This window comes from Mus musculus, chromosome 7 (assembly GCF_000001635.26).
Source record: "Mus musculus strain C57BL/6J chromosome 7, GRCm38.p6 C57BL/6J".
NCBI lineage: Eukaryota > Metazoa > Chordata > Mammalia > Rodentia > Muridae > Mus > Mus musculus.
Genome location: NC_000073.6, coordinates 110,007,173 through 110,121,158, shown reverse-complemented (window position 1 = coordinate 110,121,158; position 113,986 = coordinate 110,007,173). Strand labels below are relative to the sequence as shown.

Below are 113,986 nucleotides of genomic sequence, written 5' to 3'. Positions count from 1 at the left end.
CTATTTTGTATGCTATGATCAATCATTTCTCCTTGTTACGGTTTTGTTTTTTTTTTTTTTAGCATTCTCTGCTGGAGTGGGAATTACTGAGGCCAGACTGTCATACAGAAAAGTAGGTTTCTTTTTCACTAGGAAATTAGAACCCACTTTTGGGGAACTGAGGCCATCAGTAGAAAGCTTGATGTTTTTTAATGTAGATTCACATTATCTGGATAATAGCCTATTATACTCTTCTGTTGTCATTTACTGTAGTTAGGAGTACTAATGTGTGTGTGAGCTTTTTTTAACACTTCAAAGGCTGAAAAGTCAAACTGATTTTTGTTTTTGAGACCTGCCTTTGCCGTGTAGCCCGATTATTTGAACCACCTCCAGAGTGCTGGGATTATAGACCTGTGCACCTGCCAGGCCAGGCTGATGGACTGATCTTTGGTTTGGTTTGGTTTGGTTTTGTCTTGTTTTGTTTTCAAGATAAGAAAACTGTGTAGCCCTAGCTGACCACTAACTCACAGGGATCCATTTGACTTGGGAGTTCTGACATTGCTGTTAGATGGGTTGATCAGGGTGACCTGAAAGTAAGATTGAGCTCAACAGAAGCAAATTGCCCTTTACTTAGAACAACGCAGGCCAGTGAGTTTGGCAGTTTCAAAGAGAACTTCTAGAGTGGAAGTTTCCATATGCAGATCTGTTCCACTTAATAGTATCTCAAAAGCATAAATACAAAGGAGGTTGTTATAGTGATCTTCTTGTGGGCAACTTTTATCAGCTTGTCAATGTCAACTCTTCTGAGATTCTCAGTTCATCTGAGGTTTTGGTTTTTTTTTTTTTTTTAAGCCCTCCAATTACAAGTATGAGTCACAGGTCCAGCTTCCAAGCTAAAATTTAAAATTATTATTATTGCCAGGCTGGGCGGCACTTAATCCCAGCACTCAGGAGTAGAGGCAAGCAGAAACTACCATCCAGCTGAAACTACCAAGTAAGACCCTATTTCAAGAATAAATGATGATTATTAGTGTTTGTGTACATGCTACTATGTAAGTGTGCTGTAGTATGTCTGTGAAGGACATTAACCTTTACTTGAATTGTAGTAGTCAAACTCAGGCTTGCAAAGGCCTTCACTCTGAGCCATCTGTCAGCTCTGCCAAGCTGAATTTTTAATAAAAGCCCATTTTAGTACCTAAGAACATGGCATGAAGGATCCTGAGATCCTACTTGGTGCTTCGAAGTAACCACAGCTGTCTAAATGTGTCTTTTCGTACGCTAACCCAAACTGTAATTATGTTGAGCTGGTTGTTCTCGCTGTGATTGTAGGTCTCTATCAGTGGAGATTCAGGATTCCAAGGTGCATCACACCTGGCTCACACACTTACTTGCCTTTAATTCTGTGTAGGATAAGAACTTTACACCTGATGGCGGTGAGAGCCCTGGAGGGGATATCTGTCACCTCCTCTTCACACCTCCCCTTCTCCACACTTTTTTATGGACAGTTGACATTTTCTTAATTTTACAGGACATATAAATAAAAGTAAGTTTAGAAAACTGCCTTTAATTTATCTGTAATATGATCTATATCTTAAATTGTGCTTTTTAGGTGAAGGGGAACATTAAAACCCCTTACATACCTGTCCCAAATTCAATAGATGTTTCTGAGCCTCTCCTATGTAAGAATTCTGTTTACAGCCAGCAAGATGGCTCAGTTGGTAAAAAGCACAAAAGCACCTGCCACCAAGCCTGATAACCCGAGTTTAATCCCCAGGACCCACATGCTGAGAGGAGAGAACCAACTCCTACAAGTTGTCCTTTGACTTCCACACATGCACACAGTGTAATATTCTCTCTCTCTCTCTCTCTCTCTCTCTCTCTCTCTCTCTCTTTCATACACACACACACACACACACACACACCGGTAATAACCAGCTTTGAATACATGTAATAATCAAAGCTCTGCGGCTGTGCAAGCTCACACCCAGGCCCAAGGCTCTGCTTTAGTGCCTTCTCCAGCTTGCATCCATCTGCAAGGCATTTGCTCCCATCCCTGCCACCCTCAGGGACTAAACAGTCTCCTTTATTGTTGCACTGTTCTCTTGTGGCTTTGGTGCTCATTATCTTTTAACTGATAAAGAGCCCTTAATTATGATATTTGATGGTTTGTTTTCTTGTTCCAAGTCAATTTGCCTATTTAAGATTTTAAACAAGGTTACTACTGTGTTCAATGAAAGCTTATAAACAGATAGAGTTTTTTCCTCCATGGTCTTTTCCCCTTTCTCTAAAATAATAAAGTTTTCAATGATTCAGAAGTCTCCCAGGTCTCCCTTTCATTCCCAACCCAATTTCCTGGAGCTAAACACTGTTAATAAGTGTTTGTTTTGATTTTATCTCATACTTTGCCACCTGCCTACCTCCCTAGACTGGGAGCTCCTCCAAGTAAGGCTGGGTGGCCCAAAGGACATTGGTTCCAGATAGGAAGAACTCTTAATCTGTAGACCTAGGATTTGGACTCTTGCCACGCAAGTAGTCAGGAAGAATGGGAGAGGTCAGTTCCCAAACCTTGTATGGTATGGTAGTATGAAAGTTAAAAATACCTGCTGGCCTGGCAGTAGATAGCTCCACAAGAAAAGGTGCTTGCAGCCAGGCCTGGTGGTCTGAATTCCCTCCCCAGAGCCCACATGATGGAAGGAAAGAACCAACTCCCAAAACATGTCCTCTGACCGCCACATTTGCTCACACACAAAGGTAGAGAAGAAAAAAGTAAAAGCAAGACTCAAGATGGGCTGTGGTGGCACACGCCTTTAGCCCCAGCACAATGGAGGCAGAGGCAGGAGACTCTGAATTGCACAGAGAAATCCTATCACCAAAATACAAAACAAAGCAAAAAAACAAAACAAAACAAAACAAACCTCAGTGGCTCATACCTATTCGTAATTCTAGCACCTTGGAAACTGAGGTGGAAGGAGAAGATCCGTGAAAATGCAATGGCATCCTGGGCCAAAAGAGAGACCCTGTGCAAAAAAGCCAAATAGACTAGGGATGTGGCTCAGTTGGTAGAGTTCTTGCTTAACATGTGTGAAGCTTTGGGTTCAATCCCTGATAGCCTGAGCTGAGTGTGGCAGCACATACCTGCATTCCTGGGAAGTATGTGCCTGGGAAGTAGTGGCCGGAGAATGGGAGGCTAGCTTGGGTTATGTGAGTCTGTCTTTAGAAATAAATGTTTAAACAGGGCTCAGAGTCGGGTGGTGGTGGAGCACACTTTTAATCCCAGCACTTGGGAGGCAGAGGCAGGTGGATTTCTGAGTTCGAGGCCAGCCTGGTCTACCAAGTGAGTTCCAGGACAGCCAGAGCTACACAGAGAAACCCTGTCTCGATAAACCAAAAACCAAAAAAAGAAAAACAACAACAACAGGGCTCAGTAGGGCTGGTGAGATGGCTCAGTGAGTAAGAGCACCCACCAACTGCTCTTCCGAAGGTCTGGAGTTCACGTGGTGGCTCACAACCATCCGTAAGGAGATCTGACTCCCTCTTCTCGAGTGTCTGAAGACAGCTACAATGTACTTACATATAATAAATAAACAAATCTTAAAAAAAAAAAGCACAGGACTCAGTAATGTTAAAGTGTAATGTTAAATTGATGTACAATGTGCTCTTATATAGATTATGAAATGTTATCAGAGATACTGCTCAATGGTAGAGCACTCACCTAGCACTTGTGAGGTGACCTCCAGTACACACACACACACACACACACACGCGCGCGCGCGCCAGTCTGTTAAAACCAGTGTGTGACTTTCTTTTGCCTGATGTTCATTTGTCTGTTCTCTTCCACCCTGGCCTGGAACCAAGTTTTGTTTCTACAACTCCATTGACTTTAATCCCAGGAACTTTTTAAAGGAAAATCTAGTGATGATCTTTGTGACAGAAGTCCCCAAATGACTAAGCTACCCAGGCCCCACTCCCTCCAGCTAAGCACAGGGCATGATGTTATGGTTTAATTTCAGCAACATCTAACTGAAACAATTCTGATTTTTAAAATTGCATGCTCCTCCAAGTACAGTACAAAATGTACTAGACGGGAGGGTTCCACCCACTTGCCCCAGGCTAGAGAAGTCAAATCTCCAGTTCTCTCCCCACCCAGTTGTTCCTAACAGTAATGTTGCTTGGCAACTGCTGCAGACTCACACTCTGGGTACAGTTAGCTGAGGGACAAAACAAAACAAAACAAAACAAAAAAACAGTAGGGAAGAATTTAGCAGGAGGGAGAACAATTTGTTTATCCTCCTTAGACCAATGACTTAGCAGATAAAAGCCTTGAATGCCCCTACTGGCTCATTCACTTTCCTTGTCCCATTTTAGTTGAGACAAGAGACACCCTCTCCAGTACTTTAAATGCAGGACAGCACATGAGTCCAGGCCTGTTCTCATTAACATAAGCTCTGCCCTCCAGACTAAGTTCTTCAGAACTAAGAACTATCTTTTTTTCTCAGTGATGTAATCAGAGGAATATTTCATGAGACTAGAGGGGCTTTCCAAAAAGCAGTCTTTTCTAGTTTGTGTTTAAGCCCTGGAGAAATAGTTCACCTCTGATAGATTTCTAGAGTTTTTGTTCTGTTGTGTTTTCCTCTTTTAAAGCTTCCTTGGGGGCTGGTGAGATGGCTTAGTGGGTAAGAGCACCTGACTGCTCTTCCGAAGGTCGGAAGTTCAAATCCCAGCAACCACATGGTGGCTCACAACCATCCGTAATGAGATCTGATGCCCTCTTCTGGTATGTCTGAAGCTACAGTGTACTTACAAGTAATAAATAAATAAATAAATAAATAAATAAATAAATAAATAAATAAATCTTTAAAAAAAAAAAGGCTTCCTTGGGGCCTGAGTTCAAGCCCTGGGACTCACCTATGAAAGGAAAGAACCAAAGTTATCCTGAACTCCCAACTGGTAAGGGTGCTTACTACCAAACCTGATGACTGAGTTCAATCACTAGTACCTCCTGGAGTGAAGGAGAAAACAAATTCCAAGTTGTCCTCTGACCTCTACACATGCACCTTGGCTTGTGCACTCCCCCCCCCACACATACAATAAATCATAATAATAAAAAACTTAATGTAATTTGTTTAAAGCTTCGTTAGTCAAAATTCAGAATTGCAGAAACAGTTCTGTGTTAGAGCTAAAGAGACTGGCTCAGTAGTCAAGAACAATGGCTGCTTTTCCAAAAGGAAAAAGCATTTTTCCTAGCATCCACATGGAAGCTCACAACTGTGACTCCAGTTCCTGAAGATATGACACCCTTTCTGGCCTGCAGAGACACCAGGCATGCATGTAGTTTACAGACATACATGCAGGGAAAACAAAACAAAAACCCTGCTTATATACATAAAGTAAAATAATAATTAAAAAAAATAAAGTTGGGGCTGAAGACATGGTTCATTAGCTGCTCTTCCAGAGGTCCTGAGTTCAATTCCTGGCACCCACAAAGTGGCTCACAACTATCTGTAATGGGAACTGATTCCCTCTTCTGTCATGCAGACACACATGCAAAACAGAACACTCATATGCATAAATAAATACATATTTTAAAAAATGGGGGGCTGGTGAGATGGTTCAGTGGGTAAGAGTACCCGACTGCTCTTCCAAAGGTCCGGAGTTCAAATCCCAGCAACCACACGGTGGCTCACAACCATCTGTAATGAGATCTGACGCCCTCTTCTGGTGTGTCTGAAGACAGCTACAGTGTACTTACATATAATAAATAAATAAATAAATCTTTAAAAAAAAAATGGGCTAAATAGCCGGGCAGTGGTAGCACACACCTTTAATCCTAGCACTTGGGAGACAGAGGCAGGCGGGTTTCTGAGTTTGAGGCCAGCTTGGTCTACAGAGTGAGTTCCAGAACAGCCAGGGCTACACAGAGAAACCCTGTCTCAAAAAAAAAAAAAAAACCAACAAAAAAAAAGTGCTAAATAGCTCAGCTCTTGCTGTCCTCTTTCTTATCATCGGTACCTTTTGTCTTTAGCCATTGCTCCTTCTACCCCTCATCAAAACTTTCATCACCCTAGCTCTAACTGTTACCAACTGCCACAGGACCAAGAATCCAGACCTCAGGCTAGAATGACGCCAACCCTAGAGCTCCTGGTTGATTTTTCAGATAACAATTTCCTCACTCGTCACTGCCCTCCACACTCTGAGTGTGGTCAGTGCAATGAAATCAAATCGTCTGAGGCTGTTCAACAGATGAAATGTGACACTAGCAATTATCCCTCGCAAGAGACATTCCATAAGTGCTTTGACTAGAGCAATGTTTCTTGAGACCAATGACTCAAAGTCACTCAAATATAGCATGTGACTCCTGATGTCCTCCCACCAAGAGTTGCTTAGTATTCACAGGCAGTTGAGTTGTGCGAAACCAGCTGAGAGCAGAAGTAGCATGCATAGGATTTGAATGGGAAAAGTCTAAGGAGAAAGGGGGAAGCTTGAAGTTTAATATGAATTAGTATTTCTTGTCTAGGTAGTTAGTAGGGACTATTAATCTATCTAATGTTTGAATAAGGTAGGTCAGAGGCAGATATCAGTACATGCTTTAGATATAAACATATCACTTATATGATTCTATATAAAAGATTTCAATATCTAAGATTCTCCTTCAGTAATTGCTTAGAATCTGAAAGCAGGAGAGAGACTGACTAAGAGTAGTACAAGGGGTGTTTGTGCATTCACAAAACTTTGTGCAAAAGTACAGGCCAGTGAGATGACTCAATGGATAACAGTGCTTACTTGTCCCACAACCCTATGGACTGTGTCTGAGACCAAGAACCCAGATAAAAGTGGAAAAAGGACTACAGAATTATTGGGTTTTTTTGTTGTTGTTTCGTTTTGGTTTTGGTTTTTCGAGACAGGGTTTCTCTGTGCAGTCCTGGCTGTCCTGGAACTCACTCTATAGACCAGGCTGGCCTCAAACTCAGAAATTCACCTGCCTCTGCCTCCCAGGTGCTGGGATTAAAGGCCACCACCGCCCGGCTCAGAATTATTGTTTGATCTATACACACCCACACATGCGCACAAACACACACACAGTCTTAGGGTTTCCACCATGGGGAACCATGAAGAAGGCCTTCACCTACAGACCTGCAGCCTAATCTCCCATAGAAGGCCTCTCTGCACTCCCAGCCACAACTGCCATCATTAAGCCTACACACATGGGACAAGCCAGATCTCCCCACTCACCTCCTCTCCTAGTCCTCTACCCCAGCCCCAGCCCAGCCTTCCGTCCCTGATTCTGTCCTCTACTATTTTGTGACTCCCAGCAGAGCCTGGATGTCCAAGAGTCAGAGAAGTCCACACCCTGGCCTTGTTGCCCCTTGGACCCCTGAACCAGCTCCAGCTTTCCCACACCTAAGACTGTGCTCTTGGAGCTTCCTGACAGCTCAGCACCCTCCCTGGCATAAGCATAAGCAGCTGTGCCCTGTGGCTGGGGTGGACAGGGACCTACATTTTCTCTGGCCTTTTTATAGACAAAAGTTCTTAGAAAACTACCTCATATATAAAATGTTACACAAAGGGGGAATTTCAGAAAGGTATTATTAACAAATTCAAAGCAATGTTTCATATTGTAAGCTCATTATAAGTTCAAAGCAACAGTTTTTTCATGGCCTTGACTTATGACACCTGTAACTTCATCCTTGGTCCTGAATGTTTTTCCTTGAACACAAATTTGTCCCAAGCCTCTATTCCTATTTTTTTTAAGATTTATTTATTTATTATATGTAAGTACACTGTAGCTGTCCCCAGATATTCCAGAAGAGGGCATCAGATTTTGTTATAGATGTTTGTGAGCCACCATATGGTTGCTGGGATCCGAACTTGGGACCTTCAGGAGAGCAGTCAGCACTCTTAACCAATGAGACATCTCGCCAGCCCACCTCTATCCCTTTTTAGTGCAATTCAAAAAGCTCATAGTAAGAGAGATGGCTCAGCAGTTAAGAGCACTGACTGCTCTTCCGGAGTCCTGAGTTCAAATCCCAGCAACCACATGGTGGCTCACAACCATCCGTGATGAGAAACAAACAAACAAACAAAGAAAAAAACCCACACACACAACTTTGGGCCAGAGCAAGCAGAGCCTCGGAGTGAGTGGAAGAAGGGAGGATGAAAAAACAAAATCCTTTCTAACTAAGTTATGACACAGGGCAAAAGAATTAATATATCCTGCCGGACATGGTGGCGCACGCCTTTAATCCCAGCACTTGGGAGGCAGAGGCAGGCAGATTTCTGAGTTCGAGGCCAGCCTGGTCTACAAGTGAGTTCCAGAACAGCCAGAGCTATAGAGCAGAGAAACCCTGTCTCGAAAAGCCAAAAGAAAAAAAAAAAAAAAAAAAAAAAAAAAGAATTAATATATCCTGAGGCAAAACTGTAAGAGTATACTGCTGGCCTTGCCAACAAAGCAAATTGTTTCTGGTGGTCCTTAGGGACAGGTACTGAGAAAAAGGCATTTGCTAGATCAAAAGCTGTATACCATGTGCCAGGAGATGTGTTAATTTGCTCAAGTAAGAAAAAAAAAACAAGGGTTGGAGAGATGGCTCAGCGAGTAAGAGCACTGACTGCTCTTCTGAAGGTCTGGAGTTCAATTCCCAGCAACCACATGGTGGCTCACAACCATCTGTAAGGAGATCTGACGCCCTCTTCTGGTGTATTTAAAGGTAGCTACAGTGTACTTATGTATAATAATAAATAAATCTTTAAAAAAAGAAAAGAAAAGAAAAGAAAACTACATGGTACAGCAGATGCAATCAGAGTTACTACTTGATTTAGTTTTCAATAGTCAACTGTTATTCTCCATGATCCATCTGTCTTCTGCACTCACTGGCCAGATAGGAGAGTTAACAGGAGATGTGGTGTGACCCACCACCCCTGCATCTTTTAAGTCCTTGATGGTGGCACTAATTCCTGCATTTCCTCCAGGAATATGACACTGGTTTTGGCTTGGTTTGGTTTGGTTTTTTGGTTTTTTGAGACAAGGTTTCTCTGTGTAGCCTTGGTGGTCCTGGAACTCATTCTGTAGACCAAGCTGGCCTCGAACTCAGAAATCCGCCTGCCTCTGCCTCCAAGTGCTGGGATTAAAGGTGTGTGCCACCACTGCCGGGCTATGACACTGGTTTTGATTCACTATTTTCTTTGGCAGAGACAACTCTAAAGGTTTCCATTTAGCCTTGCCAACCTTAATAGCCAAAGGTAAGGGAACCAATGTGAGAATTTTGCCAGTTTCTAAGTATATCTATCCTAATTATACATCCTGAAACAGGGGAAAGGACCACAGAATGAATTTGGGGATCTACTGTACCTACTGAGTCAGACATCAGCCAAATTGCCATTAGTTGACTGGCCTCCATAAGTCCCTACTTTAACTGGAGGGTCACCATGTTTCTTGGGATCTCCTGGGATCATTGTCAATTGAGAGCCAGGATCTAATAGACCTCTGGTAATTCTGATTATTACTTTTCTCCAAGTGTACAGTTACCCTTGTAAAAGGAAGTAGATCCCTCTGAGGAAGAACTGGAGAAAGGCTAACAGCAAAACTTTTAGGTGTCTCATCAACAAGGTCCTTCCTCAGGGAAACCTGGCTACCCCTTCCTTCAAGGGCTTCTGGGTCTGCAAACTGGCTCAAGTCTGGAAATTGATTCACTGGCCAAGATTACTTTTTACAATGACCCAAAGTAGCCTTTCTTTCATTTGAGAATTCTCCTTATACAGAGCAATCAGAAATGCAGTAGGCTTCTTATCTATTTCTTACCTGGAAACACCAAAAGTTGACTTCTCAGTCCCATGAGGCCGGGTGTTGCAGCCAGTACTCAGTATAAGCTGGAATCCTGAAGAAGAGTGAGTCTTCCTTCTTCCTCCAATGTCTTTGTATGAGCCTCCAGGAGAAGGCATGGCTCAGTCTAAAGGTGTGTACCACCACACCTGGGCCTAAACTGTTCTTTACTTGAAACTTACCCTCCCAGGATGACCTTGAACTCAGAGAGCTGCTTTGCCTCTGTCTCCTGGGATTAAATTCGTGTTCTCCCTCACCTGGGCCTAAATTTTCCATGACCACTGTGCCTCAAGATCTGGATAAAAAGTCTGTGTCTTCCAGCCTCAAGATCTGGATCAGGGGGCTGGCAAGATGGCTTAGTGGGTAAGAGCACTGACTGCTCTTCTGAAGGTCCTGAGTTCAAAACCCAGCACCCACATGGTGGCTCACCACCACCCATAATGAGATCTGACATCCTCTTCTGGTACTTCTGACGTCAGCTACAGTGTACTTATGTATAATAATAAATAAATCTTAAAAAAAAGATCTGGATCACAGGTGAGCCCTCCATTTCTCATTCATTTCATGTATAGTCAAGTTTACAACTGGGAAGAGCCTTCACACATACCAACATGGTGTATACAACCTCCAAACTATCTAACTTTTGAAATTATTATACAGCAAGAGTCTAATTTTTTGTCTCCTTTATCTCTCTCACACATACCATGCATATACCCAACAGTAAGCAATTAAAAACAAAGTATCAGAATGGTATCCAACAAAGAGTGATACATTTTAGGATCTTGGGGAAAAAATGCATAATTGTGTCAGCAATTAAGAGCACTGTCTGCTCTTCCAGAGGACTTGGTCCAGTTCCAAGGACCCACATGGCAACTCACAACGTTCCAGGGGATCTGATGCCCTCTTCTATCTTCCACTAACACAAGGCACACATGGTGCACAGTCGTACTTGCAGGCAAAACACTGGTAAAATTAAAATGAAGCCAAAATAGGGTGTGGGGAGGGGTAGGTGGGAGGCCAGGGTGGCTGCAAGCAGCATGGATTTTGACGGTAACCTAGCATATTAGTGGGAGGAGGCTAACTCCAGTTATCTCTGCAGCTCTCGGCCATCAGACAGGAAGTCCTTTCTCAAGAGAAAATGCAGACTGCCCCCACCCCCAATCCCAGTCACATCACTGCAACATAAGAGTTCACAAGCAGCATATTTCAGACTTGCAGCTCTATGGAGCACCAAACCAAACTAACTCTTGTATTTCCTATTTGCTTTCTGTGGTCATTTCAGGGTTCCTCTGTATAATCCCCACTGTCCTAGAACTCAATGTAGGCCAGGCTGGCCTCGAATTTACAGGCATCCAACTGCCTCTGCCTCTGGAGTCCTAGAATTAAAGGCATGCACTAACACCACCCAAATTAATTTTTATTTTTATTGCAATACTGGGGATGAAACCCAGAGCCCTGTACATGCTAGGCAAGTGTTCTACACTTCTAGTCTCACAGTAGCAATTTTGTAATCCATCACAACCCCACCCCCCACCGCCTCATCCCGCTTCTTGAGCTGGGGGTGTATAGTGCAGGGGAGAGTGTGTGGCTGGCATGTACAAAACTCAGGGTTCAATCCTCGTTACCTTGCTCTTAACAAAGACATAAAGGGATGCTTTTTTTTAATTTTATTTTTAAGTAAAAAGATCACAGAAATGTCCTAAATAAAAATCCCGAGTCCCAAACAGATCAGCCACTAGAAAAGCAGATAATCGAGTAATTGCCCGTCCCTGGGATTTGTGACATGTACAGGAAATGATCTGGGTGACCACACCAGGAGCAACAAGGACAGCTCCTGTTGGCTGGTCACACTGTAATGAATTAAGCAGGCTTTGCTGAAGTTGGAGCAGTACATAAGACGTGGTGACTTCTTCAGTGAGTCAGAAACCTTGTCGGGGAGGGGGAGGGGCGCGACGGCTGCCTCCCGGCCTCCCGTTCCTCCCTTGCTGGTTTCTAGCAGCAACTAAACAGTGTTTGGCTTTTGTTGTCGGGGCCTGATGACTCACTGGTAAGTTTTAAAGTTCTGTAAAGGACCCTGCTTCACCGCAGATAGGATCAAGATGAGCTCACCCAGCAGCTGGGTAGGTAAAGAGAACCCAGCTCTGTGACTTGGTCAGGCAGTTGGAAGCCCAGATGCATACACAGAGGAAAACAAACACCACTTCCTAAGTGCAACAACCAAGTCCCCATATGACTGTGTCTCATGTTTAAACATCATGCTTAGCCTACCACCTCCAGGCTGCCTTCACACAGGTCAGAACAGGAGACAAATCACACATGCTACAGGAAGTGTTGCTTTGGAAGAGCTGAGAGGGCAGAGAACATTCCAGGGGCAGCTACAGGAGAGGCTGTCCTCGGACCACCCTCCATATGTGTTCTATGGCATGATGTTCCCACACGTACAGAAAAATAAATAGTACTAAAATGTTTTACTGAAAAAATTTTTTTTCCAAGACAGGGTTTCTCTGTATAGTCCTGGCTGTCCTGAAACTCATTTTGTAGAGCAGGCTGGCCTCGAACTCAGAAATCCACCTGCCTCTGCCTCCCAAGTGCTGGGATCAAAGGCATGCCCCACCACTGCCACCACCACCTGGTATTTTTTTTTTTTTTTTAATTATATGTAAGTACACTGTAGCTGTCTTCAGACACACCAGAAGAGGGAGTCAGATCTCATTACTAGATCAGTCAGATCTAATTTGTTTTTAAAAATGTTTTTAAAGACTGTTTTAGGGGCTGGAGTGATGGCTCAGTGGCTAAGAGCACCCGACTGCTCTTCCGAAGGTCCAGAGTTCAAATCCCAGCAACCACATGGTGGCTCACAACCATCCGTACGTAACAAGATCTGACGCCCTCTTCTGGTGTGTCTGAAGACAGCTACAGTGTACTTACATACAATAATAAATAAATCTTTAAAAAAAAGGGGGGGGGGGCTGGAGAGATGGCTCAGAGGTTAAGAGCACCGACTGCTCTTCCAAAGGTCCTGAGTTCAAATCCCAGCAACCACATGGTGGCTCGCATGTCTGAAAACAGCTACAGTGTGCTTACATATAATAAATAAATATTTTTTAAAAAAAAGACTGTTTTAGTGATTTCTGAGATAATGTATTATTTGACCCAGAGCCCTTATAGAAACATTTCTGCAGATTGCAAAATACGAACAGTACATACAAAAGTATGTCTATTGCTGCCTTGTTAGTTCCTTTAGTGAATCCATACTAAGATTTATCTACAGGCCAGATATTGGGAACTGAGAACAACTGGGAATATTGGATATTGGGAACAATACAGTGATACACTACAAAGTCCTTTTGAGACTTTTTTTTGAGAGAGAGAGAGATAAAGGTTTGTGACAGGGTCTGCCTATTTAGCCCAGGCTGGCCTCTTGCCTCAGCCTTCTGAGTACTAGGATTACAAGTGTATAGCTCAAGGCATCCAAGTCCAGCTTCTGCCTCTGCTAGTTGAGCATTTCTTGCTGTCTCTTTTAAGGACTGTGAGAGCATGCGCCCACCCAGGAAGCCCAGCACTGCCCCTCTGTCTCCCAGTTACATCTTCAAAGGCTCTTTTGCCATATAAAAGAAGAGTAAGACCTGTGTGAGTTATGATCTCACTGCATTGAGAGCTAGTCAGCTATCGATATAGGAAGCACTTCCTGGCTTTCCGGAGCCACCAGTCCAGGACCATCCCACACAGTCCTGCAGGAGCACCAGGCAGCTGGGCTCACAGTTTATGTGCACAGTTCTCTCCTAGGCCGTTTCCAAACTCTATCCACCATCCTTCACATGATGAGTTTTTCCATTCCTGAGCGTATAGACATAGGACATATAAGTAGGAACACAGTTCGGTCAAAGGCTCGTGTATGCAAAATCCATTTCCATTTATTTGTGTGTGTGTGTGTGTGTGTTATGTGTGCAGTGTGTGAGTGTGTGTGTGTGTGTGTGTGTGTGTGTGTATGTGTGGTATGTGTGCAGTGTGTGTGTGTGTGTGTGTGTGTGTGTGTGTGTGTGTGGTATGTGTGCAGTGTGTGTGTGTGTGTGTGTGGTATGTGTGCAGTGTGTGTGTGTGTGTATTTCAAGACAGGGTTTCTCTGTATAGCCTTGGCTGTCCTGGAACAACTCTCTCTTTAGACCAGGCTAGCTTTGAACTTACAGAGATCCATCTGTCTCTGCCTCTCAAGAGATGGGATTAAAGTCTTGCACCGCCACTGGCCAGCCTTATATTTTTGATAATGGGAGTGTTTAACGTTTTGGTGCAGGAAATTGAACCCTGGCTACTGTGCATGCCAAACCAAGAGCTCTGCCACCATACTATATCCCTAGCCCCACCAAATTTTAGTTGTTGCACTTTGAGACAGGTCTCACTTATATAGGTCAGGTCGACCTCCAACTCGATCTGTAGCTGAGGGCTACTCTTTGAACTTGGTTTTCCTGCCTTCCATATCTGGCTTATGTTAGTCAGAGAATCAACCCCAGGGCTTCCTGCAAGACAGGCCTGCACTCTGCCACTCAACCACACCCCACCACTGCCGAGTGCTCTCATTCAACTGGGTTAAATCTTATTTATTTTTGTATGTTTATGCATGTGTGTGTGTGTGTGAGCATGTGGGGGTCAGAGGAGGTGGGTACCTTTACCCCATAAGCCATCTCACTGGCCTTCATCTTTCATTGCTGAAACACTCATTGTGACATCACTCAGTGTGACAGGCCACACCTGTAACCCTAGCACTCAGAAGCTGAGCCTCAGGACTGCTGCGAGTTCAACTCTAGCTTGGCCTGGTAACCCCAGCCCAGCCCAAGTTACAGTTGTAAGAGCCTGTCTCAAGAAAATAAAGCAAACAAGCAAAACCAAACAAAACTCCATAAGGGCTGGAGATGGCTTAGCAGATCGGCCAACTGACTGGTCCTCCAGAAGATGTTAGTTTGGTTCTCAGCACATGGCAGCTGACAAGAGTCTGTAACCACTTCCAGGGATCTGATAACCTCTTCTGGCTGCTAAAGGTCTAAGACTCGTATAGGGTGCACAGAGATATGTGAGACAAAACACTGAGACACATAAGAGAATGTTAAATAAACCCCAAGACAAAAACGCCAAAACACAAACAAAAATGGAGCATTTTATTCATTTTCTATTATTTATTGGCCTCTCATGCAAAAGACTTTTTAAAAAAGATGTATTTGTTTGTTTTATTTATCAAGTACATTGTAGCTGTCTTCAGACACACCAGAAGTTATCAGATCCCATTACAGTTGGTTGTGAGCCACCATGTGGTTGCTGGGAATTGAATTCAGGACCTCTAGAAGAGCAGTCAGTGCTCTTACCCACTGAGCCATCTCTCCAGTCCCGCAAAAAGCTCCTAATTGATAACCTAGTTAATGGGGGCAATGTATAAGGCTGAAGAGAAGGCTCAACTGTTAAAGACTGTGTATTCCTTCTACTGGGGACCTGGCTCACAGGCATCTACAGAGCCAGGTCTAAGGCATCTAACACCCTCTTCTGGCCTCCAGGAGCACCCATACACCCAGGATGTTTAGTTCCCCGGACAAACACGCACGTACATGGTGTTAAAAATAAATCTGTAAAGAGAATAATATAAAAAAGTGGTAATGAGTTTCATAGTATTAAAACCTTCTGAAGGTACCCAGGCTTGGTACCAGTGCTTGAGAGTCAGAAGCAGACAAACCTGTTTCCTTGAGGCCAGCAGAGAGAGACAGTGAGACCCTGTTTCAAAAACAAAACAAAAATTCTTAAAAGTTGTGAGCTGGGCGTGGTGGCGCACGCCTTTAATCCCAGCACTTGGGAGGCAGAGGCAGGCGGATTTCTGAGTTCGAGGCCAGCCTGGTCTACAAAGTGAGTTCCAGGATAGCTAGGGCTATACAGAGAAACCCTGTCTCGAAAAAACAACAACAAAAAAAGTTGTGATAGGGGTGGAGAATTCCGGGATTCAAAAAAGAAAGATGAATCTGTAGGTCTGAGATGCCAGCTACCAGGCTGGGCTTCAATAATAGCAGGAAGAATTAATTCTTTTGGAGGATAACCTTAGCCACACTTTAGCAAACTGGAGTCCAGGAGAGGTGATCAAGGCAAAGTCCATCCTGAGGAACTAGGCCAAAGGGCAAAACAGCAAAGGAGACATTTATTCTAGATTCCTGTCCGAGAATGGAATAGAGAAGGATGAAGAGGCACTCATCTGTGATCTCCGAACTCAAGAAGCTGAGGCAGGAGGATTGAGAGTTGGAGGCAGCTGGGGGATATCTAGCAAGACCGTGTCTTGTCAGCTCTTGACATGACCTAGTGGGTAATGCGTCTGCTACTAAGCCTGATGACTGAATCCGATCCCCAGGAGACACAGGGCCAATGGATGCAAGGTGGATGAAGTGCACCATGGAGCTTGTGCCTCACATATGCACACAACTTAATGAAGATTAAAATGCACTGGGGCTGGAGAGGTGACTCAGCAGCTAAGAGCTGCTCCCAATCCCATCACTTGCGAGGCAGAGACAGGTGGATCTCTGTAAGTTCAAAGCTAGCCTGGTCTACAGAGAGAGTTGTTCCAGAACAGCCAAGGCTACACATAGAAACTCTGTCATGAAACACACACACACACACACACACACACACACACACACACACACACGTGTGTGTATATATATAGAAATGGGTTTTGAGTATACAAGCCTTTGATCAAACTGTGTTCCTACTTATATGTCCTATGGATATACCCTCAGGAATGGAAAACCCAAAAAAACATCATGTGAAGGATAGTGGATACAGTTTGGAAAAAGCCAGGTTAGATTCCTAACATTCACATGGTGGTTCACAACCATTCAGAACTCTAGACCTCCGTAGGCACCAGGTTCATACTTGGTGCACAAACGTATGTAAGCAAATGTATATGTCGGGCAGTGGTGGCGCACACCTTTAATCCCAGCACTTGGGAGGCAGAGGCAGGCGGATTTCTGAGTTTGAGGCCAGCCTGGTCTACAGAGTGAGTTCCAGGACAGCCAGGGCTATACAGAGAAATCCTGTCTCGAAAAACCAAAAAAGAAAAAAATGTATATAAGCAAAACACTCATATACCTAAAAATAAAATGAATCTAAAAAATATTTGGAGCAAATGAAAATTTGAGAATATAAATAAGAGAATTATAAATGAAAAACAAGAGAATTACAGCTTACCAAAAAACCATCCAGCCAACCAGGGCTGTGGCAATGGTCTGGTAAGGAGGACCTCTGCACACAGCATTAGGACTCGAGTTTACATAATAATGTATAAAAGGGAAAGACAGCTGGGTGGGTGTAGCCGTAATTCCAGCATGGAAGGAATATGTAGGGGGTGATTGAAGAGACAGAGGGGCTTGCTGGCCTGGTGACCTGAGTTTGATTCCCCAGGAAGTCCTATAAAGATAGAATGAGAAAAGTAACTTTTTTCTTCTTTTCTTTTCTTTCCTTTCCTTTCCCTCTTTTTCTTTTCCTTTCCTTTCCCTCTTTTTCTTATCATCTTTCTCTTTCTTTTTCTCTTTCTCTTTCTCTTTCTCTTTCTCTTTCTCTTTCTCTTTCTCTTTCTCTTTCTTTTTCTTTTTCTTTTTTTGAGACAGGGTTTCTCTGTGTTGCCCTGGCTGTCCTGCTCACGCTGTAGACCAGGGTGGCCTCCAACCCAAAGAGATCTGTCTGCCTCTGCCTCCTGAGTGCCCGAATCAAAGGTGTGTGCCATCACTGTTAGTTTTTGTTTTGTTCTTTCTTTTTTTTAAATAAAAGTAAAAACCCAACAGACCCTTCCTGGAGGGTGGTTTTGTGCTCTGTGTCTTCTGATGCTGATTACTGTGTTCAGAGATCTGATTGCAGTTAGGAAGTTGACACTGTCAAACTTCTGTCTCAAAGTTGTATAAAAATTGTTTTCCATCACCTCTGAATTTTTAATAAAGAGCTGATCAGCCAATAGTTATGCAGAAGGTGAGGAGGCGGGACTTCTAATCTCAAAAAGAGAGTCTCTGGTAGATATGAGGAGGGGGAGGGGGAGGGAGGGACAGAGGGAGAGGGAGGGACAGAGGGAGAGGGAGGGAGAGAGGGCTGACAGAGGCCCAAGTGGAGGCTCCTGTAAGGTCCCCGGGAGAGGGAGAGACGTTGTGAGAAGACGGCTAGAGCAAGAGCTGTGAGAAGACGGATAGAGCAAGAGCGAGCCAGAGCGAGACGAAGATGGCAGGTAATGGGGCTCTCTTGGAGGGGTTGTAGCGGCTTAGTCGGATTCGAAGAGATGAGAACTTTGCCCAGCTACAGTGCAAGAAGCTTTTTAATAAATATACCAGGTCTTCATGTCATTATTTCAGAGCAAGGACAGGCGTAGAAAAGGCCTATACTTTCCAGACACTCATATTCCTGGCTTATCTGAGCACATTCATGGATGAGGTACAGGCATACACGTATATCACACACACACATAAAGAAATATTTTAGAAGCACATGCAGACCGTGCAGGGCATGTCTATTCCCCCCCCCCCTTCCCACTCCCTCTTCTTCCCACAAGCCCCTGACTCACAGGGCATGTCTTCAATCCCAGCTCTCAGGAGGCAGAAGCAGGCAGATTTCTGTGAGTTCAAGGCCAGCCTGGTCTACATAGCCAGCATAGACATATCCATGTCTTACATACAGAGACATCGTCTAAAAAGGCAATAAAAACCATTGACTCCTGTTGCTGCAACAGAATAATACAGAGTAGACCATTTATAGAGCAGACCTTTAGCAAACACTTGTAACCTTAGTGCTTGAAGGCAAGCAGGAGAATTGATGCCAGCCTTAGCGACAGAAGGCTATTTTAAAAAATTATTCCAGCACTCGGGAGGTAGAGGCGGGCGGATTTCTGAGTTCGAGGCCAGCCTGGTCTACAGAGTGAGTTCCAGGACAGCCAGGGTTATACAGAGAAACCCTGACTCGAAAAAAAAAAAAAATAGATAGATAGATAGATAGATAGATAGATAGATAGATAGATAGATAGATAGATGGGGGGTGGGGGGAGGGTATAGGGGACTTTCGGGATAGCATTTGAAATGTAAATGAGGGCTGGTGAGATGGCTCAGTGGGTAAGAGCACCAGACTGCTCTTCTGAAGGTCTGGAGTTCAAATCCCAGCAACCACATGGTGGCTCACAACCATCCGTAACGAGATCTGACTCCCTCTTCTGGAGTGTCTGAGGACAGCTTCAGTGTACATATAATTTATTACATATAATAAACAAACAAACAAACAAGCAAACAAATCTTTAAAAAAAAAGAAATGTAAATGAAGAAAATAACTAATAAAAAAATGGAAAAAAAAAAGAAACCTAATTAAAGTAGGTTTAGAAAATCTAAAAAAAAAATTATGGGATCTGATAACTTCTTCTGGTATGTCTGAAGACAGCTACAGTGAACTCATATACATAAAATAAATAATTCTAAAAAAAAAAATCATTGAGCACAGCCTGGTTTATAATGAATTTCAGGCCAGCAAGGGCTATATAGTGAGACTCTGTTTTTTTAAAAAAAGGATCAGTTTTAAGACTAAGATGCCAAATTACCTCCGAAAATTCTCACCGCTTTTACTTTAAAACAAACAAAACCAGAAAAGAAAATCAAAACATGGCCCTCTTACTCTGTAGACCAGGCTCCCCTCAAAGTCATTAGCTGTCTTCCTGCCTCGGCTTCCCGAGTGCTGGGATGACACAGTGAGTTGTCATTGCCCGTGTATCCCTATGTTTTACCAGACTACAGTTTTCAAAAAAAAAAAAAAAAAAAGATTTTTTTTGTTGTTATTTTTAGTTGTGTATATGTGCCTGGAGTGAGGGGAGTAGGCGTGTCTTGGGAGCCCTGGAGCTGGAGTCTGTGAGCCACCTCAGGTAAGTGGTAGGAACCCAGATCCTGTGAAAGAGCAGGCAGTGTTCTTAACCGCAGAACAGTATCTCCAGCCCCCAGACTCAGTGCTTGAACCTTCAGAGGGCAGAAGGGAAGTTTCTTTGAGTCTTACAAAGGTTAGACAGACTCTGTCCCTGCCAAGGCTAAGCCAGAAAATGCAGTGCCCTGCAGAGGTGGGGCTGTAGAGAGCTGTCTGCTTTACTGCTGTGATGCTGCCTCCTGCATCACAACAGCAAAGCCCACCTATACAGGGGGGAAGAGCCCCCCTACACCCCCCCCCCCAGTTGCTGCTGATACTTTGTGATTAAAGAACACTTCACAGAAGCCATTTCAGGATGTTAGGAAAGGCTCGAGGAAGAAGGAAACCTGTCTGAGCAGTTTTACCGGGTGAGCCGTTAACTCTGTCCTCCAAGGGCCCTAAGGGCACAAAAGCTCTTTTCGTGGGGCAAAAGTTTCCTATTTTAAAAGACAGGCAACCCCCACCCCCCAGGGTATCAAGATTATTAACTCGTTCTTTTTCCCTTAGAAACTGTAGGGTTTCTGTGGCAAGTGGGGGACTGAGGCTGCAACCCAGCATAGAGCAGTTTCCGGAGTCTTTCTTTAGTGCCTTGGGGCTCGGGGTACAGAGTTTTGTTGTGTTTGGAAGTTCTGGGCTTCTGAAGGAATCCTATGAGGTGAGACCAGTCAGGGACAAATGTGGGAATTGAATCTAGGGCAGTTGCTCTCAAGTTTTGCCTGCTGAGGTCCTTTAATACGGTTCCTCATATTGTTGTGACCTCCCCCAACCACAAAATGATTTTTATCGCAATTCCATAGCTGTGATTTTGCCACGGTTATGAATGGAAATGTACGTACTTTTGGAGATAAGAGGTTAATGGGTTCGAGACCCATAGGTTGAGAACTACCAATCAGGGTCTGCGTTCCTGGTAGGCAAGTACCTCCATTGTGCCACTGAATTCCATCGCCAGCTCTGAGATGACTTTCAAGACAGATCTTATGTTGGTTTTTGTTTTCTTTTCTTTTCTTTTCTTCACTTGCAAGCAGAAAATAATTTAATGACGCTTCTGTTTTCATTATGAGCATAGAGTAGAGGTGACCAAGTAAAGGCCACCTGTACAATCTCTAAGGAAGTTCATTGAGATGGCTCAGTGTGCAAAGGCATTTGAAGGGAATCAACACCTGCAGATTATCTTCTGACTCCCACATAAATGCACACACACACACACACACACACACCATGACCCCCACCCAAAAAAAAAAGATTTTAAAAAACAAATACCCCCACAGCCCCCTCACAGCTCATTTGTGACCAGTTTTGGTTTGACCAATTGGGTTTGGCCCCAGAGCAAACTGGGCTTCATGTCCATGGGTTGGGATGGCCTCACGTCTCAGGAGTTACTCCAGGTTAGAACATACCACCATCAAAGTCAGTGTGGTAAAACTGGGTCTCACCCCAGCAACAGGAGAGTTCCGTTGCTCTGGAGGGGAGCCTCAGTGGGTGGCGGATGCTGCACCTTCACTGGGGCCTGGTTCTTCTGAGTTACTCCTGGGGTATAGTCTGAAACAGTGGTCACAGTTTGATTCTCAAAAAGAAATTTATTTCCCTTTTGAAATTTGTTTCCTTGCCTTCGACCAGACCAGGAAAACCAGGTACTGAATGACACACTAGGTTATACTTGGCTTTCTGTTCCTGTAATCCAGAAAAGAATACCAAGATTTCTTTCCTTAAACAAAATTACTTATTTTTATGTGTATGAATGATTCTCCATGTGTACCTAGTGCCAGAGGAGGCCAGAAGAGGGCATCATACCCAGTAGAACTGGAGTTTGAGATGGTTAACAGCCACTATGTGGGTGCTGGGAATTGAACCCTGGTCCTCTGGAAGAGCAGTGTTCTTAGCCACTGAACCACCTCTAGCACCCAGATTCCTTATAGTCAGACTTCACAGCCTTGTCACAGCCTTGTCACAGCCTTGTCACAGGACCCTCAACTGCGAGCGAGATGTCATGTACATCTTTCTTACATATACATGCCCTTTTACACTAGTCTTCTTAAACTCAGCCCTGAAGAACATCCTGGATGATCCTTCCTTCTGTGGACACTCGAGGCCCTGGGCAGTCTCTGGCTTCTCTGTTACTGGCCACCCCTCTGCTGCTGCCTTCCCCTTCCATCTCTCCCTTCTCCCTCTCCTCCCTTTGTGCCTATGGGTCGTTTCCCCTCCAGGCCCAGATACATGCACACTCTCATACATGTGCTTAGGAGCTTCGAACCAGGCACTCAAGGAACCATTGAAAGAGGCACCTCTCTCTCAGAGAATATAATTCCCCTTCTCAAGGTGGCTGATGGGGACTGTGGCATGTCTAACCTGTCCCAAATACAAATTTGTGCCAGTCTCCTGTCCAGCCTAAACTACTAGACACCTCAAACTCTATTTCCCTTGGTCCTCCAGGAAAAAAAAACAAAACAGCCTTTTAGTATCTCCCCTTGTTCTTTAGGAAAACAAATGCCTTTGTATCTCATACTGAAATTACAAGGGTAACATAGAAAGGTTCTTGGCTGTTTCCTCTGCTTTTGTTCTTAAGAGACAGCTCATTATCCAGGGTCACTTGGTGTCTTCCCCACATCTGGTAGGACTGTACTACAGTGCTCTGTAACTCTTAGGAGATAAACAATAAGATGTGTAAGAGAACCTCCTACAGATCTAAGCAGAATAAAATATGCCTGAGACCTACCACAGACCAAACTTTATAGCTTAGTAACATTAACAGGCAGTTTAAGTATGGTACATCCTGTCGTGATTTAGATTCAACTCTTTTAGAAAACTGGGAAATGTGTTATGTTGCTTTATGATAGGACTTAAGGAAAAAGGAACCAATAAGAAAGAAAAATGTAAGCCTGGCATGGTAGGTAGTCCATGCCTTTAATCCCAAGGAAGCAGAGTGAAGAATCTCTTTTGAGTCTGAGGCCAGCTTACAAACCAGCTAGGTCTACATAGTGAGACCCATCAAAAAAAAAAAAAAAAAAAAAAGGGAGACAGGAAGGAGTGTGTGGAGAATGGGGCTGAATGCTTAGTGGTTAAGAAAATGTGCTTCTAGCTGGGCGTGGTGGCTCACGCCTTTAATCCCAGCACTTGGGAGGCAGAGGCAGGCGGATTTCTGAGTTCAAGGCCAGCCTGGTCTACAAAGTGGGTTCCAGGACAGCCAGGGCTACACAGAGAAACCCTGTCTCGAAAAACCAAAAAAAAGAAAAAGGAAAAAAAATATGCTTCTGCCTGTTCTTTCAGAAGCCCTTGGTTCAGTTCCCAGAATCAATATGATGCCTCAAAGCCCTGTGTAACTACCAAACCCAGTGTCTTCTTTTGGCACCAGCCACACTCACTTACCCACTGCGTCATTTCTAGAGCCCCACTCTTAATGTCTGCTGGCAGAAACGAAAAGAATGTAATTATTTTGAACCATTGACCCTAGGTCTGGTCTCCAGGGAGGCTCCGTAAACGATCCCTAGACTAAGGCTTTTAAGATGCACATGGTATTGTTACAGGTTTATCTATATTACCTTTGGCATCTACGCCTGCCTCCCACCACTGAGGGCTTTCTGATAATCCTACAACTGACAGTCCCCCATTTCTGACCCTACAGCCCTATGCTCTTGTTGGAGGAGGGGTCCTCTCTCTCTCTCCTCCAACAATCCTACTCAGTGCTGACTTAGCTCGACAAGATGACCTTTGTCCTCTTCAGTGATGTGACCTTGCTAATCTGTTTGGGGAGTGTGGGTGCCACTCTGTGGTGGTGGGAATAAGCTAAGTGCTAAGCTAATCTCAGTAAGACTGCTTGTCCTCTGCTCAAGAGTAAGGTTCTGCTGCCTCCAACCAGGATCAAAAGGAGTTAGTTACTCTTTAACAAGGCCTGGCTGCAGTCTCTCCTAGGGCTTCCTGACACTACTGAAGAAGCCAGTCTTTACTGAGCAGGCTCAGAGTATTGGGAGTTTGACTTATCATGACCTTTGCTGCAATGCACAATACCGTGGAAGAAACAATTCATATTGTAAAACTCATCTATCAGCAAAATAATGAGCTACTGCCTAGTCGTCCTTGTCTTGGGGAAGGAAACAACTCTGAGCCCCGTGACATGGAAACACTGCCTGACCAACCACACGGACATCCACCCCTCCCAGCCAAAAGAAAAAAAAAAGATGTAAGAACTTCAAAGGGTGAGGTGGAGAGATGGCTCAGTGATTGGTATGTTGTAGAAGACCTGAGTTCAGTCCCTAACACTTACCAGGCGACCCACGATTCCAGCTTCAGGGGATCCAATTTCTCCTATGGCAAACATACTCATGTGCACAAACTCACACTCAGGCACACATATACACATAACTTTTTTTTTCCTCCAGAGTAGTACCCCTGTGTAATATTTCTGGACTTGCCTTGTAGACCCCCAACCTTCTGAGTCTTGAGGCTTGTAGAAATCATGTGGAGCACAAACTGTATGCAACTGTGCCTTCCCTCTTTGTAAATTTACTGATTAGGGGGACAGAGATATGGCTCAGCAAGAATACTGACTGCTCTTTGGGAGAACCTGGGTTCAATTTCCAGCACCCACATGGTGGCTCACAATCATGTCTGTAACTCCAGTTAAAGAAAAGAGAATGCCGAGGCAGGCGAATTTCTGAGTTTGAGGCCAGCCTGGTCTACAGAGTGAATTCCAGGACAGCCAGAGCTACACAGAAAAACCCTGTCTCGAAAAACAAAACAAAACAAAACAAAAAAGAGAGAGAATGCCATCTTCTGGCCTCCGTGAGCATAAGGCACACATACAGTATACAGACATACATGCAGGCAAAACACCCATAAAAAAAATTAAAAAATTGTGTGCATGTGCTTGTCTGTGTGCATCTGTGTGATTGAGGTCTGGTTATCTGGTTTCACAGTAAGCACTTTTACCCTCTGGGCTGTTGATTTCCTGGGTTTGTAACAGGTTTTGCTGGGGACGTCGACCCTGCCTGGATCTTACCACATAGGCATTAGGCTGCTTTATTGCTGACTTACACTCTTGTTTCTTCAAGTACCTTTGGAGGACTTATTTTTGGGAGAACTCCTTTCTGCTGCTTCAGTTGAGACACACAGCAGCTGAAGTACGTCTTGAAGGAGCATGCTACCTTGCTAGGAGACACTCAATGGATTGGGAACAAAGGACAGCAACCTATGCCCCAAAGGAAGTCAGGACTTCTCAGAACTGTCCGGGGCAGTACTGTTAAGTGCAGCTGGCAGGGGCTGGGATGGAGTGCAGGGCCCTGGAATCTGACTGTAGGTGGAGATGAAGGCTCAGAGAGGCCTGTAGTTTAGGTCTCCATGCATAAGCTCGTGTGTGCCTATGGCAGTGGTTCTGCCACAGAGACCCGTCTGCCGCTGCCTCCCACATGCTGAAAGTAACAGTGTGAGCCACCACTGCCCAGATAAAATAAAGCTTTTAAAAAAACCTTGACTCTTGCTACTAGCAAACAGAAGCTGTCAAACAAGTCATCTTGATAACCTCGGCTACAAGGACTTATCATTCGAGGATACTGAGGCATAGTATAAAATCCATACTGGACATGGAGGCAAAACACCTGGTTGTCCAATTTTGACCTGCCTTGCCTTCTAAAACTGCAACTGCGAAGCCTGGGTAAGCTGGAGACAATAAATCTTAAATTTTCATAAGACTGTTGAATACATATATAGAGAACAGTGCTTGGTCTGTGCCTATATAGATATACTCTTGGCCTGAGTGTACCGGGAAATATATATCTATATGTATTTTTAAAAAAGATTTATTTATTATATGTAAGTACTGTAGCTGTCTTCAGACACTCCAGAAGAGGGTGCCAGATCTCATTACGGATGGTTGTGAGCTGTGGTTGCTGGGATTTGAACTCAGGACCTTTGGAAGAGCAGTCAGTACTCTTAATTAACCACTGAGCCATCTCTCCAGCACCCCATCCCCCAATTACATTGTGGATCCCTGTGCAACATTCCCCAACATCAGACCAATTTAATGAAACAAACAAAAAGTATTGTTTTAAAAACTGCTGTATTCAAAGTCAATAATAAACTTTAAGGTAAATAAGCTTTAAAACAAAAGATTAGGAGCAAAAATAAATAATTTACACAACTCACTAACCCAGTTTTTTGGAGTAAATTCATTCTCAGCCATAGAACTATAAGCCTAGGCCAGACCCGTGGGAAACTCTCATAGTTGATTATCATAAAAAACAGTAGCAAAAAATCAAAAGGCTGATTTTAACAACCCAAATAATGGATATATCTTGTTTTTTGAGAGTAGCTCAGATTAGCCTGGAATTCACTACACAGCCCAGGTTAGTCTCACATTTATGTTCTCCTCCTGCATCAGGACTTTAATGCTGGGATTACAGGCACAAGCTGCCATTCCCAGCTTCAAACACTGGATTTAATGTTTTAATTTAAAATAACCAAACTTTGTAATTTTATACATAATCCAATGTAATGCTAAAATAATCAGCATTTTAGCTTGAAGAAGTGTTATATAACAGGGATGGGGCTCTATAAATGAGGTCTTCAAACCTTGAAATCCAAGTAAACATGGGTGTGTATTAGGACAAACAATCCAGACATTAACTGGAGGGACAGCTGAAGGCTTGCATCCTTTATTCTGTGATGGCTTTGGAGTTATGATTGTTTCACATGTAGAACCTTCAGCACATTAGATACAGCCGTGTTTTTCACAGTAAGTTAAAAGCGCATCTTGACTGTGTTCAGACCCTGCTGATCTTATGGGTGGATTTCAGGAATTTGCCATGTGGTCAAGAGTAGCATGAAGAACTGCTGCAGAGCCCTCATTTCATTCTTCCTCGTACACAATGAATCACGTTGGGATTTCATTCCGGGGCTATGTACACAAAAGTGTCAAGAAGAAAATGTTCTCTACTCTTGCATAAAAATGTGTCCAGTGCTTCAGGAATGGAACTTCTGCTCTGCCGGGCAGGGCTTCAGGGATTCTGCCGCCAGAGATGAAAGGCTCCTCCTCCTGTTTTATTGCTCTGTAATTCCGAGTGTTAATCATCCAACCCTGGCGTCTCCCCTTGTTGGATCCTCGATGCTATTCTGATAGCTTCTTCCAGAGACGGCTGCTCTCCAAGCTGAAACCAGAACACACACATCAAACATTAATGATCCAAAGCCCTAACCTGGATAATGGACAGAAATATTAAATGGTAGACGTAGATGTGCAATTGCTCTCTAGTTCTGATGCTTTGGTTGCTGAAATATTACTGTTAACTTGATCACTAATAACATAAAATCAAAACTTGTACATGTGAGATCAATGGAGCGTATATAAGTTTTTCCCATGCTAAGTCACCACAGCCAACGGAGTGATTCCTATGCAGCTAGTGTCTATACCCATGAACTCAAGAGGACTAGCCAATGTCTAGAGCTTTTCTGTTTATCAAGCATGTGTGATTTTATATTCTCTACCGGGAACTAGGGTCTTTCCTAGCAAATGTTCTTCCTATGTTTTCTAGCACGCCTCATTTTTAGTGAGGTTATGAGGGCACTGTTTACAGAAGGTTCTCTCTCCTCTCCCTTGGGCTTTATAGAAACCTGTCTCATTGGACTCCACCTTGACAGTGAAGATAGCTGTCTGGGTACATAAAAAACACATGTCTAACAATTTTTTCTCTTGTTGTAAATTCTCCAAGGCTATGCAAAGCAAAGGTGGTAAAGAACAATGTTAGTTTATGTTTTGAATAAGATCTCATGTAGCTTAGGCAAATGACCTTCAATTTCTGGTCTTCCTGCCTTCACTTCTTGAGTGTTCAGATCACATGCCTGGGCCACCAGGCCTGGCTTCTATGATGCTGGAGATAGAGCCCAGGGCCTGCTAAACAAGCACTCTTATCAACCAAGCTTCACCCCCAGCCCAGGTTGGTGGTTTGTTTGGCTTTTCTTGAGGAAGGGACTTTCTATATAGCCCTGGCTGTCCTAGAGCTCACTGAGAATACGCTGCCTCTACATCCTGAGTGCTGGGGTTAAAGGTACATGCCACCACTGCACAGCTTCTGGTCTTTTGAGATCACCTCCATTATAGTGATTGTCTTACATTTACTACACCAAGTTAGGCCCCCAGATGACTTTGCACGTGGTATAAACACAGAAGCGTTACACGTAAGACCCAGAGTTGCAGCACTGCTGCTCACCTAGTCTGCACTCACCTGAACTGCGATCTGGGTGCCGTTGGATGTTGCCACTAAGGTCAGAGGTCTGGTTTCTGTAGTTACTAGGTGATGGCTATGTTGTTGGTGTCCCATCTCTGAAGATGCTGTATGGAACGCTGCCAGATCTTGAGCTACAATTGCGACCTGATGTGAAGCAAAGTGAACAAAGCACACACGAATCATTATATCATGAATCATTATATCACACGAATCATTACATCTATAACTCCACGTGGTTCAAGTCCACTCTGTGTTGGGGACCGGAGCTGTGCAGGTACTTACTGCTGGAAAAGGGCGTATGTACTGTCTAGGCTGCACTCTCATTTGAGGAAGTTAAGGCTCAGAGAGAAGGGATTTAACTATAATCATGAAGCAAGCCAATGGCAAAAGTTATAAGACACTGGGAAATGGACCTGCTGTGTCTAACTCTAGGGAGATGAGGCCCTCTCTAGGTTCTGTTACCCCAAGTAGATGCTGAGGAAGTTACAAATGTCAATACCTCAAATGCCTACTTATTCCTGAGTGTGGATCAGATTATTTTTCTTCTTCTTCTTCTTTTTTTTTTGGTTTTTCGAGACAAGGTTCTGCCTCCCGAGGGCTGGGATTAAAGGCGTGCGCCACCACATCCAGCTCAGATTATCGTCTTGCATTTACAACTAGACTTCCATCTAACTGGAAGGACGTTACTGATGAACGGCAATGTCATCTTAGATACAGTCCTCACTTTAGACTCATGGATTCTCACTATGTATCCCTGGCTGGCCTGAAAATTGCTCTGTACACCAGGCTAGTCTTAAACTCAACAGATCTGCTTGCCTCTGCCTCCCAAGTGCTGGGACTAAAGGCATGCACCTCTATGCTTAGCTGTATGTGTGTGTTTTAAATTTATTTTTAATATGTCTGTGTTTGTAGAAATATATGCTATATATTTGTGGGTGCCCTTGGAGCCCAGCTGGATTACAGGCAGTTGTAACTTGCTTAATGTGTGTGCTGGAAATGGAATTTGGGTCCTCTGGAAGAGCAGCAAGCAGTCAACCACTAAGCTGCTTTCCCAGTTCCTCATTTCATTCTACTGTGAACTTTATGGTACTGATGTAAATAAAACTCCTATTTACAGATGGAGGAAAAAAAAATAACTCCAAGGACTAATTGGCTAAAGAAGTTATAAAATAGGAGGTCAGCCTGAAGTTCACACGTCTAAGTAAGAACGTATAGAGTAGAGCCCAGCTTCTAAGCAAGTTTTGCCGCAGATGAATGTGTTGACTAACAGTGAACAAAAATAATTACCTGCTGTCCTTCTGTGCCCTCCGCGGTAACCATAGCAACAGAATGTGTTCCTGCTGAGGAGATGACTGCATCGTGAGTGGGGACCGTGATGGGTGTGCCATCCTGTGTTACCATGGTGATGGTGTTGCCAATGGCCTGCATGTCAGCTTGAGATATGTTGACCTGTAAACACAGTACATTTTACAAACCAGTCAATATTTCCTGTTACATTTGGCAATCTTAACTAAGGACAGAGCCTAACCCTCAAATAAGCTTCCTTTGTGGGAGCAAATAAAACTTTGCAATGGAATATAATCTTCCATTCATCAGACAAGTCTATGTCTGGTTGGGTTTTGTGTTTGTGATTTAGACAGGGTCTTTCTGTTTCCCATACTGGCCTGGAATATTTCAGTAATCCTCCTGCCTCAGTTTCCTGCTTACTGGGGTTACAGTTGTCAGCCCCTACCCCCAACTTCTGCCTCTTACCTTCACGAGTCTTGGGCCTAACTCTTCCTTCCCTAGCCATCTCTACCTTGACACTCTGCTCAAATCTCTGTTCCCCATGTTCCAGATTTCCTGTGTGCACCTTACCTTTCAACTTCTCTGCCTATCTTCTATCATTCTATCACCTCAAATCTGCATCTGACATGCCAACCACTACTGTCTCGAAATAACAAAAACTCAAAAAAACTGAGGGGTGTGTATGTGTGAGAATTCCAGGCTAGCCTGAGCTACATGAAACCCTGTTTTAAAAAGAAAAGTCATGGAAAAAAGAAAGGTAGAGTGTGGTAGCAAACACCTGTAATCTCAGATCTTGGGAAGTGAGGCAGGAGGATTTCCGTAAGTTCAAGTCCTGGTCTATACACAGAAGTCTAGCCACATAGAGAGGCCTTGTGTCAAAAGCCACCCAACCAAACCAAATCCTAATACAAAATAAAACCCAAAAAGTATACTGACTCTAGGAGGCAAGTTCTAGTACAGATGTGCAGGAAGAAGGTTCCCCATGGAAGACAGAACACAGGAGGGTGGAGATACCCCAAAGCCCATGAGCCTCCTTTTTACCAAAGCTAAAACAACTCTAGCAAATGCTTAAAAATCACACTGAAGCTGAGTTCTTTTAGGTTATTGGCACCTACAAAACAATGCCACGTTTACCTCTTAGAGAACATACATTCCACTACTCTTCCTCAGAGAAAATCAAGATTCTTACTGAATCAACTGGACTCGATGAAGCCAGCTGAACACCTATGGTTTCTGGTAAGGAAAACTGCTCCAGAATGGAAATTCTATAGGCGTTTGTTTCTTAACTTATGTCCCAGGATGACGTCATCACGTCCTCCTTACCTTAGTCAAGACTCATTCCTGGACTGAATCTACTGCTAAGTACCAGCCCTTCCTTCCCGGTGCTGTGCTTCACCCAGACCCATTCATTAACTCTGCTTGTTTGAGACAGGGTCTCATCATGTACAACAGGCTGGGCTGGAACTCACTGAATTGCCTGCCTCAGGAGTGCTGGGATTAAAGTCACTCACCACCACACCTAGCCAGACCCACTACTTTAAAAAAAATTTATTTATGTATTTAAGCATTTTGTCTACATATACATGTCTGCACACCAGAAGATGGCACATTATAGGCAGTTATAAGCCACCATATGAGTTCTGGAAATTGAACTTAAGACCCTGGAAGAGCAGCCAGTACTCTTAACTACTGTACTACTATCTCTCCAGCCCAGATGCAGTACTTTTGAACCTCACAATCACCTTGGGATTCTGATCTTTGTCGCTTCATCTTTGACCCACACCAGCTAATGCCATTTGGATTCTATGGATGTGTGGGACGTAAATCCAGGCCAGAAAGTTTGGTAAGTTAGAGGAGGTTGAGACCTGGAGACTTGGTGGGCACACACCCCGAGGCTTAGGCGACTCCCAGCTCCTTGCCAGACTCCTGACTTGGAACATGTGCCATGCTTCTCACATAAAAGAGATGTGACCTGTGGTCACATAGGCCCAAAACAGAGTTCTCCATGCTAACGAGGTACCTAGAGGCCTGGAGGGCTTAGCCAATAAGCTTCTCTTTCTAGACACTTCTCCCTGCAAAAGGTATTTAATCTCAGGCCCACCCTGAAAAGGAGGGTATGTTTTTTTTTTCTTTTAGATTTGTTTATTTTATTTATTAGTATACGGCAGCTGTCAGGACCTCTGGAAGAGCAGTCAGTGCTCTTAACCGCTGAGCCATCCTCTAGCCTGAGGCTATGGTTTTACGCATCCATTTCCACCATGACAACAAACTGTTCAGAACCATGGTCTCTTCTCATCAAGATCTGATGCGGGAAGGAAGCTGTGAAGAAGGCCTTCGTCTACAGAGCCACAGCCTAGTCTCCTGTAGACCTCTCTGCGCTCCCAGCCACAACTACCACCACGCCAGCCACTGCCAAGCCAAGGACTATCCCCACTCACCAACCCCATTCCTCCCCAGAGGTCCCCCACCCCCAACCAGCTCAGGCATTCCCACATCTCAGACACAGTGCATTTTCCCACCCCTGGAGAGGTGTCTCTACCTTCCCTACAAACTCTCCCATCATGGGATAAGCGAAGTGGCCATGCCCTTTGGCAGAGCCTAATAGCCCCACGTGGATGCAAATATCTTCTACTGTTATTACTTCAAATAGTTCTTCTCAGCAGACCACGGAAGATCTGTGGGAGATCTGCCACTGCTGAGAGCAGTAGTTCTCAACCTGTAGGTTTTGACCCCTTCAGGGTCAAATGACACTTTCATAGGGGTCGCCTAAGACTATTAGAAAGCACATATATTTACATTACAATTCAAAACAGTAGCAAAATTATGGTTATGAAGTAGCAACAAAAATAGCATTATGGTTGGGGCCACCAGAACATGAGGAGCTGTGTTAAAGGGTGGCAGCCTTAGGAAGGCTGAGGACTGCAGCTCTCGAGGCCTAAGTACAAACATCATGCTTCCCACTCAAGGGTCTCCTCCACAGGCACCCAGCCTGTCTTTCAATTCCTGGTGAAGAAAAGATTTCACTTCCTTGGCTGTTAGTAGATACTTACATGTTGAGTCCCATCCTGTGATATGAGTGTGACTTGTTGACTCAGCCCAGACTGGGTTACTGTGGCTACTTGTGTAGATACAATGTCCTCTCCATCTACACCTGTAACATATGTGATCTGGGACCCTTTAAGAACATCATCACCTTGACCTGTTTAAAATAAATGAATAATTTACTTGAACAACCAATCTATTTAGACAACACTAGGCCTGTCCTTCTAGCACTTGGGAAGAGGAAGCAGTTCAAGGGCTGCCTAGGTTACACAGGGAGTTCAAGGCCGATCTAGGTTGTACAAAACCTTGTCTCAAAAAAAAAAACAAACAAACAAACAAAAGAAAGCAAATAGTTTTATATTCTAAACCCTGAGAAAAGTTTCAGAACTTCTTAACAAGTCCATCTTCACATCTGCCAGGCCAGGCCAAACCAAATCACACCAAACCCAACCCAGCCCAACCCTGCCCATCAATGTCAAGTGTTCTGGTTTTGGAAGGCCTCTCCTTTACACTTAGCTGTGATGATTATGGGATGCTGTGCACATACGCACAGGGGACACAGAAGGGAAGAGCCATATACACAGACATTTGCCCTCTTGGCTCCTGAAGTCACTTAAGTCTCAGGAAGGTAATAAAAGAGTCTATAAGCATTAACCACAAAACCAGAATGGCTTGTACACAGTCTACCAACCTACTCAGTCTTTTACACACGTGACTGACAGCAATCTATTAGTACACAATGACATCATTGTGTAAAGACTACGCATGGCTATAAATGTAGTGACTATCTGGGCTGAGGTTAATCATTTCCTAAGTGACTAAACAAGAACTCCATCCAGTTCAGGTACATTTTTCTTCCACAAAAACCAGCACATGAATGACAATTTCAGCAGCAGAACTACTCGAGTGGGTGACTGGCCTCTCTCTCTCAATACTGGCTAACTCCCACGGAGCAAGGAAGAAAGGGAAACTTTACCTGTTCAAAGAAGAACTTAAGACTGTACTACTAATCTGAGAATTAGGATATGAAGGATTTCAGTGTCAGGTCTAACTATCATGTGTTCAGATGGCAGCAGTCACTGAGGTGTAATGTTCTTCCCTTTTTTCCCCCACAGTTATTTATACACCATTATTCCCAAAGATTATGTCAAAACCAGAGATTATGTCAGAGAAAGCACAGATCTGTATTTTTTGAAAAGTAATCATAGTTGGGTTTTTTGTTTGGTTTGTTTGCTTGTTTGTTTTTTTCCGGGGTTTCTCATGTGGCCCTGGCTGTCCTGGAACTCACTCTGTAGTCCAGGCTGGCCTGCTTCCGCATCCTGCATGCTAGGATAAAGGCAACACAACCACAGCCTGGCCAATCATTGCTTTTAAAATATACTGTATTATAGGCCATTTTACAGACTGAGAAAATCTCTTACAGTCTGAGATATCAACATATAAGGAGGAGAGTAAAGACATGCTGTGCAGGTCTTATAAATTACATTTGACATTATTAAAGTCTGCTTTTTTTCCCCCATGTGTAGTTGAGATGTGCATTCATGTCCATGCAGAGGCTGGGACTCCATGAGGAGTCTTCCTTGATAGCTTTCCACATCATTCATCAAGGCAGGATCTCTCAGCTGAACCCCAGAGCTCATGGATATGGCTAGCCTAGCAAGCCAGCACGCTCAGGGAGACTATGTCTGAATTCCAAGACTGGAATTACTGGTGAAATTCAACAGGCATTTGTGTGGGATCCTAACTCTGATCTTCACACTCGCTTGCACGGCACTCTAACAGTGGTGTCTTCTCCCAACCCCCAAAGCCTTTTTTTCTAATTAAAAGGATTTAGCAGTTGTTTCTTTCTTGTTGTGAATGAAAGCTTATACTCTCTACATAGGTGCAGTGGATCAGGCCTGTAAGCCCAGCATTTGAGAGGCTGTAGCAGGAAGACTACTCCAAATTCAAGGCTAGCCTGGGCTACGGAGTAAGCCTCTGCTGGAGGGTGGTGGAAGAAAGGGATGAGTTCTATATGCCTCCGGTGTGACTGCTTAGAGGCTTGTGGCTGGAGAGCAGTCTTGCACTGAATACATTTGAGCACGTGCTATTTCCCAAGTTTAATTATAAACTTAAATATTTCTGAACATTTCATTCAGGTGCTGAAAATGAGAAAAGTCTTTGCTTTCCTGGGAGGAACTGCCACACTGGCCAGGCTTTTTCCAGAGAGTCTCCAACTTGCTTTCCTCTCGTCAAGCACTGGGGGCTTTCCCATGTGCCAAACCTTCCTTTTATCTTCAAGTCCCCTTCTTCCCTTCCCTTCTCCCAGGCATTGCTTCTTTGCCTCCATCATCCCATCCACCTTTATAATCTTTCCAAGAACACAACATTTCTCCGGGAAGCCCTCTCTGCTTTCCCAGAGGATACAAGTTCTCCTTCTTCCACAATGCCGAGCACTGGTGTCTTTCTGCAGCACTTGTCATGACTATACAAATGAAACTGAAGGACTAGAGAAGACAGCATGGGTTATAAACTCACAACAGATATGATTGTTAAAGCACTCACCTGGGGGAGGCTCGAAGAAGGCTTCCTGCTCCTCCTCAATGGGCTCTGTGTCGTTGTGGGCTGTCCGTTTGTGCATGGCCAGTGTGGAAATCTGTTTGTACGTCTTCCCACAGTGGTTACAGTTGTATGGTTTAGAGTGAGTGTGAACGACATGGTGTTTATACAAACTGGAATATTCTGTAAACCGTTTGTCACACCCAGGAACTGTACAGACATATGGCTTTTCTCCTAAATGAAGAAGACATGCAAAAAGGTCAGTTTTTACATAGGTAGACAAAGTTACTCCACAGCTGAAGGGTGAGACTTTTAAAAATCAACAAGAGCACATGCTTAGCACTCATGACGCAGAACTCAATCCCTAGCAGAGGGAGTGTGTGTGCATCCTAAGATGAAAAGCACAGAAGAAAAATTCCCTATGGTTTTAACTTGGCTCAGAGGTTAAGGGTGCTTCATTTCCAGAGGACCAGAGTTCAGTTCTCAGCACCCGCGTAAGGCAGCTTCAAGCAACTGTAAGTTCATTTCCAGAAGACCAATACTGTTTTCTGGTCTACATGATTTCTACACTCCTGTCACATCCTTTCCCTCATATACATAATTAAAAAATATTATCTTTGTGAGGTATGTGGCACACGACCATAATCCCAGCACTTGGGAGACAGAGGCAGTTGGATCTCTGTGAGTTCAAGGGTAGCATAGTCCATAGAGTGTGTTCTAAGCCAGTATGGACTTCAGTGTGATTAAATACATGTGCCACCAGGCCTGAATTCATCTATTACTGAACCTGAAACTCACTGACTTGACCAGATTGGCTGACCTCCTGTCATTGCCTCCTCAAAGATAGGATAGCAGGCACATTTTGCTGTGCTCAGCTTTTTCTATGGGTGCTTGTATGCTTGTATGGCAAGTGTTTATCAAGGGAAGCAGCACTGCAGCCCATCACAGTATCTGGTATTATAGTGCTTGTATGATAAGTGTTTATCAAGTCAGGTGGCTCTGCAACCCATCACAGTAGCTGATACTGTAGTGTTTAACCAATGCTTTCAATTTTGGGCCAGGTGTCAGTAAGAGTTACAGATTAATCTTTAACACTCTTTGTAAATTAAGAAAAAATTATGTGAACTTATGTGTCTCTGTGTAGGTATGTGTACATGAGTGCAGGTACCCAAAGATGCCAAAAGAGGGCATCATGTCCCCTTGAGTTGGAGTTACAGGCAGTTGTGAGCCACCTGCTATGGTGTGTGAGTGTTGGAACCAAGCTCAGGTCCCCTGCAGGAACAGCACTTGCTCTTGATTGCTGACTATCTCCTCAGCCCTTTATAAGTAAAAAATAGTAACAGCAGAGATTTTTTTTTATTTGTTTGAGACAGTTTTTCTTGTAGCCCAGGCTGTCATAGGACACAGTACATAGACCAGGCTGGCCTCCACTTCAGAGATCCTTTAGCTTCTTCCTCCTGAGTGCTGGCATTAGAAGTACTCGGCACCACACCCATACTTTATAAATTAATAAAAATACATTGATTTATGTGTATGGGTGCTTTTCCTACATATAAGTCCAGGTACCAACTGTGTACAGCACCCAAAGAGGTCAGAAAAGGGTCATTTTCTCTGGAAGTGGAATTACTGATGGTTTTTAGCCTCCATGTGGGTGCTGGGAACCCAGTCTGGGCCTTCTGAAAGAGCAGCTTTTAACTACTAAGGCATCTCTCTCTAGCCCCTTTTTGTAAGCTTTTAAAAATTATGTTCATTTTTAAATGTGTGTATGTGTGTGTATATGGGCTGCCTTGTCTGGGAGCACCTAGCCTTGAAGAGATTTGAAGTGCCAGGGTAGGGGTGGGGGATTCCCAGAGGAGGCCCCCACCTGCTCAGAGGAGGGGAAGGACCATGGGAGGGGGGCAGTGACCAGGATGTAAAGTGAATAATTAAAAAAAAATTAAATTAAAATTTATAAAAAGTTCTTATTTTGAAGGATGGCAGGTGTTTGTTTGTTTGTTTGTTTGTTTTTGAGACAGGGTTTCTCTGTGTAGGGCTGGCTGTCCTAGAACTTGCTGGCTTTGAACTTGAAGATCCGCTTGCCTCTGCCTCCCAAGATGTGTGTGTGGTGCCGTCACTGTCTGAGACAGTGACTTTTTTTTTTCCAAGACAGGGTTTCTCTGTGTAGCCCTGGCTGTCCTGGAACTCACTCTGTAGACCAGGCTGGCCTCGAACTCAAAAATCTGCCTGCCTCTGCCTCCTGAGTGCTGGGATTAAAGGTGTGCGCTACCCCGCCCAGCTGATGACAGGTGATGTTCTAAACAGGAAAATGGCTGTCAATTACCACTTGGAATATCAGCCCAACTGCTATTTAGGCTGCAGCAAAAGCCACCACTAGATGGCACCAAACAGTAAAAAAGGGATTCCTGTAAACCTTTTTTCCCCGTTTTTTTTTTTTGTTTGTTTGTTTGTTTTGTTTTTGTTTTAATTTTTTATTAGGTACTTTCTCCCGTTTGTTTTTAAGCGTCCACTTATGGCTGGCCTCACAGCCATGACATAGCTGAAGATGACTGTGACCTTCTGATCCTGCTTTGCAGCTGCCTCGTGCTGGTATTATGATGAACATAGCAGCCCTCCTTCACACTGGCTGTACTTGCGGTACTGGCTCACTTGTGGCACTTGATCAGCCTTACAGAAATGGACTTCGTTTTACATTCTGAAGCTTCCTCTCCCTGAGTGCTGCTTGCTTGCCTCCCCCTCCCCCGCCCCACCTCCCTAGACCCTTACTCATGCAAGCACTGAGGCAGATGGCAGTTACACGCCTGGCAGTGGCTCTGCCTTCCCCTGCTGGGATTAAAGGCGTTGTGTGTGTGTGCCATCACAGGTCAGCTCAGCAGAGAAAGTGTGGAGCTGCTTCAGCTCTTCTCATCATGGAAACTGGGAAGAAGAAGGCAGTTGAAAGCCTCGAAGGACACAGGGCAAGACCCCAGCAGTCATTACCTGTGTGTATCCTCACATGGTTTTTATAATTAGTTGCGCTGGCAAATGCCCTCCCACATCCAGGTTCTGTGCAGTAATAAGGTCTTTCTCCTGTGTGTGTCCTAATGTGCACTTTTCTGATATTTGATGTGGTAAAGGACCGACCACAGCCTTCAATAGGACACTTAAAGGGCCTTTCTCCTAAAGATACAAAAGGGAATAAATTAAACAGTTAAAAAAAAAAAAAAAAAAGAGAAATACAGAGATGGGAATGTCACGGGGTTCTGTCAAATGTCTCATCACAGGGTCTCACCCCATCTGCAGCCTGAAGGCCCTGAGTTTCCCTTCTAAGCATTGCTGTGTTCTGGAGAGAGCATTCAACACTCATCAGTGACTGTGACTTTCCAAGATAGAATCATCAAGTGGGCATATTAAAAAAAACTGAACTGAGAAAAGCATACACCACAATGTCAGAGGAAAGAGAAAAGAAAATCACGAACAGAGCTAAGGTTCAACAAGATGGCTTAGTGGGTATAAATGCTTGCTGCCAAGCCCAACTGAGTTGGATCCCCCGAACCTAAAAATTAGAAGCAGAGAATCAACCTCTGAACCTCTGTCTCTGTCTCTGGTTTCTCTGTGTAGCTCTTGGCTCTGTAGACCATGCTGGCCTTGAACTCAGTCCGAGTGCTGTGATTATCATTTCTGACCTCAGACATTTTCTTTACCAGCAGGAGAGGGATATTCTCTCTCTCTCTCTCTCTTTCCCCCTCCCTCCCTCCCTTCCTTGCCCCCCCCAGGGTTTCTTCTCTGTGTAGCCCTGGCTGTCCTGTAACTCACTCTGTAGACCAGGCGTGCGCCACCACTGCCCAGCCAGGGTCTGTTCTCAATTTTGCTACTTATCAAATGTGTAATCCTAGGACAATAACCTTGTTACTCAGGTAATCTCTGAAACTGAGAGGGTTGGTGATCTAGGCTACTGTGCATATTTCTGTGACTTCACCTTGGAAAGTTCACATTCAAAAACAGCAAGTTGGATGAAATTTTAGGAATTTAAGATAAGGCCCAGATAATGACTCCTTTCACCTTTTTCAGGGTCACCATCCTTTCCCTCAGATTAAGAATTCCAGGCCTGGAGGCCAGCAGTTACAAGCACTGACTGCTCTTCCAGAAGACCCCAGTTCAATTCCCAGCACCCACATGGCAGCTAACAACTATCTGTAACTTTGGTTCTAGAGTACTGATACTCATGCACATAAAATAAAATTAAATAAATTATTAAGAAACAATAATAAAATAAAAAGCAGTCCTGGCCTACCCTGATAGTACTAGCCTGTAATCCCAGAAATGGGATGGCCAATGTAAAAGCATCACAAATCCAAGGTCAGCCAGGCTAGATTATCTGATGAGATCCAGGAATCACAAAGGAAAGAAAGCGACTGCTGGTCTAAGTAGGACGTTCTGCTTCAACTGGTACCTGTATGGGTTCTGATGTGCTTCTGTAGATCTCCTGAAGTTTTGAAAGACTTTGTACAATTATCTTCTGAACACCGATATGGCTTTTCTCCAGTATGAGTTCTGAAATGACTTTTTAATCCATAACCTTTAAGAAAATTAAAGAGAAAATGTATCCATACAATACTCCTCTAAACATGTTTTTGGAGATTAACCTAGGGAGCATAAAGTAAGCAGGAAGAATCAAATCCTAGGCAGATATCATGTAATGACTATTAAGAATATTTGGGGCAGCTGGGCAGTGGTGGTGTACGCCTTTAATCCCAGCACTTGGGAGGCAGAGACAGGCGGATTTCTGAGTTCAAGGCCAGCCTGGTCTACAAAGTGAGTTCCAGGACAGCCAGGGCTACACAGAGAAACCCTGTCTTGAAATACCAAAAAGAGAAAAAAGAAAAAAAAAAAAGAAAAAGAAAGAAAAAAGATTAAGTGAGGCAAGCTAGTATGGTGGCTGATGCCTGTACTCCCAGTATATGGAATACTGAAATGGAAGGATTGCCATCAATTTGAGACTAGTGTGGAATGCAGTGAGGCATTGCCTCAAAAAACAAATCAAACAAAAATATTCAATATTAAAAAAGGGTGGGGCTTGAGAGATAGCTCCATGGTTAGTCCTCACTCATTGCTCTTACAGAGGACTTGGGTTGGGTTCCCAGCACCCCGGAGACAGAAAACTCCCTATGCCTGTTTTAACTATAATATATATATTTAAAGATTTATTTATTTATTATATGTAAGTACACTGTAGCTGTCTTTAGACACCCCAGAAGAGAGAGTCAGATCTCATTATGGATGGTTGTGAACTACCATGTGGTTGCTGGAATTTGAACTCAGGACCTTTGGAAGAGCAGTCAGTGCTCTTAACCACTGAGCCATCTCTTCAGCCCTTAATTATATTTTGAATCAGCATTTTTGGGGGGTGGGGCACGGTACACGGCAGTTTTACTAACCTATTAGGTTCCAGGCTGTCCTCAAATTCATAAGACATTTGCCTGCCTCTGCCTCCCCAGTGCTGGGATTAAAATCATATACTATCACACCCAGCTTTTAAAAGCATGGCTTTTATTTTTCCTGGTAGAAGAAAACACAGGATGGAATGAGAAATACCAAATATGCAGACACAGCTACATTGTTGGAGAAAATGGTAATACAGAAAGGGGCCCAGAGCAAACAGGACAGGAGGGAGGCAGTTAATTAAGAGACTGAAAGGGCTGGATGGACGGCTTGGCAGTTCCAAGTCTCTAGCAGAGGACACGGGTTTGTGTTTGGTTCCCAGGACCCATACCAGTTAGCTCACAACTGTTTGCCTTCAGTCCCAGGGGATCTAATCACCTCCTTGGGCTTATAAGGTCACCTGCACATATATGGTGCACATAAATTCACACAGGCACACATACATACAAATAAAAAACTAATGCAAGGCTAAAAACCTGATCATGTGCTTTTTTTGGACTCAGAAGTGGAAGGGGACAGCTCCTGCCTCTGGCTGCCTCTGGGCAATCCCACTGGAACTAAGAAGTAAAGAAAATGTGTTTTTACCTGTTGCAAATGCTTTCCCACAGCCTGAATGCTCACACTGGTAAGGCCGGTCTCCTGTGTGTGAGCGCTCATGGACCTGTTAGTAAAACACAAGCACAATTCTGTTTCCTTTACATGGTCTATTAGTAAGACGTTTTCAACACAAACCCACTCTTTTCCTCTCCTAGTAAATGGCTTCGTCCCCCCCCCCCTTTTCTTTTACTGTACTGGGGATTGAATGAGATGCAATAACTATTCCTGAGCTATACCACTAGTTCTGTTGTATATTTTAAAATAAAATAAAAAGCAACTTTTCTACAAAAACTATAGGCTAATAATTTTTGAAACAAACTCAGATGCTACATTGCAACAAGGGCTCTTTTAAAATAAGGCACAGGATCATCTGAGTGCTTCCAGAGTGGCCACAGGAGCGCCTAGGACACATTTGCAAAATGACAATGAGGAAGGGAGCGCAGGGACAGGCTTCCCAAAGAGAACTCTGGCATACTAGACAGGCATGCATCTGAAGCTACACTGTGCCTAGAAGGGCTTTAGCCACCTGCCTTTCTCTGTCTGTCTGTCTGTCTGAGCTTGCAGTCCCATGTAGCCCAGGCTGACCCACTCTATGTAGCCAAGGATGGCCTTGAGCTCTTCATCCTCGTTTCCTCCCGATTACTGGGGTTACAGGTGTGCATTACCACAACCAGTTTATGGGGTGCTAAAGACAGATCCCAGGGCACACCAGACAAGCGCTCTACTAACTGAACTACATCTGCAGCTTTGCATCTGCCTTTCTAAGACTCAAAATCCTGTCTGTAAAGTGAGGCACACCACTGGTGGCTGCTATGACACTTGAGTACTCATGACAATGCCCAACATTCTCTGAACCTTTAATGGGTTCATTTTTTTTTAAAGATTTATTTATTTAATATATAATGAGTACACTGTAGCTGTCTTCAGACACACCAGAAGAGGGCATCAGTTCCCATTACAGATGCTTGTGAGCCACGTGTGGTTGCTGGGAATTGAACTCAGGACCTCTGCAAGAGCAGTCAGTGCTCTTAACCACTGAGCCATCTCTCCAACCTGGGTTCATTCTTATTAATTTATATGAACAGCATTAACAAATTTTCACACCCTCACTATAAAGGATGTTATATTATAGACAGAGTCTCATGTATCCCACGCTGGTTTTGTAGTGAGAGTGACCTTAACCATTTGAGGCATCTGCCTCTACCCCTTGAGCATGGATTAAGGGCAAATGCCACCATGACCAGTTTATGTGGTGCCAGAGAGTGAACCCAGGAGCAGGCAAGTACTCTAATGAGTAAGTGACATCCCCAGCTTGAGATAACTCTCCCCACCTCTTTGCTGACTCCCAGCTCCCTGCCAGACTCCTGACTTGGAATACATGCCATGCTCCTCACATAAGAGACGTGACCTGTGGTCACATAGGCCCTAAATAGAGTTCTCTACCATGCTAATGAGGTACCTAGAGGTCTGGAGGTTATAGCTAGTAAGTTTCCTTACCTAGACATCTTCCCTGCAAAAGGTATTTAATCTCAGGCCCACCCTGAGAAGGGGGCTGTGGTTTTATGCATCCATTTCCTGCCATGACAATAAACCGTTTAAAACCACGGACTGTCTTTTTCACCATGAAGAAGGCCTTCGCCTACAGAGTCACAGCCTAATCTGTAGAAGGCCTCTATCACAACCACCACCAAGCCTGCATCTGCCAAGCCAAGGACCATCATCTCTGCTGGATGCTGTCCCTAGCCCCTGAGCCCCACAACTCCATTCTTTGCTCTTCTTTGACTCCCAGAAGAGCCTGGTTATTCAAGATGGTAGCAGGCTGGGGACCCGGAGCTTTGCTTTCACACCTGGAGAGCAGTAGAGCCTCAGCGCTTCCCTACAGCCCAGCACCTGCCCTAGAGGAAGCAGTCAAATCCCTGAGGTGCGCCTCCCCAAGCAGCTGTGCTCTGTGGCCGAGCTGACACATACAGCTTGTCAGTGCTCTTAACCACTAAACCATCTCTCCAGCCCAGAGATGACCAGCTTTAGAGATAATGGAAAATGAGGTATCATGAGGTCACTCATCATGCGTGAATCACACATAGATAAATACAGGAAGCATGCTCCAAGGCCACTGTTCCAAATATACTTCCTGATACAAGGTAAGCTACTCATTACATCTGAGCTATTAAAGTTAATAGTTAAAAGTCATGGTATAGTCTATTGTGGTTTGTTGTTGTTGTTGTTTTTTGTTTTCCGAGAAAGGGTTTCTCTGTGTAGCCCTGGCTGTCTATTGTGTTTTGTTGCAATTAAAATAAAAATATTGAGGCTAGATGAAGTAGCATACACCTTAAAATAACCCCCCTCCAATTAATAAAAAATTTGATGGGTATGGTATCATATACCTACAACCACAGAAACTAAGGGGTGGAAAAGGGAGACTTCAAATCCAAGATCAACCTCAACTACTCAGTGAGTTTAATTAAGGCCAGTCTGAACTACATAGTGAGTCTCACAAAACCCAAGACTGGCCAGGTAGTATTGGTACATAACTTTAATCCCAGCATCCCTTTAATTTCAGCATTTAGGAGTCACATCTTTCAAAGCCAGTCTGACCTACAGAGTGATTTCCGGCACAGCCAGGGTTATAAAAAGAAACCCTATCTCAAAAAACAAAAACACAAAAAAAAAGTATGTTCCATCACTGAAATGTACTAGTTGTATTAAATTTTTTTAATTTATTTTTATTTTTTATTTTTTAACGATTTATTTATTACTATACATAAGTACACTGTAGCTGTCTTCAGACATCAGAAGAGGGTGTCAGATCTCACTACGGGTGATTGTGAGCCACCATATGGTTGCTGGAATTTGAACTCAGGACCTTTGGAAGAGCAGTCAGTGCTCTTACCCACTGAGCCATCTCGCCAGCCAGCCCTGTATTAAATTTAATACAGACTATCTGCTAGGTAATATGCTGGAATTTGGGATACAGTGATAAAGCATCCAGGCTCTTAAGAGAACAGACAGTTGTTGAGTTTGTCCAGGCTCTTGTGTGTGTTAGTGTATGTCAGTATCTTTTGAATGGGCGTGAACAGGGATGTCTAAGCTCGATCATGCAAGCAGTTAGTGTCTGCCATCAGTATGTTTGTGAGCCCTACATTTCCGTCCTATACCTTAAGGTGATGAGCTGTTGTATAGAGTTTCCCACAGCCGTCGTATTTGCACCGAAATGCCTTTTCTCCACTCTGCTGAGATTTAGGAGTTACCCGAGTAGCATGGCCTTGTAAGACAATCTGGAAAAAACAAAATAAGACTTAAGGCGTTCATACAAAATACAACAGATGAAATTACTATTTCACAATAAAATAGACAAAACCAGATCATGAGCTATAACTCAGACCATCCTATGCTAAGAGTCTAGGACTTCAAGTTAGGAAGATTCTCTTTTCTAAGGCTTCAACAAGTCAGTGCTCTGCAAGACTGCAGTTTGGCCTCACGGAACTATTGCCACCCAGGAAACCTCTAGTGTGTGTGTCTGTGCCACGGCACACACCTGAAATCCCAGCCCTTCAGAGGCTAAGGCAGGAGCAACATAAGCTTAAAGCCAGGCTGAACTATACAGTAAGAGTCTACTTAAGATATCGAAAATAAAATCTCTATTGTACATTGCTACCTCCTAATATACTCAAGGGGTCCATCTCCTTATACTTCTTTATTAAAGGAAATGGAAACTTAGAATAATTTTAAATGTATTTATCATTCCAAAGACCATGGTAGAGAAGGCGTAGGTCAAGTGAGTCCCCAGGATGGGATTCATGCGATCCTAGTTTACACTTCAGTTCAACCGAGGCTCATTTTTATGGATCAACATTGTAAAAATATAAACAATGACACTTCCCCTAAGGCCTTTTGAAGATTACTATCTATTTCAGAAATTGTAACACCAAGGGTTGGATCTTGCCTTAGGTTTCAATCCTTAGTACTGTAAACGAAACAAATCAAACCCCAGGAATTTTTTTTTAAATTAGGTATTTTCTTCATTTACATTTCAAATGCCATCCCAAAAGTCCCCCATACTCTCCCCTCCCACTCCCCTACCCACCCACTTTTGTCCCTGGCGTTCCCCTGTAATGAGGCATATAAAGTTTGCAAGACCAAGGGGCCTCTCTTCCCAATGATGGCCATCTAGGCCATCTTCTGCTACATATGCAGCTAGAGACACGAGCTCCGGGGGTACTGGTTAGTTCATATTGTTGTTCCACCTATAGGGTTGCAGACCCCTTTAGCTCCTAGGGTACTTTCTCTAGCTCCTCCATTGGGGGCCCTGTGTTCCATCCAATAGCTGACTGTGAGCATCCATAAAAGTTGCAAATAGGTTTATAGAAAGATGGCTCCGAGGTTAAGACATGCTGCTTTCTACCAGAGGATCCAAGTTTGATAACTGCCTTTAACTTCAACTACAGGGTTCATCGCATGCCTCTGACATACGTGGGCGCCAGTACTCACCTGCATGTACATGCCCAGACATCCAGGCATGCACACGCACATGCACACATAGACTTACACACACACAATTTAAAAATTAACAAAACAAAACAAAACCCATTAAACAAACAAGTCTTGGCTTTGCATACCTGCATTTTTTTCTCTTGCTCATTCTCTCCAATCATTCCTGTACTTGTTACACCGTCACTGCCATCAATGGATACCTAAAGTAAGAAAAGAAGACTTTAAAAGGTTTCATGATTTAGTTGCAGTGCTGGGGACTGAACCGAAGACCTCACACACATTAGATAAGTACTGTACAAATGAGCTATTCCTCAAGCCCCAGTCTGGAATTTTGATAACTGTTTAGGCTGGGTGATATGCAGATTTATTATTACTATTATTGTGTGTTTTAAAAACTCTCCCAAACTAAGATGTAACAAACTATCATGTATGTATGTATTATCACGGTACTAGACTGAACTCAAGGCCCCATGTATTATAGACAAGCACTCTACTACTGAACCATACCACTGGGTTCTCCAAATTAAGGCATATACATGAGATAGGGACTCATGCAGTACCGTCAGCTCCTGAACTCACTATAGTCAAGGCTGACCCTAAATTCCTGGCCTCCACATCCACGGTGCTGGGATTACAGCCACATCTCCCAGTCCCATTCCCCACCCAAACTTCTAATTACATGAGAAGTATACTTTTGGGGCAGGGTAAAAAAATTCAAGAATCCTCCCTAAGATGGGGTTTTATTATATGCTCCAACTGGTGTCCCAAACTCTCGGACATGAGACGTCTTCTTCACTAAGTAGCTGAAACAACGGAATGAACCCTCATGATTACCTCAAAAACTAGTGGTTTTTATATAAAATTCAAGGCTTTCCTTCACTTTTTCTAATCTCTAATTTTGCTTCTGTTTTCTCCATTATGTCCTCTATAGAACTTATCCTTGACCTCGGCCTCCCCCTACCCCCCACCCCAAGACAGGGTTTCTCTGTGTAGCCCTGGCTGTCCTGGAACTCACTCTGTAGACCAGGCTGGCCTTGAACTCAGAAATCCGCCTGCCTCTGCCTCCCGAGTGCTGGGATTAAAGGTGCACTCAACCTCCACCACTGGGCACAAGTGTTCTTAATGAGCCAGCTTTCTGGATGTCTTTAATTGTTGTTGAGACAATTCATATAGCCCAACATATAGACCGTATGTAGCCCGCTTTTGGCTTCACACCTATGATCATCTGTAGGAATTACAGGTAAGAACTACATTCCTGGCATTCACTTATTCAGTACTGCCAGACTCATTTTTTATTTTAAAACTGCTCGCTGCTGCTGCTGCTGTGGCCACTGCTACCTCCTTCTCTTTCTCCTCTTCTTATTTTTCTTTTTTGTTAGTTTTGCTTTTGAAACAGAGTCTTATTTATCCCAGGCTGGCTTTTAACTTTTTGAACCTCTGACCTTCTTGCTTTACCTCCCAAATGGTCTGTGCAGTGCTCCTAGTGCTGACTTCAGAGCTTCAAGCGCAGTCAGCACTCCACTGCGATACACCTCCAGGACAGAGATTGGTACTGAAGTTGCCAAAAGTGCCATACCTTTGCTGCGTACTGCTCCAAAGCACTAATGGTATCTGGGTCAATTGTGGCATCCCCAGTGTGCAGCCCTGCCACTGTCCCATCAGCCTGAATTGCCAAGATGGTATCAGACTGTGGGACTTGCACTGCATGGTGGATATAAGCTGTTGTCCCATCTTCTAACTGAACGGCCTGAAGTGAGCTCTGGTCATAACTGTCTGAGGGAAAGGAAGAAAAAAAGCATCATATTAAAAGCATGTTAGTTCACCAATCCTCTCAGTCTTCCCTTATAGCTCATCTCAATTCCTTTGTCAGTCACCAATCCACAGAGATACTTTCTATCATGAACCCACAGAGACCACAATGGGCTGGGATGCAGGTAGGTATTTTATTGTCCTTCCTGCCCCTGATTCTGATCTCTCAAGACTTAGTCTTTCTTCTAACATACACTGCTAGCAGGACCCCCGCCCCCAATCCTGTCTTTACTTCCTAGGGACTCTGCCTCTTATCACACACCCTAGTCCCCCTGGCTCTTTCCCATGGCCCATCTCAGGCTTTCCTCCTAGATCATCTCCATTCCTTTGTGTAACTGGCCCAAAGAATACTAGTACTGCAGTACTCTCTGCCAAGGACCCCACAGCACCACAACTGCATAGAACTCACAGAGGGCAATAGTAACCAAAGAACGGAACACTCACCCAACAAAGACAAGACCAATATCTAAACCAAAAAGCATCCCAATATCCTAACTCCAGATGCCTAGATCTAGTACAGAAATACAGATATAGATAAGGCAATTGACTGTGAGAAATGTAGTTAAGCTGAGGCACAAAACAGAGACTTAAAGATAACACTTTTGAATATGTCCATGGACCTTAAAGGAGATATGAAAAAAAGTCTTAAGACTATGAAAACACAAATAGTTGAATGAAATAATGAGAACTGTTCAGGACATGAAAATACAAACAGTGTGTATATATATATATATATATATATGTATATATATATATATATGTGTGTGTATATATATATATACATATACATATACACACACACACATACTTTTTTTTAAAAAATTATTTCATTATTTATTTATTTATTTTGGTTTTTTGGGACAGGGTTTCTCTGTATAGGCTTGGCTGTCCTGGAACTCACTCTGTAGACCAAGCTGGCCTCAAACTCAGAAATCCGCCTGCCTCTGCCTCCCAAGTGCTAAGATTAAAGGCATGTGCCTTAATATAGTTTTAATAAAGTACAGAGCCAGGCAACAGTAGTTCACACCTTTAATCCTAGCACTTGGGAAGCAGAGGCAGACAGATCTCTTGTGTTGTTCAAGGCTAGCCTGGTCTATATTGTGAGTTCCAGGATAGCCAGAGAAACCCTGTCTCGAAATATCAACCAACCAACTCCCCACCCCACCCCCCAAAAAAAACCCCAAACTAGGATCCATCTTTCTCCTGCATCCAAGAAATACACTTCACCATCAAAGACAGACATCACCTCAGGATAAAAGGATGGAAAAGATATTGCCTGTAGCCTAGGCTGTCCTGATATTCACTACGAAGGCAAGGCTATCTTCAGTAGTGATCTTTCAGTTGGTGCCTCCTAAAGCCTTGGATTACAGGTTTAAGCCTCGATACTGACTACATGTCTTATACTGATTTAATCTGAACAAAAATAGTGTGAGTCAGAATTTACTACCTTTACTGTTTAGATAGGAACCTGAGGTCTGGGACATTAAAGTCACTTTCTTTAGGAACATTAAAAAAAAAAAAAAGCCTCCACATTTAACATCTAACCTAAATAATAACATACTCATCTTTAGTACAAATAGAGAAATCATAATTTCGACTCATGTCAGTTCCTGGGCAGCTCCAAAGTTTGTGTTGTTTATTGTGATACTGTGCCTGGACAGCTCAAACTGCCACAAAGCTTTTCCTTACACGATGGCACAACCTGCTGCCTTGTGCTTCAAAAAATAAACAATTGTTTCCCATGACAACATTCCAGCAGCAAAGACAGTTCTTATTTCCCACAGCCCCAGCTCTTCCTTGTGTTATTTACATTCACCAAGCTATTGTACCTTTCGAGGTGTGGTGGATAAATGCAGTGGTCCCGTCTTCTAGCTGCACTGCTTGCCCATCCTCCAGCCGCAAACTGTCCCCTGCTCAAGAGCAACGCTTACATTTAGATCCCAGTATACATTTACATTTCAGTAGGTTCCAGTTAACTCACACAGCAGCAACAGCGTGGATTAACACAGATATCTATGTTAAGAGTCACAGGATACTTAAGTAATCTCAGTAAAGTTGTTTTGAAAAGGTATCTCAAGGAAAAGGGAGTCCTGAGACTTGTTTTAGGAAGACTTATGAGGGGTGAGGAGAGTTGGAAGAAAAGAAGAAAACGAGCAGAGTGGGGTTCAGCTCCAACAACAGCCACAGTTCCTTAGGACTGCTGTCTACTAACCTCCTGAGCCCAGCCCAGCAATGTCTCTTACACTTTCTTTTGGAGGAGTCTTGGATATGTTTGACACTCTGTGATCTATTGACTCATCTTTTCAGAGGGAAGACTAGAAATCAGAGCAAATTTATGTAGTAAGAACCAGCCATGGTAGCAAACTCTGAGATCGGAGAATCAGGAGTTTCTTGTGTGTGTTGTGTGTATGTGTGCGTGTGTTTAAACAAATGGTCTCAATGTACAGCCCTGGCTAGCTTGCATGGGCCTCACTATATAGACCAAGATGGCCTCAGACTCAGAGACCTGGCTGCACTTGCATTGGCAGGCTTAAAGGCACGTGCCCGCATGCCTGGCTGTTGTCTTAAATACTTACTACTTTTAGGTATGGGGACATGCTGAACATAGGCAGCAGAACCATCTTCCAGCTGAATGACCTGGCCATCAATGAGTCTCCCGTCTGGAACAAAACATTGAAGCCAATAATTTAGCAGCAAAAAAAAAAAAAAAAAAATCTAAAACGTTATACAATTTCAAAATGATATCAACTATAAAAACATACACTACTTAAGCTCATGTTCATCTTGCTTCTTCCCTCAATGTTCTGAGGCAATTCAATATCACATCCAGTGATCCTACAGAAAGCAGAAAATCCTCCCTCAGCCATCCTTCCTCCCTCCAATGTTCAATCAGATAAATTCAAGAGGAAGAGTGGCTCATCACAGTGAGCTATGCGCATTGACCGATGTGCACCTCTCGGAACCACTTGGTGCCAATGACCCTGAGCACACTTATCAGTCAATGTACGTGAATCCAGCTGACATTCTCAGTCTTAGGAGCTATGTCTACCTTTGTCTACATATAATATGTACGTGGATGTCAGTTTTCCACATAAACAAAACATTTTAGAACTGGACTATTTCTTGAAGCAAACTAAACACCAATTTAGAGACAATGCCATTTTAAGAAAACCAATTAAAAAAAAAAACAAAAAGAGCAAATGTCTTCTCCACTGCATGCTTTGTAAACACATGAAATCACAATCTAGACTAACAAAGCATCAAATGTCTTACTCCACCCCCTCAGTGTCAAAGCATCTTCTAGCTACTTCACAGGGCAGGCCAAAACTATCACTGCAAAACTTAAATTAAAACTCCAAGAATCGTATTCAACACAGCATTTTTAAGAGATTGCACTGAGAGTCTAGCTGGTGAGGGCTCTGAGTCGCTGGCACAGCACCTGGCCACACAGGTGCACTCACCTTTAGAATTATGCTGTATGTAAGCAGTAGAGCCGTCTGCGAGTGTCACAGCTTGTAAACTCACACCTTCCATATTTTCTAAATTGTCACCATCTATGATAAAACAGAGTTATTAGCTACTTACATATGCTCATGTTAACGACATTAAATTCTTTTCTATAGAATGAAAACTGGGGAAAGAACGGGTTGTTTAATTCTTTTTTTTTTTTTTCCCCCTTCTGTTTATCGAGACAGGGTTCCTCTGTGTAGCCCTGGCTGTCCTGGAACTCACTCTGTAGACCAGGCTGGCCTCGAACTCAGAAATCCGCCTGCCTCTGCCTCCCAAGTGCTGGGATTAAAGGCGTGCGACACCACTGCCTGGCAAATTGTTTAATTCTTAAAGACAATCAAGGGCTGGAGAGATGGCTCAGCGGTTAAGAGCACCGACTGCTCTTCTGAAGGTCCTGAGTGCAAATCCCAGCAACCATATGGTGGCTCACAACCATCTGTAATGAGATCTGATGCCCTCTTCTGGTGCATCTGAAGACAGCTACAGTGTACTTAGGTATAATAATAAATAAATTTTTTTTTTAAAAAAAGGACAATCAAGTAGAACTAACAAAAAATAAATTAAAAAAAATTATCTAGCCAAACTGAAAAGGTCAGAGAACAGGAGGGGTCTGGATATCATTCAGTCACATTGGATACATCTATGGGATTCTTTTAAAAAGTAACAACAACAGCAATAACTTTAATCTTTGAGGGCCTGGAGAGATGGCTCAGCAGTTAAGACCACTGACTGCTCTTCCAGAGGTCCTGAGTTCAATTCCCAGCAACTACATGGTGGCTCACATGGGATCTGATGCCCTCTTCTGGTATGTCTGAAGACAGCTTCAGTGTACTTTACTCATACATAAAACAAATAAATAAATCTTTAAAAAATAATCTTTAATTGAAACCTCCACGCTTCTTCAAGGAAGATGGCTTACCTGCCACGGTTACTGCCTCCGTCAGGCACAGGGTAACATGTTGAGCCTCCATTCCTCCTCCAGGAAATTCTGTCATTCCCTGAGAATCCCGATTTATTTGTGCTAACAACATTTTCTACCTTGAAGAAAAATATGAGCACTTGAGAAGAAGGAATCGTGCACATGAATCCAAGCTGAGATAGTTCAGCAGATAAAGGCACTTATGTTCAAGTCTGATGACCTGAGTTTCATCCCTAGAATTCCCTTAGTAGAATGAGAGAACTGGCTCCTGCAAGCCATACACAGGCAAACACCACTGACCTGACTAAATACACTAAATACACTTTGATATATGCTTGGGTCAGGGAGTGGCACTATTAGGAAGTATGGCCTTGTTGGAGTAGGTGTGTCACAGGGTGTGGGCTTTAAGATCCTCATCCTAGCAGCCTTCAGATGAAGATGTAGAACCCTCAGCTCTGCCTGCACCATGCCTATCTATCCCTCCTTGATAATGGACTGAACCTCTGAACGAATAAGCCAGCCCCAATTAAATGTCCTTATGAGTTGTCTTGGTTGTGGTGTCTGTCACAGCAGTAAAACCCTAAGACAGAAGTTGGTACCAGGGGCTCCAGGATTGTTGTGATAGGCCTGACCATGCTTTTGTTTGGAAGGTGGATTTTTTGGAAAGCCATGAAATGCTTTAAATGGGGCTTATTGAGCTATCCTAGTAGGAATATGGAAGACTTTGTTGCTGAGAGTAATTTAAACTGTGCAGTCCTGGCCCAAGAGGTTTGGAGGAGAATTTCAGTATGTGATATAGAATCTGTTTTTGTGGTATTTTGGTGAAGAATGTGGCTACTTTTTGTCCTTGTCTGAAGAGTCTGCCTGAGGCTAAGGAGAAGAGATTTGTATCAATTGCATCAACAAAGTCTGAAAAGAGCCCAACAGAGACTTTTTTCTCTGATTAAGTCTCATGAAAAGCATTTTAAACAAGCATAGCAAGCAGGAAGAATATAGAATATACGGTTTGAATTTTAAAGGGGAATCAGGACGTGAAAGAGAGCTGAATCCTATGTTCTTGGAGATAACAGATTTAAGGAATTTGGGGGTAAGATCCCATCCAGCTAAATTTAAATGCAGGCGTGACGGCACACACTTTTAATTCCAGAAGACAAAGACAAACTGATCTCTAACCTGGGACATAGTAGGTTGTAGATGAAGAAAAGCTTACATCCAGCATGGTGGTACATCTCAATCCCAGCAGTACAGGAGACAGAGCCATGCAGAGCTCTGGGTTCAAGGTTAATCTACAGAGCAAATTCCAGGAAAGCCAAGCTTAGGCCATGAGGAAGTTGGAAAACAGAAAAGTGGTAATAGAAAAAAGGTGGGTTGGGGGCTAAGGGGAGAATGTTCCAGCCCCAGTAAGAATCAGAACACGGCAGCTTTGGCCATGTGGCACTGGCTTTAGAGTGAAAAATAGAAGGGACTACTGGGACAATTGATGCTGGTTAGCTGGAGCTAAGAAATTGGTGGTGATTAAAGAGACCAGGATGGGGCTGGAGAAATGGCTCAGCTGTTAAGAGCACTGACTGCACTTCCAGAGGTCCTGAATTCAATTCCCAGCAACCACATGGTGGCTCACAACCACCTGTAATGGAATCTGATGCCCTCTTCTGGTGCATGAAGATGATGACAGTGTACTTACATAGCCAAGGTTGTACCTCGTGCTGCAGCTGTATTTGGTAATGTGTAAGAATCACCCAGGCTATTTGGAAGGCATGAAGAGGTCATGAAGAACAGCTAAGCAGTGTGAGAGGCTATGGAAGGCCATTGGTGAAGGTACAGTCTCAGTTGCAGTTGATGGCCCAGGACTGAAGGGATCATGCAAAGGATTTGAGGCTTGGCACCATGAAGAGAGCCTATGAGAGGCTATTGGTGATGCCTAGTTGCAGTGGAAGACCTCAGTATATTGAGGATGCCAGTACCATGGGATGATCACCAAGAACAGTGACAGAAGTGGAGTGGATCAACCTGACCTTAGACTGATACAGAGTGCAGAGCTGGAGAAGTGACGCTAGCCCTTTGGAAGAGTCCAGAAGATCATGTGTGGATCCCAGACATTGGAACAAGAAGCTGTAACACTGAAGTTGCCTTGAAGATCCTAAGATTTTTGAGATGCCAGAGCCATAGGATATTTGCTGAAGAATGCTGCTAATAGGGAGTGGAACCAGCCCAGGAGAAAGAAGTTTGTTACTTTCAACAAAGATGAAAAAGGAGCTGGAGATCTGAAGACTGCTTTGACTAGACTTGGAGATGCAGAGTTTGGAGTTTGCCCAGCTGGTTTCCTGTCTTGCTTTGGGGATTACAGGTATGGCCCCCATAGACTCATATATTTCAAGAAGCCTATGGGGGTCAGGGAGTGGAATATGATGGTTTGTATATGCTTGGCCCAGGGAGTGGCACTATTAGGAGGTGTGGCCTTGATGGAGTAGGTGTGTCACTGTGGACATGGGCTATAATACCCTAGTCCTAGTTACCTAGAAGTCAGTCTTCCACTAGAAGCCTTCAGATGAAGATGTGGAACTCTCAGCTCTGCCTGCACCATGCCTGCCTGGATGTTGCCATGCTCTCACCTTGATGATAATGGACTGAACCTCTGAACAAGTAAGCCAGCCCCAATTAAATATTGTCCTTTCTAAGACTTACCTTGGCCATGATGTCTGTACTCAGCAGTAAAATCCTAACTAAACATATACAAATATAAAATCCTGGCCAGGCTAAACATACACAAATATAAAAATCTTGGCCAGGCATGATAGTATATGCCTTTAATCCTAGAATTTAGTAGGCAGAGGCATGCAGATCTCTGTGAGTTCGAGGCCAGCCTAGTGTACAGAGAGAGCTCCAGAATAGCCAGGGCTACACAGAGAAACTCTTATTTCAGAAAAAATAAAACAGGGCTGGAGAGATGGCTCAGCAGTTAAGTGCACTGACTGCTCTTCCGAAGGTCCTGAGTTCAAATCCCAGCAACCACATGGTGGCTCACAACTACCGGTAATGAGATCTGACACCCACTTCCGGTGCATCTGAAGACAGCTACAGTGTACTTATATATAATAATAAATAAATCTTAATAAAAAAATTATAGGGTGGGTTGATACTGTTTGAACCAATGACAAGCTGAGGGTATAAATTTCAGGTGACTAATGCTTAATATGCACACTGTCTTAGTTAGGGTTTTTCGGCTGTGAACAGACACTATGACCAAGGCAAGTCTTATAAGGACATTTAATTGGGGCTGGCTTATAGGTTGAGAGGTTCACTTCATTATCATCAAGGCAGGAACATGGCAGCATCCAGGCAGGCATGGTACAGAAGGAGTTCGAGAGTTCTGAAGGCTGCTAGGAGAACATTCCCTTTCAGGCAGCTAGGATGAGGGTCTTAAAGCCCACCCCACAGTGACACAGTGACACACCTACTCCAACAGGGCCACACCTTCTCACAGTACCACTTCCTGGGCTGAGTATATAAAGCCATCACATACACCATACTGGGCTTAGTCCCTGGCACTAAAGAAGACAAATTCTTTTCCTTATAAGCAATTTTGCTTTTTAGTTTCTCTGTATAACCCTGGCTGTCCTGAAACTCAACTCTGTAGACCAGGCTGGCCTTGAACTCAGAAATCTGTCTGTCTCTGCCTCCCAAGTGCTGGGATTAAAGGTGAGCACCACCACTGCCTGGCAGCATTTTTCTTATTATATACTAGACACATATTGTTTTCTTTTTAAAAATAATCATTTAGGACCAGCAATGGCTTATTGGATGCCTGCCATCCAACCAGACAACCCATTAACTCCTGGGACCCATATGGTAGAAGAAGAGAATCAATTCTTCTGACCGGCCCCATGATTTTAAAGACAGTACCTCATAGAGCCTATGCTGGTCTTGAACTTGTTCTACAGACAAGAATGACCTTGACTGCATTTCTGGCTCTCCTGCCTCTACTTCAGTGCAGGGATTACAGGTATGAAACGCCACACAGGGTTTATTCACTGCTAGATGAAACCAGGGCTTCATGCATGCTAGACAAACACTCTATCAACTCAGGGGGGAAGCTTTTTAAATAGTCTGTAAAAACATTCTAGGGGTTGTGAGCAAGCACAAGAACCTCAGCAATGTAAAAACCCATTAAGAAGACGTTAAATATCCTGCCCACAAATGAATCATGAAGACAGACACAGCTCAACTCTATAGCTCCTGGTTATTACCTACAAGACCCTGGCTTTGACCTCAGTCAGCAGTAAAAAGAGATATAAAACAGTAAGATATGTGTCCAAGATGTGTAGTTAAGAAAAAAAGCAAAGGGTGTAAAAGTATTCCTGGTATGAAACACCCAGGTTTTAAAAACTGTATGTAATAACAAAGCAAGCATGCTATATAAATTCAAATAGTATCCCCCAGGAATAGGAAGGAGTAAGAGATAAATGTACAGGGACTAAAATTTTAATATCCCATCCTACCCCCTGCAGAAGTTCCAATATAGAATAAGTGCTTTACCACTGAGCTATAGCCAAGACTAAAAAACTTATTTCAATTCCTGGGTCCCACATGGTAGAAGGAGAAACTGACTTCCACAACTTGTCCTTTGACACAGGAACACCCAAACTTGTTCTCCCTCCCCCCTCTCTCACACTCTTGCACATATGTGTGGACACGCTTTTCTTTCTTTCTTTCTTTCTTTCTTTCTTTCTTTCTTTCTTTCTTTCTTTCTTTCTTTCTTTCTTTCCTTCCTTCCTTCCTTCCTTCCTTCCTTCCTTCCTTCCTTCCTTCCTTCCTTCCTTCCTTCCTTCCTTCTTTTGGTTTTTCGAGACAGGGTTTCTCTGTGTAGCCCTGGCTGTCCTGGAACTCACTCTGTAGACCAGGCTGGCCTCGAACTCAGAAATCCGCCTGCCTCTGCCTCGAGAGTGCTGGGATTACAGGCGTGGGCCACCACCACCAGGGTGTGGACACACTTTTAAATAGGGAAAAGATACAAACATTTCTCCAAAGATTGACAAAAAATAAACAGACAAATGCACAACAAGTGATTCATTTCACTAGCAATCAGAGAAGTGCAAACAAAACCCACAAGAGATGCTGCCACTCATTCTCAATAGGATGTCTATGGTAATATAGATGCCCTTGTGTGGGGTGAGACGAGGACTGTGAGACAAGTAGCTAAGTTTAAGAACAGCCTGGACGACATAACACAACCCTGCCTCAAACAGAACGGAACAAAACAGAGGACTAGGAAGAACTGGCAAAGGCGGCATAATCCCAGCACTTGGGAGGCAGAGGCAGGAGGATCTCAGTGAGCTCAAGCCCAGCCTGGTCTACAAAGCAGGACAGTGAGGACTAAACAGAGGTACCGTCCTTCAAAATAATAAGTAAATAAAAATAAATGAACATTACAAAGGCATGAAGAAATTAGAAATTATGAAACCCAGACTGGCCTTGAACCTCTAGCAATCATCATTCTATTACCCATGTGCTGGGATTACAGGTGGGCGCCCGGCCCCGGCTGTGAACACAGCTCCATTAGGGCATTACACCTGAGACAGAAACCCTGTCTAGAGGATCCAGACAATGACTTATGAGTAAAGGTGCTTCCTGCCAAGCCTGCTAAGACTCAACTCCCTGAGCAGGGCGTGGTGGCACACGCCTTTAATTCCAGCACTCGAAAGGCAGAGGCAGGCGGATTTCTGAGTTCGAGGCCAGCCAGCTCTGGTCTACAGAGTGAGTTCCAAGACAGCCATGACTACACAGAGAAACCCTGTCTCAACAAAACAAAACAAAACAAAACAACAACAAGACTTAACTCCCTGAGCCCCACATGGTGGAAAGAGACAACGCACTTCAGCTAGTTGTCCTCTGAACTCTGTACATACACTATGGCACAAACACACCAAGAAAATGAAAAAAAAAATGTAAATTTAGGTAGCTGGAGAGATGGCTCTGTGGTTAAAAATCACTGGTTGCTATTCTAGATGACCTGGGTTTGGTTCCCAGCACCAACATGATGGCTCACAATCAATCACTATAACTCCAGTTCCAGGGGACCTGACCCCTTCTTCTGGCCTCCCTGGGCACCAGGCCAAGTATTTTCTTGTTTAGTTGTTTGTTTGTTTGTTTTCATTATGAGACAAGGTTTTTCTGTGTATTCCTGCCTGGCTATCTAGAAATTCCATCTGTAGATTCACCTGCCTCCAGAGTGCTGGGATTATAAAGGCATGTACTAGCTCTATAGGCTTATTTTTCCCATTCCTGAGACAACCTCCAGTGTGACTGACTGCTGGCCTCCAATTAAGTACACAGCCAAAAATGACTCTGAACTGATCTTCCTGTCTCTACTCCCAAGTATGTATAGGTATACATTAGCATGGTGAGTTAATTTGCAGTCTTTAGGCCCGAATTTAAGGCCTTGTACCTGGTAGGTAAGCATTCCCCCACTCGCTATATCCTCAACCTGCTCTTCTCGTAGGATAGGGCCTTACTCCTAGGTAACTCAGGTTGGCCATAAACTCAATCTGTAGTGGAGGCAGGCCTTGAATTTGAAATTTCTCCTATTTTTGCCTTGATAGCTTAGATTTCAAAGTTGAACTACCAGACTTAGTTTGGACTATTTTAGGTGAATTTGAACGTGTGTATATTCTATCAAAAAGCTGTTATTAGTATACTTGAGATCAGGAACTCAGTGTGTAGCTAGCTGTAAATCTGTAATAAAGAGTAGTCTTGAAATCCTCTTGCCTCAGACTCCGATTGCTGGAATTATAGACAGAGACACCATGCCCAGATAAAACAAACCAAAATAAACAAAGGGGAAGAGTATTTGTAGAGTCGATTGACTCATCTCCAAATACTCAAAATGTCAGGGTAAGATTTATGCTTATTGTTTTGTGATCTTTACATTTCACAATGAATTTACTATATACTTAGAATGAAGAAAGTGTTAAAATGTTACACAAGTTTTTGCCGAATAGGGCTGAACGCATCTTTCCTAGTAAAATTTAGGACCAAACTGAACACAATCTGAAACGTGCAATTTCTCACATTCCCAACGGAATATGCCAGATGATTTGAATATTTCAAAAGGGAAGGCAGAACTTGATTCTAAACAAACAGATGGGCAGTGGTATTCATTTCTACTTATTGAAACATCGTTTAATGAAAGGGAGAAAGTAAAAAATGAGTGAACGAAAGTCCCATTATAAAACATTCCAAGAGACTATTTTTGAATATTCGATGTTAGGCCTCACAGACTTTTGAAGAAAAAAATTGTGAAAACGAATAAATGTGCCTACGATCAGAATAGGAAGAAACCCGGGGGCGATATGCAGGCGTGTCCCCAGCCGCGGGCCCCGCGCCCCTGCTGGGGCCTGCTGAGAACCGAGGCCCGGAGGCCCAGTCCGACCGGCTTCCACACCGAGCGAGCGCCCAGGGACTCGCTCCGCGCGAAGGTCAGGTCGAGCTGAGCCTCCCGGCTCCCGAGAGCTCCACCCTCCCCTCCTGCTCTCCCTCCCCTCAGCGGCCCCCTAAGGGGACAGGCGGGGCGCTGGGTGAAGGGGGGTGGGGTGGCGTCCTCAGAGGGAAAGGCTCCGCCGCCCTAGAGTGGCGGCCTCGGGTTATTAATAAACTCCGATTCTGCCCGGGCTGCGCTACGAAGGCGGCCGTAGGATCGGCCAGGCCTGAGGACCAGCATAAGCAGCTGGAGGGAGAGCCGGGGCCCGAGTGGGCCCGCGCCGCCGCACTGAGGGCGGCGGCCGGGCGGAGAATAATGCACACTGGGTAAAAACACATTTATATACGAACCTCCGAGAAAATTTTCCAACAATTCCTTCGTCCGACCACCATGCACCAGGACAGGAAACAGCCGCCCGGCCCCCAAGCCCCGCAACCCGCATAGCAATTCTGAGTCCCGCCCCTACCCTCCATTGGGCTGTCTTTACGTCACTCACTGGAAGACTCTTGCTCTCGATTGGTCTAGATTTAGCTGACGGGCAGGAAACCGCCACTAACTACGCCCACCTCACCTGCGTCATTGTTGCCTGACCTTCCTACCCGCTCATGAGTGGCTGGCGCCAGGTACGGAATCAAAGCTTCTGTGCCTGACTGGATGGCGAAACTGCTCATCGCGGACCACTCCGCCCCACGGACGAGTGAATTATGCCGATTCTGGGGCCCCAGCGGGAGGCGCCATTTTGTAGCAAGGGAGGGAGGTTCGTCCTTTTGATTGCCCGGGAGGGAAATAGGGTGATGGGCGCCATTTTCCCTACAGGGCTAATGTGGAACCCATGGAGCTCCCGGTGGCCCTGCCGGAGCGTGTATCGGAGGCCGGATGGGCCTTGCCTTTCTATTGCCGAGTGTTATTTCATTGGAAGGTTAGAGGAAGGCAGGAGGGCGGCCCGAACCTCCCACGCGCTCCCTAGGGGCTCTCGGAGTCGGCCGAGGCCTTCGCTTTGGGTCTCTGTGCCTAGCGCAGCTGATGCCGGAGACTGGGTTCGGAACCTGCCTGCCCTTCCCCAATCTCCGGGCATGACCATGCCATGGGAGGTTGAGCTTTCTGCTTCTGCGGAGATCCCGGCGGAGCCGAGCTTCCGCTGGGAGGCAAAGCGAATGCTCTTAGTGTGTCCGTGGACTTGTGGTCGCTCGGGTCCTTTGCATGCGCTTTCCCTGTTTTGTGAAACTGAAGGATGAAGAAAGCATCTGTTGGGCTCTTTAACCTATTGAGACATTAGTTGTGGCATGTGGTACGTTTTTTTTTTTTTTTAATCCTCTCGGCCCAACCCTTAAGCCATTTCCAATACAAGGCATTTCAGATAAGAGTGCAGTAGCCGCAGTACCAGGTGTATATTCCAATAAGATGAGGAGGTTGACCAGCATTAGCCGTCAGTCACTTGCATTTCAGGTGATGTCATTGATGAAGTCGAAAAATAGCCGGGAGAAACTTGAGTTTGTAACTAAATCTAGTCGGAACCTACAGTATTACCTTCTCTTGCCCTCACCCCATCTGAGACTTTAGTTTGCAGTATAGTTCAGTAGGCTATGAATTTAACCGGAGAGTATATCCCTAAGTGCTAAGAGTAGGCTGTATAGCCTATGCCACATAAGGCCCAATAAATCACAATTTTAAAATATTAATCTAACCAGGGCATAGTTACATAATCGGTACTCAAATGTCATTTGAAGGATCTCAGGACTTAGAATATACATCCTTTTATGGTTTTTGAGAGTGTGGCTGTCTGGCCTTGTATTTGCTATGTAGAGGGCAATTGATGACATGATCTTGACCTAATCCACCCACAACTCCTATCAAACCCTGGCAAGAAAGGTACATGACACCACTACTTTGTTTTGGTACTCTTGGACCTTTCTACCTCCACATGGCCAGTAATGGGATTATAGATAGGCATGTGCCACCATCTCTGGTTCTGAACAGTATTATTATTTTTTGCTTTTTTTTCCAGATGGGGTTTCTCTGTAGCCCTGGCTGTCCTGGAACTCACTCTGTAGACCAGGCTGGCCTTGAACTCAGAAATCCGCCTACCTCTGCCTCCTGAGTGCTGGGATTAAAGGCGTGCGCAAGCACTGCCCGGCCAGTATGAATATTGTTATGAACAATGGTTAAACATTCCTAGTGCAAATGCCACCACCATCTTGTTCATGGGTTTAATCCTCAAGGACACAAAACACTTGGACCCTTAAAAATTAGAATATGGGTCTCCAAGGTGAACAGCCTCTGGCATGTTGGAACAATGTAGCAGGAGATGTCAGAAAAGTTACCACAGGGATAACTGGCTTGTGGCGGCTTTTTGATCCTTCGATGTCGGCTCTTCCTATCGTTAAGCAGAATTCACCAAGCGTTGGATTGTTCACCCACTAATAAGGAACGTGAGCTGGGTGAGCTGAGTTTAGACCGTCGTGAGACAGATAAGGAGGTCGGCCAGTTCCTCCTGCCTTCTGCAAGAGGGTTCCCAGACTGCCCTTTGAGAATAAAATGGGAGGCCACAACCAAAGTCTTTTGGATAAAGCACCACCATGGACTATGCACTAGCACTAACCCGTTTGCCTGCCTTCCTTCCCAAGGCATAGATCTTACCCAGCATGGGAAAGATCCTCCCTCCCTCCCCCCTTCCACCATGCACTCAATAAAATAAAATGAATGAACGAAAAAAAAATTAGGGCATGACACTGGAATTTTAAAAAAGATTTTATTTAATGCTTCAGTGCTCTAACTGTATATACTGTATATATACAGCATGCCAGAAGAGGGCATCAGATCCTATTACCACCATGTGGTTGCTGGTTATTGAATTCAGGATCTCTGTAACCACTGTTATTTCTCCAACCACAGATGGCATTTTATGATCAAAACATTAAATCATTTTTAAGTTTAGTAAATCCTATACCTCAGGGTACTCAAGCTGTTAGGTGTTGTGATTTTATATATTCTATATATAGTAACCGTTTTAACATCACAAATGTCTCTAATTCTTTGTGAGCTTTGAAAGCATGAATATGTAGAACACTGATATGCTAGGCACATCTGTTTTTAAGATTGTTTTGGTAAGGTTAGGGTGGTACTAAGAGCCTTCCACTACTTGTGGATACCAGCCCATCAGTTTTGTGATTTGCTAGATTTTCTTGATTGCTTTTCAGGGCTAATGTTTGGACTCAAATCCAGCCTAATTCAGGCTATGAAAGCACTCTTGACACTGGAATTACAATTTTAAGGACTTATTAAGGCATAACACTTTTTAAAATGACTTCTTGCTACAAGCAGCTAAAGTCACATAACTACAACCCAGTGAATATGTAAAGCTAGTCTAATTTTTCAGATTCTACATTGTTTATCCTAAAATCAAGACACTGCTTAGCAATCTTTGGTCCACCTAGGTCATTTTGGGATAATACATGAGCTGAGAGGCCTAGGCCTTTTAAGTTAATTGCTCTATCAGGGCCATTTATTCTCTATTAATGATCACATTAATGTAGGGTTTCTTTCTCAGCTCATTGGCTGAAATAGTACCACAGGGATCACTACTGTTATTTTTGATTGGCTTTTCTTTTGAGACATGGCTTCTCTGATGCATAGCCCTGGCTATTGTAGAATTCATTCTGTAGACCCAGCTGGCTCCTAAGGCATTCAACTACCTGTGAAGGAGGGGACTAAAGGCATGTTGAAGGGTTTTTTGTTTTCTTTTTTTGGGTGTGTGTGGGAGCGTGGCATCATTTTGGTCCCTCTTTATATGCTCAAACAGAATAACCTTGTCAATTCCTTGGTAGGTGTGAAAAAAAGATTCTATCTGGATTACATGTAGATCAACTTGGAATACACTTGTGATAGATATATGCTTAGCCCAGAGAGTAGAACTATCAGAAGGCCTTGTTGGATTAAGTGCTCCCTGGAAGCCAGTATTCTGCTAAGCAACTTTTACACAGCACTTCGGGCACCATCCTACCTGGATGCTGCTATGTTGTCATCAGCTGCCTTGGTTGTGGTGTCTGTTCACAGCGTAAAACCCTAAGAAAATACTGTAGCATTAGCAGATCTACATTTGGCAACTTGAATCAATTAAAAATAAAAGGAGTGCACATCTTTGCTTGTGAGGTAAAGGGTCTCTATGTTGGCAACTTGACCCACAAAGTTCCAGTATAGCAAGACTAGCTATTGAAGCCAGTCACTTTTTTTTTTTTTTTTTTTTTTTTTTGAGACAGGGTTTCTCTGTGTAGCCCTGGCTGTCCTGGAACTCACTCTGTAGACAAGGCTGGCCTCAAACTCAGAAATGCCTCTGCCTCCCAAGTGCTGGGATTGAAGGCATGTGCCACAACACACGGCTAGCCAGTCACTTCTTAACAGGCATGGTGCTATAGTAAGTTCTGGCCTTTTATGACCAAATAGCTGCTAAAGACCTTGAAATAACACTTTTTTTTTTATCATGGCGGACTTATTTAATATTAAGACTGTATAATTTAGTCATTTGCCCAAATATCATATGGCACTCAAATACAGGGAGACTTATATAGAATCACTTTAGTTAGTTAAAGTTACAACCTAGCTCTAATAGACCTCTGGGAAATACTATTTGTTGTTCAATTTAAGAAACTGTTCTGGACCGGGTGTGGAGGCGCATGCCTTTAATCCCAGCACTCGGGAGGCAGAGTCAGGGGGATTTCTGAGTTCCAGGACAGCCAGGGCTGTACAGAAAAACCAAAACCAAACCAAAAGCCAAAAACAGAACCAAAACCAAAAAAATAACCTGTTCTGGGTCTGGAGAGATAGCTTGAGTCCCAGGTTCAATTCTCACCATACACATCTCACAGCTAACCATCTAATTCCTGAAGACTGAATAAGATCCCCTGAACCCTTTGGTAAAATTTAGATGTGTGAAAAGAACTCAGATAAAAATTCCAGGTTAAGTGTAAGAAGAAAATTTTGATTTGCCTGCTATATTGTAACTATTGATTCTAACTAAAACTACCAATTCTAACTTGAAAAATATATAACCTCTGTAAATGATAATTTTCATTGTGTTTAAAACCAACTTAAACCTTTTTTGATATATGGTTTTCTAGTAACAATGTGAAAATTGGATTAATTTAAATATTAGTGAAGTTTAAAAATTAAAAAAAAATTGATTAGGTACAGAAATGTAAAGGAAGACAATAATGTTAATTACATTATGCACCCCTTCACACAATGTTGAATATAAATTCCTAACTCCATTTTTATTGTACTGATTTTATAGAATAGTGACATTCCCTTAAGCAACCTAGGGTATACACTTGGTGTCGTAACTATGAGACAGGAGTAGAAGCACACTTGGTTAACAATTTGCACCCACACAATTAGAGATTGCTTTCCTTTTGCAAACATTTTAGTATTGAGAAATACTTTGATTCCTCCAGAGGCAAAATGGAAAGCTAAACAGTGCCAGCATCAGGGCTTAGTACACAAGAAAAACACAACACAAAGGGTTTTCTTAATTATGCATTTTAAATATCAATATGTGCATTTCATTTGTACAATTATAAATTTTGTTTTAGACAACAGTATGTAGTAGTTTTGAATCCACTGAGATGTTGCTTTCAATTTGAAATATTGTGTATACATGTATATAAAAAATAATCCAATGTATGACTCATCTGACAGATGTTTAAGATCAATAAGGTCTCATCTTTGAACATGCATTTAGGAAGAGAGGGGAGAAGCCCACCCCGCTGCCCTGTTGTTGCTGGCTTATTTCTGCAGTGGTATCAATAGTGGTTTTTAGAGGGAACCATGTGCCTTCAGTCTTCAGAGTTAGGATAAGATACCATAATCAAGACAGGGGAGGAGAAATGAGGAGAGGGGAATGGGCAGGTATTAATCTTATAAATACATTTTGCACTCTATCTGGTACAAGATAAAAACAGGTTAATGGGGGTAAGGATTAATTAGGAATAAATTGCAATCAGATCAAGACATAATTGCCGAATTAAGTTCTTTTAATAGATTGCATATATAGATGTTTAGCCATACTCTAGATCAACTCTTTAAGAGTAGAATTTTATATCCAATTTACATGCTTCAGATATCACCTCTGTTTGTTACATAAGGTCTTGTATCCAAATGTCCACTTGTACACTGAGAGCTTTAGGAACAAAAAAGGACACAGAGAGAGTTGCCATTTTTAGCAGCAATGAAACATCACTAACCCCTTTTTACATACCGAATTCAAGTCACTACCAGAGGTGAGTGCACCACAAAGTCACCAGATACAAAATTGCTAGTTCATTTTTAAATTAATAATTAAACCTGAAATTACCCCTGCCCCCCACCCCATTACATCCCTTTTTATAAACAGCAAACAGTTTTGCTTTTATACATAGGCTAGCAGGCTTGTTTCAATATGAAAGTGCTAATTCATTTACAGATTTTAAAATCAGTTATGTAGTGCTACAATAAATGTCCAATCTACATAGGAACAATCTGGTGAATGAAAATGATAAAGACCGAATAAGGCTATCGATTACCTTATCATATTTACATATAAAGGATACCCAATGGTAAGGAACAGACAGAAATAGGACAAATACTTAGAGGTGTAAAAATTACATCTACCTTTGAACTTTATACTGTAAATGAGACATTTTAAATAGTCCTGTAGCCCATGCCTATTTTTTTCCTCAGAAAAAGAAAAGCTGCCTTCATGACATCCCCTCATTTCAGATTTCCACAGTGTCTCTTGAAGCTTCAGAGTCAGGATCTTACTTTCTTCAAAAAATAAAGAAAATAGCCCCCCAAGTTAACCCCTCCCCAAATCCCTCTAGTTTCTCGTCCAGTGCCAGGTTACATGATCAGCTCCCACCTCCTGGGGTTTCTGTCCTTCTATTGATCAGTTAGTAGTTAACATGAACCGGATCTGGAACCACTACTAGGAGGAACACAAGCTCTTCACTACACTCACACAGCAGGAAAGAAAGTGGAAACTCAATTCATCCCCGGTGCTGGGCCTCCAAAATTGAAAGAACTTGGCACAACTGGTGCACTGAATTTGTATCCTCCATGCTTTTCAATCATTTTGGACTCTAGAAAAAAAAAGGGGGGGGGGGTGAAACATTAATGGTCAACTGATCATCAACTTCTGTGGAAAAAACTGACAATACATTTACAAGGAGAGTTTAACTGACACATACACTCCCTAAGATGTATATACAGAGTTCTTAGCCAATTTTGATTTAATGTTTAAAGGCAAAAAAGACTTTACTTTTTTTTGTTTGTTTGTTTGGTTTTTTTTTTTTTGAGACAGGGCTTCTCTGTATAGCCCTGGCTGTCCTGGAGCTCACTTTGTAGACCAGGCTGTCCTCGAACTCAGAAATCTGCCTGCCTCTGCCTCCCAAGTGCTGGGATTAAAGGTGTACGCCACCATGCCCGGCTGACTTTACTTTTCATAATGCAAATAAATCAAGGGCTGGAGATGGCTCAGCAGTTAAGAGCAATGACTGCTCTTCCATAAAGCCTGAGCTCAATTCTCAGCAACTACATGGTGGATAACAACCATCTGTAATGGGATGGAATGCCCTCTTCTGTGTGTCTGAGGACAGCTACAGTGTACTCACATAAATAAACTCTATAAAACTAACCCATCACAAAAAAAAATGCACCTAAAACTAAAATCTAAAATACATTAGAATGATATGCTTGATCCTTATTTCAAATGGCAGGTTGGATATAGATAGTTCCAGAAAATGGTCAGGCTGCATATTATATAAGGATACATTTTTAAATGCATAATGAAATGTTTAAAGATGAAATGTCTATGATTCTAATATTTGTAAGAAAAGTGGTAAGTCCAAAAAACTTCATACTACAATTCAGTGCTTAGACCACAAGCCCACATATGTTTAGGTAATGTTAAATCCCTTTAAATAATTTTAAAGCTCTAAAGTCATTAATCTCATTAGAGATAGTATGGCTCACTAACATACCATGGGCTGCTCTTCTTTGATCAGCTAGAGTTGCTATGTCCTGTAACTGTTTCCTTTGCTCTTCATTAAGACCGTGAGTCAAAGCCTGATACCATACAGGATTGCGATTTTGAATAGCTGTATGGGGGAGCAGGAGAAGGAGAGAAAGAACATTATATAAATAATGAAATAAAGAGAACCAACTGCTTCTTTCCATCCCGACACCCCACTGCGATTAAAGGCATAATTCACAATTGCCTGGCTCATCAATTTATATATATACATATAAGTATATATATTAGACTATAAAAATGAAGACATCGTATGGTTCACGGCATTCTTAGTTCTAAGAAATTGGCCTATGTATGTCCTCTAATCTCCATAGGTACACGTGGGTACCCATTACAGACACATCTACAAATAACTAATACAGAACACAATAAAAAATAGGGTTAGTATAGGTTAATAGGAGAAATTGCACATAAAAACTTATATGTAGATGAAGAATGTGCATATATCAATTTTCAAGGGCTGGTTGTCTAGAATGAAGCTCTGAGGATTTGATCTCCTGTGCTACATAAGCCATTTGTTCTGTGATTCTATAATTCCAGAATTTGGGAGCAAGAAGCACGAAAGCCAGAAGTTGAGGGTCCTCCTCAGCAATTTAACAAAATAAGCCAAGGCTGAAATATAGAAGATCCTATCTCAAAAAAGAGAGGGAGGGAGAGAGAAAGAGGGAAAAAGGATCCTTGATAATGGAGGAGCGTGTGATAATGGAGAGAGAAAGTCAGTGGCTGTTGCTCCTGCAGGGCCCTGGGTTCCTCATTCCCAGAACCTAGGCGGTAGGGAAGGACTGAGTCCTCTGACCCCTGTGTGCACACAATGGCATGGTTAACAGGATTTTGTTTTTAATTATTTTTTCAATTAAAATAATCTAAACTGCCAGGGAAATGTTGACACATGCATTTCATCACAACACTGGGGAGGGGGTTAAAAAATTACTGGTATCTGCGTTAAAGACCAGCCTGGTCTACAGAGTGAATTCAAGGATAGCCAGGGCTACAAAGAAAAGACATAGGAAGCTGCGTTCTCCAAAATAGGTGGAAAGAATTCCTATACCTCAAAGCGAACAAATACTTTGCTTCACTTCTTGTCTAAGGGACAGACACAAGAATAAATTTATTCAGTTAAATGGCTCTATCTATATGAAAGTGACTTACTTTGAAATATAGCTTTAAAGATTTGATACTCATCAACAGGGTTGTCTTCATCATCGATGATTGTGGAATAGCCTTCCAGAGCAGTCTCCTCAGCATCATCTTCTTCCCAATCTTCATCATCTCCATCCTCACCAGCTTGTTTAGCCAGGATCTCCAAATATTCTTGTCCATCTTCATCAATATCATCTTCATCACTCCCCAGTTCTTCTGCCAATTAAGTTGTTCATGACAATGAAATGTTCTGCTACTCAGCAAAGTGACAATTAACTCAAAACTCTTAGTAAATTATAAATATTGGGAAAAAGAAAGAACAGTTCCAGGAATAAAATACCACTCACAGGTGTCCATGAACCCTAACTAAAATTCAACGGGCAATAAAATAGTAGAATGTTGTTGGTCTACATAGTTCATTTCAAGACAGAGCTTTATAGAAAACCCACCTTTAAAAACCCAGAGAGGCCGGGTGGTGGTGGCGCACACCTTTAATCCCAGCACTTGGGAGGCAGAGGCAGGCGGATTTCTGAGTTCGAGGCCAGCCTGGTCTACAGAGTGAGTTCCAGGACAGCCAGGGCTATACAGAGAAACCCTGTCTCGAAAAACCAAAAACCCAGAGAGAAAAGAGAACAAGTTGCGAGGTATATATTTGGTGAGAACAATTATTGTTATCAAATTCAATCAATTTACATTGCTACTGTACATTCTATTACAAGCAAAATATTCCGTACACTATCCCATTCCCTTCATTGTAGTTTGGTATGTATAAGTGCACCATAAATGTCCACTGCCTGTACAGGCCAGCATAGAGCATAGATCTTCCTGCCTCTACCTACAGAGTGCAGTTGTGGATGCTGGGATGAAATTCAGGCTCTGTGAATGCTACAGGAACACTATAGCAACCTGAGATATAACCCAATTGTCTTTCTAATTTTCTGTTTTCCATTTGAAGCCCATACTCCTGTAATAAATGTGTGTGCCACTACATTGGCTTTTTCTGAAACTCCTTTTTATGTAGCCTAGGTGGTCCCAGAACTCATTCTGTAGACCAGGCTGGCCTGGAATTCATAAATCCGTCTGCCTCTGACTCCCAAGTTCTGGGATTAAAGGTGAGCAGCACCACTGCCCAGCTTTCTGAGACTCTTTCACCTAAATAAACTCAGCGCTTCCAATCAATTTACTTCAATATTGCTAAATAATATCTCCCATGAGAAGGACATAAAATTTTCAAGTTTAGCAACCACAACCACCATTATGGGTACGCTGACCTTAAATGGGAGAAAACAAGAAGTGTTTATCAGTCACTGGGCTACTATCCCTGGTTTCCTATGAATGAATCAGGGAGCCTTTGGCTATGAGGGTCCTAGGATGTTTCCGTATAACATAATTCACCTACCAGTTTCATCATCATCTTCCGCATCCTCATCATCGTCACTGTCATTCTCGTGTTCTGCATGGCAGGCATATGCTCTTTTCAATCCATTAAATAAAAGGATAAAAGCTGGCAAAATCTGTCCTGAAACCTGATTTAAAACCTGTGGTATTTGTTCCATATCAATAAGGGCGCATAGGCCAAGAACACACATCTTCCTGTCATGAAGCCTAAAACAATAAATAAAAATGGTAATTTACTTTTATCTATTGTGTTTACTTACAGCACCTCATGAAGTTACAATTTAACGTTACTTACCCCAGAAAACAGTCAACGTCATTAAGCCATTGTGTGATAAAATGATTTGTAACAGGTTCAACATTATTTGGGAAGCGAAGATTTTCTAAAGTATTAAGCAGTAGGTGTGGATTATAATACAATGCTGCAATTGCAACCTGCAGGCACATTGTTCTGAGTTCACTTGTTTTAACCTCTCTGGTCAGTCTTTCTAAAGCTGCTTCCACGAATAATGGTATACACTGTAAAGAGAGATTACAAAATCTAACAAGATTGCAATTACATTCTAATTAGCTTAATCTACTATCTTACTATCAAAAATTTAAAAATACAACAAAAAAAAAGACAAAAATGCTGGAACAGAAAGAGGCCCACTGACCTGATCAATGCCCCGGCCTTTGCACTGCAGAATAATGACCTCTAACAATTTTGCCGCATGGCATTCCGCATCTTCTCCTGCGACTCCAGTAAGAACCTGGCGGACACAGAATATAAATTGTGAAAGAGTTTAAATCAGAAAAATTATCCCCACTCTTACGTGTAACTATGCAATTATATTTCAAATTTAAATGATTATGTAAAATATGATTGTAATGAGGTTAGATGTCATTTGTGCTACAATATTTTTTTTCTATCAATTTAGTTTGTAATATATGCATATTAGGAATTCTTATTCAGGACTCTAGCATGCTAACAAATATTAAGTTCTATCACAAAGGTATAAGCTAGAACATCTAACCTTTCTAAAGGAACACCGGCACTCCTAATAAAGAACAACAATCAAAAGACTCACTGTACCAAGTGTAACAGCAGTGTAGCCCAGTCCTGGGTTGAGGAAAGAGGCTCTATCTCATACCAACCATACAACCACAAAATATGAAACAGAAAACCAAGTGGGGCAGAGTAGTTTTAGTTCTATTTTTGAGGGTATTTTGTTTGCCTGAAGATAAGAGTTTCCCCATTTAATTCAGGCTAGCTTGGAATTTGCTGGCTTTAAATCACAGGGCTGGAATTAAAGGTGTGTGCCAACATACTCAGCCAAACTCTTGCATTTCCTTTTTGCAAACCTCTCTAGATCTCATCTTAAAACAAACAAAACCCTCAAGCTATAGCCTATATATTCAAAATCTTCTATTTGCTGGGTAAGTGCTACATCATTGAATTATTATTACTGTCCCAAAGACTTTCTATGTTTTATTTTAATTGTTTCATCAAGATATCCAACTTGCACCACCTGATGACCTTGACTGTTATGTATTTATTTATTAGTTATTTCAAGACAGGGTTTCTCTGTGTAGTCCTGGCTGTCCTGGAACTCACTTTGTAGACCAAGCAGGCCTGAACTTAGAAATCCCCCTGCCTCTTCCTCACAAGTACTGGGATTAAAGGTGTGTGCCACCATTGCTCGCCTGACCTTGACTCTTAATCCTACTTCGATCCACAACCATGAGTAAATCATGTCCTTATAATAATTTGTTTATAACCTTAAAGCCCTTATCTTATCCAGGTTTGCTGTGTTCAGCACAATTCAGTGTCCCCTGGCATTATCCACCAGGCCTACCTTTTTACACATACTGTATATCATCTCCAGATACTTGGTATCAGAGAGAAGAGTGTCTGTATCAACTGTTACATAGTTATGTAGAAGAGGCATCATGTCTACAGTAGAAGAAAAAAGAAAAGAATCATTTGTGTGTATCCTTTTGTGTATCCTCAACTCTTAACACAAGAGTCTCTTATAGCCATAGCTAATCAAACTGATTTATACCAAAGATGACTCTGAACTCCTAATACACTTGTTTCCAAATGCTGGTATGTATATATATAGGCACCATCACACCAGGCTCATACATTTTTATGAGAAAATATTTTCATCTTTTTTCTTCATGTGGCAAATATGACAATGTAATATCTTTACCTTTTATACTGAACAAAAACAATATATACATGTATACTTATTTATATAAATAACTCTGGAATATATGTTTGTATTTAAAAAGCAAACAGAACCAAAAATCCCAACACAACAAGTAATATACATTCCATCCTTGGCCATCAATTGTTAACCATTATCTAAACAATGTAGCAGTTAAAGCAGGAGAGTGCACACTGTTCAAATTATATATAAGCCTTGAGTAGTGACAATGGGGGCAGAGGAGAAGTTAACACTATCACACTGATTACCTGTAAAGTAATCAAAGCCATCTTGCTGAAATACCTCAAACACAAGGGGAAGTAACTGCCACATCTGAGGAGACACTTGTTGACATGTCAGACTATGTGCCAAAGAAAAGATCTCCTCATAGAATTCTAGAAGAGAAAAGCCATGTTGTGATTAGGGGCTTACTCAGAGTAAGTAATATAAAACAGTAAAATCAGAGGTGTAATAAATACCTAAGACATGCTGTTGTAGAACGGTCCCAATGACTTGTAAGCAGATTCCCTCAAGCTGCTGGGTTATCTAAAAGAAGAACCAGCAAGAAGTCCTAACTAATGTCACATTTTTGTTAAATAAACAAACAAAAAGCCCCCCACTGATTCTGTTCTGAAACATCACACATAAAATTCTGAACAAATATAACCCTGACATTTAATGGCACATCATCATAAGAAAAAAACAAGAAACCACTCATTTACAAAAATAGCATAGTGGAAAGATAGTATGACAAATACTCTTAAGATAGCATATTATGTCTTTTGAGTATGTGCAACACACAAGCTCACCCCAAAGAAATTAATGAAGTTTACACAACAGTTTTTAGACAACTAGAAGCGCATATACTGAGTCCAATTATTGACTTGACACCAAATTCACTACAGTGGAAGCACGGTTAAAATTAGTTCTAGCCAAGCACTGTTACAAGGCCAGGTTGTGAGGCTATAAGGAGTACATAAAACAAGTACTGGTCTTACATAGACATAAATCAAAGAAGACAAATCAATAGCTTTATAAACCTCATGAGTTTTTTAACTTTTACATTCTTGTTTAGTTTTTACCTCTTTGTGATCTTCAACCACACTCAGAAGTGTATCAATTGTGTTCAGAATTCCCATAGCAGTAACTGCTTTGTCATCACTTCCTTCCTCATCTGGCCCAGTCTGGATTACTTGGTTAAATGTCATTGCCTAGAATCATGAGAATGCAATGTATTCAATGTTTTGTTCTGGGGTTTAGAGAAACACATGCCCACATGCAGTGCACAGAATAGGAATCTACTCTGTATATCCCATGTAGGCTGGCCTCAAACACACTGCTAAGGATTTTCGTTGACATGATGCCCAGGAGAGAGCACAACCACCATCTCTCTATGGTTTAACCAGACTGAGGTGCTAGAGCCAATCGGTACTGTCTGGCATCTGATGGATCTATACTATATGTGGGGATTATATACTGAGACTATGAGGCAAGGTATAGTATATGCCTATCATTATGTTATCTTTAATATAATCAGTACCAAAGGACCAAATTATCCGCCCAAAAGATTCATTGCTAGCATCCAAAGACTCACAGAAAGAAGTCTTAACATTTTTAAGCCAAGCTTTAATTTTCAGTCATTTCTAATATTTGATTATGCCCAAATACCAAGTTCCTGACTTGTATTTTTATAAATTTCTACTTAATGACTGTTTTACTTTCAAGAATCTGTGGAACACTTGCATGCCTGGTGCCTGCTGACATAAACCAGAAGAGGGCGTCAGATGATCTAGAACTGGGGCTGCACACAATTCTCAGCCTCCATGGAAGGGCTGGGAGTCAAACCCAGGTTCTCTAGGGGAACACACATTAAGCTTTTGCTGGAGCTATTCTTAGTATTCAGGAAACCCATAGATACTGAACCTACAAGCCTGTCCTGTGATACAGGAGACATCCAGCTCAGGCAAATTATTTACACCTTTTCTACTTCACAATGTCTCTCGATAAAATATAGAACCATGTGAGAAATAAACTAGTTAAATATTAGTCAAGTGGTTTATACTACATGGTACACAGTAAGTTGCAAGGAATATTTGCTTTGAGGGAAGGCAAGTCACTTGTGACATACTATAGGGATCAAACAGAAAACTAAGTCAACATCTAGCCAATAATAACAGGTTCAAACAACATACCAGATGTTGTGTCATTTCTACAGCAATAGGAGTAACTTCTTCACTATATTCACAGATCATTTTCTGAATTACATTTGTAAGATCATCATTTTCTGTTTCTCTTATAATATGAAGAAGAGCCTGCATGACAGGTCTGATAAATGGAGTGATGTACTCTTTAGCTGTAATACAAAGGGGGAGCATTATCAAACAGCTATTACGTTGGGTATAGAAACAACAAAAACCAAGGTGTTTTCACAGAGTCTATTAAGCTAGTTTCTACAATTCCATTTAACAGTTGTGTGTAAAGGTGTCTGTGACATACCTTTTTCTTGATTGCTGATCAACACCTGTAGTGCAATGGCAGCTTCCACTTTCACAGGCATTTCTCGATCATCAATCAGACATCTTCTTGTCAGCTCTAAAGCTGTTTGGAGATTTTGATCACTTTTGAACTTCACTTCACAAAAATAGTGAAGAACCCAGCAAGCCTTAAAAAAGAGGACGGAAGTAAGGATGTGTGCATGTGTGCGCGCGTGTGTGTGTGTGTGTGTGTGTGTGTGTGTGTGTGTATCTGAAGACATTACAATAGACTTCCCCAACTAAGCTCTTTCAAAATTTTTGTGTCTGGGAATTTGGAGGCTGGCCAGTGGGAGATGTGTTAAAAAAACACAACACTAGGCCAGTACTATGATCCCAACTTATTCTTTGGCTGCATTCGTTTGTGTGGATAGCAAGATCTGAATGCAAAACGCAGACAGATACTGCTACCAGACATAGATGAAAACTATGCACACAGGACTCAGTATAGCAGCCAGACAAAGACTTACAGAAAAAAGTCTTAATATGTTTAAGCCAAGTTTTAACTTTCAGTCATTTCTTACAAGACATAAAAATATTTCAATACTTTAACTTACCCTTGCTCTCATGTAACCTAGCTCACTGCTGAAGAGAGGAAATACATGATTTTGCAACATGTATTCCATTTGATCTTTGTAGATCTTTTTCTGTGAATATAAAAAAGTTGATGCATTTTCAAACATAATATTAAAATACACATGACAATGTTAGAAGGGACTAATCGTGACACAAAATGAAACTCATCCCTTAAATCTCATGTTATCCAACACATGCATTTTGATCTGAGACTGGCATGGAACTGATGGTTTTACTGCCTGCTTCGCAAGGATGAATCACACCTCTGATCCTCCTCATAGTTCCAGCAATTATACATTTTAGAATTCTCTAATAAGAAAGCAAACATCCCATGTTTCTAAAGAAACTGGTCTATGTATTTGAGACTGAAACAACAGTTTAATTAGGAAAATGGATTTAGTAAAAGCATTAAGCTTGAGTTTGACCATCAGCATCTAAAACGCACAGTGGGTGATGCTTATGATCCCAGTGCATGGGAGGTGGTGCTCATGTCCAGGAATCATTAAGACTTGCCCACACTCCCAGGAAATACAATTTAATTCAAATCCCAAAGAAATTAATAATAGCACATTTCGGTGTCCATGTGATCAACCATGAAAAACAAACAACTCAAGAGAGAGATGTTACATAAGAAAAATGGCTCTAGTCATAAAAACACTTTGTAGGAGAATAAGGTGGCTCACATGTGTAAGCCTTGTACCTTGTTCAAAGATTATTAAACCTGATGCTAACTTAAGATGGCAAAATTAAAAAGGAAACACTGGGAACAATAGTGTATAACTGGAAAGTCTAGTTCAGATATAAAAGTATCACAAGTTAGAAGCTAGATAGAAAAAAACACATCAAACCAAAATAACTAAAAAGTAACCACAGAACCATGCAGAGGAATTAAAGCTGTTTTTCAGCGGTCTAAATTGTGGGGAATAATTTAGTCTCCTAGATACATGCAAAATGAAATTATACATTCCTACATAAACCTCAAAAGGAATGCTCAAAACTTTTAATTACGTTTTATTACATTTCTCTCTCCTCTCTCTCCTACCACCAGAAGCCCAGGATTAACTCAGTTCCATAAGGTTTGTTGGTTCATTAGCCAGTTGTATACTTCTAATAGACAGACTGCAAAGTATACATATTATACTAAACAAACAAAAAACAAAAGAGCAAGCAACTAATTTAGGGACTGCCAAGATGGCTCAGCAGCTAAAACCATTTACTGCCCTTCCAGATAACCTGTGTTCAGATCTGATAACCCACACCAGCCGTTTGCAAAGCCTGTACCTCAAGATACAGTATTCTCTGGTTTCTTCAGGTAGGCACTGCACATATGGGCTACACTTAACACACATGGAAATCTATATTAATATATGATTAAATGTAAACATAATATAGAGTTATACATTTACAATGTATGATTAAATATATAAAATGTAAATATAATATAAAATTAAATATATCAATAAGTATATAATTTTTTCTCTCACTCATATACAAATACCTTTAGAAGTATTTCAGCTAAAGAGCCAATCATATGCAAGGCTCCATCTTTTTTCCGAGGATCAGCATTGGGTTCAGTAAGAATTTGGTAACAAAATCCCATAGTCTTTTGCAGTACCTGAAAAGAAATAAAGAATAGGTAGGTTATAGAATAACCTACAGAAAACCCCTCTCACCCTAAACATTTAAAAACAGTTAACCTGCAGATATTTAAAATGATAAAGCGAGTGTTATCGACTTAGTAACTTACCTCTTTCCTTTTGCTACAGGCTGTAAACAAAAGTGTTTGAGCAGCAGTAGTAGGAGAAATGAAATCTTCAAACACATCTAGAAAACAAATATAAAATGAAAATTTAGAGAAACCAATTTTGCTTTTTTCCCCCTGACAAGGTTGAACTTCTCCTCCTCCTGCCTTTAACTCTCAATTATAAGGATTGTAGATGTCTACATTAGCAAACAGTGCCTGGTTTACTAATTCTCTTTGCAAAACATTTCTGAAATCTGCAATTTATATTCTGTAAAAAAATCAATGCCCTTGAATCAGATATGATGGTGCATGCCTGTAATTCCAGTATTCAAGAGGCTGAAGTAGCAAGTTTATTAGGCCATTTCTTAAAAAAAAAAAAAAAAACCCACACCAACCACGTTTAATGGGATTAGAGTGTACTCTACAGTAGAAAGATTGGGTGGCATGCACAATGTCAATGTATCTGATCCCCACCACTGGGAAATAAGGCATATAAATACTTCAAATCTTCCCTAGTATAAGAAAAATAATCTAGGCATACATCTAAAATTTCATCATTTTCAAGGTTAACTTGAGAGAGCCTTGGTTACTTAATGAGACCAAATCTTTAAAAACAAAACAAAAATTTTTTAATTTTGTAAATTGTTGGGGCTTTTTGTTTTTTTCCTGAGTCAGGTTTTGAACATTACCCTTTTAATGCTGAACTTCAAATGATCTTACCATTTGAGCCAGGACCCACCACACCCAGGTTCCATGTCTTTCCTTTAAAAATTAAATGTTCATCCACCAACTTTACTAATGTTCTTAAAAAACACTATTATAAAAAACTTTCACATTATAGTTATAACAGGCAAGATCCAAACAGAAGACATTAGTGATATAAATTTTTAAATTTTATGTAGCTTTCCATGTGAAAAACAATATGCATTTTCAGGTCCCAATCCATACAACCTGACCTGATACTCAAAATTATAATGTCATATGAGAGAAAACATCCAGCTACCACACCTAATAAGATGATGACATGCTTGCTTTAAAAAATAAATGAATAAATAAAAGTGCAGTAATGAATGAATAGGCCTCAAAGAATGTACAAGACTTTATAATTTATAAAGTTGAAGAAGGTAGCCTTTCCATAATCTTAAATCTAAACATGGAAAACTTTAAACATTTTCTTTCAAAAAAAAATATTTTTATTAGCCAGGCAGTGGTGGTACAATAATAACAGCCCTTGGAATCCAGAGGCAGGCAGATTTCTTTAAGTTCCAGGCCAACCTGGTCAACAAAGTGAGGGCCAGGATAGACAGGGCTGTTAGAAAAACCCTTGGGTAGGTCAGAATCAAAAACCAAAACAAACAAAACCTACCCATTTATTCTATTCACTTCTTTCTGTGTGTGAAGACGAGAGGTACAAACCATAGCAGTACGATATGGTAGTGGCCAGAGTCTCTCGTTCTCCTATGTGTGTCTTACTACTCAGCTGAAGCAATCCTTAGACTTATTTCTTTATGTAGCTTAAAAAAGCTTGCATTTTCCTTCTTAGTTTTAAGACTGGAGGCCTATACCACCATAACTAACCAGACAGGATGGTAAATTTTCTTACCGAACTTCATGCGTATATATTCATAAGGATCTTCTTGCCAGAGCTCCTCATCAGCATCTGTATAGCACATCAATGGAAAAATAACATCTTGGATAATGCCCTGCAATTTAAAAGTTAAGAAAGTAGCAGCCTTCAGCTTTCAAATTTAATCTGCCAAACTGCTTTAAGTAGCAAAATATACAAAATTTAACAGCAATCTCCAGTAACTTATTTAAAGCATTTTCAGCCAAACATCTAAACTGTGTTTCCAATCCTATCAATTATGTACCAAGACATACTTGTACACAGGTAAGGGTTATCTATGCTGAAAGCATGTACTACAAACTGTACACAAAGCAGCACAGCCCTATGTTCAACCTCTACTGCTCAAGACATGTAAAAAATGAATAGCAAATTCTAGAACTGTTTAAGCAGGTAAGAGACCAAAATCACAGTTAGGACAATCCCATGGGAACAATGTGAGGACACGGTCTTCTGCAAGGGCCAGCCACATGACTAAAATATTAACTAGGATCTAAGGATCAGAGCTTAAATAGTAGCTTCAAGACTGAATTTTAGACTAAATTTAAACTAACTTAGCTAGATGGATATTCATAAAATACCTTTCAATGCTACAAAGGTTTCTCGTTTTTTTTCATTGCACTATCCAAAAATACCAAATACAAGCAACTATAAAACTCAACAATTTTCCAACCTTTATGGCAATTAATTTATTTCTATTACAACTAAACCACACCAAACAAGAAACATTTCAGAGAGAAAATTATTACTTGTATATGGGGCTTCAGGTTCTTCCACGTAAGTGCATGGGAAACTCCTTGATTAATATAATTTAATGTCTGCTGTAAAACTCGAGGCGCCATATATTGTTTTTCCTTGTACTGATATAACACTTTCAATAAAACCTTTGGAAAAAAAAAACAAGAATTTGAATCTAAAAGAAAATTCAGATAAAATTTAACACTATTAAGGAGTGAAACACATACCTAGGTCGCATCACAAAACAAAAATCACATTCCTTTACAAAGACACTTAAAATCTTTTGTGAAGAAATACATTTGTTTCTAAGGCATTCAAAATAATAAATGGCATGGTGAAATGGCTCTACTCGGATAGCACTATGCTTGATTTCCTCTTACAAAAGACTTACTAGACTTGTCACTATCTAGCCTTACTCAATCATTCTAGTTCCATGCAGTATTTTAGAATGCTGAATTTCAAACTGGAGACCCTTTTAGAAACTCCGCTAGATAGATAAAAGCTATTGTAAAAAATTAATGACAAGACATTGTCTTTTCCTTATTTTACTTACTTGGGGGTTCTACTATGTATTATTATCTGGCCTGGATATTACAAAATTACATAGAGATAAGGAGTGAGTCAACATGTATCATATACACACATATACATACATTTACAAGTAAATATAACCCCTTAAAAAGGGGCAATCCTGGAGATGAGACTTGGTCTTAGACATGGCTGCATTCTTTTAATCCTATCCCTTGGGAAGCAAAATCATGTTGGTTCTGAGTCTGAAGCCAGCCTGATCTACCGACTGAGTTCCGGGACACACATATACTCTTTCTTGATGCATATCAAACCCATCCACACATCAAATAAACAACCAAAGAATTAAACTGGAGAGAGCACAGTCATTAAGGGCAATGCTACTTCCCTTAGGCCTGGTTTGATTCCCAGTACTCACGTGTTGGCACACAATTTGTAACATTTTCTTCTAGTCTGTAAGGCAGTGGTTCTCAAATCTTCGTATTTGAGTGACCCTCTAAATCAGTTACTCATGTTGTTATGACCCCCAGCCACAAAATTATTATTGCTATTTCATGATTGTAATTTTGCTCTTATAAACCAAAGGTGCCTGACGTGCTCAAGTGGTGTACGTACATACATGCATAACACCTATGAACATAAAACTTTTAAATCAAAAACTTCAAAGTGTCAGGTCTATACTTAAACAATGTTAGACTCACTTGCTGGACACCAACAGCAAAGGCCTTCAGAAAGACTTCAGCAAACTCATTATACTCCTTAGAAACATTCCCAGGGCTTCCATATCTATATGAACAAGAATGTGGCCATTATTTCCTTATAATGCTTTATATTTATATTCATAATAGCAAAAGCAGCAAAAATAAATTTAAGTTACTATGCATGAACAGGAGCATACCTTTCAAAAAGTCTTGCTAAAATATGTAAGGCCCACTTCTTACATTTCCACCAGGGTAACTCAGGTCTATCATCTTCTTCAACTTGAAGTGTTTCCTTTAAAGAGACATTTATTTAATAATATTGAGAAACTACACTGTAGGAAGAATTGCACCAGGTAAGGATAAGCTATCATAAAAGCAAAGAACCTAAGCATTTAAATAAAGTATAAATAAGAACAAAATCATTAAAAGAATGACATTTTGAATTAACAAAAAATATAGAACTTAAGCCTTGAGCTGGAGATGGCTCAGAGGCTAAGAGCACTGACTGCTCTTCAAGAGGTCATGAGTTCAAATCCCATCAACCACATGGTGACTTACAACCATCTGTAATGAAATCTGATGCCCTCTTCTGGTGTGTCTGAAGCAAGTTACAGTGTACTTATAATAAATAAATCTTAAAATAATAAACAAATAAATAGATAGATAAATACTGAAGCCAATATATCTTAAAATAATAATATATTCCAGGACAGCCAGGGCTATACAGAGAAAACCCTGTCTCAAAAACAAACAAACAAAAAATATATTATACTAAGCTAGTATTCTACAAAGTAGAAAAATTAGTTTTGTATGCTTCTTCAATCACTTAATTTTTAAAAAAAATAAATGTGTTTACATTTGTCCTTAGGAAACTGAGTTTGATCCCTAGCACTTGGAAAAAACAAAAAGAAAATGAAAAGAATGTGATCTCATCCATCCCAATTAAAAAAAAAAAAAAAATCACGGACATAAGTCCATACCATTTTCTGTATGTTTAAAATAAAACTAAAAATGTTCTTATTTATAATGTTTAAATCACAGAGTCCTTAGTAACCTTATTCCCTACCTGCTAGAGAAAGTAAGATTAGTAGAAATTTCATGGCAACTGTAAATAATTACCATATAAGTGTAAAAAGCATACTTGGATAGCTCTTATGTACTGCACACCAAGCTGCATACATAAAAAGTTAAGTTGTCTGGCATAGGAGTTACATATAAGAATAGGAGAGACAGTGTTTAAGAGCAATTATTAAGAGGTTAAGTGAATAAGCGCATAATGACTACTACTGGTATATAATGTTCTCCAAGGCATCAGGCATGTATGTGGAACACATGCAAACGTAATACCCATACATATAAAATAAAAGTAATATTTAAAGATAGTAAGAATTACAGCAATAGCTTGGGTTTGTTTGAAGTTAGACCACCACAAAGGTGGTAAACAAGAAAACTGAATTGTTCCTCTGTTCATGGCCATCTGACAGATTATTAAGTTACAATCTAACAGTAGATTTAAAATGGAAATAAAGCAAGAGAATTAGCATGAAATAAAGCAATTATTTCCCTGAAATAATTCTTTGAACACATGCAAAAACAAAAGAACAAAGTGGTGGGAATCCGACAGACAGACACTTAGGAACTTACATTAGGTACATCCCTATTCACAACTGTCTTCAAAATTTCTACCCATTCAGTTAGATTCTGTTGGTTTATCAGCTCCAGGGGTAGTGTATACTAATGAAAAAACAAGAATTAGTATTATTAAAGTTCCAAGGAAATCCCATCCTTTTATTTTACAATACCTACCAAAGGTAATTAATTCACTCAATCCCCATTTCCAATTAACACGCTGTTCACTAATTTCCTTAGTGAACAAGGGCAATTACCAGGGACAGTCTTACCTTGCTTACCTTATACTAGCATCACATCTTACTTCTACCTTGAAGGAGTTATTTAAAAGACTTCTTGTGAGCTTTTAATCAACCTAAAGAGATCCCTAGATTAAGATCCTACAATCTGCGTACTTCCCCTTTCCTCTGGTTTACAATGTTTTCTAATGGATACACTTACTCATCCATTCATTAGCAGTGTAGGTAAGGATCAAACCTTGGCCAACCTCGGGCCTTGGTTCTCTTAGACAAATACTCTTATTACTATTTTTCCCAGCCTTGTTCTCTTTTTATAGAGGAATTGCTTAATAAGTTGTAATGGATCTTTACAGAGCATCTGAAAATATAAATCATCTAATTTAGGATTTCTGTTAATTTTGAAATAGGGTCTCATGATATAGCTCGTACTGGTGCCCAGAAACTTAGTAGGTATACAAGGAAGAAAGGCCCAAACAGTGAGAAGCCTTCTGCCACTCAATATGCTAGGATAACAGGTATGTATGTATCATCAGACCTGATCATGCAATTGAGGATTAGGGGGGACTCACATAAAGTGTACTATACCTTGGTATTATGACTGCCAAGTATGTCTATTTGCCTGTCTCTGCCTCAGGCACCATGTGCGTGTTTATTCAGAGAGCATAAAGGATATATCTGATTTCAAAGAAATGCAAAGTACACTACTCCCAGGAGACTACCTAACTGTTAGATGGACTCTTTACTAGACAGATATATCCACAGTCCCGGTTACTCCAGAGGCTAAAGAAGGGACATCAAGACTAGCCTGGCATACACAGCAAAACCACCATTTTGAAAATAGAAAGGTTAGTCATACTGGACAGCTAGGAGACTAACTGCCAATTTTTAACATCAAATTTATTAGAATTGCTTATCTGTGGGAAGCATGCTTTAGATTTGCACTACTGACAACTTATCCTTTCCCAGGAGACAGTTCGGTATGTAACATGGGCTGATCTCATGTGCACTCCTGAATGGTGGTATTCAAGCATATTCAGGTTTTTATGTTTTTTCCTGAGACAGGGTCTTTTGCTATGCAATCCACCCAAAACTATAATACACCATGCAGCACAGGTTAGCTTCAAACTCATGATTCTCAGGCTGGAGAAATGGCTCAGCAGTTAAGAGCTTTCTGACCTTCCAGAGGTGCTGAGTTCAATTCCTAGCAACCACATGGTGGCTCACAACCATTAGTAATGAGATCTGATGTCCTATTCTGGATTGTTTGAAGGCAGCCACAGTGTACTCATATAAGTAAAACATAAAATAACTAAATCTTAAACAAACAAAACAAGACAAACAAAAAAACCCCTTTCCTATCTCAACACCTATAAGCAGAATCAGAGGCACATGCTACCGAATCCAAGTTAGACTGTGAAATGTAATCACTAACGCAAATGCAACAAATTTTCCTTTAATGTGCAACTGAAAAGCAGTCTTTACATGTGTATGCAATGCACACTCCTTACAGGTAAATACAAGCCTCAGGACACAGTTATAAAAGAGGACTAAAGCATTTCAGGTCATCCTGGGCTATGTGAGAAGCCACTTCAGAGAATAAAAATTAGGGTGGAAGGAGAAATGTCCCTTGCTTTGAAAAGTACTGGAGCGCTGGGCGTGCATCCCAGCACTTGGGAGGCACAAGCCAGCCTGGTCTACAAAGTGAGCTCCAGGACAGCCAGGGTTATACAGAGAAACCCTGTCTCAAAAAACAAAAACAAAAACAACAAAAAAGAAAGAAAAGTACTGGAGCTAGGTTAGTGGTGGCACATGCCTTTAATTCTAGCACCTACAAGGCAGAAATAGGGGGAGCCTGGCCTACAGAGTAAATTCCAGGACAGCCCAGGTTACACAGAGAAATAGTGTCTAAAAAACAAAACAAAAAAGTACCTGAACAAGAGCATAGAAGATCTTGAATATCTGCTTTTGAATGAGGACAGACTGGTCGGATTGGTCAGAAAGCAGCTGGATAAAGCGATCCTTCAGAACTGGCAGAAAGTGCTGCATGGCTGCCACTAACGGACTTCGCTCTTCTGGTTTCTTGTACCTATGGGTAGGAATGCAAACTAATTCTGTAAGAATGTATACACACAATATATATACTTCCATAACTGGTACACACACAAACACACAAACACCTGTCTGCTTTCAAAAGGCCTAGCAATACTCTCTAACCAAACTGGGTACAGTGTTGTGGAAAAACCATGCCCAGCATCTGAAAGATATTTTGAAAGGTGCTCATTACCAGCATATACATACTGAAACTGACATGGTACAAAGACACCTAGCTGGCACAACTCCTGTTTGTGGAATACTCCATATTCAGGGTGGGATATTATGGAGAAAGATTGTCTTTAAAGGTTGGGTTCCTGGGTTGAATGTGACAGTGCATACCTTGAAGGGCAGCACTGGAGACAGAGGCAAGCAAATATCCCAGTTCTGTCTAGGACAGTTGTGGCTACAAAGTGAGATGCTCCCAACTCCCCCCACAAAAAACTGTCTGTTTGGTTTTTCAAGACAGGGTTTCTCGGTGGGCGTGGTGATGCGTGCCTTTAATCCCAGCGGAGGCAGAGGCAGGCGGATTTCTGAGTTCCAGGCCAGGACAGCCAGGGCTATGCAGAGAAACCCTGTCTCAAAAAACAAAACAAAACAAAGAAAGGGGTTTCTCTGTGTAGCCTTGGCCATCCCAGAACTCACTTTCTAGAATGTGCTGGATTGTCCTAGAATTCAGATCCCTCTGCCTCTGCCTCCTAACTGCTGGGATTATAGCCATGTGTGACCACACCTGACAGAGACCCGACCTTATATTTTAATAAAAATATAACAGTCCAAGTCAACTTGGGTGACATTAGTATCAGATTTCATTTATTTTACAGAGTTTAATGATAAACAAAGTAACCTGTCCAAAAAAAAAAAAATACTAGGAAAACTCAAGAGATAGTTTAGTCCATAAAATTCTTGCTTTGCAAGCACAAGGACCTGGGTTCATCTTGTTTAAAACCCAGAGCCTGGCAGTGGTGGTGCACGCCTTTAATCCCAGCACTCGGGAGGCAGAGGCAGGTGGATTTCTGAGTTCGAGGCCAGCCTGGTCTACAGAGTGAGTTTCAGGACAGCCAGGGCTACACAGAGAAACCCTGTCTCGAAAAAAAAAAAACAAAAACAAACAAATAAAACCCAGGTGCAAAGCTAGAGATGGCTCAGTGGTTATGAGCACTTACTGCTCCTGCCAAAGACCAAGGTTCAATCCTTGACACCCACTTGGTGACTCACAACTCCAGTTCCTGGGGATCTTATGTCTTCTTACCTCTGTAGGCTCCTGCACATGTGTTGCACATAAATACACCAGGCAGGCAAATACACATAAAAATAAAAAAATAATAAAATCCAGGTACAAACCATGCCTATAACACTATAAACGGCAAGGCCACAAGATAGCTCAGCAGATAGGGGTGCTGTGATATCCTGAGTGCAATCTCTGAAGGACACATGGTTGAGAGAGAACGTCTAGACAGTATATGATCTACATATGCATACTGCGCTGTGCACATGCTAAGAAAAAAGTTATAAAAACAAACAAAAAAAGGCTTCTGGCTGGTGACATGGCTCAGCAGGTAAAAATGTGTACTGTTTTCACAGAAGGTAAGAATTTGATTCACAGCACGCCAGCCTATAACTCTAGCCCCAGAGGATCTAAAAATCGCTGGCTTCCAAAAGTACCCAGACACATAATTAATAATAAATGGAGAAAGAAAGAAAGAAAGAAAGAAAGAAAGAAAGAAAGAAAGAAAGAAGGAAAGAAAGAAAGAAAGAAAGAAAGAAAGAAAGAAAGAAAGAAAGAAGGAAGGAAAGAGAGAAAAGAAGGAAGGAAGGAAGGAAGGAAGGAAGGAAGAATGCAGACACCAGATGTCATTCTGTGGCCTCTACACAAAGAAGCTAAATATAGAGAAGAAACAACCAGTCATGATAAAGGAACGTGGTTATTTTAAATATTTTAATAGGGCACGAAATTATACCCATCATGCATTATTAAATGATTATCATGGGCTCAGCAATTAAGAACATCTGCTGCACAGGCCTAAAGTTCCATTCCTAAAACCCACTGTGGAAGGAAGGACAAACTACTGAAAGTTGTCCTGACATCCACATGCATTCCACAATTCACACATGCTCCCCAACGTACATATATACAACACACACCCTTTTAAAAAGATTATCATATGCCAAGTCAATAAAGTTATAAGGTATAAAAGAAATTTATGTGATGAGGGCTGGCAACCCAGCTTGGCTATCTTGCAAAGAGGCAGATCTAGATTTGAATCCCGGCAGATGTGATCCTGCACCTGTGGGTCAAATACCTCACACTGAGGTACTCAAATACACTCCTGACACCACCACTGAAAGACAGAGACCCATGTGAACTCTCCAGTGGGACTACATAAACTACAGACAAATCCCTACTAACAGTACAGGTAAATGAAAACTGTATTATGTAACCCTTCCCTCTTTGCAGCCCAGTTGGTCATCTACAGTAACTGAAAACTTACAAGGGAGACTTTTTCTTTTACCTCACTAATTACACTGAATATATATAAAAAGATTATGGCAGGCAAAGGAAAGAAGATTTCTGACAAGATGAATAAAAACAAAAAGCTTACTATCACAAGTCTCCAGTCCTACACCAAACTGATGAGCCATTGATTCAATGGGAATTGATTTAGTGGGACTCCATTAATTCAAAAAATTTTTGCCTTTTTTTTTTTTTTTTTGGAGACCATTTTTTTTCTGTGTAGTCCAAGCTGTACCAAGCTGTACCAAGTTCAGTCTGCTTGCCTCTGTCTCCAAGTACTGGGACCACATCTGAATTAATTTTTCTTATGAAAAAGCTAGTGGTTTTTCATTATCGACCATTCCTACCTTGCAAATCAAAACAATCAACCCAGCTGATAAAGTGTTTGTCCAACATAAAGGCCCAACTTTGATGCTCAACAGCACAGAAAAAAACTAAGTGTGGGGCTGGTGAGATGGCTCAGTGGGTAAGAGCACCCGACTGCTCTTCCGAAGGTCCAGAGTTCAAATCCCAGCAACCACATGGTGGCTCACAACCATCTGTAACAAGATCTGATGCCCTCTTCTGGAGTTTCTGAAGACAACTACAGTGTACTTACATATAATAAATAAATAAATCTAAAAACAAAAAAAAAAAAACAAAAACTAAGTGTGTATCCAGAACATGAGCGTTTAGAGGTAAGGGGACCCAAAAGTCAAAGCCATCCTCAATTATCTGGGAAATTCAAGGCCACCTCTGTCCCAATATCTGAAACCAAAACTATGACCTTAACATCTCACCAGGGATTACCTGAACTCCTAACATTTCATGAGGCTGGCTGTACCCCTAAAATCTATCCAGGGACTCCACGTCCCATTAGGTATTCCTGTACTAGCTCACGATCATGGCTTTCCAGCTCTTTTCTCCTTTGTTCTTTATTATTCAGTAAGATGTGATACGACCCCCTCATCAAATGTTCCCTTTGATCACCTATAAACATATATGACCCTAAGTAAAGGCCATCAAAGTCCAATTTCCTCATGAATTTTCTTAGAATTCCCATAGATTCATTGTAAATACCTCGTGCTCTATAAACACTAAGAGACAATACTCTGCAATTCCTATACTGTAGTAGCCTCCTGTATAACACCTTAAAAAATTCCTCATGTTCTTTCCTGCTAAGGTTATATAAGAGATTCAAATCTTCTTAATGACATTGCCAACTTGTTATTCTCTCTGGCTTTAGTCACTCACTTACCATAACAGAACTACAACTGGCACTCTGTTAGAAGTTGGATCGACAGCTGGACCATTCCTTAGCAGGAAGATGGGTAGCTGGTGGGGACACAAGAAAACACCAGTACCAAGGGTGTAAATGGTGTGTGTTTTCATGCCTACTCAGAACAACAGTTCTTTGAAAAGGGATTCCAAAAAAGTGTAGTTCCAGAACTAGAGGACTTGTGGTGGCATCTATCTAGTTCTTAGGAATAGAGGTCAGGTCATCGATACTGTAATTCTTCCTTATAACTTTTCCACCCCATACCTTCTTATGCCTACAAATTTTGAGCACATGTTTGAATCAAAGATCCTTCACCATCTGGCCTACTACTCTTTAAAAAAAACACAAACCATTTTCCTTTTAACTTATGTGTATCAGTGTTTTACCTGCATGTTGTATGTTCTGCACACTACCTGCATACCTGCTGCTGCCAAAAAAAGAAGAGGACTTTTGATTTCCTCAGACTGGAGCTATAGATGGTTGTGAGCCACCATGAGGCTGCTGGGAATCAAACCCAGAGCTAGGATAACTCTAAAATCTTTCATTTAAATAGAATTTATATGAACTACATACAATTCATTCAAAGACAGAAGATTAAGTAGGTTAACATGAATTTCTCAGAATACATCAAAAGCTATACATGATGGCACACATTTATAATCTTAGCTGTTGGCAGGGTAGAAGCAGGAACTTACAGAAGCATGAATCAGGAAGGAACTCACAGAAAAAGTGCTCAATATACTCCAATCATCTTCAAACAAGCGCACGCATACTCACAAATCTAAAAGCTGTTACCAGTACCTAATTTTACAGGCAATCTTTGAATAAGAGACAATCATCTTAACAAAACACTAAGGACAGTGTGGGCAGAGTTTCTTAGTGGTGTTGAGAGAAAAAAAAATGTCAGGATTAGAATAAGTATGCTGAGCCTGTGTGAGGGCTCAACAGGTGGATGTCCTTGCCAGAAGTCTGAACTTTAGACACCTGCATGGTACAGGTATAGGGAGATGTTCCTAGCTTGTCTTCTAGCCTCTGTATGTACAATGGACCACTTGAACACATATATGCACACACAAAATTAGTGTGATTAGTAAGAAATATTCAGAATAAAAATCCTACTCCACCAGGCAGTGGTGGTGCACACCTTTAAACCCAGCACTTGGGAGGCAGAGACAGGCAGATATCTGAGTTTGAGGCCAGCCTGGTCTACAGAGTGAGTTCCAGGACAGCCAGGGCTACACAGAGAAACCCTATCTCAAAAAGAAAAGGAAAAAAAACAAAACAAAACAAAACAAAAAAAAACCTACTTCAATATTAAACTGACGTCATTTAGTTATACCAAAAGCAATTTATATTCCCACAACTCAAAAATTTAACTGGAATTAGGAAGGACACTTACTCATAATTTTTCACAAGCTGATAAAGGCAAAGAAGGATTCCCAGCCAACAAGCACTGTTATCAGACTGAAGATAAAAGCCAATCTTGTCCACAATGGCAGTCCAGCGGCTTGGATAGTCATGTTTGATGATATGATGGATGCACGTAGTAAGCTGTACCCTGAAAGTCAAAGCCCCACAGTAAGGAAAAGGAATCTTAACCTAGACAACTCTCATCTAAGTCAAACAAAGGAAAATGGGTTGTTTCCACAAAATCTAATTTCAAATAATCCTTCAGGAAACTGGATACACATAAAATACAGATAATTCAATACAATTCACTCCGCAACAAACTACCTCTTCAGACCAATTTAAAAGAAACCCAATAGTCTTCCAAGCCTGACTGCACAGACATGTAATCTCAGCAAGCTGGTGTTAGAGACCTTGTATTTGATGCCTGTCTGAGGTATACAAGACCCTAGTTTTAAAACACTTTTTAGCTTTCACTATAGAAAATACCAACTACACAAACACCTGTATAGTCAAAGACTGTAACTCATACTTCTCGGGAAGTTTAGGGTTTAAGGCTAGCCTGGACTACCAGGTTACCAGATCTACCAACAAGACCCTTTTCAAAAAACCAAAAAGTTCAGAGTACCATATATAGTCAATACAAACTTGGAGACCTGAGTTTAATCCTCCAAACCCCATGGATAAAGTCAAGTGCAGCACTGTACATCTGTACACCTATGCTAGGGAGACACAGGTAGATAGGAGGGTCCCTGAATCCTGAGGGGTATGGAACCTTGTCAAATCAATGAGCTCTAAATTCAGTGAGAACCTGCATCTCAAAGATCGCAAAAAGGGGCTGGTGAGATGGCTCAGCAGGTAAGAGCACTGGACTGCTCTTGGGAAGGTCTGGAGTTCAAATCCCAGCAACCACAAGGTGGCTCACAACCATCTGTAACGAGATCTGACTCCCTCTTCTAGAGTTTCTGAAGACAGCTACAGCGTACTTACATATAATAAATAACAAATCTTAAAAAAAAAAAAAAAAATCACAAAAAGTACGTAGGAAATAATTCAAAACAGCCAACACCAGACTCTGTCTTGGCCACACAAAAATAAATAAGAAAATAAGAGTGCTAGTCAGGCACACCATTAATCCATGCACTTGGTAGGCATCTTTGTTCAAGGCCAGGCCGATTGAACAGGTTCCAGGCTAGCAGACAGCATAATGATAAGGGTACTTCCCTCCCATGAGCAGGCCTTATTTCAATGCCTGCACTGAAGAGATGGAGGTCTTTCAAAAAAAAAAAAAAAACAAATCAACCTACAAATTGTTAAATAGCATCCAGCAATTTTTCTTTCCCTGTGCAGGAATAATCGGCCTCTGAAGTTCTGGATCACAGCCAGGCTCCATTCCAGCTCTACCATCTTGTTATCCTTTCACCCAATCACACTATGCTGCACAACTTTTATATAAAAATTTCGTTTTAGCTTTGTAAACATGAAGTACAATGGCAATACAAAGAATCTTACGTATATTTTACAACATGTGCTACAGTTTTGTTATAAAAATAGCAGGTTGAATGCCTTTAATCCTTGCACTCAGTAGACAGAGGTAGGTGGCTGAGCTCAAGGCCAGGCTGTTCTACAAAGTAAGACTATCTCCAAATTAAAAAAAAATTAGTCGGCACACTTGGCACCTCTAAAATTAGGTGGCGCACGCCTTTAATCCCAGGACTTGGGAGGCAGAGACAGGCAGATTTCTGAGTTCAAGGTCAGCCTGTCATCCTGGTCTACAGAATGAGTTCCAGGACAGCCAGGGCTACACAGAGAAACCAAAAATAAAATTTAAAAAATGGTATGTTCTGAAAAAAGAAAATTTTAGCAAGCACAAAATATACACCTGTAATAATCAGTAAATTTCAATAAACATACCTGATAAGCTCAGGTGAGTGGATAATGGCTTCTACAATATTTTCTCGAATACAATGCCGGTCTTCTTCTGGAATAGTATATGGAGCGATGTCCCCTGGTGTGGCTTCCCGATCAGGCCAATATTGTGTTATCATATTTTTTAAATAAATAACACCTAAAACATAGACCATCCACAAAGTAATGTTTACTATAAAAACAGAATACAGTATCTTTGGGGGAATATCAACATTAGGAGGAGATTCTTAGTAAGTAAACTAATACCTAATTCTTTCAAGTCAATAATTAAAATTCAGTAGAAGGCATTTACCCACAAAATTATTAAACATACAGCCCAAGAGAACCCAGCAAATGAACTCTGCATACCAAAATTTTCTAAATAAAACCCATAAGGATTAAATCATATAAATTCAGATCCTATACCTCATCATTTGAACATGATAAAATTCATTTATCTATTAACAAAAATTATAGAAAAATAAAACATAGCCGGGTGCACGCCTTTAATCCCAGAACTTGGGAGGTAGAGGCAGGCGGATTTCTGAGTTCGAGGCCAGCCTGGTCTACAGAGTGAGTTCCAGGACAGCCAGAGCTATACAGAGAAACCCTGTCTCAAAAAACCAAAAAATAAATAAAATAAAACATATAAGGGTTCTCAGTGTCTAAATCCAGTATTTCTATCACACAGAACTTCAAATATTATGAGAAAATGTGCTGTACTCAAAAATCATAGATTACAATCTGCCAGCCACCATACTGCTACCTTTGCACATTGCTGTCTAACAGTTAACAAGCTGTTGATGCAAGTATGATCTACGTCACTAACAAGGCTTTTTACTCAGCCATCTGGGGAATGTGGAGCACAAATGTATGACATGAAATTGACTCCTACATTCTGTGGGAGACTAGAATGACTGGTAAATTCTACCTGAAGTCTTATACCCACTTAAACAAAGGTAACTGTGTCTTCAGAATTTAATTAATACTTAATCTTTTTGTTTGTTTGTTTTTCAAGACAGGGTTTCTCTGTGTAGCCCTGGCTGTACTGGAACTCACTCACTCTGCCTCCCAAGTGCTGGGATAAAAGGTACGAGCCACCATTGCCCGGCAATTAATACTTAATCTTAACACTGTTATTTTAAAAAGGGAATTATATCTATAGTAAGACATGGGGCTGACATCATCTAGATTTTCACTACTATAGAATTAATTTATTTTACCAAGGGCTAATGAGATGGCTCTGAGGGGTAAGAACACTGACTGCTCTTCCATAGATTCAGAGTTCAAAACCCAGCAACCACATGGTGTCTCACAACCACCCATAATGAGATCTGAAGCCCTTGTTTGGTGAGTCTGAAGACAGCTACAGTGTACTTATTTATAATAATAAATAAATCTTTGGGCCGGAGTGAGCACAGTTGACTGGAGCGAGCAGAAGTCCTAAATTCAATCCCCAACAACCAGATGAAGGCTCACAACTCTTGGGAGGCAGAGACAGGCGGATTTCTGAGTTCGAGGCCAGCCTGGTCTACAAAGTGAGTTCCAGGACAGCCAGGGCTATACTGTCTGGGGGGGCGGGGGAGACCAAACAAACTCACATCTATCTGCATAGCTACAGTGTATACTCATATACATAAAATAAATAAATCTTCAAAAATATTGTATTTGCTCAAAACATAGCAAGAGCAAAAATTAGGACCTGACAGTGCTATGTCTAGATAATTTTTTTCATTATAATGAACACAAGAATTGAATGCATACTTAATTGACTTAGTAGTATTAGCTTTTCATTATGACAAAACATAAACTGAAAACTACACAGTGCAAGTTTATTAGTATTCAGCATACCCCAAACATACTACTATAAAACCCAAATGAACTTATCATGGGGATAAAATACCAGGACTTAAACCACTAAAATGTGCTCTACAACTGATGTACGTTGAAGTCCCAATTCCAAGTTTAATAGCTTCCATTTTACAAATACTAAAATGATTCTCCATTATAATTTTATCTTCCAATGTATAAAATCAAGACAAAAAAAACTAACCATCTTCTTACATGTCAAACACTTTTATTCTAGTTAAAATTTGGGAATTAAAGAGTACATAAGCTTCCTTTGGAGTTATAGGCCCTGTAAGAATAGTAAAACTAAAATTTTTGATGAGAGCACTGGTTCAATTCCCAGCATCCACATGATAGCTCGGAACCATCTTAACTGCTGTTCAAGAGGATGTGGTGCCCTTTACTGGCCTCAGCAGATACATACCCAGGTAAAAACATCCATACACATAAAGCTTTTTGAAAAAAAAAAAGTATCCAATTTTCACTTTATAGCTAGAAAGATGGCTCAGCAGCTAAGACCCCCAAGTGCTGCTTCAGAGGATCTGGGTTCAGTTATCAGGACCCACAACAGCACCTCAACTGTGAGTCCAGTTCCAGATCCCATACCCTGTTATCCTGACCGCAATGGAACACACAATGCACGGATATTTAACACCCACACTTGTAAAATTAAAGTAAATAAATCTCAAATTGTTTTCATGTAAGCCCTACTACCAAATATCAAGGTACCTGCTGTTGCTATAAACACCAAAAGTAAGTGGATTCTTACTGGAGATTACTCAAGGACCATAACAAACCTTTTAATCAGTATTTTGTTTGGACACTCAAGGAAATAATTCAAGAAACTTGCCTGCCTGTCTCACAGGTAAATCCAGTTGTTCTGACATAGTAATCTGGAGCAGTGTTGAAACGAAATTCAGAGACTTGTGTGCCTAAAACAAATAAACAAAGACTTTAAATTTCTGCAGACGAACAGACTTGTATTTATTTAGACGCATCATCCTCCTTCCTTAGCCTTCTGGGATTACTGGGGTATATTGTTCATAAAACCTGAATCCTTTGAATGATTGATTGTATTATGCTGGGTCCAGTAGCTAACATCTTTACTTCCAGCTCTAAGTTTGATCCCTACCATCTCAAAAACCAAGTGTGGTGGTGCATGCAGTCTCTGCACTCAAGTTAAGGCAGGGAAACGAGGAGTTTCAGCTCCACAACCATCCGTTAGCTGCAGTTTCAGAGGATCACAAACCTCTTCTGGCCTCCAAGAATACTGCACACATGTGGTGCATTCATACATGTACAATAAAAACAATTTTAAAATATAGAGATGGATCAGGTTAGTATCACTGGCTGTTCTTCCAGAGAACCTGTGTTCAATTATTAGCACCTACATGGAGGCTCATAATCACCTTTTTCCTACAATCCAGGGGGGATCCAACACTGGCCTCCCCAGGCACCAGACAAGTGAGTAGTGAACTGACATACATGCACTTAAAAATAATTTTATAAAAAATATGTATTACAAGCCAGGCGTGGTGGCACACGCCTTTAATCCCAGCACTTGGAAGGCAGAGGCAGGTGGATTTCTGAATTCGAGGCCAACCTGGTCTACAAAGTGAGTTCCAGGACAGCCAGGGCTATACAGAGAAACCCTGTCTCAAAAACACCAAAAAACACCCCCCCCAAAAAGTCTTAAAAAAAAAAAAAGCCGTCTATCATGAAGGTGCTGCAGCCGATAGAAAATTAACAGACTATCCACCTACTTCAATCAACAGATTTTTCTTTTAAATTGTTTTATGTATATGGTTGTAAACCTTGACCTGCAGAGGCCAGAATGGGGCATGTAATTCCTTGAAAGTTCAGCCAGTATTCTTATACACTGAGCCATCTCTCCAGCCAGTTTTAAACTATTCTGCAGTACTGACTTAGGCCTACTTATAAAGAAAGAATTACAAATACTAATATAGTATTACTTTTAGATCTTTACAGCCCTGTCACCAAGTTCTTGTCTCATAACCAAAATATTCAGGGAGTTTCTACCTCCCCATTTCTGAACAGTACTCTTGTCTTAGAAATGTTATGAATTTGCTGTGTGGTAAAGCATATGTAGAGGCCAGAGGACCAGGAGTTCAATAGCATTCTCAGCCACACAATCATTTCAAAACTAAACTAGCACTGTCTCAAACAAACAAAAAACAAAATAAGCTTGATAAAACACACTTGTTATTTTAGCACTTGGGATACTGAGACAGAAAGATCACTTCAAACTCAAGATCAGCCCAGGATTTATACACAAACAGGGCTTTCAAACCCAATTCTGGTCTCTCAAACATATACCAAAGATCCTGGTGTTCAAATTAATTTCTAGACACCCCAAATTATCCAACAAGTGGGTCATTATTTTCCCTCTTTTCAAATCCATTTCTTTCTTTTGTTTTTTGAGCACAGTTTTACTGTGTAGCCTTGGCTGGTTTGAACTCAAGAGATGTGCCAGTATCTGCCTCCCAAGTACTGAGTTCAGTAAACATTTTAAGTCCTTTGCTATTGTTTTCTTGAATGGAAGGAATGCTAGAACAGAACCTAGGATCTCACACATTCCAGTCCCTTTTAAATAATAAAACAAAAATCAAGCATCTTTCTCCAGGGTCTAGCCCAGTAAATGCAATTAGAGCCACAAACACAAAGACTGCATTTTCTCTTTCATTTGAGGCTTCCATTTCCAAATCTTCAAATGTGAGCACATATTCTAGAGTAACTGTAGAAACCAGAAAAGCAGATAGTGACCATTATTGGGGAGGAGGTAATAGGAGAACTAACTGTACAAATGATATGATCTCAGAAATGGAAAAAAGGCTAAAATTAGGGAATAAGGAGGAAGATAAATACAGGAGAGAAAGGCAAAAACAGTAAAAATTTCTTCAAAAGATACAAGGAATCATATAATTACCTTTAAAAAAAGAACCTGTAGCGGGGCACGGTGGTGCAAGCCTTTAATCCCAGCACTCAGAAGGCAGAGGCAGGCAGATTTCTGAGTTCGAGGCCATCCTGGTCTATAAAGTGAGTTCTAGGACAGCCAGGGCTATACAGAGAAACCCTGTCTCAGAAAACCAAAACAAACAAACCTCTGTAACACATATAAAGTCCAAGTTCTGCCAAGACCACCCAACAAAAAAACCCAGGCATGAGAAACCCCACCCCTTATAGAGTTTCTCTTTGTAGCGCAGACAGTTTCTCTCCTGTCCTAGAAGACACCATACAAGCTTCCAAAGGAAGAAAGCAACCAACAGTCCTACCCAGCTCTGATGCCTACAAAGTACTACAATGACCAGCCTGGCATGATAGCTCTAAGGGTGCAATAATGGCACATATACCTTGGCAGTAACCAATGACTCTAATTGGACTTAAGATATTATTCTTGTCAAGAAAAATCATTCCTGGTACTGTAAACCTAGCTAATGACCCAGGACTAGTAAAGTCATGGATACTGGAGAAGAATCTACCTGAAGCACAATCCCCAAGGACATTCGAAAGTTTCTTTATACCCACAAGTAAGTGTAGTCCTCCTGACCTTTCAAACTTCTCCTAGCAACAGATAAAGACCATTACAAAAAACCCACAAACAAACAAAAAGCAAAATTGTGGAGCCCAGGAATCATTGTGGAAAAGAGGGCAGAAAGGGTGTAAAAGCTGAAGATTACACTTCACCACTTACTACAGGATTGAGTCTACTGGGAGTGTCAGAGCTACAAGGCTAAGCACATACCTGGCGGACACAAACTGAACAAGGACATTAGCAAAAGCTCAAAAACCCTCAACTTTACACACAGAAGGAACCCTGACACTTTCCCAGGGAAGATCACATCAATTGGTTATCCAATACAGGTCAGCCCTGACATGCAAAAAAACATTAAAGGGACTAGTAGACTGTATTATTGTGCTTAGGAATACGTGTGTGTGTGTGTGTGTGTGTGTGTGTGTGTGTATGTAACTAAAGTGAAAAAAAATTCATATGAATGGAGGGGGAGGGTAAATTTTGAAGGTTCAGAGTGAGAAAAGGGGTAAATGACATTATTCTAAAAAAAAAAACCAAAAAACCAAAAAAACATTAGTCTTATAAAAGATCAGCACAAGGCTGTCCTTAACTAGTATCAATCAAGTTTGAGGACAGCCTGAACTACATGAAACCCTGTTTCCCAAAAAAACGAAAAAGTATAAATAAACTTCATAGTAATGAAAGTAACTGATTGTGCAATCATTCAAGGACTCATAGATATTCACCAATACCAAACTGACTTATTTCTCAGATAAAACAGCATGAACCTACAGACTAAAATAAAATCTTCCCTTGCAATCCCACATTACAGGCACTCAATTGTGTACTTCTAACTCCACACAGGTGCTGTGGAACATATGTATGCATGCACTGCAGAGATATATAACACACAAAATAAAGTTTTATCCTAATCTAAAAAGGCATCACTTAATCTCCAAAATGACAATCAAATGAAGCCATAGCTAACAGATTTTTTTTTTCTGAGACAAAATTTTACTTTTTAATCCAGGATGACCAGAAACTCTTCAACTTACAACCCTCTTTTTTCAGCAGCCCAGTTGTTCAACTGCCATGCCTAAGCAAAAATCTATTTTATTTATTTATTTTTACTGTTACTTATGCAGCTCGTACACCCAAGATACCAAACTCCAGGGACAGGAAAGGCCGCAAAGCATTTATTTATGCCTTTTTTGACACCACATTCACTAGTGACCAAAAGTGAATGGGCAACACAAAGGCTAGCAAAAGTTTGTTTGTTTATTTATTTATTTATTTATTTATTTTGGTTTTTCAAGACGGGATTTCTCCGTGCAGCCCTGGCTGGGATTAAGGGCGTGCACCACCACACCCTGTGTAAAAATTTACTTTAATGATTAAAAAAGTAAGTGTTCTAGCCGAGCATGGTGGTGCACGCCTTTAATCCCAGCACTCGGGTGGCAGAGACAGGTGGATTTCTGAGTTTGAGGCCAGCCTGGTCTACAGAGTGAGTTCCAGGACAGCCAGGGCAACACGGAGAAACCCTGTCTCAAAGTGTTCTAAATGGCTCAGATGTTAAGAATGCTGGCTATTCTTCCAGAGGACCCTGGGATTCAACTCACAACACTGTAGCTAACACCAATTTGTAATTCCAGTTCTATGGAATGTAATGCTGTTTTTCTGGTCTTGAAGGATATCAGGTACACACATGTGGCACAGACATACATACTACCAAAAAACCCACACACATAAATCACTTTGTTCTTTAAAGAAATGTGTTAGGTTCCTATTATATGTATCTGAGTATTCTGCCTACATGTGTGTATACCATATGTTCCCATTGCCTGAGGAGGTAAAAAGAGGGTGTCAGATCTCCTGGGAAATAAACCTGGATCCTCTGGAAGAGCAACATGGGCTCTTAACTACTGTGTCATCTCTCCAGCACAAATGAATGTTCTAAACACTTCTATTTATGTTTTTGAATTCAACAAATATTTCCTGTGTCTATTATGTGTCAGTCATTATGTGCTTAGAATGTTGTCAATTTTGCTATTAATATTGCTACCCTGTATAGTGAATTCAGTATCCAAAGCACTTCAACTGAAGTTATCAGAACTAAGACAGAAGTAGACGGAGAAAGGAAACAAAGTCTAGGCTTCACCAGCTTGTACATTAAGTATCATATGTAGCTCAAGTAACTTGGAGGACCTACTGATGCTACACACATCCCTAGGTTTTTACTTTTATCACTCCCTTGAACCACACAACACAGTGGCAGATACTATTTTAGTTACACATAAGGAAACCAGCACCCAACAGGTTCCACAGCCTGATATTCAACACAACGTAATGGGGAAAAAACTGCACCTGTACTAACATATAGACTTTTTTACGGAACATTTACAATAAACTGAACATTATAAAGATTTGCCAAGCGGTGGTGGCGCACGCTTTTAATCCCAGCACTTGGGAGGCAGAGGCAGGCGGATTCCTGAGTTTGAGGCCAGCCTGGTCTACAAAGTGAGTTCCAGGACAGCCAGGGCTATGCAGAGAAACCCTGTCTCGAAAAGATAAAAAAAAAAAAAAGGTACAAGGGGTCTAATGATGCAACTCAGTAGTACACAGGCTAATCTAATATGTAAATATCCCATCTCACATAAGAAACTTGACCACTGTTGCTATGCAGAGCAAGATATATTGTTGCACAGAGAATACAGTACAGAATTTTAAAATCTTTGTATTTATGTATGCATTTTCATATTTGTAGACATCAGCATATATTGACAAGGAGCTAGATTAGGTTCTCTATCACATAGGCCATTTGAAAATACTATCTAGGTTGGGCATAGTGGTGTGTCTGAAGTAAACTTAGATGACAAAGGACCATGTTTCAAAAAGAAACAAAAACAAACAAACAAAACACAGGTCCCAAACAGTTGTTAGTTCCTTAGTCTAATGTTTTTAATTTTAGTTATGTGATTATACGTGTGTGTGTGTGTGTGTGTGTGTGTGTGTGTAAAATGAGAGCTTTATAAAACAAGGGACGGAGATAGGAATGTAGTCAGAAAATGGAAACTACTCTACAATATAAGGAGACATTTGAAAAGATAGTTGAAGGAGTTGGTCAGGGAGATACCTTTATGAAGGGTTCCAGACCATCCAGATAAGATGAGCACACAAGCTCAGTACTCAAGAGTATGATTATATTTTCAAACTGAAAACTTTGCAAAGCTGGGCCTGGTGACACAGGCCTTTAATCCCAGGCAGGAGTGTACATTTCTGTGTTCAAGGACAGCCAAGTTGACAGAGCAAATTCTAGGCTATCCAGGAACTAAGACTCAAACACCCTCCCTCAAAAAATTAATTAAAATAAAACTGCTGAAAATATCTCCAGTTTTTAGCCATTGATTACCTCACTTAGTTAAGGGAATCATTCAAAAATGTCAAAGATCTTTTAACATGATGAGCAATGTTTAATGTCTAAGGAGTACAAAACAGCTTTAATGAATGAAAGAAAGTGTGCACCTTACCACACTGAGGTTAAATAAAAGCCTCTCAAAGATGTTCTTTTCTCATTCTTCAAGACTTATCTGGATTGTTTCCTAAGTCAGAGTAAACATTCTAAAAGTTACCTTAGGACAATTACCTAACAATCTAAATGTAGTAACTGAAAAACATACAAGAGCTAAAAATTACAGAAATGTCAGCCAAATTATACATTTTCTTTGGCAGAAAAGATTATCAGTATTCACTGTTCCATTGTACTCTAGAATAGCAGATCAATGGCTGAGTCAAGACTTTGATTAATATTTTGATTATTCCATTATCTTTTAAAACATAAGTAGTTAATATTTTCTCTGTCTATATATTATACTGGTGCTCATAATTAGACATGCAAAACTGGATGTGCTGGTACATGGGCTAGGAAAGCTGAGACAGAAAGATTACCCAGGAATCTGAGGCCAGCTTGGGTTAAGGGGTAAAACCCTGTCCAAAAAACAAAACTAAGCAAAAAAACTAGGAATGCAGTAACTGTTCACAGAATTTCACATTTGAAGTAAACATTTACCCAATCTTTATGTAAAAGAAATCAATTCTTTTAAAAAACAAATTTAAGAGCCCTGTGTATTCATGACAGAAATACCTAGGACAAAACTTTCAGGTTTTCTAGTATCTGGAAAGGAAACAGTCTCACTCTGCAGCCCAGGCTGGCCTGAAACTCCTGAGCAATCTATCTTCCTGCCTCGCCTCAGCATTCATTGTGCTGGGATTATAGGTGTAACCACATGATACTTGTTTTTATTACATGTATTAATATTCCATAAGCAGAATAATATTCATTGTACAGAAAATCCATCTAAAACAGAACAATTGATCCATTAACTTCTTGTATGATTTAATTACATTTTAAAGAGACAGTTTGTTTCACTTTACCATTTTACATCCCAAAGTAAGCTCTTGCCTAGGTGACTTTGGATCTAAAAATTTCAGTATACTATGATCCTTCAGCATGGTCTCATTTACATATAAATGACCTTTTCATTGTGAAATAATTTATTTGAACTGTGGGTGGTCTTGGATAACTGTAAATTCCTTGAAGGCAGGGTTATCTTTACTGCATGGTAAACTTGAGATGCTCAATTAATAGTCTCCCTGATGTTTCCTCTAAGTCAATGCTTTAAGATTTCTTTTCTTTTCTTTTTTGTTTTTTAAGAGACAGGGTTTCTCTGTATAGTTCTGGCTGTCCTGGAACTCACTTTGTAGAGCAGGCTGGCCTGGAACTCAGAAATACTCCTGCCTCTTCCTCCCAAGCGCCGGGATTAAAGGCGTGCACCACCACCGCTCGGCTAAGATTTCTTTAAACAAGGGTTTCTTTTTGCATTAAAAAAAAAAAAAGATACTTATATGTGTGTATAAAGCGTGCATATACAATTTAGTATTTGTGTATATGCAGTATACATATATATGTATATGAACACACACACACCAAAACACTGAGACTCAAAGAGACCTTACAGAGGCCTTTTTATAAACCTATTAAATTCTTACTAATATATAAAATAGCCAAGTTCAGAAAAAAAGAACGCTGATGAAATCAGTACAATAGAATATCAATATAACAGTTTTCCAAGGGGCACTGCCCAAAACACGTGGAAGAGAAACCAACTCTCCACTAATGTTGCATATGAAAGCTCTATAGGCTCTAGATTATCTCACTTGACCATCACAGCAACCGTACGGCCTAATTTCATGAATGAGTACAACTCAGGATCTGGAGGTGAGACTTGCCCAAGGTCACTCACTCCAGAAATCATTGAGGCTGCTATACCTAGAAGGTCGCACTTTATCTGACCCGTTCCACTACATCATCCCGCCTCCCAACTGTGGTACTAGGACAGTACCAGAGCGGGGATCGCACAGTGTAACCCACACTACCCCTGCCCTACCAGATCTGAAATCTGTCCCTAGCACCTCGCCGGCGAGAAGAAAGTTGTACCGGACAGGCAGGTCACTGATCCGCCAAGAGCACACACAAGGCTGTCAGGCGCAGCCCCCAGTGGACTAGCTAGCCTCCCCAGGAACCCCGGCCGACCGGGCGCCGGAAAGACTGGTCTGGGACACATCTCTACACCCTCCCAGTTTGTCTCGCCCCCTCCCGAGAGCAAACTGGGAGACAGCCAGAGGGCGGCGGGCCACGGGAGCCGGCCATGTGTCCAGACCGTCACGCCCGCCTAGCTCGGCCGGCTCCACACGCCCAGACCCGGGCCAGAGGCCCACTCGGAAGCCGACCGAGTGGCGGCCTGGACGCCGCGTCCCCACAGTGGAGCCTGGCACGGCGGTCAGATCTCCGCCCAACCTCTCCAAATGGGCTCGTCGGAGCTGTGCTCCGCGTCTCCAGCCAGGCCTGGAAGTCTTGGCCTGCCGGCCCACAAGCCCGCAGCAGCCGCTAGCCGGCCGTCCTTACTTCATTGAGCTGGCGCTCAGCGGCCTCGCGCAGGGCTGGGTCCATGGTGCCCCGGAGGGCCTCGATGATGGTGTTGGGATCCATCGCCGCGCGGTCGGTCAGACCCGGGACACCGGTGCTACTGAGGCAGAAATAGCGCCACTCACTGCGCACATGGACCGGCCGCGCTCCGCAGCGGCAACCGGCGCGAAAGGAAAGAGAAGCGCCAAGGCCCCGGATAGAACCTTCTCGCCTCGGCGTGGAGGCGGGAGATGCTCCGGCCACTTCCTGTCAAGTCTCCGGCGGAGCACCCTGGGAAATGTAGTCCCCAAACGCGGACACGGCCCACGTGGCTGGCTCCCACTGTAGTCAGTGAAAGGGACAACGTTCAAACGCCACAAAGAGAAAAGTAAAATAGTTACAAAATTTTATATGATATCCCTAGAGAATCTCAAGAAGTGTGTGATGCAATACGTTGTTACTAACTGTATAATTAAAAGAAATTTCTGTTTTGTTTTTGTTTTGTTTTTTGGTTTTTTGAGACAGGGTTTCTCTGTATAGCTCTGGCTGTCCTGGAACTCACTTTGTAGACCAGGCTGGCCTCGAACTCAGAAATCCGCCTGCCTCTACCTCCCAAGTGCTGGGAGAGTGCTGGGATTAAAGATATGCGCCACCACGCCCAGCTCTGTTTTGTTTTTTGAGACAGGCTTTTGACCTGAACTTGTTGCAATACCACTGCCTGAGCCTCCCAGATGGAACTTTCTCAACAATGATTTGAGATGAGTTTCTAAATGCCATAAAAACTGCTCCACTTTGATTCATTAATCTCATTTTGTAAGACTTTATCCTATATATTGAAGTTGTGCCTTATTAATGAGTGTTCAAATCTCAGCTACGTCATTATATAAATTATTTCTAAATTCAGAATAAATGCATAATGTCCATTAAAACTCCCTGTGTATGGATATTTAAACCTCTAATTCAGTAGTTCTCATCTTGTGGGTCTGTGGATCGTGACCCCTTTGTTGAATATCAGCTATCCTCTGCATATCAGATATTTACAGTATAATTCATAGCAGTAGCAAAATTGCAGTTATAAAGTAGCAATGAAAATGCTACTATCATGGTTGGGAATCATCATAATATAAGTAACTATATTGAAGGATTGCAGCAGTGAAAATATTGAGAACTACTGTCATACATCTCAAATCATTTTACCTTTAGAAATCAAATCAATTTTCAATTAGAATCTAAGGGAAGCTATATACTGAGCTTCAGGCAGGCCTGAGCTACAATGTTTGAACCTGTCTCACAAAGGAGCAACAGGGAGCTGTAGAAATGACTCAGTGGTTAGGACCTTATGTTCTTGAAGAAAGCAGGAATTCAGTTCTCTGTGTACAACATACTGTCCTTAAATTTGTAATCCTGCTCCACCCCACAAGTGCTGTACTACCATACTTGATTATAAATTCTCATGAAATAAGAATATTTTGGCCGGGCGTGGTGGCGCATGCCTTTAATCCCAGCACTTGGAAGGCAGAGGCAGGTGAATTTCTGAGTTCGAGGCTAGCCTGGTCTACAGAGTGAGTTCCAGGACAGCCAGGGCTACACAGAGAAACCCTGTCTTGAAAAACCAAAAAAAAAAAAAAAAAAAAAAAGAATATTTTGATTTTTTGCTTTAAATTCCTGCACTTAGAAGGCAGAGGTAGTCAGAATTCTGTGAGTTTAAAAACCAACCTGCTATACATATCAAGTTCTGCCTGGCTGCATACCCTGTCTCAAAAAAACAAACAAACAAAAACAAAAAGACCCTCAAAACAAAACTGTATTTACTTCTTATGGTTCTAATGTGTGCAGTGGCTGAAGTGATGTCTTCTCAATTCTCAGATTACTCATTTTGTCCCCCTTGAAACTTTCTTGCTCCATCTGGTATTTTGTTTCTGTCAATGGTGTTTATTCTTCATAGTTTTGTTTTTGTTTCCAGACAGGGTCTGGAACCAAACTCAGACTCAGGCTGGTTCAAATTCATTATGTTACATGACTTGCCTTAAACCAGTGATCCTCCTGCCTATCCCTTCTAAGCATTGAGAAGGCCAGGTAATGATTAATTCCATGTTGGATATTGTACATGTTACATGTCTGAGTGAGTTGCCTTATCTCTCTTTATGAATAAATGCATTGTCCAGATGAGCAGGTGGATTGTTTACAGTTCAGTAAAATACTTCCAGGTTTGGTTTCATGGGGTTTTTTTTGTTTTGTTTTTGATTTTTGAGGTTTTTCTTTGTTTGTTGTTTTGTTGTGTTATTAATTTTTGAAGCCGGTTTGCACATAGACCATTCTGACCCTCCACCTATCCGTACTGATGAATGACCTATTTTCTGCCTTTATCTTCAGCGTGATGGGATTACAGGTGAATACTATTATGTAGTCAGAATGAGAAATGGCCACAAGAATCAGGCATTTGAACACTTGGCCCCCAGTTGGTGGCACTGTTTGGAGATTTTTATGAGGTGCAGCCTTGATGAAGAAAGTATGTCACTGGAGACAGGGATGGGGGCCTTGGGAGTTGTTTACAGTAAATAAACCCTACCTACCTGCAGTCTTTGTACCTGCTTGGTGCTCTAGAAATTGGGGGTGTGAGCAGCTTCCTTCTAGCTGTCATGCCTCTACTCTGCTATGAACAACAGCCAAAACAAAGGCTTCCTTCCTTACGTTGCCTTCCATTACAGCAACACAAAACTAAGGAATACAATCACAATCAGTTTATTTGATTCTGGGGATCAAAGTTTCTGCCTGCTAAACAAGCACTCTGCCAACTAAACTACATCCCCAGCCCCAACTGTTTTTTTAAAGATTCTTTTAAAAAATTACTTAAACAAACAATATACATGGAGCTGGAGTGAGGAGCAAGTTCACATACAGGAGTGCAAGTTCCCTCAGAATCCAGAGGTGTTGGAGCTCCTGGAGCAGGAATGACAGGCAGTTGTTAACCACCTGACATGAGTGCTGGGAACCAAACCCAGGTTCTCTGAAGAGCAGTACACACTCTTAACCATTGAGCCCTCTTCCTAGCCTTTATCTGTCTATCTATCTATCTATCTATCTATCTATCTATCTATCTAGGGTCTTGTGCTGGCTAGTCTTCTGTCAACTTGACACACAAACTAGAGTTATCTGAAAGGAGGTTGCCTCAGTTGAGAAAGTGCCTCTATAAGATCTAGCTGCAAGTGTAGAGAGCTCTTGGTGCCACTTCAAGGATTTTGGCAAGAATTTGACCTTGGGCTAGGACAAGAAAGTAGGCTCAATATCTTGATCATCTTGATAAGATCCTGAATATGATGGGGCCTTTGTTAATGCTGTGTTTGTTCTTTGTACCAGAATGATATAAAAGCAGACTTGGAAAAATGAAACCCATTTCAGCACTTGTTGGAGTCATACCATAATGTTGCCTGCTGGCAGCCTATATAAAGGACTTATAAAAAGGAAGTTAACTTGCTTTTTCCTTGGTTGCTACTGCTGGTAAATTCACTCTTTACTGGTATTAGTGCCTACTTCTTTGGGATTCCAGCGTATGCTGAAGAACAGCTGAGACCTGCAACCTCATGGACTTAACAACTACTGGATTCTTGGACCTTCCAGTTGTAGACAGCCATTGTTGGACTAGTTGGACCATAGCCTGTAAGCTACTTTAATAGCTCCTCTTCTTCTTCCCTCTGTCAAAGAGACACTGGAGTGGGGGGAAAGGGAGAGGGAGAGGGAGATGGAGAGGAGGAGGGAGAGAGAGAGGTTGAGTCATTCTATAAGTTCTGTTCCTCTAGAGTGTTGGGAGCCATTAAGACAACACAATTGTCCTGATCTCTGAATTGGGCCTCTCCCCCCCCCAGAAGAAAAGGGGGTCAAAAGAGGGCCACAGACACAACGATTCTGAGAACAACCACAGATTGTTCCAGCCCTAAATCATCTCCAATGTCCTGACCACACCCTGATACCACCAAGTTCCTGCTTCCCGGTGTAGCTGCCAAAAGAAAAAATTTCTATTGCCCCCCCACCTCACTGATAAGTACTTCTCCATTTGCTTGTATTGCCCCATCCCTCCCGCTGATAAGTACCTGTACTTCCCCTTTTGCTTGTGCATTTAAACCTTCGGCCTGGCTAATACATTGGGGTCTTGATGTAATTCAGAATGTTTCCGTGTCTTTATTCCCACAAGACCCTCCTCTCTCTCTACCCACCAATTTGATTCTTAGGAGAAGGTCCCTTTGAGACCCTCGAATAACTGGACCTGCTGGACGGGTCACTAGAGAAGCCTGACTGGGGCTGGTGAAATGGCTCAGCAGCTGAGAGCACTGACTACTCTTCAGAAGATCCTGAGTTCAAATCCCAGCAACCACATGGTGGCTTACAACCACCCATAAAGAGATCTGACACCTGCTTCTATTGAGTCTGAAGATAGCTACAGTGTACTTATTTATAATAAATAAATAAATCTTTGGGCCAGAGCTAGCAGGGACTGAGTGAGCAGAGGTCCTAAATTCAATTCCCCAACAACCAGATGAAGGCTCACAAAACTATCTGTACAGCTACAGTGTGTACTCATATACATAAAATAAATAAATCTTAAAAAAATAAAAATAATAAAAGGACCTTGACTAATAATATACTTACCTTACACCCAAGCTATTGATTTAACCTGCCATAAGAGAACAATGTAAAAACCAACCTTACTTGTCTTGGATTTCCCATGTAATCAGTTTTTACAACCTAAACTAATGAGTAGCTACAATCTTCAGTTACATTCTCTTCTATGCCCTGACCTAGTTACTGCATGTGTACCATTAGCCGAAAGCAGAAAATACAGAAGCTGAAAGAAACTTTGTAAAATCTAACACAAAGTTTGAAAGCAACTATTTATGGGTATTAGTTAATAAACAGTGATGTTGATTATCTGGTCAGTTGGAGTTAGTTGGAGCCAATGACTTAATCCCTTATAAATCTTGGCTGTGTTTTCTGTTTTCTACATTCCATTCCTTCCCCAAGCAATGCTTTCTAGGCTATACAATGAATACAGTGACACTACTAACACAATGGGACATGCGCTGTAGGACAGACACAGGACAGACACAGTCAGGGACAAACTGATGCACAAGGCAGCCCTCAGGCAAGCACAGATTCAGACTCATAAAACAGGCAGACAGGGCTGGGCGTGGTGGCGCACACCTTTAACCCCAGCACTTGGGAGGCAGACAGGCGGATTTCTGAGTTTGAGGCCAGCCTGGTTTACAAAGTGAGTTCCAGGACAGCCAGGGCTATACAGAGAAACCCTGTCTCAAAAAACCAAAAAAAAAAAGAAAAAAAAAGAAAAAAAAAACCAAAACCAAAACAAAACAAAACAAAACAAAAACTAGGCAGACAGAGGATAAAGACACAGGGAGAGTGAGAATGACATAGAGGGTTCAAATAGAGCTCACTCTTGGTTAAATAATTCTAAGGGGAAATACTTTTATTTCTTTTATTAATGTGACAGCAATCCAGAGTTAATCACTAATTCATTATAATTCTTTTTTTAAGGTTTTTTTTAAAGACTTGCTTATTTATGTATGTGAGTACACTGTAGCTGTCTTCAGACACAACAGAAGAGGGCTTCAAATCCCATTACAGGTAGTTGTGAGCCACCATGTGGTTGGTGAGAATTGAACTTAGGACCTCTGGAAGAGCAGTCAGTGCTCTTAACGGCTGAGCCATCTCTCCAGCACACATATTTTCTTTCTTTCTTTTATACACACACACACACACACACACACACACACACATATATGTTTTTTCGAGGCAGGGTTTCTCTGTATAGCCCTGACTGTCCTGGAACTCACTCTGTAGACCAGGCTGGCCTCAAACTCAGAAATCTGCCTGCCTCTGCCTCCCAAGTGCTGGGATTAAAGGCCTGTGCCACCAGGCCCGGCTTGAAAATAGTGTCTTGCATTTACCACCTTTGTGCCTCTCCCTTTTAAGGGCTGGGAGAACAGGCATGCATCAGTTATTACCATTTTGTTAAAACTGTATTTTGGCTGGACATTGTGATACCCTTCCTAAAGGTGAGTTTCTTAGGAAGTGTTTGCCTACATGATTGTATGTGCATCATGTGTGTGCACAGCAACCTTCACATTTGAGAAAAGGGCATGAGAGCCCTTGAAACTAGAGTTACAGACAGTGTGAGTCACCATGTGGGTGCTGGGAATTGAACTGCAAGAGCCAACAGTGCTGTTAATTCTTGAGCCATCTATCCAGCCTTCTCCAGGCCTGAAGTGTTTACCAGCCTAGTTATGAACAGGTATGGAGGCTTCCTTACCATAGAAAAGGTATTGTCAGAACTTGTTTCTCAGTGTGATTCCAATACCAATTTATGTAATGACATTTTCTATTTGAGATTCCTTCAATAGAAACTGAAACAAAGACTCAGAAAACAAAAGTAATAGCCAGGCATGGTGGCACACCTTTAACCCAAGCATTCAGGAGGCAGAGGCAACTGGATCTCTTGTAAGTTCCAGGCCAGCCTGTTCTACATAAGTGACAACCTGACTCAAGAGAGGGATGGGAGACAAAAGTGAAGGACAATCTGGGAGGGATCCAAAGGATGCCAGAGAAGACAACTCAAAGCAGGCTTGGTGCTCAGCCATTGTTTGAATAATTACATATGAGATATTGTTAGGCTTCCTTAGGAATTGTTGGGAATGCATCTCAAGACTTTCTATTTAGGGAAAAAAATTAAGAAACATTTATTTGTCTACTCCTGGTAAATTGATAAAAGGTCGCCTGGTTAGGGTTAAACCTGACTAAACACTTCTGAACTATGACCTGCTAAGTTTCCCAACAGGTGGCCACAGAAATCCAGAGATGCATAACACAGATGTCTTGGAGCCAGATGGCAGAGATAAATACAAGTGTGAAATGGGGTGCTGCCAAGTTGCACCTGAAGGGCAGTAGGTGGTTGGCAGACTGCACAGATTAGTCACTACAACTAGACCTAAAAAGGACTTGAAGGGCTACCTAAAAGATATATGAAAAACCCTTGAGGGATGGAGAAATGGCTCAGTAGGTAAAACACTTACTAAGCAAGCATGAAGAACAGAGTTTAGATCCCCAGAACTCACATACAAGCAAGACTGGTGTGACAGCCCCCTGGAACCCTGAGCAGGCAGGGTAACTAGAGAAGCTGGAAATGCAGAGGTTCAGATTCAGTGAGAGACTCTCCACTGATAAATAAAAGTGGAAAAAACTTAAGGAAGACTCTGAATATCAACTTCAGGCCCTCACACACAGGCACATATAAGTACATGCACAAGACAAGAGAATACACACATACACACACAAACTCACACACACACACACACACCACAAATACCCATAAACTTTACCTTCTGAAATACTGCCCTGTAGTAACCCCTGTGTGCATATCTTTCCACTGTGCTACAAAGCCCTTTCATCTAGTTTATCTGCAAGCCCATCAATTCCTTCCAAGTCAACCCTAATATTATCACTTGGGTCACTGGTGAGATGGCTTAGCTAGTAGAGGTGCTTGTTGCCATACTGATGACCTCCAGGAGACATCCATCTGTCTCCAGGCTCTGCATGGTGGAAAGAGAAAGCCAACTATTGCAAACTGTCCTCTGACTTCTGAATGTACAGGCACACACACAAAATAAAGTGCAATAAAATTGAAATAATCACATTAATTTGGAGGGAGCTAAACATTCAAGCCAAAGTCTTCCTGGTTATCTGTTTAGAACCCACTACCCCCATTTTTTTAGGCAGGATCTCAGGTAACCCAGGTGTGGTGGTTTGAAGAAGAATGCCCCCCCCCATATGCTCATATATTTGAATGCTTAGTCACCAAGCAATGGCACTATTTGAAAGAAAGATTAGGAGGTATAGCCTTGTTGGAGGAAGTGTGTGTCACTGGGAGAGGGCTTTGAAGTTTCAAAAGCTCAAGTCAGGCTCAATCTTTCTTCCTGCTGCCTGCAGATCTGGATGTAGAACTCTCAGCTTCATGTAGAACTTCTCCCGAACCATGCTATACCCCTTTCTCCCCACCATGATGATAATGCACTAACTCTCTGAACCTGTAAGCAAGCCTCAATTAAATGTTTTCCCTTATAAGAATGTTGGTGGCGGGCTGGTGAGATGGCTCAGCAGGTAAGAGCACTGACTGCTCTTCTGAAGGTCCTGAGTTCAAATCCCAGCAACCACATGGTGACTCATAACCACCAGTAATGAGATCTGAAGCCCTATTCTGGTGCGTCTGAAGACAACTACAGTGTACTTATTTATAATAATAAAAAAAAATCTTGAAAAAAATGCCGTTGGTAATGGTATTTCTTCATAGCATTAGAACACTGAATAAGACTCCAAGCTAGCTTCAAATGTATCAGAGGCTTGTCTTAAAAATCTGTCCTCTTCTATCTTCTGAGAGCTGGAGTTACAGGCATGTACTATCATACTACTTGGCCCCCTTTTAGTTCTTTTTGCTTATACTTGCAAATTTTAAAAGTTCTTTGTGTATTTTGAATATCAATTTTTTTTCCAGTATAGGGCTTGGGTTTTTATTGGTGGGGGGGGGACTTGTTTTTAACTGCGCACTGCCCCCAACACACACACACAAACACACACACACACACAGGCTTTCACTAGTCCTGGATGGCCAATGAAGACCAGGTTGGACTTGAGTACTGCAATTAAAGTATGTGACTTTTTGAATCTCCTAACATTGTCTTATTTATTTATTTATTTATTTATTTATTTATTTATTTATTTTTGAGACCGGGTCTTACCTGTGAGGAACACTCTACATAGACCAGGCTGGCTTCAAATTCATAGACATCCATCTGCCTCTGAGTTACAAGTACTGGAATTAAAAGCATGTGCCACTACATTAGAAGTATTAATAGACTTGTTGCTATATCTTACTTGTCCCAAAGTTGTCTACTGATGATTTCTAGATGGGTTATTATATCATAATCAAATAATGACAACTTTGTCCCCTTGTACAAATCATTTTTTTCTTCCTTTTTCCTTCCTTCCCTTCAATTTTTCTTTTACATCTACCTTGATTTATTATTTGTGTACAGGGATACACACATGCCAGAGAACATGTTGGAGGTCAGTGAACAGAGAAAATGAATTGCAAGACAAGAGCCTGGTGTGCCCGGCTGATGTGTCCTCGCAGACTCTGAAGGAGTACAGGTCTAGGGTGTGAGGTCAAGTGAGTGGGGAAACAAAGCGGCAGGCATGGGGATTTATTAACCTGGAATGATTCATCTATGGCTCAGATCCCACTTCTTGGCACAGCACATCTAAAGCCTTTTTTGACACTATGCTTCAGTGAATGTTTTGAAGCCTGAACACAGGTAGCGCGTGAACACAGCTTCCAGCAGTTGTGCGACTATGTAGAAAGTAAGACTCAAAGGCATCCTGGCAACTGTGTGGTATCATGAGCTACAACCCCAGCACTCAGGAAGCTGAAGAACAGACATTATTAGCTCAAAGCTAGAGCCGGGGCAGTGGTGGCGCACGCCTTTGATTCCAGCACTCAGTAGGCAGAGGCAGGCAGATTTCTGAGTTCGAGGACAGCCTGGTCTACAGAGTGAGTTCCAGGACAACCAGGACTACACAGAGAAATTCTGTCTAACAGGCTAAACATCAGGCTAATTGGACCTGGAGCAAGAGTGTTAACCACCCAAGTCCTCTAGTGTGTATGCAGACCAGAGAGTGAGATGACACTGGGATATAATTCACTGGCAGAGTGCCTGCCTGCCACACCCAGATGCTCTAGTTGCTTTGTCACTGGTGTCCTAAGATAATGTGCACAGGTCTGCTGGGTTCCGGTTGTACAGGAGAGGAGTTTCTTAAAGAGTTACTCAAGGGAGAAATAGTCTTTCATACATATATGTGTTGGGAACCATTTGCTGCTTCTCTGAAGCAGAGAAGAAAAAAGAGAGAGAAAAGTCTGCCTGCCAGGCAGAGTGAAGGCAAGTCAGGGCCTGTGGTCAGATTTCCTGGCCTGCTGAGGCATGGAATGATAAGAGGAGGTACACTTGGGGCAAGAGGTGAGAAGCTGAAGATTCTATTGACCTTTCTGGAGGGAACATGGAGACATTTGGATGGGAAGAGATGTCCTATGTATATTTCAGCAAATTGTTTCTGTTACCATGTGGCTTTGTTTCCCATTGCACTGTGAAGTATAAAAGGACTAAGAAAAATAAACTTGGGGCTGATGTGGTATTGACCTGCAGCCCTCCCAATTCCAAGTCTGACTTTCTACTTCTTTCTGTTTTTTTTTTTTTAAAGACTTCACGAAAGAGAAAGTAATTAAATTCACAGCCTTTGTTTGTTTGTTTGTTTGTTTGTTTGTTTTTTGAGACAGGGTTTCTCTGTGTAGCCTTGGCTGTCCTGGAACTCACTCTGTAGACCAGGCAGGCCTTGAACTCAGAAATCCGCCTGTCTCTGCCTCCCAAGTGCTGGGATTTAAGGCGTGTGCCACCACCACCCGGCAAATTCACAGCCTTTTGAACTACATGACTGACCCCATATAAATGTTATAATACAGTGTGGAGATCTCAAAATATTTGGCAGTAAAAGGTTTCTGAATGTACAACAAACAAATACCAGTTCCAAATCAACCCTGCAATGACTCTGAGATTTTGACAGCTGTTCTAGCCCTTGTTGTCACTTAGTAGTTCTCACTACAGACTTGGTTCTGTCCACACAGTGTGTACACTTTGTACAAAAGAGTCATCACCCCACACAGCATGGGTGAATGCTGCCTGAAACACCTCAGCTAACATTGGATAGTATGGACTGTGGTGTTTTGACTACACATAGAAAACTGTATACTCTTGTAGAAACATAATGGTTTTGTTTGCTTGTTTAGTCTGTGTGTTTGAGACGGGTTTCTCTGTGTGGCCCTGGCTGTCCTGAAACTCATGCTATGGATCAGGTTGGCCTCAAATTCAGGGAAATCTGGCTGCCTCTGCCTCCTGAGTGCTGGGATAAAAGGCGTGCACCACCACTGCCTGGCTAAAATTAATTCTCATGTATAAATAAGCAAGCAAACCCACATTGCTACTATACAACATTGCTTTTATCTTTGACAAAGTATAAAATTTTATGTATGGCAAATTATTGTTGAAAAATAAATTTCTTAGCCGAAGGTTGTGGTACATGTCTTTAATTTCAGCACTTGGGATACAGAGAAAGTGTATTGCTATGAGTTCAAAGCTGGCTTGGTCTATGTAGTGCAGTAAGACTTTGTCTGAATAACAACAACAACAACAATTTTTAAAGTATAAACACGCTGAGGTTCTGAG

At 41.8% G+C, this 113,986-nt stretch overlaps 2 protein-coding genes and 2 non-coding genes across 8 annotated transcripts; all 4 read right to left on the bottom strand.

The window, feature by feature from the left end:
* Nucleotides 1-25,762: 25,762 nt before the first annotated feature.
* Nucleotides 25,763-59,470, bottom strand: Zfp143 (zinc finger protein 143). Of its 4 annotated transcripts, none has more exons than XM_006507530.4 (16): nt 59,384-59,470; nt 51,557-51,671; nt 50,589-50,681; nt 49,704-49,787; nt 48,957-49,040; nt 46,895-47,091; nt 45,444-45,518; nt 43,983-44,102; nt 40,816-40,891; nt 39,242-39,367; nt 37,789-37,968; nt 34,819-35,046; nt 32,283-32,431; nt 29,233-29,394; nt 27,943-28,089; nt 25,763-26,868 (listed from the first exon to the last, which is right to left on the bottom strand). In XM_006507530.4, the coding sequence occupies exons 1-16, from the start codon at nt 59,423-59,425 to the stop codon at nt 26,785-26,787; spliced, it is 1,962 nt and encodes a 653-aa protein (XP_006507593.2). In that variant the 5' UTR covers nt 59,426-59,470; the 3' UTR covers nt 25,763-26,784. The 4 variants fall into 4 exon arrangements, with proteins under 4 accessions (XP_006507593.2, NP_001361547.1, NP_033307.2 ...); NM_001374618.1 differs by having other exon boundaries at nt 25,765-26,868; nt 51,557-51,675; nt 59,384-59,448; NM_009281.3 differs by having other exon boundaries at nt 25,767-26,868; nt 48,957-49,037; nt 51,557-51,675; nt 59,384-59,457.
* Nucleotides 59,471-64,549: 5,079 nt separating this feature from the next.
* On the bottom strand, nt 64,550-102,844 carry Ipo7 (importin 7). 2 transcript variants are annotated; one of them, NM_181517.5, is made up of 25 exons: nt 102,651-102,844; nt 94,007-94,088; nt 91,315-91,468; nt 89,393-89,551; nt 84,059-84,215; nt 81,906-81,995; nt 80,459-80,553; nt 80,262-80,346; nt 79,044-79,178; nt 78,274-78,373; nt 76,674-76,750; nt 76,425-76,541; nt 74,908-74,997; nt 74,316-74,481; nt 74,012-74,172; nt 72,902-73,030; nt 72,299-72,365; nt 72,089-72,214; nt 71,466-71,563; nt 70,284-70,379; nt 69,926-70,146; nt 69,632-69,837; nt 68,242-68,448; nt 67,043-67,159; nt 64,550-66,142 (listed from the first exon to the last, which is right to left on the bottom strand). In NM_181517.5, exons 1-25 carry the CDS (start codon nt 102,732-102,734, stop codon nt 66,045-66,047), a joined length of 3,117 nt encoding a protein of 1,038 aa, NP_852658.2. In that variant the 5' UTR covers nt 102,735-102,844; the 3' UTR covers nt 64,550-66,044. The 2 variants fall into 2 exon arrangements, with proteins under 2 accessions (NP_852658.2, NP_001349101.1); NM_001362172.2 differs by having other exon boundaries at nt 68,242-68,445.
* Snora23 (small nucleolar RNA, H/ACA box 23) lies at nt 74,612-74,795 on the bottom strand. Its single transcript, NR_033336.2, has one exon. It is a non-coding gene; the product is annotated as a small nucleolar RNA, H/ACA box 23 (small nucleolar RNA).
* Nucleotides 97,817-97,949, bottom strand: Gm25636. The gene has a single exon (XR_003947153.1). It is a non-coding gene; the product is annotated as a small nucleolar RNA SNORA13 (small nucleolar RNA).
* Nucleotides 102,845-113,986: the final 11,142 nt, after the last annotated feature.

Excerpts from the sequence above, each read along its gene's own strand:
- Zfp143 (XM_006507530.4), bottom strand. The coding sequence starts at position 59,425 with ATGGTGGTCGGACGAAGGAATTGTTGGAAAATTTTCTCGGAG. Across the intron at positions 47,092-48,956 it reads TATCCACCACACCTCGAAAG|ACAGTTATGACCAGAGCTCA; the intron begins GTACAATAGCTT and ends CCTTTCCCTCAG. Across the intron at positions 26,869-27,942 it reads GCACCCAGATCGCAGTTCAG|CTTGGAGAGCAGCCGTCTCT; the intron begins GTGAGTGCAGAC and ends TTCTGGTTTCAG.
- Ipo7 (NM_181517.5), bottom strand. The coding sequence starts at position 102,734 with ATGGATCCCAACACCATCATCGAGGCCCTCCGGGGCACCATGGACCCA. Across the intron at positions 71,564-72,088 it reads TGGCTTTGATTACTTTACAG|ACATGATGCCTCTTCTACAT; the intron begins GTAATCAGTGTG and ends CTTCTACTGTAG. Across the intron at positions 70,380-71,465 it reads TATACAGTATGTGTAAAAAG|GTTCTTACTGGAGTCGCAGG; the intron begins GTAGGCCTGGTG and ends TGTGTCCGCCAG.